Source organism: Camelus dromedarius, chromosome 35 (assembly GCF_036321535.1).
Source record: "Camelus dromedarius isolate mCamDro1 chromosome 35, mCamDro1.pat, whole genome shotgun sequence".
Taxonomy (NCBI): Eukaryota; Metazoa; Chordata; class Mammalia; order Artiodactyla; family Camelidae; genus Camelus; species Camelus dromedarius.
The window spans coordinates 6,205,569-6,349,747 of record NC_087470.1 but is presented as its reverse complement, the minus strand read 5'-3'; the positions used below and the strand labels follow the sequence as shown (position 1 = coordinate 6,349,747).

The 144,179-nt window shown below is 42.8% G+C and overlaps 2 long non-coding RNA genes across 5 annotated transcripts; both read right to left on the bottom strand.

Moving 5' to 3' along the window:
- Positions 1-35,901: 35,901 nt before the first annotated feature.
- LOC135319947 (uncharacterized) lies at positions 35,902-88,418 on the bottom strand. Of its 3 annotated transcripts, XR_010379034.1 has the most exons (8): positions 87,416-87,773; positions 78,664-78,940; positions 76,592-76,786; positions 75,537-75,823; positions 72,866-72,980; positions 67,820-67,919; positions 40,098-40,195; positions 35,902-36,362 (listed from the first exon to the last, which is right to left on the bottom strand). It is a non-coding gene; the product is annotated as an uncharacterized LOC135319947 (long non-coding RNA). The 3 variants fall into 3 exon arrangements; XR_010379035.1 differs by lacking the exons at positions 78,664-78,940; positions 87,416-87,773 and adding an exon at positions 88,215-88,418; XR_010379033.1 differs by lacking the exon at positions 87,416-87,773 and having other exon boundaries at positions 78,793-79,106.
- Positions 88,419-108,716: 20,298 nt separating this feature from the next.
- Positions 108,717-114,247, bottom strand: LOC135319946 (uncharacterized). 2 transcript variants are annotated; one of them, XR_010379032.1, is made up of 4 exons: positions 113,982-114,247; positions 112,341-112,591; positions 111,986-112,193; positions 108,717-110,084 (listed from the first exon to the last, which is right to left on the bottom strand). It is a non-coding gene; the product is annotated as an uncharacterized LOC135319946 (long non-coding RNA). The 2 variants fall into 2 exon arrangements; XR_010379031.1 differs by lacking the exon at positions 108,717-110,084 and having other exon boundaries at positions 110,322-112,193; positions 113,982-114,245.
- Positions 114,248-144,179: the final 29,932 nt, after the last annotated feature.

Genomic DNA, 144,179 nt, shown 5'->3' with positions numbered 1-144,179 from the left:
GTAAAACAATGAAGCTAGAACACTCCCTTACACCATATACAAAAATCAACTCAAAATGGATTAAAGACTTAAACATAAGACGACATACAATAAACCTCCTAGAGGAAAACATAGGCAAAACATTATCTGAAATACATTTAAAAAATTTTCTCCTAGAAGAAATAAAAGCAAGAATAAACAAATGGGACCTAATGAAACTTACAAGCTTCTGCACAGCAAAGGATACCAGAAATAAAACAAGAAGAAAACCTATGGAATGGGAGAAAATTTTTGCAAGTGAAACCGACAAAGGCTTGATCTCCAGAATATATAAGCAGCTTATACGACTCAAAAAGAAAAAACTAAACAACCCAATCCAAAAATGGGCAGAAGACCTAAACAAGCAATTCTCCAAGGAAGACTTACAAATGATCAAAAAGCACATGAAAAAATGTTCAATATCACTAACTATCAGAGAAACGCAATACAAAACTACAATGAGGTATCACCTCACACCAGTCAGAATGGCTGTCATTCAAAAATCCACAAATGACAAATGCTGGAGAGGCTGTGGGGAAAGGGGAACACTCCTACACTGCTGGTGGGAATGCAGTTTGGTGCAGCCACTATGGAAAACAGTGTGGAGATTCCTCAAAACACTAGGAGTAGACTTACCATATGACCCAGGAATCCCACTCCTGGGCTTGTATCCAGAAGGAAATCTACTTCAGGATGACACCTGCACCGCAATGTTCATAGCAGCACTATTTACATTAGCCAAAACATGGAAACAGCCTAAATGTCCATCAACAGGTGACTGGATAAAGAAGAGGTGGTATATTTATACAATGGAATACTACTCAGCCATAAAACGCGACAACATAATGCCATTTGCAGCAACATGGATGCTCCTGGAAAATGTCATTCTAGTGAAGAAAGACAGAAAGAGAAAGAAAAATACCATATGAGATCGCTCATATGTGGAATCTAAAAAACAAAAACAAAAACAAACAAAGAAAAACAAAGCGTAAATAAAGGGCAGAAATTGACTCACAGACAGAGAATACAGACATGTGGTTGCCAGGTGGTTGGAGGGTGGGAAGGGATAGACTGGGATTTCAAAATTGTAGAATAGACTACACTGTATAGCACAGGGAAATATACACAAATAGTTATGATAACTCACAGAGAAAAAAATGTGACAATGAGTGTGTATATGTCCATGAAAAACTGAAAAATTGTGCTGAACAATGGAATTTGACACAACATTGTAAAATGATTATAAATCAATAAAAAATGTTAAAAAAAAGAAACTTTGATTTCCCAAAATCCTAGGTGAATTAAGGCCTTCACAAACACTTAAGTCTCAGAACTGAGCATGTGGAGATACGTTCATACAAGTAGTACAAATGGAACGGGTTGTAGGGGAAAGACTTACTCAAGTTCCTCTATCTCTTTCCTATTGCCGGTTTGAAGTTCCTGCCGTTTTCACTGTAAAACCGAGTGGGAGCTAGTATCTCCCCATATATATGTATGGAGTGTAGTATGTATCTGAAAAGAAACTTTGTGTTCCCAAGAAGTTAGGTGAAGTGTGGCTTTCACACACATGTTTATATCAGAATTGAGCATTTGGAGAGACGTTCGTTTATACAGCACAAAGGAAACGGGTTCAGGAAAAACACTTTCTCTGTTTCCTCAGACTGTTTCCTAGTGCCGGTTTGAAGTTCCTGCCGTTTTCACAGTTAAACCGATTTGAAGCTATTACCTCCCCATACATATGTATGTAGTGAAGTTTGCAACTAAAACGAAACTTTGTGTTCCCAACAAGCTAGGTGAAGGACGGCTTTCACACACACTTATCACTCAAAACTGAGCAAGTGTAGAGACGTTCGCTCATCTAGCACAAAGGGAATTGGTTGCAGGAGAATAACTTACTCTGCTTTATCAGGCTGCTTCTTCGTGCCAGTTTGAAGTACCTGTACTTACCACTCTAATACCGATTTGGAGCTGTACCTCCCAATATATATATATGTATATACAGTATATTGAAACTGAAAAATTTTGTGAACCCAACAATCTTGGTGAATGACACCTTTCACACACAGTTATCTCAAAGTAACGAGTACATAGAGGGACGTGCGTTCATCTAGCACAAATTGAACTGATTGCAGGGGAAACACTTACTCTGCTTTGTCAGTCTGTTTCTTAGTGCCAGTATGAAGTTTCTGCAGTTTTCACTATAAAAACGAGTTGGAGCTTGTGCCTCCCCATATAAATGTATGTATTGTAGTTTGTAACTGAAAAGATACTTTGTGTTCCATAGAAGCTAGAAGAAGGACGGCTTTCACACTTGCATATCTCTCAGAACTGAACATGTGCAGAGAGTTTAGTTCATCATGAACAAAGGGAACATTTTGCAAGTAAACACTTACTCTGCTTTCTCAGTCTGTTTCCTTGGGCCAGTTTGTAATTCCTGCAGTTTTCAGTGTAAAACCCAGTTGGAGCTATTACCTCCCTATCTATATGTATGTAACCTAGTTTGCAACTGAAAAGAAACTTTCTTTTCCCAACAAGATATGTGAAGTACAGCTTTCACACACAATTATCTGTCAGAACTGAGCATGTGGAGATACGTTCGTTCATTTTGTACAAAGGGAAAGCGATGCAGGGGAAATAATTTTTCTGGTGTCCCAGTCAGTTTCCTAGTTCCGGTTTGGAAGTTCCTGCTGTTTTCACTGTTAAAGAGATTTGGAGTAATTACCTCCACATATATATGTATGAATTGTAGTTAGCAACTGAAAAGAAACTTTGTGTTCCCAACAAGTTAGAAAAAGGACGGCTTTCACACAAATTTATCTCTTAGAACTGAGCATATGGAGAGACTTTCCTTCATCTAGCACAAAGGTAACGGTTTGCAGGAGATACAATTACTCTGCTTTCTCAGTCTGTTTGCTTGCTTTGGTTTGAAGTTCCAGCAGTTTTCACTGTAAAATCGAGTTGGAGATACTACATCCCCATACATATGTATATAATGTAATTTGCAACTGAAAAGAATCTTTGTGTTCCCACCAAGATAGTTGAAGGACGGTTTTCACACACATTTATCTCTCAAAACTGAGCATGTGGAGAGATTTTCCTTCATGTAACACGAAGGGAACGGGATGCAGGAGAAACACTTACTGTGCTTTCTCAGTCTGTTCCCTAGATTCAGTTTGAAGTTCCTGCAGTTTTCCCTATAAAAGCCTGTTGATGGTAGTACTTCCCAATATATATGTATGAAGTGTAGTATGCAAGTGAAATGAAAATTTTGTTCCCAACAAGCTAGAAAAAGGACGGCTTTGACACACAATTATCTCTCAGAACTGAGCATGTGGAAAGATGTTCGGTCATCTAGAACAATGGGAACGGGTTGCTGGAGAAACACTTACTCTGGTTTCTCAGTCTGTTCCCTAGTGCCAGTTTGAAATTCCTGCTGTTTCAACTGTAAAACCATGTTAGAGTTAGTAAATTCACCTATATAATTATCTAGTATAGTTTGCAAGTTAAATGAAACTTTGTGTTCAAACCAAGTTATGTGAAGGAAGGCTTTCACACACACTAATCTCTGAGAACTGAGAATATGGAGACACGTTCATTCACCTAGCAAAAATGGAACGGTTTGCAGGGGAAACACTTACACTGTTTTCTCAGTCTGTTTCCTATTGCCAGTTTGAAGTACCAGCAGTTTTCACTGTAAAACTGAGTTGGTGCTAGTACCTCCCCATATATATTTATGCAGTGCAGTCTGCAACTGAAAAGAAACTATGTGTTCCCAACAAGCTAGTTGAAGGACAGCTTTCACACACAATTATCTGTCAGAACTGAGTATGTGGAGAAACGTTCGTTCTTTTAGCACAAAGTGAATGGGTTGAAGGGAAAAAAATTATTGTTGTTTCTCAGTATGTTTCCTAGTGTCGGTTGGAAGTTCCTTCAGTTTTCACTGTAAAACAGATTTGGAGTTAGTACCTCACCATATACATTTATGTAGTGTATTTTGCAATTGAAAAGAAACTTTGTGTTCCCACCAAGCTAGGTGAAGGAAGGTTTTCACACACACTTCTCTGACAGAACTGAGCATGTGAAGAGAAATTCATTCATCTAGCACAAAGGGAAAGGGTTGCAGGAGAAACACTTACACTGCTGTGACAGTCAGTTTCCTACTGCCAGTTTCATGTTGCTGCTCTTTTCACTGTAAAATCGAGTTGGAGTTTGTACTACCCCATATATATGTATGTAGTGTAGTTTGCAACTGAAAAGAAACTTTCTGTTCCCAACAAGATGGGTTAAGGATGGCTTTAACACACAATTATATCTCAGAATTGAGCATATGTAGAGACGTTGGTTCATCTAGCAAAACGGGAACGGGTTTTAGGGGAAACACTGTCTCTGTTTTTTCACTCTATTTCCTAGTGCTGGTTTGAAGTTCCTGCACTTTTCACTGTAAATCCGAGTTGGAGGTAGTACCTCCCCATATATATGTATGGAGTGGAGTTTGCAACTGAAAAGAAACTTTGTGTTCCCAACAAGATAGGTGAAGGACGGCTTTCACACACATTTATCTCTCAGAACTGAGCATGTGGAGAGACGTTCCTTCATCTAGCACAAATGGAATGGATTGCAGGAGAAACCCTTATCTTTTTTCTAAGTCTGCTTGCTTGTGCTGGTTTTTAGTTCATGTGCTTTTTACTGTAAAACCGAGTTGGAGGTAGTACCTCCCCATATATATGCACCTAGTGTAATTTCCAACTGAAAGAAACTTTTTGATCCCAATAACTAGGTCAAGGGCGGTTTTCACACACACTTATCTCTTCGAACTGAGCATGTGGGGAGACGTTGGTTCATCTGGTACAAATGAATGGGTGGCAGGATGAACAAATACTTTGGTTTCTCAGTCTGTTTCCTAGTGCTGTTTTAAAGTTCATGAAGTTTTCAGTGTAAAACCGAGTTGGAGGTAGTACCTCCTTATATGTGTTTATGGAGTGTTCTTTCCAACTGTAAAGAAACTTTGTGTTCCCAACAAGCTTTTTGAAGAATGGCTTTCACACAGATATTTCTCTCAGTAATGAGCACGTGGAGAGACTTTCGTTCATCTAGCACAAATGGAATGGGATGCAGGAGAAACAATTACTCTGGTTTCTCAGTCTGATCCCTAGTGCCGGTTTGAAGTTCAGGTGCATTTAATTCTAAATCAAGTTGGAGAAATTACCTTCCCATATATATGTATGTAGTGAATTTTCACACTGAAAAATAAGTGTGTGTTACCTAGAAGCTAGATGATTGCCAGCTTTCACACACACTTAACTCTCAGAATTGAGCATGTGGGGAGACGTTCATTCATTTGGCTTAAAAGGAATGATTTGCAGTAGAAACACTGGTTTTTCAGTATGTTTCCTATTGCCATTACAATTTCTTGAAGTTTTCACTGTAAAAGCCATTTGGAATTATATATTGCCCATATATATTTATGTATTGTAGTTACCCACTGAAAAGAAACTGTGGGTTCCTAAGAAGCTAGATGCTTCCCGGATTTCTCACACACTTAACCCTAAGAATTGAGCATTTGTAGAGAAGTTCGTTCATCTAGTTTAAAGGGATTGGGTTGCAGTATAAACACTTACTCTGGTTTCTTAGTATGTTTCCTAGTGCTGGTTTCAAGTTCATACACTTTTCACTGTAAAACGAGTTGGAGGAAGTACCTTCCCATATATATGTATGTAGTGAAATTTCCCTCTGAAAACAAGTGTGTGTTCCCAAGATGTTAATGATTGCAGGCTTTCACACACACTGACCCCTCAGAATTGAGCATGTGGAGAGACGTTCCTTCATCTAGCTTAAAGGGAATGGATTCCATTAGAACCACGTACAATGTTTTCTCAGTATGTTTCCAAGTGCCGGTATGAAGGTCATTCAGATTTAACAGAAAAACCGAGTTGGAGCTAATAACATCCCATATATAGGTATGTAGTGCAGTTTCCAAATGAAATAAAAGTGTGTGTTCCCAAGAAGCTAGATGGTTGACAGATTTCACACACACTTAAACCTCAGAATTGAGCATGTGGAGACACGTTCATTCATCTAGCTTAAAGGGAATGGGTTGCAGGACAAACAATTACTCTGGTTTATCTGTATGTTTCCTAATGCCGGTTTGAAGTTCTTGCACTTTTAACTGTAAAAGCCAGTTGGAGTTAAAACCTCCCTATATATATATATGTAGTGTAATTTCCCACTGAAAAGAAAATGTGTTTTCCAAAAAAGCTTGATGGTTGAAGGCTTTCACACAAACTTATCTCTCAGAAATGAGCATTAGGAGAAAAGATCGTTCATTTGGTTAAAGGGTTTTGGATGGAGTAGAAACACTTACTCTGGTTTTTCTGTATGTTTCCTAGTGTCGGTTTGAAGTTTATGTACTTTTCACTGAAAAACGAGTTGCAGCAAGTACCTTCCCATATATATGTATGTAGTGAAGTTTCCCACTGAAAAAACAGTGTGTGCTCCCAAGGAGCTAGATGATTGCCAGCTTTCAAACACACTTAACTCTCAGATTTGCACATGTGGAGGGAGTTTATTTCATCTAGGTTAAATGGAATGGTTTGCAGAAGAAACACTTTCTTTGTTTCCCACAATATTCCCTAGTGCAAGTTTGAAATTCTTGTTGATTTCACCTAAAAAGCGAGGTGGAGTGAGTACTTCCTTGTATATATCTATGTAGAGAAGTTTCTCAATGAAAGTAATCTGTGTGTTCCCAAAAACCTGGATGGTTGATGGCTTTAACACACACTTAACTCTCAGAATTAAGCATGTAGAGAGACGTTCGTTCATCTAGCTTAAAAGGAATGGGTTGCAGTAGAAACACTTACTCTGGTTTCTCAGTATGTTTCCTAGTGCCAGGTTCAAGTTCTTTCAGTTTTCACTGTAAAAGAGAGTTGGAGTTTTATCTTACCCATATATATGAACGTAGTGTAGTTACCCACTGAAAAGAAATTGTGTGTTCCCAAGAACCTACATGATTGGCGGCATTCACACATGCTTAACTGTCACAATAGAGAATATGGAAACATCTTTGTTCATCTTGGTTAAAGGAAATCGTTTGCAGATGAAACAGTTAATCTCGTTTCTAAGTAGGTTTCATAGTTCCGGTTTGAAGTTCACCAGTTTTCACTGTAAAATAGATTTGGAGCTAGTACCTCACCATATATATGAATCTAGTGTAGTTTCCCACCTAAAAGAAACTCTGTGTTCTGAAAAAGCTTGATGGTTGATAGCTTTCACACACACTTAAATCTCAGAATTGAGCATGTGGAGAGACGATCGTTCATCTAGCCTAAAAGGAATGGTTTGCAGCAGAAACACTTACTCTGGTTTCTCAGTATGTTTCCTCATGCCGGTTGAAGTTCATGCAGTTTTCACTCTAAAACCGAGTTAGAGCTATTACCTTCCCATATATATGAATGTAGTGTAGTTTCCCACTGAAAAGAAAGAGTGTGTTCCCAAGAAGCAAAACGGTTTCTGGTATTCACACACATTTAATTCTCAGAATTGAGCATGTGAAGAGATGTTCATTCATCGAGCATAAAGGGAATGGTTTGCAGTAGAAACACTTACACTGGTTTCTCAGTTTGTTTTCTAGTGCCAGTTTCAAGTTCATGCAGCTTTCACTATTTAACTGAGTTGGAGCTACTACTATCCAATATATATGTATGAAATGCAGAAACCCAATGAAAAGAAAGTGTGTGTTCCAAAGAAGCTAGATGCTTGCTGGCTTTGTCATACAGTTAACTCTCAGAATTGAGCATTTGTAGAGAAGTTCATTCATCTAGCACATAGGGAATGGGTTGCAGTGGAAATACTTACTCTGGTTTCTCAGTCTGTTTCCTAGTGCCGGTTTGAAGTTCATGCGCTTTTTACTGTAAAACCGTGTTGGATGTATTACCTCCCCTATATATGCATGTAGTTTATTTCCAACTGAAAAGAAATTTTGTGTTCCCAATGACTAGGTGAAGGGCGGATTTCACACACACTTATCTCTCAGAACTGAGCATGTGGAAACACGTTGGTTCATCTAGTACAAAGGAATGGGGGGCAGGATGAACACATACTTTGATTTCTCAGTCAGTTTCCTAGTGCCGTTTTGAGGTTCATGCAGTTTTCACTGTAAAACCGAGTTGGAGCTAATACCTCCCAATATATGTTTGTAGTGAAGTTTCCAAATGAAAAGAAACTGTGTGTACCCAAGAAGCTTGATAGTTGACTGCTTTCTCACACACTTAACTCTCAGAATTGAGCTATTTTAGAGAAGTTCATCCATCTAGGTTAAAGGGATTGGGTTGCAGTACAAACACTTTCTCTGGTTTCTCAGTCTATTTTCTAGTGCTGGTTTGAAGTTCATGCAGTTTTCACTGTAAAATAGATTTGCAGCTAGTACCTCACCTTATACATGTATGTAGTGTATTTTCCGACTCAATAGAAAGTGTGTGTTCCCTAAAGGCTAGACAGTTGACTGCATTCACAGACACTTTACTCTCAGCATTGAGCATTTGTAGAGAATTTCGTTCATCTAGGATAAAGGGGATGGTTTGCAGTAAAATCCCTTACTCTGGTTCTCAGTATATTTCCTAGTGCCGGTTTGAAGTTCATGAAGTTTTCACTGTAAAACCGATTTTCAGTTTTTACCTTTCCATATATATATGAACGAAAGGTAGTTTCCCACTGAAAAGAAAGTCTGTGTTCCCAAGAACTAGATGGTTGACGGCTTTCACACACACTTAACTCTCAGAATTAAGCACGTGTAGAGAAGTTCGTTCATCTACCTTAGAGGGCATGGGATTGCAGCAGAAACACTTAGTCTGTTTCTCAGTATGTTTCCTAGTGCCAGTTTAAAGTTCATGCACTTTTCACTGTAAAATGAGTTGGAGCAAGTACATTTCCGTATATATGAATTTAGTGAAATTTCCCACTGAATAAAAAGTGTGTGTTCCCAAGAAACTAGATGATTGCCACCTTTCACACACACTTAATTCTCAGAATTGAGTATGTGGAGTGACGTTCATTCATCTAAGTTAAAGGGAATGGTTTGCAGTAGAACCACTTACAATGGTTTCTCAGTATGTTTCCTAGTGTCGGTTGAAGTTCATGCAATTTCCACTGTAAAACCGAGTTGGAGCTAGTGCCTACTCATATATATGTAGGTATTGTAGTTACCCACTGACAAGAAAGTATGTGTTCCCAAGAATCTAGCTAGTTGACAGCTTTCACACACATTTAACCCTCAGAATTTAGCATGAGGAAAGACGTTTGTTCAACAAGGTTAAAGTGAATGGGTTGCAGTAGAAACACTTACTCTGGTTTGTCAGTCTGTTTCCAACTGCTGGTTTGAAGACCATGCATTTTTTACTTTAAAATGGATTCAGAGCTAGTTCCTCTCCTTATATATGTATGTAGTGTAGATTCCAACTTTAAAGAAGCTGTGTCTTCCCTAGAAGCTAGATGGTTGACAGCTTTCACTTTCACAGACAGTTATCCTTCAGAATTGAGCATGTAGACAGACGTTCGTTCATCTAGCATAAAGGGAATGGGTTGCCGTATTAACCATTACTCTGTTTTCTCAGTATGTTTCCTAGTACCGCAATGATGTTTATGCAGATTCCACTGTAAAACCAAGTTGGAACAAGTACCTTCCCATATAAAAGGATGTAGTGTGGTTTCCCTCTGAAAAGATAGTGTTTGTTCCCAACAAGCTAGGTGTTTGACGGCTTTCACACACACATAACCCTCAGAATTGAGCATCTGGAGAGACGTTCATTCATCTAGGTTAAACGGGATAGGCACCAGTTTAAATGCTTACTCTGGTTTCTCATTATGTTTGCTAATGCCGGTTTGAATTTCATGCAATTTTCACTGTAAAAGTGACATTTTGTTATTACTTCCCTATATATATTTATGTAGTGTAGTTTCCCACTGAAATTAAAATGTGTGTTCCCAAGAAACTACATGATTGATGGCCTTCACACACACTTAACTCTCAAATTGAGCATGTGGAGAGACATTCGTTTATCTAGGTAAAAGGCAATGGGTTTCAGTAGAAACACTTACTCTGTTTTCTCAATATGTTTAATAGTGCCAGTTTGAAGTTCATGCAGTTTTCACTGTAAAACTGAGTTGGAGCCAGTACCTCCCCAAGTACATGTATGTAATGAAGATTCCACTGAAAAGAAAGTGTGTCTTCCCAAGAAGCTAGATGCCTGATGGTTTTCACACAGTTAAATCTCAGAATTCAGTATGTGGTGAGAAGTTCATTCATCTAGGTTAAATGTAATGGGTTGCAGTTGAAACACTTTTTTTGGTTTCTCAGTATGTTTCCTAGTGCCGGTTTGAAGTTCATGCAGTTTTCACTGTAAAACCGAGTGGAGCTAATACCTCCCCATATATATGTACATAGTGTAGATTCCCTCTGAAAGAAACTTTGTGATCCCAACTAGCTAGGTGTTTGACGGCTTTCACACACACTTAATTCTCAGGATTGAGCATGCAGAGAAACGTTCTTTCTTCTACATTAAAAAAAATGGGTTGCAGTAGAAACACTTACACTGGTTTCTCAGTATGTTTCCTAGTGCCGGTTTGAAGTTCATGCCGTTTTCATTGCAAAAGCGTGCTGGAACTAGTACCTCATCATATTTATATATATAGTGTAGTTTCCCATGGAATGGAAACTTTATGTTCCCAACAAGCTATGTGTTTTACTGCTTTAACACACACTAAATTCTCAGAATTGACCATATGGAGAGACGTTCATTCACCTAGTTTAAAGGGGATGGGTTGCAGTTGAAACACTTACTCTGGTTTCTCAGTATGTTTCCTAGTGCCAGTATTAAGTTCATGCAGCTTTAACTGTAAAACAGATTTGGTGCTACTAACATCCCATATATATGTATGTAGTGCAGTTTCCCAAAGAAGAAAATGTGTGTGTTCCCAAGAAGCTAGATGGTTGACAGATTTCAAGCACACTTTACTCTCAGATTTGAGCACGTGGATAGATGTTCGTTCATCTAGGTTAAAGGGAATGGGTTGCAGAAGAAACAGATACTCTGTTTTCCCAGGACATTCCCTAGTGCCGGTTTGAAGTTCATGCTGTTTTCACCTTGAAAGTGAGTTGGAGTGTGTACGTCCCCATATATATGTATGTAGAGTAGTTTCCCACTGAAAGAAAACTGTGTTCCCAAGAAGCTAAATAGTTGACTTCTTTCACACACACTTAACTCTCAGTATTGAGCATGTGGAGAGACGTTCTTTCATCTAGCTTAAAAGGAATGGGTTGCTGTCGAAACACTTACTCTGGTTTCTCAGTATGTTTCCTAATGCCGTTTTCAAGTTTTTGCAATTTTGACTGTAAAAGCCAGTTGGAGTTAAATCCTACCCATATATATCTATGTAGTGTAGTTACCCACTGAAAAGAAATTGTGTGTTCCAAAGAAACTACTTGATTGACGGCTTTCACACACGTTTAACTTTCAGAATTGAGCATGTGGAGAGACGTTCATTCATCTAGGTTAAAGGAAATCGTTTGTAGTAGAAACAATTACTCTGGTTTCTCATTATGTTTCTTTGTCCCGGTTTGAAGTTCATGCAGTTTACACTTTAAAATAGATTTGGAACTACTACCTTCCCGTATATATGTATGGAGTGTAGTTGCTAACTGAAAAGAATGTGTGTGTTCCCAACAAGCTAGGTGTTTGATGGCTTTCACAAACACTTAACTCTATGATGTCAGCATGTGGAGAGACGTTCCTTCATCTAGCATAAAGGGAATCGGTTGCAGTAGAAGCACTTTGGTCTCTCAGTATATTTCCTACTGCTGGTTTGAAGTTCACGCAAATACCAATGTAAAACCAAGTTGGAGCTATGAAATCCCAATATATATCGATGTTGTGTGGTTTCCCACTGAAAAGGAACTGTGTGTTCCCAAAAAGCTAGGTGATTGACAGTTCCACACATACTTACCTATTCGTATTGAACATGAGGAGAGATGTGGTTCATCAAGAATAATGGGAATGGGTTGCAGTAGAAACACTTACTCTGGTTTCTTAGTATGTTTCCTAGTGCCAGTTTGAAGTTCAAGCCGTTTTCTCTGTAAAAGCGAGTTGGAGCTTGTACCTCCCCATATATATGTGTGTATTGTAGTTTTACTGAAAAGGAACTGTGCTCCCTACAAGACAGCTGTTCCACGGCTATCACACATGCTTAACTTTCATCATTGAGCATGTGGAGAGACGTTCATTCATCTAGCTTAGAGGGAATGGGTTGCAGTAGAAACACTTACACTGGATTCCCAGTATGTTTCCCAGTGCTGGTTTGAAGTTCATGCAGCTTTCACTGTAAAGCCTAGTTGGAGCTCGTACCAACAGATATATATGTTTGTAGTGTATTTTCCCACTTAAATGAACCTGTGTGTTCCCAATAAGCTTGATGCTTGGCGGTTTTCACATTGACTTATCTCTCAGAATTGGGCATATGGAGACACGTTCGTTCTTCTAGCTTAAAGGGAATAGATTGCAGTGGAAACTATTACACTCGATTCTCAGTATGTTTCCTAGTGCCAGTATGAAGTTCATGCAGTTTCCACTGTAAAACCGAGTTCGAGCTAGTGCCTCCCTTATATAGGTATGCAGTGTCTATTCCCACTTTAAACATCTTGTGTTTTCCCAAGAAGGTTGAATGGTTGATGGCTTTCACACGCACTTAAATCTCAAAATTGAGCATGTGGAGAGACGTCCGTTTATCTAGATTAAAGGGAATTGTTTGCAGTAGAAACACATACATTGGTTTCTCAGCATCTTTCCTAGTGCCGGTTTGAGGTTCATGCAGTTTTCACTGTAAAACAAATTTGGAGTTACTACCTACCCCTTATATATGTGTATAGTGTAGTTTCCCACTGATAAGAAACTGTGTGTTCCCACCAAGTTAGGTGTTTGATGGCTTTCACACACACTTAACTATCAGAATTGATCATATGGAGAGATGTTTGTTCATCTAGGTTAAAGGGGATGTTTTGCATTTCAAACACTTACTCTGGTTTCTCAGTAAGTTTCCTAGTGCCGGTTTGAAGTTCTTGCAGTTTTCACTGTAAAACCGAGTTGGAGCTAGTGCTTCCCTTTATATATGTAAGTAGTGTAGTTTCCCACTGAAAGGAAAGAATGTGTTCCCAAGAAGGTAGATGGTTGATGGCATTCACACACACTTAACTCTCAGAAATGAGCATGTGGATAGACTTTTGTTCATGTAGATTAAAGGGAATGTTTTGCAGTATAAACTCTTGGACTGGTTTCTCAGTATATACCCTAGTGCCGGTTTGATGTTGAAGCAATTTTCACTGTAAAACCAATTTGGAGCTTGTACCTCCCCTTATATATGTGTGTATTGTAGTTTCCCACTGAAAACAAACTGAGTGTTCCATGGAGTTAGATGCTTGAAGTCTTTCACACACACTTAACTCTCAGATAGAGCATGTGGAGAAATGTTGATTCACTTAGCTTAAAGGGACTGGGTTGCAGTAGAAACACTTACAGTGGTTTCTCAGATGTTTCCTAGTGCCAATTTGAAGTTCATGCAGTTTCCACTATAAAACCAAGTTGGAGCTACTTCTTCCCGTATATATGTATGCAGTGTCTAATCCCACTTTAAACAACTTGTGTATTCCCAACATGGTTGATGGTTGATCACTTTCACACACACTTAACTCTCAAAATTGAGGATGTGGAGAGACGTACATTCATATATATTAAAGGGAATGGGTTGCAGTAGAAACACTTACACTGATTTCTCAGTATGTTTCCTACTGCTGGTTTGAAGTTCATGAAATTTATACTGTAAAACCGAGTTGGAGCTTGTGCCTCCCCGTATATACGTATGTAGTTTAGTTCCCCACCAAAAAGAAAGTGTGTTCTCCATAGAAGCTAGATTGTTGACGGCTTTCACACACACTTAATTCTCAGAATTGAGCATGTGGAGAGAATTTCGTGCATCCAGCATAAACGGAATGTATTGCAGAAGAAACACTTTCATTTGTTTCTCAGTCTGTTTCTTAGTGCCTGTTTGAATTTCATGCACTTTTCACTGAAAAACTGAGTTGGAGCTAGTACTTCCCCATATATGTGAATAATGTAGTGTAGTTTACCACTGAAAAGAAACTGTGTATTCCCAACCAGCTAGGTGTTTGATGGCTTTCACACAAATTTACCTCTCAGAATTGATCATGTGGAGAGAAGTTCCTTCATCTCGGTTAAAGGGAATTGCTTGCACTTTGAACACTTACTCTGGTTTCTCAGTATGTTTCCTAGTGATGGTTTGACGTTCATGCAGTTTTCACTGTAAAATCGAGTTGGAGCTAGAACCTCCCCGTATTTATGTATGTATTGTAGTTTCCCACCAAAAACAAAGTGTGTGTTCCTAAGAAACTTCATCATTGATGGCTTTCACAGACACTTAACTCTCAGAATTGAGCATGTGAAGTGATGTTCGTTCATTTAGCATAAACGGAATAAGTTGAAATACAATCACTTACTCTGGTTTCTCAGAACGTTTCCTAATGCCGGTTTTATGTTCATGCCATTTTCACAATAAAACAGAGTTGGAGCTACTATCTCCAGATAAATTTGTATGTAGTGTTGATTCCCACTTTAAACAACTTGTGTGTTCCCAACAAGGTAGGTGTTTGACACACACTTAACTCTCAGAATTGAGCATGTGGAGAGACGTCGTTCACCTAGAATAAAGGGAATGGGTTGCAGTAGAAACACTTATTCTGGTTTCTCAGTCTGTTTCCAAGTGTCAGTTTGAGCTTCATGCAATTTTCACTGTAAAATCGAGTTGGAGCTAGAACCTCCATATATATATCCAATTAGTGTGAATTCCCATGGAAAAACAGCGAGTGTTCCCAACAAGCTAGGTGATTGCCACCTTTCACACACACTTAAGTCTCAGAATTGGGCATGTGGAGAGACATTCGTTCATCTAGAATAAAGGGAAAGTGTTGGAATAGAAATACTTACTCTGGTTTCATGGACTGTTTCCAAAACCCTGCTTGAATTTCATGCAGTTTTAAAGTAAAGCTGACTTTGAGCTAGTACATTCCCATATATATTTATATAGTGTAGTTTCCCACTTAAAAAAAACGGTATGTTCTCAGCAAACTAGGTGATTGACAGCTTTTACACACACTTAATTCTCAGAATTGAGCATGTGGAGAGACGTTCATTCATGTAGAATAATGTGAATGTGTTGCTGTTAAAACACTTACGCTGGATTAACAGAATGTTTCTAGTGCTGGTTTGAAGTTCATACAGTTTTCACTGTAAAACTGAGTTGGATCAAGTAATTCGCAACAAATATGTATGTAGTATAACTTCCCTCTTTAATGAAACTCTGTGTTCCCAACAAGCTAGGAGACTGACTTCTTTAACATATGCTTAACTTTCAGATTTGAGCATGTGGAGAGACATTCGTTCATCTAGCATATAGAGAAGGGGGTTGCAGTTGAAACATTTAGTCTGGTTTCTCAGTATGTTTTCTATTGCCAGTTAGAAGTTCATGCAGTTTTCAGTGTAAAACTGAGTTGAAGCTAGAACTTCACCATATATATCTCTAAGTAGTGTAATTTCGCATGGAAAGAACAGTGTGTCCCAAGAAGCTAGGTGATTGACTGCTTTCACACACACTTAACTCTCAAAATTAAGCATGTGGAGAGATGTTCTTTCGTCTAGCATAAAGGGATAGGGTTTCAGTAGAAACAATTACTACAGATTCTCAGTCTGCTTCTTAGTGCTGGTTTGAAGTTCATGCAATTTTCATTGTAAAACAGAGATTGAGCTTCAATGCCCCATAAATATGTATGTAGTATAATTTCCCACTTTAAAGAAACTGTGTGTTCCCAACAAGCTAGGTGATTGACGGCTTTCACATACACTTAACTTTCAGAATTGAGCATGAGGAGAGACGTTCATTCATCTAGCATAAAGGGAATGAGTTGCAATAGAAACAATTACTATGGTTTCTCAGTCTGTTTCTTAATTCTGGTTTCAAGTTCATGCAGTTTTCACTTTAATACTGAGTTGGAGCTAGTACCTCCCTATAAATAGTTATGTTGTATAGATTCAGATTTAAAGGAACCTGTGTGTTCCTAAAAAGCTAGGTAATTGAGGGATTTTACACACACTTAACTCTCAGAATTTAGTATGTGGAGAGACGTCATTCATCTAGAATAAAGGGAATGGGTTGCAGTGGAGACACTTACTCTGTTTTCTCAGTCTTTTTCCTAGTGCTGGTTTGAAATACATGCAGTTTTATCTGTAAAATTGAGTTGGAGCTAGAACCTCCATATATATATCTAATTAGTGTAATTTCCCACTGAAAAACTCTGAGTTTTCCCAACAAACTAGGTGATTGCCGGCGTCAACACACCCTTAACTCTCAGAATTCAGCATGAGGAGAGACTTTCATTCATCTAGCATAAAGGAAATGAGTTGGAATAGAAATACTTACTCTGGTTTCACAGTCTGTATCTGATTCCTGCTTGAAGTTCATGCAGTTTTCAATGTAAAGCTGAGTTGAAGCTAGTACATTCCCATATATATTAATGTAGTGTAGTTTCCCACTTAAAGGAAACTGTGTTTTCCCAGCAAGCTAGTTGATTGACAGCATTCATACACATTTAATTCTGAGAATTGAACATGTGGAGAGACTTTCTTTCATCTAGAATAAAGGGAATGGGTTGCAGTAGAAACACTTACCTTGGATTCATAGACTGTTTCTAGTGCCGGGTTGAAGTTCATGCAATTTTCACAGTAAAACTGAGATGGAGCAAATACTTCCCAATAAATATGTATGTAGTATATTTTCCCTCTTTAATGAAACTGTGTGTTCCCAACAAGCTAGGAGACTGACGGTTTTAACACACACTTAACTTTCAGATTTGAGCATGTGGAGAGACTTTCGTTAATCTAGCATATAGAGAAGGGGGTTGTAGTAGAAACAGTTACTCTTGTTTCTCAGTCTGTTTTCTATTGCTGGTTGAAGCTCATGCAGTTTTCAATGTAAAACCGAGTTGAAGCTAGAAACTCACCATATATATGTATGTAAGTACTGTAATTTCACATGGAAAAAACTGTGTGTCCCAAGAAAGTAGGTGATTGACTGCTTTCACACACTCTTAACTCTCAAAATTGAGCATGTGGATAGACATTCATTAGTCTAGCATAAAGGGAATGGGTTGCAGTAGAAACACTTACTCTGGATTCTCAGTTTGTTTCTTAGTGCCAGTTTGAATTTCATGCAGTTTTCACTGTAAAACCGAGTTGGAGCTAGAGCCTCCCCATAAATATATATGTTTTGTTGTTTTCCACTTTGAAGAAACTGTGTTCCCAACAAGCTATATTATTCAAGGCATTCACACACACTTAACTTTTAGAATTGAGCATGTGGAGAGTTGTTCATTCATCTAGCATAAAGGGAATGATTTGCAGAAGAAACACTTACTCAGGTATCTCAGTCTGTTTCCTAGTGATGGATTCAAGTTCATGCAAATTTCACTTTAATAGCAAGTTGAAGCAATTACCTCCCCATAAATATGTATGTTGTGTACATTAAGACTTTAAAGAAACTGTGTGTTCCCAAAAAGCTGGGTGATTGATGACTTCACACACACTTAACTCTCAGAATTGATCATGTGGAGAGACGTTCATTCATCTAACATAAAGGGAATGGGTTGAAGTTGAAACACTTACTCTGTTTTCTCAGAATGTTTCCTTGTACCAGTTTGATGTTCATTCAATTTTCTCTGTAAAACCGAGATGGAGTTAGAAACTCCCCTTTAATATTTATGTATTGTAGATTCGCACTGAAAAGAAACTGTGTGTTCCCAGCAAGCTAGGTGATTGACAGCTTTCACACACACCTAATTCTCAAAATTGAGCATGTGGAGAGACTTTCGTTCATCTAGCATAAAGAAAAGGGTTGCAGTAGTAACACTTACTCTCAATTCTAAGACTGTTTCTAGTGCCGGTTTGATGTTCATGCAGTTTTCACTGTAAAACTGAGATGGAGCAAGTACCTCCCAATAAATATGTATGTAGTACAGTTTCCCACTTAAAAGAAAGTGTGTGTTCCCAACAAGCTAGGTGATTGATGGCTTTCACAGACACTTAGCCTTCAGAATTGAGCATTAGGAGAGACGTCCGTTCATGTAGCATAAAGTAAATGGGTTTCAGTATCAACAGTTTCTCTGGTTTCTCAGTATGTTTCAAACTGCTGGCTTGAAATTCATGCAGATCCCACTGAAAAATCGAGTTAGAGCTAGTACCTCCCAATATATATGAATGTATTGTGGTTTTTCACTGAAAGGAAACTGTATGTTCTCAACAAGCCTGATATTTCACAGCTGACAAATGCAATTAATTCTCTGAATTGAGCATGTGGAGAGACTTTCGTTCATCTAGCATAAAGAGAATGGATTACAGGTGAAACACTTTCTCTTGCTTCTCTGTCTGTTTCCTACTTCCTGTTTTATGTTCATTTACTTTTCACTGTAATATCGAGTTGGAGCTAGTACCTCCCCATATATGAGTATGTAGTGTAGTTTTCCACCAAAAGGAAACTGTGTGTTCCCAACAAGATAGGTGATAATTCCCTTCACACACACTTAAATCTCAGATTTCAGCATGTGGAGAGATGTCCATTCATCTAGGTTAAAGAGAATGGGTTGCAGTAGAAACACTTACACTGGGTTCTAAGTATGTTTCCTAGTGCCAGTTTGAAGTTCATGCAGTTTTCACTGTAAAACCGAGCTGGAGCTGGTACCACCCCATATATATGTACGAAGTGTTTTTTCAAATTGGAAACTAACTTTGTGTTCCCAACAAGGTAGGTGTAGTATGGTTTTCACACACACTTATCTCTCAGAACTGATCGTGAGGAGAGACGTTCGTTCATCTAGCACAAAGTGAATCAGTTGGAGGAGAAACACTTACTCTGGTTTCTCAGTGTGTTTTCTAGTGCCAGTTTGAACTTTATGCTGTTTTCAATCTAAAACCGATTTTGAGCTAGTACCACCACATTATTGTATATAGTGTAGTTTCCAACTGAAAATAAACTTTGTTTTCCCAACAAGCTATTTGAAGGATGGCTTTCACACACACTTACCTCTCAGAAATGAGCATGTGGAGAGACATTCGTTCATCTTGCACAAAGGGATTGGTTTGCAGGAGAAACAATTACTCTGGTTTCGCAGTCTGTTTCCTATTGCTGGTTTGAAGTTCATGGAATTTTCACTGTAAACCGAGTTGGAGCTACTACCTCCCCATATATATTTATGGAGTGTATTTTCCAACTGAAAAGAAACTTGGTGTTCCCAACAAGCTGGTAATGTATGGCTTTCAAACACACTTATTTCTTACAACTGAGCATGTGGAGAGACTTTCGTTGATCTAGCTTAAACGAAATGGGTTGCAGTAGAAACGCTTACTCTGGTTTCTCAGTATGTTTCCTAGTGCTGTTTTGATGTTCTTGCACTTTTCACTGTAAAATCCAGTTGGAGTTAATACCTCCCCATATATAAATATGTAGTGTAGTTTCCCACTGAAAAGAAAATGTGTGTTCTGAAAAAGCTAGAAGGTTGAAGGCTTTCACACAAAATTAACTCTCAAATTAGAACATTAAGAGAAAATTTCGTTCATTTAGGTTAAAAGGATACGGTTTCAGTAGAAACACTTACTCCGATTTCCCAGTATTTTTCCTAGTGCCAGTTTGAAATTCATGAACTTTTCACTGTAAAACCGGTTGCAGCAAGTTCCTTCCAATATATATATGTATATAGTGAAGTTTCCCACTGCAAAAACATTGTGTGTTCCCAAGAAGATTGATGATTGCCGGGTTTTACACACACTTAAATTTCAGAATTGAGCATGTGCAGGGACGTTCATTCATCTAGCTTAAAGGGAATGGGTTACATTAGAAACACTTACACTAGTTTATCAGTATGTTTCCTAGTGCCAGTTTGAAGTTCATGCAGCTTTAACTGTAAAACAGTGATGAAGGTACTAACATCCCATATATATGTATGTAGTGTAGTTTCCCAAAGAAAAAAAGTGTGTGTTCCCAAGAAGCTACATGCTTGACGGCTATCAAACACACTTAACTCTGAGATTTGAGCATTTGGAGAGAATTTTGTTATCTAGGTTAAAGGGAATGGGTTGCAGTTGAAAGACTTACTCTGGTTTCTCTCTATGTTTCCTAGTGCCGGTTTGAAATTCATTCAGTTTTCACTGTAAAACCGAGTTGGAGCTAATACCTAAACTTATATATGTATGTATGGTACTTTCCACTGAAAAGAAAGTCTGTGTTCCCAAGAAGCTTGATTTTTGACGGCTTTCACACACAGTTAAGTGTCAGAATGAAACATGTGTAGAGAAGTTTGTTCAACTAGCTTAAAGCAAATTGGTTGCAGTGGAAACACTCAGTCTGTTTTCTCAGTGTGTTTCCTACTGCCGAATAGAAATTCATGCAGTTTTCACTGTAAAACAGTGTTGGAGGTAGCTCCTCCCAATATATATGTATGTAGTGTAGTATCCAACTGAAAAGAATCTGTGCGTTCCCCAGAAGCTAGATGGTTGATGGCTTTCTCACACTCTTAATTCTCAGAATTGAGCATTTGTAGAGAATTTCATTCATCTAGGTTAATGGCATTGGGTTGCAGTTGAAACACTTTCTCTGGTTTCTCAGTATGTTTCCTAGTGCTTGTTTGAATTTCATGCAGTTTCCATTGTACAAGAATTTTGCAGGTAGTACCACACCATATATATGTATGTATTGTATTTTCCCACTCAATAGAATATGTCTGTTCCCAAAAGGCTAGATAGTTGACGGCTTTCACACACACTTAACTCTCAGAAATGAGCATTTGTAGAGAAGGTGGTTCATCTAGGTTAAAGGGATTGGGTTGCAGTTGAAACACTTACTCTGGTTTCTCAGTATGTTTCCTAGTGCCTGTTTGCAGTTCATGCAGTTTTCATTGTAAAAGAGATTTGCAGCTACTTCCTCACAATATATATATATGTAAACAATTTTCCCACTCAATAGAAACTGTGTGTCCCAAAATGTTAGATTGTTGACGGCTTTCACACACACTTTACTCTCAGAATTGAGCATTTGAAGAGAAGTTAGTTCATGTAGAATAAAGGGAATTGTTTGCAGTAAAATCAATTACTCATGTTCTCACTATATTTCATAGAGCCAGTTTGAAGTTCATGCAATTTTCACTGTATAACCGAGTTGGAGTTAGTACCTCCCCATACATTATGTAGTGCAGATTCCCACTTAAAAGAAACTGTTTTTTGACAATAAGCTAGGTGTTTGACAACTTTCAACACACTTAATTCTCAGAATTGAGCATGTGGAGAGACGTTCGTTCATCTGGTTAATCGGAATGGGTAGCAGTAGAAACACTTACTGTGGTTTATCAGTAAGTTTCCTACTGCCGGTTTGAAGTTCATGCAGTTGTCACTGTAAAACCAAGTCGGAGCTAATACCACCACATATATATTTAGGTAGTGTGGTTTCCCACTTAAAAGAAAGTGTGTTTTCTCAATAAGCTAGATTGATGACGGCATTCACACACATTTAACTCTCCTAATTGAGCATGTGTAGAGACGATCGTTCACCTTGATTAAAGGGAATGGGTTACAGTAGAAACACTTACTGTGTTTTTCTCAATATGTTTCCTAGGGCCAGTTTGCAGTTCACGCAGTTTTCACTGTTAAACAGTTTTGGAGCTAGTACCTCCCCATTTATATGTATGTATTGTAGTTTCCCACTGAAAAGTTACTGTGTGTTCCCAACAAGCTTTGTGATTGACGGCTTTACCACACATTCAACTCTCAGAATTGAGCATGTGAAGAGGCGTTCATTCATCTAGCATAAAGGGAATGTGAAAGAGATGATCATGGATTTTCAATATTGGTAGAAAAATAGTAAAGGGAGCATTAATTTAGAGCCTTTATATTTATGGTGATCATACATGACAGAATTTCATTTTCAGCATTAGATTTCTTTTTTTTAAGGTACAGAAAACTTAATTCTTTCCTGTAACTGGATATAGATAGTGAATGTCTTAAAGTCTTTGAGCAATGCTTTAAAGTGGAATAGTTACTTTGCTTTCGGTCTTTAACCTAAGGGAATATCCAGAAGTCCTGTGGCAGTTCAAAAGCAAATGCCTGAACCTTGCCTATTACATTTTTTAAGTACAGTAAAAATAACTGTAGACTAGGGTACTGTGGATAATTCAACAGCTGCTTGGATATGTTATATATAAGTTATATTTTGAAAAATTATAAATATCATGAAAATCTATGAACCTTGGGGTTCTATTTTGTATAATTTAATCATTATTAATGTAGATTTTGATAGCCCTTTTGTTTATGTAACACTTATGAAAATAAGTTGGCTTTATATAACTCCTTTGTAGATAAATGATTGAAAAATTGGGTTTTTTTTATTATTTGCTTCTTAAAAATAAGATATTAATTGTACAATATATATTTTCCATCAAGCTCATACTTTTTTTCCCCTATATTATCTTGATTTGTTTAGATAAGTTAACCCATAGTCTGATTTATTTTAAACACTCAGTATGTGCTTCTGTCTATTTCTTTATTTCAGAGCAAGAATTCTTTAGTATTTTTAATAAAATATACTTGCAGGAAACTATACTGGGATTCTTTCATTCACAGAGTCAAGCAATGATATCTGTTTTGTTAGATCAGCTGTCTAAGCCTCTCAACTTCCTAAAGATTACATGGATAAATTTAAAAATGTCATAAATGATCGACTAACAAAGTTTACTGTGTTCCTTGGTTAAAAGTATAAATATGGGTCAGTCTTAAATTTGGATGTAAAGCTCTTATGAATTACATGAGTCTTCTCCAAAATTCTTTAATTTGGGCTTTAAACCCTCCAGTAAAAAACTGGATTGAAGGAAGAAGAAAATCGAGAATAGATTCAATCCAAATTCTATGGAATAAACAAAGCTAAACGTTTCAGTCATTTTTTTGAAGCAGAACAGGTAGGTTTTCTGCACCATAAGGTTTTAATAGTATTCATCTGAACATACGGTTTAGACACCATGAGACCACAAGCCAACAAACAAGATCTCAGGCAAAGCAAGAAAAACAACTGAGGGGATTTTCCGCTGCAAAATTACCCCTAACTCGAACTGTAATAGAGAACAAATCTGACGCCACATTGGATCTGTTCCTTCAGTCTGAAGCACTGTGCCCTCTTTTCCAGGCTTAATCTTGCTGGCCCTGCACCTTTTGTAAAACAACGTTGCCTTTAGCCTAAAACATACAGGAGAGCCTATTCTCGGGTCTCTGACTTTTAAGGATGTTAGCACTTCCGCACTTATGCAGAGATGGAAAGATGCAAAATAGAGAATAACCTTTGTTGGAGGTTTACAGGGACACCATAGCCTGAGCCACATGGATGGCTGCAAGAACAAAGAATGCCTGCAGCAAGAAGTTTGCACAGCCAACCACACCACCTCCCCTTTTTATTTTAAAAGGAGCCTGAATTCTGATTTGGGCAAGATGATTCTCCAGGACATTCATCCCCCATCTTCTTGGTCTGCCAGCTTTCTGAATAAAGTTACTATTCCTTGCCCCAAAACCTTGTCTGCTGATTTATTTATTTATCACTGTTGTGCAGCGAGCAGAACAAGTTTGGCCTCAGTAAGAGAACCAGCTTTGTCATTCCCTCTGATGTGAAATCTCTCTGGGTGTACACGTGCTTGACGTGGTGGTGGTGGCGGTGGTGGTAGGCAAAAATATTTCACTTCTCCTGATTTCAATAGGCTAAAATTTCCTGCTATTTAAGTCAACTCTAGACTTTTAAAGAATCACCTGCAGATGTGCTTCTGGAAGCTACAAATATTCCAACAATGAAAATAATTCTATTGTCTCCAGACAAGATACTTTTCCTCAAAACTGAGCAGCTCTGAGACACACTCCAGGAGTACAGACAGATGCAGTGTGCTTCACTTCCCATGCTGTTCTGGCACAGTTTTCCACTTATATCAAAGTAAATTAAAATCGGTCTTCAATATCAGATGCTCTGCCATGATACAACAATGTCAATTCCACTTATTTATTGAGCCAGAGCAGCTTTAGAATAAATGACTTTATACCAAACTCCTGCTTGATATCCTGTCTTCTCCATGGTGGCTAATTCCTTCTTCTTACTTCCTAAAAGTTCTCCTGTTATGGGATGTTAGATTTTACTGTGCACATTCAATTGGGAAGGCACAAATTAAATATGTGAGGGGATGACATACATATTTAATTCTTACTTATACATATATACAAGCACACAGGACCTGTGTCTTGGAAGATGTCACTTCCTAATGTGGGCAAAAGGATGGTGTATAGTTCAATCAATGATCTAAAAACAGTTTTCTAGGATATAATAAAGCAATGCTTGAGATATAAGACAGAACAACTCCTGGATATGAATCAGTGGCACCAATCAGTGGGTGCACATGTGTGCATACACACGCCTATGCACACGGAGCAGCCTTGGAGACACTCCATCTGTGCTGATGGAGCAAAGCCATGCTGGGGAGATGAGGAAAAAGTGCCTAATACAATCAAACCAGGACACCTGAGTAATGGGTAATAGGAGTCAATTGAATTTTCTGGTTAGCTGAAGGCCAAACAAAAACACTTTTAGTTTCAAACGTCATTGTTAAAAACTTTCTAAAAGCACAGAAACCTGTTTTCCTGCTTTGCTTAGTGTCACATGGCATATTAAACATGACAGATTCGTAGTTCTCTGACTGTGGAACGGGAAAGGCCTTGCTGTCATTTTTATGAACATTAGTCTATGTTTTGCAGCACAGTGGATACTGAAAATGGGGCAATTTGAGTGAATGGGAATGGACATAACCTAGCAGTCATTGACTGTGTGTGATTTGCCAACTTTCTCCAAAAAGTAGGGGTAGCAAGCAAATCAGATAAATTGAGGGATCCTGGGGTGGGGAGTCGGGTGGGCTGACAGCTGGGTGGTCCCAGGTATCTTGTTTTACTGTGTAAAATTGTGACTATGATCCAGACAGTAACACACTGTCAAATTCTTGTGCCTGTAGCTTTGATACCTGGCCAAGTCTGTGAGCCAATTTTATCGATGGTGCATAATGAAGATAACTAACATTCCCTGAGGACCAGGTTGTGTGACTTCCATGCATTGACTCACTGAATTCCCTAAGCACCCTTGGTGGTACATAACAGTCTTAAAATATGCAGCAGGGGATTATTCTGTTTGCAGATGATAAAATGAAACTCTGAACTGTTGAAGCCTGGCCCAAAATCAGGCAGATGGGAAGACTCCGTGCTGGGAGCTAAGCTCGGGCCAGGCTACAGAACCTGAAGCGCCCAGCAAGTCCCCTCACCCAGGAACCTGGCCCACAGCCACTGCCTGGCCCTGTTCTATTTCTATGAGTGCTCATAGGAAAATGCCAGGTACTCAGGGTCAATGCGACTTGATTAAGAAATTCAAACTGGGATAGCCTTATGTTGGGGACTGTAACCTGGGAGTGAAACTGGCAGTGAAGTAAGGGAGGAAACATCTCTGGTTGTAAGAATATTTCTAGGGAAGAAGGTTCCCTGATGGCCTGGCATGGGAATCGCTGTGGCTGTGAGCCCCCTGTTGCCCTGTGGGTTTGTGGGCAGGGAAGGAGAGAGGCTGTTCAGACTGGTCATAGTCAATAAAGTTTGTAAACAGCTGAGTTCTGTTCCCTCACAGCTCAGACACATGCAGGACATGAGGATGCTTAGCTAATGACCAACAGTTGGTAGCAAAGGCCAAGAGTGGGGTGGGGAGGAGAGATGGGGCCACCTTCTGGAAGAACCACTGCCCCAGGGGACAAGGAAGGTAGTGAATGATTGGGGATGCACAAAGGGTTTCTATGGCCTCATCAGGTAGTTCCTACTTTAAACTGATAGTCTGGAATATATGGTCAAATGCGGTGGAATGTCTGCTCTTATTTTAAGTTCTACAAACACTTAAATGGATAGATTTCTATCTCCATTATACAAGCACTGCTGGGTGACTTTTATAGTTAATGTGAGGATCAAAAGAGTGAGTACTTATTAATGCTATTACCATGCTTCTACTGAATTAACTCTTCAGCAACAGTATAACGGCCATGCTCCTTAACAACTGCCTCTGTAAGGGTCTTGTAAGTCACAAATAATAATTATAAAGAAAATATATTAAAAACAATAACAATTACAGTTACAACAACTATGTTGTTTATAACGATGATAGTGTTAGCATCTCCCTCTCATATTAAACATTACCCAACACTAGATTCCTTAGGAAACAACGCCAATGCATATTTGGACTTTTCTAAGTCTTCACCCAATGAAGCCTTTTTATTCACATTGGTCCACCACAGCCAGAATTGCTGTTCCTTGCATGGTGGGCTGCCACGCTGCGATGTTCTGGGCTTTTTCTGGCACAATGCGTCTATACTGGGTAGTCAAGTTTCCACGTACCCACTCTGATTTCCAATATATTGTTCTCCAGAGCCAACAGAGGGGCCACTGGAAAGAGGCCACATATATGGTGGTGAACCCAAACTGAATACCTGTTGAAGGAATGGACACACAACATGGAGTGGTGGATGGATGGAAGGACAACATAAATTCTTTTACTCCTGTAAAGAGAGAGGGGAAAACGGTGAACTAAATCCCAAAGAGAAAAGACGTTCATGGTAATAATAATGTTCAACAGTGAAAGAATCCAAACAAAAGGCAAATATAAAATCTCTGGGAAGAAGACTCATTACAACCTGTTTCTTTCACGTATATACCCTTAGTAGGAATAACATACTTAAAAATCTTCAACCAACCATAATTATTTGCTCATAATAAACTTGGGAATCTTGAAGCATATTATTCACTCTCAGTGTTGAAATAATACAATCTTGGAGGATGTTTTGTATTTGAGGATTAAAAAAAGAATATTGTGGATGTATCTAACAATTTAAATAGAAATAAGAAATGTACCTTTGGGAAAGCTATGCATAGAGAATGTTGGAGGAAATACACTGAATATAGGCAAGTGAGCAAGCTCCCTTGAGTCTGGGAAGGTGAGTGCAGCACATTCAGAGAGTCTATGAAGTTATTACAAGTCACAGAAAGGTATGCAAATAAAGTTTCTTCCTAAGCAAAATATTCTTCTTCAGGAATTTTTATCTTGATATTTCTATGGTCTGTGTGGTCACAGGAAGTCAAAGTTATGGTGGTGGCTTAGAAGTTCTTTTCTCTCTGTCTGTAATTTACAGGGCAATGCTACAGATAGGGCAGCAGAGATCTGTGGTAAGCTGTTCCATAGGGTGGGGGAGCGGTTAGAAATGATAAGGTCAGAGATCTAAAAGACTTTTAGACCCTCCCCTCCTAACTGGCAGTCCTTTAAAGTAAACTAGCACAGGTATGTAACTAAGACAGTGGATGAGAGGCAAATTTATAGTCCCTTTAGGGTTACTGCTCAGTCAAGGGGTAGGGACCACTCTGGCTAGGAACGGCAAGACCGTGATTGGGGTGGATGGGTAGGAGGAGCTGACATTTGCTTCTGACCTGAGAGGCAGGGGTGTGTTGCAGAAAAGCCGACAGTGCTGGAAAGATGCAGCAGGTCCACAGCCCAAAAGGAGCTGTCATATTCAGGGAGGTCAGAGAGCAAGAACCAGAGTTAGTGACGCCACAGGGTCAGCAGCATGGCAGCATTGATGTCAGTATCTGTGTCCATAACCCACCTAACCCTCCATGAGCTCATCTGCCTACGGGGGCAGGTAAGTAGCAGAAATGCTTGGAGTGGGTGCAGCCACTGGCAAATTGGCAAGTGGGCATCCTAAGGAAAAGCAATGCTCACCATCATCATATTGGAAATAGGGCCTCACAGTGTCAGATCTCCTTCTTATTCAAGAGAAGCCAGAAATTAAGAGTTTATTAGCAATCAACCCAGATCAAAACCCAGAAAAGATATCATTTTATAATGACAAAGAAGGCACAGACTATTCAGAAATAAATTAATGAAAAATATTAAGGAGATTCTGATAAATGATTTAAAAAAAGAAAAAAAAAAAGATGATTGAATGAACAGTAGAATGCACCACCCTCTTCAGTTGGCAGACTCAAATTTGGGGGACATAGAACATTTTTTCTCCAAAATAAATTTAGTATCTGAATGCAAATTTAGTTAATAATCCCAAATGGATTTAAGAAAAAAATCTGAAAGGTGATCCTAAATGTATTCCAGAAATATACCTATATATACAAATAAAGTAATGAGGAGGGATGTTTGAATTTGTAGTATTAGGGATATTCTGGAAAAGGATAAAACAGGACCAACTCTAGGAGGTAGTATTCTATGGTCATGGAAACAGTATAGAAATAGTGCACTGAGAGTATGAATGAAATACATTACATTTCAAGAATAGACGTGGATATTTATGAGATTTTAGTAATATTATAAAACTGACACTTCAAATCAGTGGATTCAAGTTCTGCAGTAATTAGCTAAATCATTGGAAGACCTGGTAGAGTGTCCTCATTTATGACATTAAAATAAATTCCAGATAATTTTTTAATTAAAAAATAAAACACCAGAAATAACCCAACATGATTTAATCTGTTCAGATTTTCAAGCGAGAAGAACTTTCTAAAAAGCTTTTGGAACAAAGACCAAAAAGAGCAAAGGCCTAGCAACTCAGCAAGGCCAGAAACGCCCACTGTAAAACAAAAGGAACCCTCGCCCAACCCTCTCTCACGGCCCTGTATTGCTCTCTGATATGTTCTACACTTTCTTCTTCCCTTTAAAGTCCAGTTTCTTGGAGAAGTACCTGCGCTGAAAACTCCTCAGGGCTCAGATCCCTGCATCCCCCACGGCCCTCATTGCAGCACTGAGACAGGATGTGCACTGCCGGTGGCTGCGTGTTTCAAACTACTCAGCATTTTCAGCTCGTGTTTATTTGATTACCAGTTAGCTTTTGCCGTGGACAAATATTTTCCTCTCAGTGGGATGTTTTCCCCCCTTAATTTCTGTTTTACTTAAATAAATTTAAAAAGCCCAGACAGAAAAGTGTGTGTGCACATATGCACACACACAGATACACACAGATCTGTTTTTTAAAGTCTACCTAAGTATAGTCCTCCTCCTTCTTTTCCCCAGGCTTGGCAATTAAATGTGGGCTTTAGCTCTTGCTTTATTGCCCCACACACCCCCCCTTTCTCACTATGCTCCTTTTAGTCAGTGTTCAAATCCCTCTTAAGCCAGGTTACAGCCTTCTCTGTGTTGCCTCAAGTAGTTTCTCCCAACTGCTCTGCTATTCTTCTTTCTCTTGGTGGATTTCTCTTCTCCCATGTGCCATGTACATGGCCCTTTTCCCCAGGGCCTCGTCCTCAATCCTCCACTTGGCAGGAATGAATCACCCCCACGGCCTCACCCACAGCTCCTCTGAGCTCCTGACTGTTGAATCCAGCTTAACAAAGGGCATCACCCCTCAGATGTTCCCTAGACATTTTGCAATCAAAATGCCACACACAGAACCATCTCCTCGAAAGCATCTCCTCCCCTTACACTCCCCCTGCAGATCCGCTCTCCAGATGGGCCACTGGAAAGTCACCTCAGCAGCTCTGCATCCCGCCGCCCCGGCCCTGTAGTCCCCTCTGCAGCAGTCACCACTTCTGCCACCCACGTCTCTCTCCCTCTGCCCAGGGCCTCTCTGCAGGCGTGTGCCACTTGTCTGGATTACCTGGGGTGGTCCCCGAAATATCCTTTCCCCCCAAAATATGGGCCTCCCCCCAAAAATGTTATTTTCCATTCTGCTGCCAGTATAACCAGATCCAATTTAACATAATCATTATGCAATTCTCTTGCTTACATATATTCCAATAGCCCTGTTTCTTTAAGGATACATTCAAGTCTAATCACACAAGACCAATCGTGACAGTGGCCTTGTGCACCTGATATTCCCACCTATGGATACTTTGTTCTAGCCCTACTTGTTGTTCTTCAGTCTGGCCTAGCCGCTTCATGCCGTGTACTCTTATATGTCTCTACCTCTCTGCATGAAGTGTCCACTCCCTCTACCACACATTAGAGAGCTAACTTCCTTTCACCTTTCAAAATTCACTTCAAATATTTCCAGCTCTATGAAGTCCAATTTGTGTTCACCTGCTTAGCAATCCATCAACTACTCGCCAAGTCTCGCCTGGCCTGATGAGTGCAGACACCAAGTCTTACCTGTCTTGGTCTCCCCAGCAGTTTATACAGTGTTTGGCATAGCAGATGCTCAGTGTTTGTTGGATAGATAAACGAATGAATCAGTAAAGAGATGAGAGGTCTACAATCCCCCCCAGTTACTCAGCTGCCATTTTGGAAAGTTCATTCTGCGGAGTTAAGGAAATGTCAGTGCAGGTGGTGGGCAGACAGAACAGAGGTGAGGGCGTGGGGGAGAAAGGCCTGGTCCTGGAGAGCGCAGGAGAGGCGTGGGTGGGATAACAATGGAGAGAGAGGGAATGGAAGGGGCGGGTGCAAGGAGATGTTGAAGAACAACTGATATTAACTGCAGTAAATTAAATGAAGAACATAATATATGAAGGGAAGATCAAGTTAACACAGCAAAGGTGGAAAAGGCAGTACCAGAGACGAAGAGCTCTCACTTCATCACTCACTGCATTTCACTTACGGCACCCGCCCTCTGGGAAGGCAGCGCCAAGTTCTTGAGAGACTGGTGTTTGTGCTGTGGGTGCTCTAAGTACAAAACGGTATCTTATGGCTTCCAGATTTTAAGACTGATAGATTATTTCTCTTATGTCCCGTTTCTGAGTTCTTAAACAGCAGGATCTTTTGCTTGTGGGGGTGAGCTATTGTGGTTAGTAACTCAGGGTTACTCCAATAATCTCAAAGGACAGTGGGGAAATCACTAGAACAAATAAAAGAGAAATTTCACTCAGAAAAAAACATATGCCCTATAGAACCTTGTGGGGGCCTTGGGGGCAATGTTACCACCAACTCATCTAACAGTTGTATGTGAGTGCGTTGAAACTCCAAGCTCAAGTCACTTAAGCACGTATGAGAACCAGGGTCCAGGCTGTGGTGCTCCAGACATGCACAGGAAGATGAAAAGCCTGACTACTGCCTCCGACAGGATCAGTCCTGCCGGGGAGCGCAATGGACACTGACATGATCACGCACCATCAAGACAAGAATCAACTGCAATTCATGCTTAGAGAGGAGAGCAGAAAATCTCTAAAAAGTGGAGGGTTTGCTGCCAAGGCTTGGCAAGAGTCCTTCCAGGCAGAAAAGCAGAGAAAGATACTTCTGGCGAAGGAGACTAGGGATGGTGGCTGGGTGCGAGGCCTAAAGAAGCAAGGGTGGAGGGCTCCAGGGTCATCTTTCAGAAGCTGTTCCCCTTCAGCAGCTAAGAGGCATAACTAAAAAGGCAGGTGGGGTGTCATTAATGATCATGGGGAAAACTGGGAGGAGGAAACTGAGGTCAGGAGATCACCACCAAAGGCACTTTATTTGAGAGGAACAAAAATAATTCAAAAAGCACTTGGAAATCCTATCTCCCATGAACGAAAAGAACACAAAATAAGTTTCACTCCAGCGTTGAATACAGAATAACAGACTGCCTACTCTCAAAAATGGATTGAAATTTCTAATTCGTTAGGGATTATTTAGAGAATAGGAAAACGAATAAATCTGAACAATCTCTCTACAATAGCTGTTACTCCATCCTGTTATGTAGGGTAGAGTTAGGCTGAATTATTTAATTAGTATTTTAATGAGACTATAAAGTTCTAAATTCCTATCAATTTCTCCCAAAAGCGTACAACTTTTCTTTTCAATGACCTTTATTTGACTTAACTAGAACAATAACTATTTTCCAAGGCTTTTTTCGTGTGTGTTAAAATACCAAATGATATGCTGCCCTCAGAATGTTGTTGTTATTATTAATGCTGATAATAGCCCCAATAAGAAATATTTACAATTATGACTCATTTTGGAATACCAGGTCATTGGCTTAAAGTCCTTTTGAAAATAAGCAGAAAAAACGAACATAATTTCTACACCAGGGACAGGAGCTGCACCCTTAATCGAACCTGGTCACTAAGCACAACAAAAGCAAAGATGAAACTCAAATCAGACACCAGGCCACAAAGCATAGCTGACTGAAGATGCCACAAAATGACCTTTCATTCACCGAGGGAATCAGATGCGTTTCTATGTATATTATATATTTTAAAAGCAATTATTATATATATAGCATGTAATTTAGGAAAAAGAAAACTACCTCTTTCTGTAGACTTATAAACAGGAAGCCCAATGGGGTGTCTTGCAGACATGAACCCGCATGCATAAATGCAAAGCCTATTGACCAAAATACTTTCCTGTCTCCTAAGCTTAAAAAAAAAAAAAAGTAATTCAAGGCAGTGGTGAGCTGAAAGGGCTCAGATACAAAACGTGTACATCATCAGCCTTCTAGTAGATAAAAGTGCGCCATGCATAATAGAAAAGATGAAGTTTCCTATGGAAATCTATTTTGAGATGCAACAATTTAAAGGCAAACGAGAGCTCAAAACCAAGTTCAAACAAAGAGAAACAAAGGCCAAGCAAATGTACAGAAATGGACAAAGACATTGGAGAAGGAGGGGATTTGTGTTCAACCAATACTCCAAATCAGCAAATTCATCCTGAATTCAAGCCAGTGATGTGCCATGAGGTCACTCAAGGAACCAGGCAGAAACCATCTGCCAGAAGAAATAGGAAAAATGTCAAAGGCAGGTGTGAGGTGTGGAAGGGTTGACCCTGTGACCCTTGCTGCCATGAGGCAGGATGCTCTTGAGGGCTTTCTGCACAGGCTGGAGGGCTCACATGACTCTGTTTAGAAGGATATCAGCCAAAAGCTGTGCCACACGGGCTGCAGCACGTGCTGTCACATCTAGTAACGGTTCTGAGTTCATCCTTAGACGACATGACCAGAAGGATCTAAGAATCAATGATGGAGACTTACCTGAATGAGTATTCCATTTCATTCCTTGGCAGTAAACCTTCAGCTTTGTACAACATAAATATTGACAAAGATATACACAGGCAACCTATTTGAAAGCCTAACTGCATAATTGCATCTAATTGAGAAAAGCGGGCTCCGTTTCGGTATGCTAGGTCTTTGTTTGGCTCGGTAACCGATGCTTCTGAGACCCAAAGCATATTCTAGTATAACCGACAGCACAGAAATCTCCACTGATGACTTACTCATTTCAGGGTATTCATAAAATAACACCAGTTTGCCCGTGGGATACAGATGGTTGTCCCATTCCCATCGTGGGGTGGTATGTTCTGCTCCCGAAACTGTGGAATCATTAGATTCATGACCCAGGTGCCAAACAGATCAAATTATAAGGCAAGATATTATCAGACCAAGGTCATAAAAGTATTACTGACATTTCAAGCTGAACACATCATCTTCCCAAGAATTTAATTTCTTGTTTTCAGGATAAATTTCTTTTTATTGCTGCCTCCCTACCCTCAAGTATTGTGAAAACTAGTCCTGAATACGTACCTTGGGTTTACCAAAATTGTAACGACTACTACTACTTTATCTCCTACCTCCTTTTCAGGTAGGCACTTTAGCTTTTAGAAGATACCTACCCTCATTTGTTTTTTCCTCCATTTCTCTGCTATTATCCACCAAGGCCTTTCCAGTCTGTAAATTGTCAGACAAAATAAGTAAAAGAAAGAAATACAGAGTCTGTGAGCTGCTGATAAGTGCTGCAGAGGAAAATAAAGGAGGGCGAGGAATGTGTAGTAGGGAGGAGTGTGGATGAGGCAAGTGACCTTTGAATAAGGCAAAGACGGAGACAAAGGGGTGGGCAGAGGGAACAGTGATCACAGGCCTTGAGGTCCCTCACGCTGGACAGACAGCATGGAGGCTGGTGTGGGACAGAGTGAATAGGAAATAAGTGGTGGTTTTGGGGGGTGGAGCCTTAGAGGCTGCCGTGAGGATGTGGGCATTTTTCCCTCTGAAGGAATTATGGAGCCATGGAGGATCACTGAGCAGAAAAATGATAGTCAAACGTTGGATCGAACAGGTCCAACACCCTAATTTAAGCTGAACAAATCAAGGGCCAAAGAAGTGACATGCCACCTCAAATTCAGTGCAGAGCTTGAAATAAACAGCCTCGACTCGCAGCCCAGTGCTCTGCCCCCTTCTGGATGTTGTCCCACAGAGCTGTCTATAAGGTTATATTTTTTCCTCACTCAGAGGCTTGTGGGACAACTGAATTCTTCCCCCTTTTTCAAATGGCAATTTGTCCTGAAAGGAATTCGGAGTTGGCAGTGAAACAAGGCATGGACATGTAGCCTACAGAGCTGTTGTCCCTGAAAGCAACAGCTGGCGTGTGGTTTACTCGTGGAGTTCAGCAGAAGAGACAGAGCAACAACAGACAACTTAGCATCTGGCAGAGCTTCGGCTGACTGCACTGCACGTTTGGATGGATTTCAAATTTGGACAGTGAGGCGGCTTCACACGAAAGGCAGGTGTATACATCATACATGCCCACACGTCTGTATGCAAACACACGTGGACACACACAGAGTATATGATGTGACTTTTAAAGAGCTGCCCCTGCTAGGTTTCACACTGCCTCTGATCTCAGCGTTAACCTTTCCCTGGCCATGCTCCCAGGGTTGCTACGAGATTTCTTTGCAATGGAACATGCCCTTCGCTTCACAAACTTTCCCCAATTCTTTCAATGACATTAGGGGAAGAGCAGGGAGCTCTGTGAAGGGGTGGGGATATGGAATCGAGATACCCCTGAATCTGAATCCACACTTCATGGCTTATTTGTTATTTAACTTTATTTACATTCAAAATGCAATTGTTGCAGATCTCAGAAGTTGATTTACACTCACTGCTGTGGCAGAATGTTGCGGTCAGTAGACCCACCACTGGATCCTCTTATTCAACACGTCCTTCCAATAATTCAGATATTACTGTATCACAAATGCCCATCTCTATATTTTGATACCTGCTTTTCAGTATAATTATCTTCCTTCTTTATTCTCTAAATCTTATGATTTTTAAACATTTTTCTGAGAAGTGTTCCACAGGCACTTTACATATGATAAGTTGATAAAGAGATCCTGGAGATCAAAACCACATTTAAATCCTGAGAAAAACTCAACTGTGCCGTATACATGGCTAGGTTTAGTCTGCTTCCTTTGTTACTTTGTTTAGTAATTTTTGTTTCAAACAACAAGATCCTACTGTATAGCACAGGGAACTACATTCAATAACTTTTAATAGCCTATAGTGGAAAAGTATATGACAAGGAATATATATATATATATATATATGTATGTATAAGTGAATCACTATGCTGTACACAAAGAATTAACACAATCTTGTACACCAACTATACTTTCAACAAACAAGTTGAAATAAAATTGGGAGATGAAACTTCCCCTGCCCAGGCTGCTGTCAGGATGAAACGATTCAAAGCAGGCCAGGTATTAGCAAACCCCCTAACACATCAAAACCCCATATGGGATCTTCTTTTTGAGCAGCACAGGCTAACCGGCTGTGGTCACCTGTAAATAAGGTTGAAGTCACTTAGACCCTTGGCTTGGGAACACTGTGGCCACAAGGGTGGGGGTCACTGCAGCACTTACGAGAATGACGGGGACAGCTTGCTCCTGATGCCGCTCCCCAGGCTGCAGCCCGGAGCACTGCAGTCAGGTCTGAGGTCCAGCCGGGAGCGCGCAGCTCCACGGCCACTCGGAGCCCTGCGGTGCGGGTGGAGCTGGGACCGCGCTCGTCCATCACCCTTCCAGGCACCCAGACTCGGGAGTCCCCTGGGGGAATTTTTCTCTGCCTCATAATTCCTGTCTCAGCCTCTTGTGGAATCCGGTCCATGCCCAATGGAAGCAGGGCTTTAACCCTCCGGGACCCAAATCCATCACGGTTTGGATCCAGGAAGTAACTTCCATGTTAACTCACCTGGTGCTCCCTTCTTGTGCTGAACTGCCCTCCCCCGTCGATGGCATTAGGTCGTATTAGAAGTCCCGACTTGCTTGTCCTTAGATAAGGCTCTGAGCCTCTTGCTCAGTCTTCCTGCGTGGAACCACTCATCTGTGGCAGAAAAGCTTGGGCTGTCGGCAACCCATCATTGTCCTCGGTCTTTTGGGTTTTCTGTTGATTTATGGTTCTCGTGCAGGGATACCAATTTGCACATGAGAAGCACCTGTAGACATTTTAAAAAATACAGACACTGGATCCTCCCCACTCTCCAGCCAAGGCTGGAAGCTTTCTCCCTCTAGCAGTGGTTACACAATCATTTGCTTGGGAATTGACCACACATATTGGCATAATCATGGTAAATTGCCCTTTACTCACTGCTTGCCACATGGCATTTTCTACTTCATGTTGTCTTTGTACGTTCATTATCACATTTAATCCCTGAATTATAGATAATCACCATTTCTGTTGAGGACACTCCTACTTGCTAATATTGAATACAAGTATCTTTGATTCTCTTAATCTATTTCATTCCTGAGTTTCCTGTTCCTGGATTTAAAGAGTGAATTATGGACACATGTATTTAAGATTCTCTTATTATATCTATCTGACTCATCCTCTAACCAAATCATATCTGGAGAAGAGAGATTTTCTCTTTTAAACATTTGCATTTTCTTACTATATAGCAGTGCGTACACACGATGGAAAATGTAGAAAGCATATAAAGTAAGAAAATTACAGCCATACATTATCTAAACACCAAAGGACAATGCTATGTCATGTTGAGCATTTAACCATTTTTCTTAATATTTTATCATAAAATTTCCCTAGGGCAAGTTACTTAACCCTGGAATTGTACTAGACTTTTGTCAAGTACAGAATAACATTCCCAGAAATGACCCCAATGTCAAAATAGCACGTGAGGCTGGGAAGGCCATAGGTCACTCAGCTTATTCTCTGAGTCCTACAAAGAATGCTGTTAATTCACTGATGTTATGCATTCGATGCCTGTGAGTCACTCACTCACTCAGCTGGCTCGGACTGAAGCCTACTTCATACCAAGTACTGATCCAAGTGCTGGGGAGACCCCAGAGAGAGCCTGGATCACGGCATCACTGTCCTTCTTCATTTGCTCCCAGAATCCTACTCAACAAACCCACATGGGATTGGGGGGTGGAGGCAGGTGAGATATGGTAAAATTCATTTCATTATGTTCCTTTAGACATATTTAAATAGCATGAAAATAGTCACTAACTTTGATAAGTTTTCTTTTCCCTTCCTATGTATTTTTGAGGATGGGTATAGTTTTGGGGCAGCAAGAGTAATTGATAGATCTTTAGTATGTTAGGATTTTATATGAAAAATTAAGAAGGAAACTGGCACCTTATACAAAGAGAAGAGGCAGTGAGGAAAACACAAGCCACCCTCGAACTTGGCTACCATTCAGAATTTCTGGTATTCAAAAAAGGGAAACATAATTCAAAATATATTCCCTAAATATTTTATCCCAGAGTAGAAATACATGTAGGCAAAGTTCAGCTCACTGGAACCTACAACAATGTGCTTACTTAAGCGAAGGTATAAACAGACCACAGATACTATAATGCATCCTTTACTTTAAACTAGTTCATGTGAGCAAGTTTCATTTCACATGAATTGCTCAGTACCAATTTAGGAAATATATCCTTCTTGATTGGTAAAAATAGCTCACTGATAACCAGATTCAACAAAATTTAGTGTTAAATAATTAACCTATTTCCTTCAGGAAATGCTTTTGAGTAATCTGAGTTAAGTATTTCCTCTATCTGATCTATTTCTTTTCACAGAGAAAAGTAGTATTATTTGCACATGAGCTACTTTTACTCCTCTGGAGAAATCTGACTGTGAGCTCAGGGTAAAAGTTGTCTACTGCACAGTAGGGAAAAAAAAGATTCATTTCACAGCAAAGATCAGAATCTTTATTTTGAGGGGCGTGGTGAGCTGGGGGACAAGGGAAATGCCTTTGTTTAGAGACAGACCACAGTAATCCATCCTGAAGCTGAAAGATGAAGACCTTGTGAAGAAATGTGGAAGGACACACTGACACAGAAATGTGTTCACTCTGCAAAAACAGAAAGAAGGAAAGAAAAAATAATTTAACTGCCCTATAAAGAGAATGGACAGAAAATTGGTAATAAGGGAGAGTGAAGGAAAGTTAGGGAAGGGAGGAGAAACAGTGAAAGGGAACTTGGATGCGGTGGGCAGAGTAGCAGGTTTCTGGAGCTTACAATGAAGGATGATAAGAAAAAAAGTAAAGTTTAAAAAAAGTTACAAAGTTTAAAATAGTTTAAAAATTAAAAAATGAAGTTAAAAAATAATTATTTTTATAGTGGCATGGAAGATTTTAAAATGATGGAGGTTTTTTATTTCAAAATTCAAGTTGTTTGAGTTTCTCCTCCATGCTCCAAACAACAGTAAGACCTGCTTGTGTAATTGGTTTTGGGGGACACCACAGAGAGTGGTGAGCAATGCAGTTAGGTTGGCCAGGAGCAGAATGCTTTTGTGGAAGGCAAGACAGAAGAGAGATCAACAGTTTCATGAGGACAGAAACTCAAAGCCAGAAATTATCTTAAAAAGCTTAGTGTGGTAGGCAGAAAAATGTTCCCCCCCAATATGTCTATGTCCTTATCACCAGAAAATAGGAAGAGGTCAGTTTCCCTGGCAAAGGGGGTCTATGGTTTCAGATGCGGTTAACGTTGTTAACCAGCCTACTCTAAGAGAGACGAGCTGTATTATAGAGGTGAGCCCATTGTAATCACCAGGGTCATTAAAGTAGGAAGAGGGAGACAGAAGAGGGGAGAGAGGAGAGGAGATTTGACCACAGGATCAGAGTCAGAGGCACACAACCATGCTGACCTTGAGAGAAGGAAAAGAGGTCACAGGCCAAGAGACGTAGGTGGCCTCTGGAAGCCAGAAAAGTCAAAGATACAGTTTCCCCTGAGGCCTTCAGAAACAGCCGTGCCAATATTTTGACTTCAGCAGGCTCCTGCGTTCAAGAACCCTACAAGGTTAAATTTGTGTTGTTTAGTGGAGACTATTTCTTTTTTCTTCCTACTACCATGTCATTTGGGGATACTTGTTACAACAGAAAGCAAATACACTAAGCTCCTTGAAATGTTCAGAAATTGCAGATAACACTGGACTGTCCACTTTGATATGGGATTGGGTTTATGTGAAAATCCAAAGGACAGTGTGACCTTTGCTAACATATGCTTTTCTCATTTTTAGGAAGAGAACAGTAAGTCAAAACTTCTGTAGTTATTATTTTAGACAAGAGTCTCTTAAAACATTATGTAGCCCTGTGCCTTAGGACACCAAGAGAGTCTCTGTTCTTAGAAGAACATGAATTCTGTGAGATAGGGTCTTACATCTGAGTCCCACAGTGGTCTCTTATTGGCAATGAGAACTTGGGCAAATCATTTACCCTCTTTAAGCCACAGGATCTTCATTTGAAAAGGAAGATAAGAATAAGGATTGTTTGGGTGATTAAATTGTACACACACACACACATATATGTACAACATTTAATACAGTGAATAACACATATTAGGCACTCAACAAATTCCTGTTATGGATTTTTAAATGCATGTATAAAAGGAGGAGAAAGTTGCAGGAAGTTGTGGGAAAACTTAGTTCACGGCCCCAAAAAGGGCCATCTCTCAACGGGCTCTGATCAGTCAGTCCCCAGTGATGGGCTAATAAGCAGAAACTATAGCACTTGAGGATTTAATTTAAACATAAAAAGGAAGATATTTAAACATAATTATTAAACAGAAGGTATGTTTACACTGTTGGCTGGATCATCTTATCTGGAGAGCTTTAATAAGCAGAGAGTCTCCCCTGTTTTAGAGATGGGCATGCAGGAAAATTACTTGGATGGGTGGGCCGTTCTCACCCCAAGATCACATGACTTAGTACTCACGGAAGTAACACCTCTTGTATGTTATTCCAGATGGACTCTCCTCCCATGATTATTGTCAGCTGCATCATCAGTTCAAGGAGACAGCCACCTGGGTCACACTGGAATATTAGAAAGAAAATCTCATTTAAATTTTAGATAGCTCTAACATGAAATAAAGTCATTATTTTATGCCTAAAAAAATCTAAGGAACAGAGAGTAAAGACACTCTTCATTGGGCAACTAAGAGAAAACATGAAACAGGTTAGACTGTCCGAACACAAAGCTGTATTCACACGTCTTCATTTCTGTATTTTCACAGCCAATACACCAGATCTCCAGGATAAGTCACAAATCTGCCCTTAAAGAATGTGATATAGAAACACGAGGAGTAGTAGTTGAAAAACTGGAAGAAGAACACCTTCATGGCTAGGTTGTTCCCACAGTCAGTCTGGTCCTTGGGATCTCTGCAGCTAGAATAAAGAAAAGTTAAGTCTGTAAAACTGTGAACAGCTTTGAGACCATAATCAAAGCCACGGACACATGAGTTAACACGCTAAATATATATATATATATATATATACACAATTCACACTTTTTTCATATAAGCTGTTTTGAATTCCTTAACATAGCTACTATGTTAATTCCAACTGTACACACTGTTGTAAGAGTTTCTCCCACTATGAATGCAATATCACACAAGGCAAAAAAAAAAAACAAAGTCACCCGTTCCTTAAAATTTATAAGCAGAACAGTATCCAATGGGCAAGAACTGTCCTCTGTCAGGTGTAAGTTGAAAGAAAGCTACTTCTAAACATCCTGCTAAATGAAATTCTCTTCTCTCCCTGAACGGCAGGAAGGTAGGACTATTGAAGAAAACAAACAAAACACGGGGCAACTTGCTGGAAGCATTTGGGGAACATAAAACATCCTCCTAGTTCAAAATTTGAATTGGTCTTAATGTTTTCAGAAGATGACCACTGAGCAGACAACTGGGAGAACGACCCAGCCACATGCAGTGTGTGGGAAGCAGTTAACTAGGGCCGCTAAGCCCCTGGCTGGGATACAAGCCAGAGAGAAGAAACATTTGTTATAGAAGCCACAGCTAATGAGAATGGAGCTACACTAACAGGAACAGCATGGGGGGAGGACACATAACAGTGTGATTACTTGTCCTCTCCTTAACGCACAAGCAAATCTGCCACTGGAACCACGACCCTCTTCCACTTATTTGCAATAAAGAGACTATTTACTTTCAACAATAGGGTACATGATCTAATGTAATTGAAATTATTATTAAGCACTGACATATTTACACAGAGCTTGGACATTCTAAAGCTTTCTTTGTCCCTTTTACTAATGCAAAGCTGCAGCTAATTCACTTCTCATATAGGCTAGAGAAAATACGTTTACACTTGAAGTTTTCTAAAGACTGTAATGTACTGGAATTGAAGTGCCTAAAAGATAAAGTCTCTGTTTTGACCTGGTTCTAAAACTGGTGTAGAAATGACCTCAGCTGCAGAAGGAGCTTAACAGACTCAGTCATCTTGATTGCCACTTTCTCATATATGGCGTTCAGGGTCACGATGATGATAAAACTGATGAGGGAAGCAGTGATGGGCGTGGCCCACCTGCACAGTCAGGTACTTCTGGATTGGGTCTCTTCCATTCAGGTTCTTGGGAAGTTCTGCTGAAAATACAATGAACACTGAAAGTCTGTAGACAATGATCCCAATAACTGAAGCAATGGTCAACAGGACCTGACAACCCAAAAGCCCAGCAGCATAAGGCTCACTAATGATCATATTTTTACACAGAAAACTTGCCCCCAATCTATGCTTAAACAGACAACATGCACGTGCTGTAAACTTCACATAAACCTGAGAAGTGATGTAAATCGCATGTAAATGCCACAAGAGACGTGAATATCAGGCATGTTAAATTTTCGGGGAGGAGGAATGAAGGATGTCAAAAAGAATGAGTGCATCCACTAATGTAACATGCTGACAGCAGGAGCAGCTGTGTGCAGGGCATAAGGAATATATGGGAACTCCACTTTCTGTGAATTTTTCTGTAAACCTAAAACTGCACTAAAGAAGGAAGCCTGTTAAGTATATCTTTAAATGGCTGAAAATGGAGTAACTGGTGGCATGTTCTTTTGGAGACAAGTCTGTGATAGCAGAACCAATGAAAGTATCCCTTCTACATCTATAGAATTACTTAGGTTATGAACTAGTTGTAACCCAAGAAGGGGATATGCTTCCTTTCAAGGGAGAACCTATCACTGATTCAGGGGTCAGCAGGTGCTAGCTGTCATCTTCATTCTGAATAGGACCAGTGAAGCTGTGGACATGCCCTGAGGGAAATAGTGGAAGTGACAGCAGGTCTCTGCTGATGAAAGCTTCACATGCTTTTCATACTCCTTGAGATCTTAAAATGGCAGGTACTCCTACTCCCTGCATTTGCACAAGATTCATGTCCCTGATCCATTGTAGTTCTGACTGTGTGGACTCAAGGGCAACGGGAGTGTCTGAAGCATAATTTGCACGTGGCTGGTAAGGCTTCAGTTCCTCACTAGGCAGGTATTTTTCTGCCCACTGAAGAATGCACATTAAAGGTCCCATTTTTAAACTGTTTTCCTTCCATCTACCTTCTTGGTCATAGTCTAGAAGCATGTACTCAGGGTCCCTGGCTGCTCCTGATGGCTGCCCCAGAGAGAAAGCTACAAAGAATGTGAATTTCAAGACTAGGTGAACCACATCATGTTATTTACAGTAACAGCGGGAGGCTGGCTTGCACCTGCAAGGGAGAGCAGTGGAAGTGTTTACAAGCCCCTCCTGGAGCCACACTCCTGCATCTTGATCCCAGCTCCGATGCTAGCTGTGGGGCCTTGTGCAAATTTCTTAACTTCTAGGGGCTTCAATCTCCTCACCCACATAATGGGGGGATAATAATAGCAATTTATAGGACTATTGTGATGAGTCAATGATTTACTAATTGTGAAAACAATTAGAACATTAACCACAGGCATGTGAAAAACTCTACCTAAGTATTAGCTATGAATATGGTGACCAAAGTCTTAAAAAGGTGTTTTTCTTAGTTTTTAAGCCATCAGTTTGTAGAGAAAGCATTTTATTTTCTCCTCTACTCTCTTTCATCATCCTTTTCTTCACAGTAAGTCTTCATGATTGTGAAAGGAATAACTTTTTGGTGTGTGTGTGATTAAATGTGAAAATTAGTTAAGGCTGTGAAAAATGTATTATAGAAGGTATATTAAGCCTTCCTCTCTTGTACAGCACATATAGGCCATTTAAATACTATGCATTTTTAAAAAGTCTGCATAATAATTTTTTAATTATGTATTAAGTAATCTTAATAGTTAAGATTCTTTAAATGCTTACTATTGCTTCAGCACATATCTATTTTTCTAAATCCTCACAATCACCCTGTTGGGAAGGTAATATTATATCTCTTTTACAGGTGAGGAAATAGAGCCACATGGAGATGATGCAATTTGCCCCAAATGAAGCAACTATTAAGTGAAAGAACTGAAATACTCAAAGAGCCCAAAGACACACTAACTGTAGAGCACTGTCTACTACATGGTCTGTGAAACCAATTGTAATTCATTTCAGAACTTTTACAAACTTGACACATTTCCATTTTTCTTCCAAGCACTTAATGGGTTCAATATTTCTTATGAAACAGGAAAGCTTTCCATTCTCCTTCCTCAAGTTTCTTCTTATTTATCATCTTTTCTGATCATAATTTTAACATTTGCTCATTAAAGAAAATTTGAAAGTACTCAGTACTGGACAGAACTGTTGTCCTGGATCTGTCCCCAGTCTTAGAAGAGGGCCCAGAATTTGCTTTAGGATAAATAACCTCCATTTTGTTTTAAGTCCTCTGATTTAAGCTCGATTAACCCACTCTTTCTGAAGCACCAGAGGTAGATCTCAGTTGGTTTAAGACAAATAATACCCCTCATTGTATTGGCCTCGCACATGATTGGAGAATTGGCAAATAACCCAGTAAGAGCCACTATTATGTGAGGAGATACGTGCTTGTGCCCATGTGAATGATAAGCTTCCTCTATCAAGAGAGGAAGCTGCCAAAGAGACCTCTCTTGGTTTGGATGGATGATCTGGGATGCTGAGTGCCTAGAAGCAGCATGCTGAGACATCATTGGACACAGAATGAAGACAGGACAAGACCAGCCCTTGACATCATCTGGGCTACAGAATCTCTCCTTGACTGAAGCCAGACCTCAGATCTTAGGTTTTCATTTACAGGAACCAATAAATCCCATGCATCCCCATTTTTTGGGTGTTGTTTAAACACATTGGAAATTGATTTTGTCACCTACAATGAAAGGACTCCAACTCTGAAAATGAATAAAAAATAAAATAAGAAAAATGCTTCTACCTATAGACATAATTCCTTCAGAACGGTACATTGTTTGTATATTACAAATCATTTTATATATTAATTTTATTCTCAAGCCTATTGTAAGCATAACACTTTGACATGTCATAAAATATTTTCATGGACACACTTTTTCATGGCTGCAAACTATTCTACTTTGTGAACGTTTGGAAGAATATTTTGGCTGAGATTTTATATATATATATACATATAAAAGTATGTCTGTGACTTGCATCCGTACTGAATTTTCCTTGCCATTTTGAAATACTTCCTGATTAAAAGTTTTTCAAAGCTGAATTAGTTGATTAAAGCATATGAATATTTTTGACTCTTGATATCAACTGCCAGACTGCTCTCTAAGAAAGCTTGAGGAGTACACCAGAAATTAACACAGCATTGTAAATCAACCATACTTCACAAAAAATATCCAGTAACCTAGGCATGGGATTGGTGATCACTAGCATTTCATCCTCATAAACAGAGCTGTGTCACTTGAGAGGTGGAAAACTACTTCATTTTGATGTGCACTGAGTGAATTATCATTGGAGTGTGACATCTATTTTTCCTTTGTCAATGTGTGTCCATTTTCTCTGCCTTCTACGCTCCTGAGATTTTTTGATGTTACCTTTGAAGTGATCTGAACTCTCTATGTATTGAAGGAATTAGCCCCTTGTTGGATTTGTAAACAAATAACATCCTCTGGTGTTTTGTTTAAAATTAGGATGCTTCTGATGCATGGAAATCTTTGTATACTTTCCTCAGAAACTTGCTGTTCACCTAGAGTTTGTGTAAACATCCATATTTATTTCTAGTTTTTTTCTAATTGTGTTACTTTTTAAGTGTTTCTGGAATTTATCACAATATATGGTTCACTGTATGATTTCAATCTTTTCTTTTCCCCCCAAGTAGCTAACGAGTGTTCCATTCACTGAATAACCTTTATTTATCTCCCTGATTTGTAATGCCTTCCATCTCTTATATTAAATTATTATTGATATCAGAGCCCATATCTGGACTTCCTGTCCTATTTTCTAATCTGGTTATTCTTGAACTACTAAAAGTCTCATTATCTTATTAATTATTATATTACTAATATGATTTTATTCACAATAAACCCCAAATCAATTTTATAATTTCTGATATTTTGGAGATATGATCTTTTAATCTAGAATCATGTGATTAAAGCATCTTTTATATCTTTCAGTAGTTTTTACTTTTATTTTTTGATAGTTCCTACTATCCTTTTCTTAGGTTATTCTTAGATAATTTACCTTGGTTGTTACTCTTGGAAAATTTTAGAAATCTTAATGCCTCCATCTGGTCTCTTAATCAGACCCTGGAGAATCCTAAACCACTGATCTGATTTGAACAAATGAGGTGAAAAGAATTGGGGGAAGCACTGTGTGCAGAAGAGACTGTGGAACCTACAGAGTGGCGCCCTGCATTGGCTCAGATGTTTTCTGGAAAAAGTTTTCTCTATGAGACTTCATAGTTCCCAGCTTTTCAGTTTTCTCAGGATTTCACATTAGATTTTAAAAAGTCTGTGGCAGGTTCTTACCCAGAAAAAGAGCACTTGCACAAAGGGTTATATGTATACACTTTCCCCAGGTGGTAAATGGAAAACTCTCTTCTTCCTAATTAAAAAAACAAGTTAAGTCAATCAAGGGATTACATCAATGAAATGACTTTTCTCCTAATTGGTCAATAAATCCTAAACATAATTTAAAAAAAATAATTTTCAGACATAGCCTCATTATTTGTAATTGCATGGGTTTATTTCCTTTTTTTTTGTTCTTTTCTTTTCTGTTAACGATGTCAAACAAACAAAATACGTACAGTGTTCATTTTAATACTGTTTTTTGAAAATGCATATGTGAACAGTAAACTGTTTCCCTGCCATGGTCTGAGCTTGGGGGTCTGGGTACCTGACGAGGCCAAGCTGTAAAGCTCTACTCCTGAGCTTGCCTTAGATTTCAGAAGTGACGGTAGTGACAGCATAGAGTCCATGCAGGACAGAATGTTTCACAGGTGTCGGCAGCTAACTGGTCTCCACTGTGTGTTTCTTGGTTGAGCTTTATGTGTTAATTAGCTACAACTATGAAGTTTTAGAGTTTACATTTTAGAGTTTATATTTCGAATTTTTTTAAGAGATGAAATCAGTAAGAATCAAGGTTTACCTGGATTATAAAAACAGATATAGTATAATAATAGCTGTCCCTAATTACATGGCCCTTCCTCTGTGCCAGGAAGTCTTCCAAGTAGATTCTGTACATTACTTCGACCAGTCATTGCCACAGTCATGAAGAAGCAACCCTCTTATTTTTATTTTATAGGAAACTATGGCACAGAGAAGTTAAGTTGTCCAAGATCACTCAGGAAGCAAGCTGCTGTGTTCAAATATGAATTTAGGCAACTTCATTCCCAAGCTCTCACTACCACAACGCTGGCCTCTCTAAACAATGGAGCATACTTTTGCAAGTAAAGTAAAATGCTTCAATTAAAAAACTAAACAAAAAAATATTAGGCAATTTTTTAAATAAGGAAGAATGATAAAGTGAAATGAGTTTTCATCTTCAATTTTTCAACAAGCATGTTCTAATGAAAATTTAAACTTATTAGCTGGCAATTTTAAATTTAAAATTGGCAGTTTAAAAGACCAAAAAACTTTTCTTCAGTATTTTTTGTATGCTGCCAATATGATACGTTTTTGTTTTTCAGGACTTAAAAGCATTATGAACATCTAATTTTGTCTAAGTTTCAGCTTTCAACACTGAATGTACAGTCTTTTACCAACATATGCTTTGACCCCCATCTTCAGTTGTAAACAATGGGAAATATTCATAATGGGGATTATTAGAAGCTTATTACATTGTAAAAGACAAATGTCACTTTCTATTGGTAGCTGAACCTCATTTTTTTCCATTTATAAAAAGAGGAGTTTTACCTGCTCCCTCCAGAACTTTTCAGTGCCAACATTCTGTAGATCTGTGATTCAATTTATTAAATCTATAGTTGGAGACATTTTCAGATGCTCCTAGTAAAAGCATTTTCTTTCCAAGAGTTATTCATGTTCACAACATACTGTCCTGCTGCTGCTGACTGCAAGTACCATCAGCTCTAAATTATCTCAGCTGATGGAAAGAAGCAATAATACAGATGACTCAAAAAATCATCTTTTCATAGCTCTGGAAGGTTGATACAAAGATATATAGTTTTATTTTTTTAATTTTGCAGCAGGAGTGGCAGCAATAAATTTACATTTCCAATTATATAAAATGCCTAGCTCAAACACTGCTCAAACACTGATGGCATCTCAACAAATGTTTCCCTGCTTCTCCTACCCTTTCTCTGACTTTAGGATGAGAGCCATGCTGCTTTGTGCACATCCCAACCGGAAGTGGGAGCAGTGACCGGGACTTAGTTAAAGACAAAGGGGCACCTAGTCTACGATGAAAAGGAGGCGGCAATAATGAAGGCACATGTGAAAAAATGGGAGTCAACTATAAAAACCAATGTGTCTTTCCTCCTACATCTATGTCATAGCAGCTAATTTATATTTTGCATTTATTTATTGGTGTTATGAAAGGATAAATGTCAATGCCTCTTTTGTTATACACTTATACCAGACTTTTTCTTTTCCCCCTTTTTACTGTTACTATGAATGAAGGACCACACTTCTCTTCTGTGTACACCATTCCAGGCAGTGCTCCTTCAACTTGGCTGCACATTAGAATAACCAGAGGAGCTTTAAAAACTTCCCTATGCCAGAATGCACCCCTGGCCACTAAGTACCATCCGAGTTAGCAGTGATGGAATCCAGGCACCAACATTTTTTAAGGTCCCCTGGTGATTCCAACATGCAGCCAAGGCTGACAAGCCCAGAAGTAAACAGACTAAAGTGCATCTAAACAGCGCCCGCTTTTCCTGTGTAATCTCATCTGTTTCCACGTGGGGACACCGCGCCTCCTATTCTGGCTGGACTTGTTCTTCCTGCTCAACAGTGTCCCATTTGTACTCAAGTTCTGCCTGGCACCGCTTCCAGAACTCCAGAAGTAAGGTGACTAACAGAGAGAGAGAACAGCAGAATGTGGATCTTCAGTGATGACTGATGCTTCAGAAACCTGTACTTAATATTTATTACCTTTAACACTTTGGTAAACGGTTAATAAAATCACATTTATTTATAGGCGATACTAAAGAGAAACATGAGTTAATGCCTTTTTTTTAAGAAAAAAGAAAATGTAGATTATTTATTGAACTTCTGGAAACAGACTAGCTCTCTAGCTCATGAAAAAGGTATTAACGTGATGGTCAGACGCAGGTGACTGTGTCTGATGCTAAAGTACCTGCTACCAGCACATTATGCCCACTAAAAACACAAATATCAGGGGGATGGGTATAGCTCAGTGGTAGAGCACGTGCTAAGCATGTACAAGGTCCTGGGTTCAACCCCAGTACCTCCATTAAAAAAGAAAATTAAAAAAAGTAAAAGTAACTGTCACAATTTAAAAGCAGTGCACGGTCCACCCTCCAAGCCTTCTCCTCACATCCCTGTCTCTTCTGTCCAAAGGACCTGAGGGTGGGGAAGGGGATAACAATGCTTTAGTAACCCTTGCATTTCTATTTTCCACCACCCCAGTCACACAAAATTAAAATAATATTCTTAAATGTGGAAAACTGTCATTTTCCTCAATCTTCGGTAAAGTAATTTTTAGAAATCGTCAATCTGTTTTAAGACTCGTAACTTCAAATAGTAGACAAAAACAACATGAAATGTTTATTGAAAAATGTGGCTTCAGGGTAAATCCACTAAGCCCTTCTTCCAACCAGACTGTTACCCCTAGGCCCTAACTCTAGAGAAATTCCAGAATAACCACTGTTCCCTCCACCATTATACCTGAGTCTCTACCATGCTCTGAGAATAAAGAGAAAAAAGACACAGTCCCTGCTTCCGGGAGCTCCTAGGTGCACAGGACTCATCATGAAATGATGGCTGAGGAGGCGTGTTAAGAGGGCTTGGATAACATTCAGCAGTTGGTGCTCGGGGAAGAGAGCCGGAACTGTAGCCAAGGCTCTCCCAGAGGAGGGAACCACTGTGGTGAGTTCTGAGATGCCCTAGAAGTGATCAGGTGAAGGTATAATGTTAAGGCCATTTCTCCCTGGGGAGCTGCACATGCAAAGGAGGGAGGCCAAAGAGAGCCAGGTCACTTCCAGGAACTGCAAATAGTCTAGAAGTGATCACAGGATGTGGGAGGCAGGTGAGGCAACCAGGTGGAGAGATCACAGGTGCACATCACACAGGACTCTGTGTGCCTCCAAGGTAGAGGAGACATGCAAAGTGATCTAGAAAGAGACAAGATAGGGGCAGGGAGACCTATTGGCAGGTTCATGTGAAGGCCTGCTGAGGCCCTGCCAGGAGGAGAGAGAAGAAAACATTTCAGCAGGTGGACGGATTGGCCACAGGTGTGATGGAAGGGCAGGAAGAGGTCAAAGATGCCGGCCAGCTTTCTGGCTTTGGCAGTGTCCTAAATTATAGTGCCATTTCCTAAAACAAGAAGGGCAGGAAGAGGGGCAAGTCGTGAGAGGAGACAACTGATTCAGTTCTGGCTGGGTGCCTGTGGGCTCCAGGAGAGATGTCCAGTAGGCAAATAAAAGTCTAGAAATCGGGAGAAAGTTCTAGCCTGAGCCAAGTAGTTTCCCTGCTTCAAGAGGCTAATGGGTGTGAGTGGACAAGCTCACGAGAAGAGTTGTAGAGGGGTAGCTTTCACCCTCCTGCACATGGGAAGCATCTGGGAGCCTTTATAACGTAGTGTGCCCCAGCTTGGAGTGGGGCCTTTGTACTGTTTTTTGTTTTTTAAATACTTTCCTTTTTTGGGTGGGTAGTTAGCTTTATTTATTTTAATGGAGGTACTTGGAAATGAACCCAGGACCTCTTGCATTCTAAGCAAGTGCTCAACCACTGAGCCATACACACCCCACCTTTTTTTTGTTTTTAGACATTGGCTCTACTGAGCAGTCAGTGTTGAGAATTAACCTGTAGAGAGCAGAGAGCCTTGGGGGTAGAGATCAAGGAGAAGCTGTCCAGAGCCCTGCAGACTCCACCAGGGGCAGCCAGAGATGCAGGGAGCCTCGGATGGGCTGTGAGGAACGTGAACTCAACACTCCCCAATGACAAGCATGTTTCAAGCACCCACTTCCCAGCAGTGTTTGTTCTGACTTTACTACTTTTCCAGTAATACTGGGTGAGAATAGAAATAATCTGGACACAGGGATCAAATTCCAATGCTGGTTCTGACCATTCTTAGCTGCGTGATTACTGATTAAAAGGTTACCCTTCTGCCACGTGTAAACTGGGGGACCTAGAACAGTGCTCGTGGGCTGCTGTGAGTGTAATGAATTGACAACTATAAAGGCCCTCCTGACTCTCAGAGGTAATTGCTACTATTGTCCCCATTTGGGACACCAAGAAACAGAGTCACAGAAAGCTTCAAACATTTGCCCAAGATGAAGGTTAGGGTCAGGAATCAAGCCAATGACTTCGTGGATCCAGAGCCCAGGATCTTCTTACGAATAACACGGCACTGCCCAGGCTCCCTGCTCCAAAACCCGCCTCCCTTTGGCTCAGATCCATGGGGCCTGTGCTGCACAGATGTCACTGCCTGCCTGCCGGCCCGTTGTCTGACCAAGGCACTGCTCCCTCCATCTCACACACAGCTTCTTTGGGCAAACCAACCCTCACAAGGCCATTGCTGTGGGTACTCAGATGTCTACTCGGAAACGCAGGTGACAGCCCAGCTTTTTGCTATAGATGCTGCTGTCAGTGGAGGCAAAGAGCTCACAGTTGGTGGCGGAGGCCACTTCTGGTATCCTCCTTGGCTGGAGAGCTGGATGGAATCCAGTTTCCCTCTGCAACTTAGACATCCAGCATGAGAGTTATGTAAGGCCATCTGGCCTCTCAACATAGAAATGATGCCCCTGCAGTCGTACTTAACATTGTAATCTCCTGGCTCCACCAGGGAGCAGAGGCCATGGCCTGTTGTCCACCAAGTTTTGTTTCCTTGCACAACAGCTACAAAGGGGTGAGTTAACACCAGACCAGAAAATCTACAAAGCCCTTGTGTACTATTTCCTGACACTTGCAGGTCACCCAAATACCCCAGATCCTCCAAGTAAACAACTAGAAAGAGGAACTGAGCTGGCTCGTCTGTCAGATCCCTGATGGCAGGACGGATTTGGCCTCTCCTGCTCTCGGGATGATCCGTTCTCCTTCTGTGTGCCCTTCCCCGAGTGAAGGAGACAGTTCTTTGTTTATGGGCTATGGAGTATTTGTGGCTGTCTAACCAGAACCTTCAAAACTAGAGCTCTTGTTGAGAATGGAAGTATGGCACCCACGTCTCATGAGCTCAGCTACCGAACAGCCTCATCTAGCCAAGACTGTGGCCAAGACTGTGGCCAACACCAGGGGTCCACGCTGATGAGTGTTGGGTCTGGAGAGCAATGCCTCCACCACTGAGAAGCTGCCCCACCACTTGTGCCCTTGTCCCCATCCAGGGGGAGGTGACGCATCCATGGGGTGAAAGCCTTGAAGGCACTAGGTGACTGTGGACCAAGCTGTGAATGGCTGGTCCTGCCCCCCAAGTGACCCATGTTACCCTCACATGCAGAAAATCCCCAAAGAGACCCCTGCTTGAGGGAATGGGTCACCTATAAGCCAAATGTCCTCGGGCCACCTAAGAAGCAACACAGTATACACAGTGAGCCACCCACTCACTACAGTATCCAAGGCTCACAGTTCCCTCATGTGACACCATGTACCCCCAGCAAAAAGAAGACCGTTACTTTGTAATTGACTTGAGAATTCTACTGCCAACACTGCCTTCCACCTTCCACTTATGAAGTTCTTTCCGCTGTGTCCCCTGCTCTGCAATTGTGCAATCAGTCCAGAGCTCCCTCATGAGAAAGGAAGGAAGGGGCCGGGCAAATCCAATAAAGGAATGGCACAGCCTTTAGCACCAAGATGGTGGAAAAGTCAACTCCCAGTAGATCTTGAGCTTCAATACACACTCACCGAAATACAGCATGATGTTAAATGGCACTCCCACAGGTCCCAGGAGAGGTTCAAGGCTGACCATAAAATGTCAAAGGGTGAGTGGTGGCCCAATTTCTGGGAATCCCAACACCTTTCCCAAAGCAGTTGGAATATTCCTCCCACCTATTAGCATATGAAGATACTGAGTGCATAAAATCTAACAATCCCACACCTCGTGGTTGCTCTCTCTGCTGAGATAGACAGCCCACACACTGTCTGTGGAGTGTGTATCTACTTTTACTTTAAACTGGAGCACCCAACCCCCATGCCTCATGGCCTTTCTGTTGCCTTCTGAAACAGCCCACTCTGTCTATGATGTATATATCTCTCTGAATAAATCTACTTTTACTGAACTGTGGCTCTCGAATTCGTTGCTGGGCAAACCAAGGACCCACACTTGATGAGGTGCATCCCAGGGACCCAAATACAACCTGGGATATGGCCATCCTCTCCCCCACATTTTCCTGTATCATACATTCCCTCCCAAAGGATCTCACCTTGTGCACTCCAAAATAGACAGCACTCGTGTCCTGACCAGGATCTGCTCCTGTGTGTATCATTTCTTATTTCCACTAGAACATCAACTTCAGGAGGACAGGGATTTGGTTCTGTTCACAAAGGAAGCACCAGCACATCACAGGTGCTGGAGAAGTATAAGCTGCATGAATGAGCTGTGGGAAGTCCTGGGATTTCCACCTGGAACTCCTAGCCTCTTGGGTCCCAGCTGACTACAGGTGCTCCCTGCTACTCATGGCTGACCTCTTGCCACCACTCTCTGCTCTGCCGTCACCTGAGCCGGGATGAGCTGAGATGGGCACACACCCCGGAGAGCATGGCACATGGTTCATGCCGTTGCATCACACTCGCCCCTTGACTGTTAGAGGTTACTTAGGATGGTCAAACTGAAGGCAGCACCATGTGCACCGCCCTACCCCACAACTCACTTGAAGCACCAGGACTGCACACAGGGGAAACGCTGGCCCTTTGCAACCTAAGGAGAGGGACTATGGGTGAGAAGAGGGTCTCTGTCAACTAACAGTCTCTTTACAAGCCCAGTCTTAGGAAAGCTCTTTAAAGATACTTTTTGTATCTTCCTTGTGTTTCTGTAATCCCTCTAGATTTTGTCATTTTAATCTACACATCAGAAATACAGATATTCTTGAAATCTCTATTGATTTTCAATGAAGAAAATCCTCAATTTCCTACACTGCTAAGAAAATTACTGCACTTTATTTAAAAAAAAGCAGTTCCTTTCATGACTTCCTATCTTCAAACACCTAATTTCACAAGAATCAGTGAAGCAGGACATGAAAATCATGCTGTGCTTTATCACCTACAGGTGGGCAGGGATGAAATGAATGAGTACTGATCTCATGAGACAGGAAGGCTGGGGCTGTATTATTCCAGCTACAGATGGAAGGGTCCATATCTGTGAGGGTGAGGAAGGACCAAGGATGAGAAACCAACATTTTCTAACCCATTTCTCTTTTTCAGAGTCCCAGACAAAACAGTGTGATTGTATCAACTAAAACAAGAATATCTGCACCCTTCTAAATGCACGCTACAACTTTACTACTACACACAGCACTCTGTCACTGACCTAAAGGCTGATGACAGCCAAGAAATTTGCAGGGATCTTATTCTGTGCTCATCCCTTTTTGTCTTTGGAACCTCAGGATATTTGCCTCCTCTCCCTGAGTGTCATTTTCCTCATCCTTCAAATGGGAGTGTAACAGTCATTCATTTGCTCAGGGTCTATTCGACAACTGGAGACGGCTTATGAAAACAACAACAACAAAAAAAGCAAAACAGCAATTCTGATCTGTGCTGTCTTCCTCCTCCTCCCTGAACATGAATGGCATCTTTCACTGAATCACAAACTTAAGGAGTAGTTCTGATGAGGAAGTCACAGGACTGCCGTGTAACTGAGAAATGACCTGGTGAAAAAGAATGAGTTGCCAGCAAATCCTCAAAACCCATAAGGGTGGAAACCCTGGGAGCTACAGGCATGGGTGGGAGTTCCTTAGTACCCCATTTCACAAATGGGGAGAACTTTGCAGGGTCCATGAAAGACAGATAGCCCAGTAAAACCACACCATGTTTTGGAGTACACCAGAGCCACATCGATGCTGACCTGTACTTCTTCGTGTCCCAGAGCAAGAGCCCTGGGCAGGGGTGACTGTGCTTGAGGCTGGACAAGAACTTTCTGTTCTGTCTCTTTTGCTCTCTCTCTTCCTGCAATAAAACAACTGGTAGGACTCTGGTGGGGAGCAATATACCCACATTCTCTGGCAAGCCACACACCAGTCAGCTCTAGCTGATCTGAGAGAGGACTCTTCAATGAACATATATACACCAAAGTCAGGCAGAAGGCTGCCTGTGACCTTGGGAATCCAAACCAGCTTGTCCTCTTAATCAGGATATTCGACATCTAAAGAAAGTGTGCACCAGATGAAGACGATGCATTAGACAGCGTTGGTGGTTATGGCCAGCAGTATCTAAGGACAAGTCATGCTCTGGCAGATGGGAGCATTTTGGTTGCTTTAAGAGTTTGCTACTGAAGGGCTGGGACATTTCATTGGGCCTTGAATCTCCAGACCTCTTTACTCACAAAGGCAGACAAGTTAGGTGAGCCAGCTCAGCCTTTATTCCAACTTCCTAACCAAAATGCTATGAGGTTGAAAATATATTTCTCAGACTCTTCTGCAGCAAGGGTTCCAGATGTGGCTTTAAAAATGCCCATCAGAGATTGAGATTTGCAAATATTAACTACTATATATAAAAATAGCTAAAAAACTAAATTTCTTCTGTATATCACAAGGAACTATATTTAATATCTTGTAATAACTTTTAATGAAAAATAATATGGAAAGGAATTCATACATATATATGTGTATATGAATGACTGGAACATCGTGCTGTACATCAGAAATTGACACATTGTAACTGACTATACTTCAAATAAAAAAAAATATATATATATATAATGCCCATCAGCAGCTTCTGAGTGTCACTTAAAGCAGAAACCCAGATGAATGGAGGCAAAGGTGGGTGGAGGAGCTACGTTATTTTGCTGGGGTGGATGCAGCGGGCATGGCAGAGATCTAGAAGGAATGCTCACAACAGCCACTTACTGATCTGCAAGTGAGTTAGGGTAATAGCTTCCTGAAATCCTCCCCACCCCTCCTGATGAGCCAGGTGTCTCGCGTTTCTCTGGAAATCACTAGGCACAGCCTGGGACTCAAAGGTAAAAATTATAAACTGCAGTAAGGTAGCGAAGAGGCTGGCAGGACGTGTTGGACAAAAGTAGGTCAGAATCAACAAAGAATGGGGAGGGGATACAACGTGGGCTGAGGACCCTGACTACAGTTGTGGATTGTCTGTGTTAAGGACTCTGAGTCAGTATGAGTAGATGGATTGGTGTGGACTAAAATGGTGGCCATTGTTCAGATAAATATGTGATTTGGAATTTATTTATTAGAGGAGGGATTTTTTTCCCCCTTCAACATTGATCATTTCTAGGGAGCAGAAAAATACTCTGCCACACAACATCTAAGTGCAAAAGAGATGCTACGGGATGGTGGTGGTGTGAAAAATTTCAGTCCCGCAGTTCCAAGGTTTCCTTAATGAGGTTCACAGCAGTTGGTACTTAAAATAAAATAAGGTACTTATAATAAAGACATCATCATATGTACATATCCTTAAAGATACACATATGGTGCTATAAGTGGTCCTGAAATGTGTTCTACATTCTAAAATCCAATGAAATAAAATCAGTAGCTCAATATGCCTCTCGGCTCTATAAACATGATGTAGCTAATGATCACAGAAAACAAGATCAGCTAGTAAATTTGAAATTTGTCTTTTCCAGTGTCAAAGATAATATTTTTTGCTTTACTTAAAAAGCATTTTTTTAATTAGGACTGTCAGTGTCCATTGGTATATGGGGTTCAGTAGATATGTTCAGATGTTCTAGACAGTGAATCAGAGCAAAGACTGAGGTTTAGACAATAGTTAAATGCCTCACCCGTGTAATCAGCATCCACATATTGCTATACTGAAAATCCTTAAAACTGAGAACTTCATTAAAACAACTAAAAGAAAGGGAAAAAAATAGCCACAGACTAGTGGAAGATTTGTAACGTGTAAAAATGACAAAGGGCTATTCATGAGCATATTCTTAAAAACCCCTACACTTTAATAAGTAAAACAACAAACGGACAACAGGTTGCACACTTCTCCCTGTAGGAGAAGCCATGCAGATGGACTCTTATGTGGATGGGGCTGGAGCTGTAGAATTAGTTACTCTTGCAAGTAACTCAGTTAAAAACAAATGCAAATGGGATACACTTCTACAATATCTAAGTAAAAATCTTGGAAAACTTACTCCTCTGTTAAGCAATGACAATGGCAAAATTTGTCAAAATTAACCTCTGCAGAACTCTGGAAATTTAACCAAGGCTTCCAGCAATACGGGGAATGTTTATTTGAGAAAAAATAACAGCTAAATCTCCATAAAGATAGTCAGTTTTGTCATATCGTAACTTGATCTACCCCCATCCCCGTATCCTCACCTAAATGGTGGCCTTTAAAAGCAACAGTCTCACAATCAAGGAAGGGGCAGAAGTGATATGAAGTTACCCAAAAAATCCGCCCCCAGAGAGCTGTCACTAATTCACCTATCTCAAACTCATGCTGTGCAAACAGCCTGTCCCCAGAGTGTTTGTGGAAAACAATCAGCAGTGAGTAACTTTACAACTGCCTGACACAGTGGTACCAGTACAGGCTAATTAGATGCTGACTAGGAAACTTAGAAGGCAAAATTGAGTATTGAGACTTTCTGGGGGTGGAGGTAGGGTTAAATAGCTCCAAAAGATTCTGAGAATTGTAGAAGGCCGTACACATGTGTGGCACATGGCAAGGAAAGATCTGAGAAAATCTTAAGCCTTCAACTCTGGCTGAACTTGAGGTTCTGCATAAGCAAGAACTAAAGGCTACAGAATAGCTGCAGACTGCCTGCCGGTGCTGAGGGCATCCCTCAGCACACAGGCACACAGCCACCTGGCAACAGCTCAAACGATTGGCTCCAGGCATTGAAAGAATTCACTGTCCAATCATTATTACAGTGATGACAACTAGGCTTTCTGCACACATACAGATCTCATGGCCATGCATGATAAAGAATACAGACTTTACAGAATTTGTTCAGGAAAGTAACTAAATAAATACCTGCAGCAGCAATGACAATGGAAACAACGATAAACCCTGGAGATGAGGAAAATCTGGCTTTCAGATCTGCCATATTGTAATATTTTAAATGTCCAGTTTTCAACAGAAAATTACAAGATGTACAAAGAAACAGAAAAGTTTGGCCATAACACAGGGGAGAAAGTAGTCAATAGAAACTCCCTGAGGAAACCCAGACACTGGACTTACTAGACAAAGACATAAATAAGGAATTACACATATGATCAAAGAGCTAACCAAAACCATGCCTAAAGAATTTAAGTATGTGAACATCTCATTGTACAGAAAATATCAATAGATAAAATTTACATTAAAAACCAACTGGACATTCTAGAGATACAAATATAATGACTAAAATGAAAAATTCAATAAGAGATTTCTCTGTAGATATGAACTTGTTGAAGAAAAAGTCAGTTAATTTAAAACTACTGAGATTATCCAGTCTGTGGAACAGAAAGAAAAAGGAATGAAAAAAAATGAACACTGTGTCAGAGATAGGTTGGACACCATCAACAATACCAATACACATATGAGCGCCAGAAGGAAGGAGAGTAAAAAAGGGGTAGAAAAAGTATATAAAGAAATAATGGCTGAAAACTTCCCAAATTTGATGAAAACATTAATTTGTACATCCCAGCAGCTCAACAAACTCCACGTGGTATAAACATAGAGACATCGAAAATAGGCATATCAGACTAAGAGTGTCAAAAGAGAAGAAGAAAGAATCTTGACAGCAGAAAGAGAAAAGAGGCTCAACATATTCAAAGGCTCCTCAGTAAGACAGTTGATTTCTCATCAAAAACCATGGAGACCAGAAGGCAGTGGGATGGTATCGTCAAAGTGATAAAAGGAAAATACTGTCACCAAATATTTTATAGCCAGCAAAATGATTCTTCAAAAAAAAAAAAAAAGAAGAAATTAACACACTCCTACAAAATCTGAAAGGATCCATTGCTAGCAGGCCTGCCCTACAAGAAATAATAAGGATAGTCCAGCAGGTGTAAATGAAAAGACACTCACCTGAAAAATAAAGAGCACTACTACATGAGTAAGAAAATAAAACAGTATAAATACAGTATTACATGTACGTGTTTTCTTCTATTTGATGTAAAAGACAACTACATAAAACAATACTTATGAAACAGTGTAGATGCACTTATAAATGCATAAAGGTGTAACTTGTATGACAGTGACAGCATGAGGAGGGGGAGGGAAAAGATTGATACCAAAGCAAAGTTTTTGTGTACTATTGAAATTAAGTTGGCATTCATGTGAACTAGATTGCTTTAAAACAAGATGTTAATAATAATCTCCAGGGCAATGGAGGAGAAGGAGGAGGAGGAAGAGGAGGAGGAGAAGGAGAAGAAAAAGATAAAATAAACAACAAATTAAAATGGCACACTTGAAAATGCCTACTTTGTACAAAAAAGTGTAGTAATAGAGCATTGGGGAAATAAAAAGACATATAGAAAGCAGATAGCAGATGTAACTTCAACCTGATAAGAAATTACATTAATGTAAATGAATTAAATATTCTAATCAAAATAGTAAAGGCAGAAATAAATGGAATAGAGAATAGATGAAGAACAGATAATAATCAAAAAAAAGAAAAGTTGGTTCTTTGAAAAGATCAAGAAAATTGACAAAGTTTTAGCTAGTACTGAAGAAAAAAAGAGAGAAGTTTCAAATTACTAAGATGAGAAATGAAAGGAAGGATGTCACTACTGCCCTTACAAAAATAACAAGGAATATAAGGGAATACCATGAATACTTGTATAGCCAATAAATGAGATAATCTAGATGAAATGGATAAATTCCTAGAAGGATATGTGACTAAATCTAATTCAAGGAGAGATAGAAAACTCAAATAATCCTACAATAAGTAGTGACTGAAATAGTAAACCAAAACATTCCCACAAGGAAATGCTAGGCCCGTATGGCTTTGCTGGTGAATTCCATCAACTACTTAAAGAAAAAACAAAAACAAAAAACAAACAAACAAAAAAATGCTTCACAAACTCGTCTAAAAATAAAGAGGTGGGCACACTTCCCAATTCATTCAATGACACGAGTATCACACTGATACCAAAACCAGACAAAGGCATCACAGGAAAACTAAAGACTATCTCTTATGGATATAAATGCAAAAGTCCTCAACAGAATACAAGCAAATCCAATCCAGTAACATATAAAATAGACCACAATTCAGTGGGATGTATCCAGGTATGCAAAGGCACTTCAACATACAAAAGTCAATTCATGTAATATGCCATATTAATAGAATAATGGATAAAAACTAGGAATAGAAGAGAAGTTCCTCAACTTGACAGAGAACATCTATGAAAAACCTGGAGCAAAGATCATACATAATGGTGAAAGACTGAATTATTTCCTCCCCAAATCAACATTGCACTAGAGGTTCTAGTCAAAGCAAATAGACAAAGAAAATAAAGCCTCTAGATTAGAAAGAAAGAAATAAAACTATTTCAATTCCAGATGACATGATATTATACATTGAAATCACAAGGAATCCACAAAGTAAAAAGAGAGAGAGAGAAAAAAAAACTATTAGAATTAACAACATAGTTTGACCAAAATTGTAAGACACAAATCAATATATAAAAAAGTAATTATATTTCTATACAACAGCAGTGAATAATCTAAAAATAAAATGTAGGAAACATTTTCATTTACAATAGCATCAAAAAGAATAAAATACTTAGGAATATTAAGAAAAATATGTGGAAAACTGAGGAAAATGTCTGAAACTTGTATATTGAAAACTAAAATACTACTGATGGAAGTTAAAAATGACCTAAAATAAATGGAAAGCTCTTCTGTGTTCATGGATCAGAAGCCTTATTATTGTTAAGATGGCATTTGTCCTCAAAATGACCTATAGATTCAATGCAAATCTGGCTTTTTGGGAGAAATGAGCAAACTGTTCCTAAAACTATGGAAATGCAAGATACCCAGAATAGTCAAAACAATCTTGAAAAAGAACAAAGTTTTGAAGTTTCCAAATTCAAAACTCAGTAACAAAATGGTAATCCATACAGTGTGGTACTTGCATAAAGGACACACAAACAGATTGAGAGAAAAGAACTGAGAGTCCATAAACAAACTCTTACATGTAGCCAGTTAATTTTTCATAAAGGTTCCATGACAATCCAATGGGGAAAAAGTAATTTTTACAAAAATGGTGCTGGGACACCTGAACATACACCTGGAAAGAAAGAAAACTGAACTTTTATCTTAACACCATTTATGAAAATTAACTCAAAATAAATCACAGACCTGAAATTATAAAACTTTTAGAAAATGAACAATGAGAAAATCTTCAGGATTTTGAAGTACAAATACTTCTAAGATATGACAGCAAAAGCACAAACACCAAAAGAAAATATATCAAGTAAACTGTACTTCAGTAAAATTAAACACTTCTGTGCTTCAAAGGACTTCATCAAGAAAGTAAGAAGACAATCCACAGAATGGGTGAAAATATTTCCAATATTTTCCCTGATAAGGGACTTTTTATCCAGAATAGACAAAGGAGACTTAAAACATGACAATACAAAGACAAATACAATTAAAATGGGCAAAGAATTTGAATAGATGTTTCTCCAAAGAACACATACGAATGGGAAATAAGCACATAAAAAGATGTTCAACATCAGTAGGCATTAGGGAAACAGAAATCAAAAGCACAATGACATGCCACTTCATACCAAATAGGATGACAAATATATATGATATATGATATATAAATATGTATCTATAAACCCGGTAATAAAAAGTGTTGATGAGGATGTGGAGAAACTGGACTCCTCATACATTACTACTGGAAATATAAAATGGTGCAGTCACTTTAAAAACTACTTTAGCAATTCCTCAAAATGTTAAAAGTAGAATACATCCCAGCAATTCCACTTTTTGATATATCCTGAGAAGAACTGAAAATATCTGTTCACACAAAAACTTGTCCATGAGCATTTACAGCAGAATTATTCATCATCAACTGATGGATGGATAAGCAAAGTGGTGTATTTATAACAATGGCATATTATTTGAACACAAAAAGGACTTTGGGTACTAATATATGCTACACCATGGATGAGCCTTGACAACGTCACACTAAATGAAAGACGACAATCAAAAAAGGCAGCATACTGTATGGTTCTACTTATATGAAATGCCCAGAACAGGCAAATCCGTAGAGACAGAAAGTAGAGTGGTGGCTGCTGGGGTCTAAGGGAATGGAAGTTTAGGGAGTGACTTACTAAAGGGTACTGGTTCCTTTTGGGAGTGATGGCTACAAAACCCTGAAATGTACTTAAAACCCTAATGCACAATTTCAAAGGCTGCATTTTATGGTATGTGAATTATATCTCCATAAAGCTGTTACTTTTGAAGCTGAGCCCACATATGGAGCAACTGGCCCAGCACTGACTGCAGCATCTGGAGGGGGAGTGACCCACCCACCCACCACAAAGGAGAGGATCACCTGACCCAGTGTTGGAGGGGTGCAATCTTCTTGCCGACAGACACTGTGAGCAGCACAGACAAGGGGGCAAACAGAGCAAGGTGAGTTTGTGAAACAGGGCGAAGACACAAAGGCCTCTCAATAAAACCATTAAGAGCACACAGTCTCTAGGAGAACACATCTTTGTTTTTAAAATTTTTTATATCTGTTTTATTCTTATTAAATTTTTAATCTTTATTTTTAAACAGTTCTATATGTTTACAATTCTCATTTCATTTTTAATTCTCTTGGTTTTGATCTGTTATTTATTAGTCACAGGTTTCAAATACTGTATTTTGAATTTTCTCTTCTTTTTATTAAGATTCTTAAAAGATATCTCAACTCGATTCCTATTCTGCTTCAACTTGCTCTTCTATTATTGATTATACACTGTTTTCAAACCTTCTTTTCCTCCATTCTTTTAAAATTCTCTCTCTCTCTCTTTTAAGTTTTATTCCCACATAGGCTTTAGATAAATAAATAAACTCCTTTAAGGACCACAATAGATAACTGATACTCCTTAAGCCACAGGGCCAGAGAGATATGAGCAGAATGAAGAAGCAGAGGAAGTCCTGCCAATTAAAATAGCAAGAGAAATCCCCTCAAAGAACGATCAATAAAATAGACATTGATGGCCTACTTGATCAAGATTTCAAAAAAGAAGTGATCAAATTACTGAAGGAACTAAAAGAGATAGTCTTTAGAGACATAAAATATATCAAAAACAAAATAGAAGCTATAAAGAAGAGCCAAGTAGAATTGGTAAATTCATTGGCTGAAATGAGATCTGACCTAAAGGCTGTACAAAGCAGGCTAGAAAATGCAGCAGAACGAATAAGTGACCTAGAAGACATGACAACAGAAAGCACCCAATCAGAACAGCTGAGAGAAAAACAAATATAAAACAATGAAAACAATATAAGGAACCTATGGGATAATATAAAGCATGCCAATCTATGCATAATAGGGGTTCCAGAAGGGGAAGAAAGAACAAAGGGGATGGAAAAGGTAATTAAAGAAATCATGACTGAAAACTTCCCAAACCTAAAGAAGGAATCAGACACCCAAGCACAGGAGGCTCAGAGGGTCCCAAACAGGAAGAGCCCAAAGAGAAACACGCCAAGATATATCATAAATCAAGATGGCCAGACTGAAGGATAAAGAAATGATCCTAAAGGCAGCAAGAGAAAAACAAAGAGTGAGTTACAAGAGAAGGCTCTCAGCTGATTTCTCTACAGAAACACTACAGGCCAGAAGGGAGTGGCAAGATATATTCAAAGTCCTGAATGAAAAAAAAAGATGCAGCCTAGGATACTTGCTCCAGCAAGGCTATCCTTTAGAATAGAAGGAGAGAGAAAGAATTTCACAGAGAAGCAAATACTAAAAGAATTTAGCAACACTAAACCCATGCTAAAAGAAATATTGAAAGGTCTACTCTAAATAGAAAAGAAGCAGGATGCTACAGAAATGAGAATTCATGACTGTGAGAGAATTTTTCCTTTCTTCTTTTTTTTTTAAATCTTGTTCTCAGTAGGATGGGTTTGAGATTACATTAATATCTGTTTAGTACACACAGTTACAGTAATTGGTTAACAGACTTACAAATAAGTGTAATCACAAGCCAAAATCTTACAAGTGAGTCACAAAAACTAAATACAATACAAAGGAAAATTACCATACCACAAAAGGAAGAAGAAAGGAACCAAGAAGAAATACCAAATCAACTGCAAAAATAAGTTCAAAATAGCAATAAACTCTCATCTATCATTAATTACTGTAAATGTTAATGGTCTAAATGCTCCAGTCAAAAGGCAGAGTAACAGACTGGATAATAAAACAAGAACCTTCAATACACTGCATACAAGAGACACACTTTAGGGAGAAGGACACATATAGATTGAGAGTGAATGGACGGAAAAGGATATTCCATGCAAATGGAAATGCCATAAAAGCAGGTGTAGCAGTATTGATTTCAGACAAAATAGACTTTAAAACAAGGGCCATAAAGAAAGATAAATAAAGACATTTTATAATGATTAAAGGATCAATACAAGATGAAGATATTACAATCATTAATATATATGCACCCAACATGAGCACCTAAGTACATTAAACAAATACTAACAGAGATAAAGGGGGAAATTGATGGGAATACAATCATTGTCAGAAATTTTAACACCACATTAACATCACTAGACAGATCTTCCAGACAGAAAATAAATAAGGCAACAGAGAAATTAAATGATACAAGAGAATTATTGGATTTAGTGGATATTTTCAGAGCATTGCAATCCCCCATAACAGAATAAACAATCTCTTAAAATGTGTGTGGAACATTTTCTAGGATTGATCATGTACTTAGTCACAAAAGAAGCCTCAACAATTTTAAGAAGATAGAAATTATCTCAAGCATCTTTACTGACCACAATGCCATGGAAACTAGAAATCAACTTCAGAGAAACAAAGGAGAAAGAAAGGAAAGCATTGAGATTAAACAACATGCTATTAGAAAACCAATGGGTCAATGATGTAATCAAAGTTGAAATTAAAGAATACCTTGAGACAAATGAAAATGAAAACACAACCACACAAAACATATGGGACACAGCAAAAGCAGTGCTAAGAGGAAAGTTTAGGGTAATGCAGGACTTCCTCAAAAAAGAAGAACAATACCAAATAAACAATCTAACCCACCAGCTGAAAGAACTAGAAACAGAAGAGCAAAAACACACAAAAGTCAGCAGAAGGAAGGAAATAATAAAGATCATGGAGGAAATAAATAAAATAAAGATTAAAAAAATAGAGAAAATAATCAATCAAACCAAAAGCTAGTTTTTTGAAAGAATAAATAAAATCGACAATCCTCTGGCCAAACTCACAAAGAAGAATAAAGAGAGAGCACAAATTTGCAAAATAAGAAAGGAAAATGGAGAAATTACAACAAATACATAGAAATACAGAATATCATATGAGAATATCATGACAAACTACATGGAAAAAAATGGATAACCTAGTGGAGATGGACAAGTTTCTGGAAACATACAGTCCACTAAGACTGAATCAAGAAGAAACTATCCACTTGAACAAATGGGTCACTAGGAATGAAATTGAATTAACAATAAAAAACCTCCCTACAAATAAAAGTCCAGGACTGGACAGCTTCACCGGGGAGTTCTACCACACATACAAAGAAGAACTCATACCAGTCCTTCTCAAACTCTTCCAGAAGATTGAAAAGAAGGAATATTCCCAAACTCATTCTATGAAGCCACTATTACCCTGATACCAAAACCAGGCAAAGACACCACCAAAAAAGAGAATTACAGACCAATATCACTGATGAACACAGATGAAAAAAGTCCTTACCAAAATACTAGTAAATAAAATCCAACAGCACATAAAAAAGATAATATATCATGCTCAAGTGGGGTTCATCTCAGGGACACAAGGGTGGTTCAACATATGAAAATCAATCAATGTAATACTTCACATCAACAAGAGAAAGGACAAAAACCACATGATCATCTCAATAGATGCAGAAAACTTTTGATAAAATTCAACACCCATTTATGATAAAAATTCTCACCAAAGTGGGTATTGAGGGAACATATCTCAACATCATAAAAGCTATATATGACAAACCTACAGCCAGCATAGCACTCAACGGTGAAAACCTCAAAAGATTCCCACTAAAATCTGGGACAAGTCAAGGATGACCACTATCACCACTCCTATTCAACATAGTCTTGGAAGTCCTGGCCACAGCAATCAGGAAAGTAACAGAAGTAAAAGGGGTCTAAATTGGAAAAGAAGAGGTAAAAGTGTCACTATATGCAGATGACACGACAATATATATAGAAAACCCTAAAAGGTCCACACAAAAACTACTAGAGCTGATCGAAGAATTTAGCAAAGTAGCAGGTTACAAGATTAATGTTCAAAAATCAGTTGCATTTCTTTACACAAATGATGAGTCAACAGAAAAAGAAAGTAAAGAAACAATCCCCTTTAAAATAGCACCCAAAGTAATAAAATATCTAGGAATAAATCCAACCACAGACGTGAGAGAATTATACACAGAAAACTATAAACCATTGGTGAAGGAAATTAAAGAAGACTTTAAAAAATGGAAAGGTATCCCATGCTCTTGGATTGCAAGAATCAATATTGTTAAAATGGTCACACTGCCCAAGGCAATCTACAGATTTAATGCAATCCCTACCAAATTATCCTGGACATATTCCATAGAACTAGAACAAATCACAGTAAAATTTATATGGAACCATCAAAGACATAGAATTTCCAGGGCATTACTGAAGAAAAAAAGAAAGAGGCTGGAAAAATAACTGTCCCAGACTTGAGACAATACTATAGAGTTACAGTCGTCAAGACAGCATGGTATTAGTACAAAAACAGACATACAGCCAAATGGAACAGAATAGAGAGCCCAGAAATGAGCCCAAATACTTTTGGTCAACTAATATTCAACAAAGGAGGCAAGAATATACAATGGAATAAAGATAGTCTCTTCAGCAAGATAAACATAAGACAAGATACAATAAACCTCCTAGGAGAAAATACAGGCAAAATATGTGACATACATCTCAGAAATCTTCCCCTAGGGCAGTCTACCCAAGCAATAGAAAAAAAAGCAAGAATAAACAAATGGGACCTAATGAAACTTACAAGCTTCTGCACAGCAAAGGACACCTTAAGTAAAACAAAAAGACAACCTACAGAATGGGAGAACATTTTTGCAAATGAAACTAACAAAGGCTTGATCTCCAGAATATATAAGCAGCTCATATGACTTACTAAGAAACAACCAAATAACCCAATCCAAACATGGGCAGAAGACCAAAACAAGCAATTCTCCAAGGAAGATATACAAATGATCAATGGGCACATGAAAAAATGCTCAATATCACTAATTATCAGAGAAATGCAAATCAAAAGTACAATGAGGTATCACCTCAAACCAGTCAGAATGGCCATCATTCAAAAATCCACAAATGACATATGCTAGAGAGGCTGTGGACAAAGGGAAACCTCTGACACTTCTGGTGGGAATGCAGTTTGGTGCAGCCACTGTGGAAACAGTATTGAGTTTCCTCAAAAGACTAGGAATAAAATTGCCATATGACACAGGAATCCCACTCCTGTGCATATATCCTGAAGGAACCCTACTTCAGGATGACAGCTGCACCCCAATAAACATAGCAGCACTATTTACAATAGCCAAGACATGGAGATAGCCTAAATGTCCATCAATGGATGACTGGCTAAAGAAGTGGTATATTTATACAATGGAAAACTACTCGGCTATAAAAACTGACAATATAGGGCCATTTGCAGCAACGTGGATGCTCCTGGAGAATGTCATTCTAAGTTAAGTAAGCACCGTAACAAGGAATAAAGAGAAGTTACCTCTAAGTACAGTTATTTTGATTAAAATATACATACAGAAAGCAAGTCACCCCCACGACTGCTGCCAGGAGGAGCATCTGAATGTAATAGCCCAGCCCAAGCAAAGTAGATTCCGACCTTCTCTCCGTAGAATTTCCTGCAGAAAGACAGAAGGTAGCTTCAGAAGACACACATATTCACTCTGTAGCTTCATCCTCATGTTAATTTCTATTTTCTTTGTTTTTTGGTGGGGCATAATTAGGTTTATTTATTTGTTTTTTAAATGGAGGCATTGGGGATTGAACCCAGTACCTCATGCATGCTAGGCATTCACTCTACCACTGAGCTATACCCTCCTTCCATGAAACTAATTTCTGATTCTAAATCAAGGGGGCTTTAAATTTAAACCTCTGACTCAATTCACACTTAAAACATATGCGTTTTCACAGCAGCCCCCAAATTCTACAGTGAAATAAGAAGTATTTTACGTATCATAGAAATACAGATCACTGGTTCACCTGCTGAAGAGAGATAAATGAGAATAGAGCAAAGGAGGGGACGAGGCCGACTCCGGAGCAGATGCAGGTGATCATCACCACTCACTGGACAGTCTGGTACATTCAACAAATCCCACCAAAGATCATTCTTAACAGGCTTGACACAAGTGGACTTCAACTACTGGCTCAGTCATCTGCGTCTGCCTTATCTCGGGAACTTCCCTGGAGCAAATGCATCGTAAACCACAGATAATAAGGAAATGGCTGATAATGATAACAACTGGGAGTGCAATGTCTCTCTGACAAAATATTTATAAAACTCATGTGGGAATGGGAGAGGGCAGGAGGGATGTGGCTGAGTAAGGAACTGCCCTGTATTCTTTGTATCTAGCACGTCGGCTGTTCCTAGGTTTCAAAAACCCTTCAATGTTACTCAGTTAATCTGGAGTAGATGGAACAGGCCAGGGAGGCAAGATTAGAAGAAAGGAGGCAGGGCACGAAGCGGTGCCAGGCTGGTCCTGAAAGGGAGACAGACACAGACAGGCAGACACAGAGGGCTTAGGGATGAGGCAGAACAATGAGGCGGCGGCTCAGGTGTGTTTGCTGCTGCTGATACTTCCCTCAGCTGGAGCACTGCTGACGCGGCAGTGCTGGGTAAAACCTGTGACTTTCCTCAGCTCTGAGTTCTCTCAGAAGCTTCCGGCTCAGTCTGGAGCTGAGATGAGCTCCGAGGGCTTAGCCTAGGGGGGACTCAGCTCTGAGAACAGCCTGGAGTCCTGAGAAACTTCACGCAGGAACCCCTAGGGCTGGACCAGCGCTCACAGGGCTGCTGTGAGACCAGCTCCATCGTCAGAGACCTGGGCGTGGACCATTCCATGGGGAAAATGGCTGAGCCCGATGCCAAATCAGATAGGAGGGACAAAGTGTGTTCATTCTCATGTGACTGGTCTTTGTGGCCTGGCTCACAGATGGCAGGCTCAGGATGGTGTCTGGCAGAGAAAACCCTGGCAATGGGTTTGAGATGTCTTGGACTCTTTCTTGTTAAGCTTTTTGTAATACATTCTTATCAACTATCCATCCTGAAAATGCCACATTCAAAACTGAAAGAATGTTAGAAGTTGCTTGCTCCAACTGGTCAATGGTAAACACACCCTGCTACAGTTAGAGAGCTGGTCAGGCAGCCTCTGCCTGCATATTTACAATGACGGAGAGTTCATTACTTCCAAAGGTTACATGTCGGCAAGAATGTCAGAAAGAACTTTTGAACCTTAAACAGATGTCTGCCCCCTAGTCCTTGCTGAAAGGCTAGAAATAATGAGGATCCCTTCAAATGTAGTTTTGTCTGATTGTTATCTCTCTCTGTCAAAAACACCCCAATTCTTAACATCAATTTTTCAAAATTCAGCTTTGATTTCTTTTTATCAAACTTATACCATGCATTCATTAAAGAGTCAAACAGTTCTCGAACACCGATTGTAAAAAGGAGCAGTTCCCAACAACCGCCCCATTTCCTGGTCAGAAGCAACAATGTTCAGCTCCTACTGCTGACTCTTGGAATAAAAACTCCCTATTTCTGACTAATATCCTTGTAACACAGCCTACTGACTTTTTCAGCTTTATGTATCACCTATTTAACTTTCTATTTTGGAAAATGAATATTAAGCTCTCTTTCAAACCACATCTCCTCTACACACCCAAACCTTCATTCTTCCAACCTTTTGATACAAATACATTATAATTTTGATCAGCTCAGTATCCTTGCTTTACATTATTAGGACTCTGTACAGACTGTTCACAGCTGTAGCAAGTTGTCTGCTAGGCTTACTTTTTTATTCCCTACTTTGTTTTTCCTGGAGTTAATAATTGTCTTGGTGGTTCATAGCTTAGATTTCTCTGCACTTAACAATTCAACCCCATACCTTCTCCTAATGAATAACTTTCTCAATACTTTCCAATTCATTGTCTACAAATTTCATCTCCTTGAATAAATCTCTTCAGATCTCCTTCAACCTGGATTAACGACATGCTAGTCTTGTCACAGAGCTCAAGGGGCCACTAGTGGGAAGCAACAAGGGAATACATGGACCAGGAGAAGGGAACAGATCAACATAATTTCCTTTACAAAACATACTTAAAATAGTGGGAAAATTGTTTTCTTTACAAACACAAACACACACACCAACCCCAAAAGCCCATAAAGAATGATTAAATAGCCATCAAACCCATTGCCCTGCCATCAAATTCTGTATAACATAAAACAAATATAACAGAAGGAATATATCATATAAATATGAGTCTCAAGGGGGATGGGGTACACTCAGTGGCAGAGTGTGTGCTCAGCAAGCATAAGGTCCTAGATTCAATCTTCAGTACCTCCATTAGAAAAAAACATTAGAAACAATAGAAAAATGTATCAACTTTAAATATTTACAAATATATAAACTTCCTCTTTTAAAACTGTTCTACAGGATAATCCGGGTTAATGAGAAAGTGCCTCTTCATGACTGTGATCCTGCTGATAATTGTGGGAGGAAATTAGAGTATGACCACATGAAATAAAATCCCTTATGAAATAATGATCCCGGGTGACAATCATTATTGGCTGCTGTCATCACAAAAAAGAGAGTCAACTGGACATTATGTACCTTATGACAGGAGTACAAAACTTCATATAACAAATATTCTTGCACAGAGTTGAACCTCAATCAGATCAAGCTTTTAGGGGAGGATCAAATCACTTAGCTAAAGCCAATACATAGGATGGAGAAATAAGTCTAACCACAGGGGAGAATGAAATCAACCAAACAGGAAATAGAGAAATCCCTCAGCAATTTCAAGGAAAATGAGAAACAGGAAAATTATAGATTAGAACCCACTTGAGAGATATGCTAGCTGCAATGTGTGAACTTAGTCTGGATCCTGATTTCAACCCCAAAACTGCTTAAAAGTGTATTTTTGTGACAATTAGGGAATTATTTTGTAACCCAAAAAAAAAATGAATATTCCAATTGTATTTGAAAGAGACCTTGTCATTTCACTAATGAAAGGTTAAGCTATGTAGGATTGCCTTCAAAATGATCCCGAAGTGGGGGAGGGGAAGAGGTGGAGATGAAAGATGCAACAACAGTGACTCTGAGTTGATAATTCTGGAGATGGGTGACTGATACAGACAGGCTGGCTGTGCTGTTCTCTCTACTTCTGTACGTGTTTGAATCTTTCCATAAAATGTGAAACAAACAAAAAGACTTCAGTGATTTAAAACCCTCACTTGGAAGGTTAAGAGGTTTGCCCAAGTAGGTGGGCATCTGAATGGGGCACTGAGATTAGGAAGATCAGGCACCTGGCTCCAGGCCGACCTGGGGCTACCTTGACCCTTCTCTTCTCCTCACCATCCACAGCCAGCCCATAACTGCATCCTGTCAGCTCCACTCCCCAAACGCATTCTCCCTGGCTCCCACCATCTCTCATCTGGCCCACTCCAAGAGCCTCCTACAAGGCCTCCCTGCTTCCTGGGTCCCTGCAATTCATTCTCCACATTATCTTTGCAAAATGTGAGAGAAAATTACCTTAGTGCTTAAACTATCATGACTGCTTCTCACTGCACTTAGAGTCTACACTACTTTCTGTGCTCCTGATGCCCTTCTAAACCTCGCGTCTCATCACTCTCACCAGCGCTGGCTCCAGTATCTCCTCAAACCTGCTGAGCACATTTGTGCCTCGGGGCAATGGACAAGCTGCCTCTATTCCTGGGGTGACTTATCCCAGATCCTCAAAGTCCAGCCTCCTTATCACCATCTCAGCTCACATGTAACCTACTCAAAGATCGCTTTCTTGACTCACTTCCCCCCAAGTCTCCCATCTCAATACTGTATTATTTCCTTCATTTCAATCTGAAATTGTTTCCTTATTAGCCCGATTATTTTTGTTTGCTCAGTTTTCCTTGGCCTCCCTCCTCCCAGCAGCCTTGCACAAACAGCATAAGCTCCCGGGGAGCAGCCGGCGCTGATGCTCTGAGAATACACATGCTGAGCACGACATTACAGTCATGTGGTGTAGTGAAACGGTGTCGAACAGCAGATACAGCTAAGCAGTGAGAATACTTCTCTTATTTTATAATTTAAGTGAAACCTAACATTTACTCCTGTTTAATGAAGAATTTGGTAGGCCTTTGTTCCCAGTTCCTGGACGGCAACACCTAAAGCCTTGAAATTTCCCAAGATAGGAGTGTCTTTACTATTCATGGTGGACCCTTGGATGGCTTGTGTTCATGAGATGACTCAGGATGGGGACTGGCCAGCCAGAGACACCAACCATGTGATTAGAGGAGTGGGGCTTTGAGCTTTGTGACAAGTGACTGACCATCAGGAGAGGTAGGGGCTCAAATGTTAGGGCTTTGACTTACAGTTAGTGTTTGGGGTAGCCATGTCAGTAGTGACCCAATAAATCATGTCTTTGTAATAAAGCCTCCAGTAAAAACTTGGGGCAACAAAGCTCAGAGCTCCTGTGAGCTTCCTGGTTGGTAACACTCTTGGAGGACTGTCACACTCAGAAGCCATGAGGGCAACCCTGAGCCCTTCCCACTGGAGTGCTCTCCACAACAGCTCACCTGATGAGATCTAAGGGCTGCTTCTTGTCTATGCTTCGAGGAGGAGCACATTCCCTGTACAGAAGGCCCTGTTCGCTGGAGCAGCTGAGGTCCTCTGATGGAGGCTGAAGTTGCACTGGGAAGCAGAAGCAAACAGGTGAGCGTCACTGTCACCACGTGTTCACATGTTCTGCTAATAAAATGTGGTGCTAACACTTTGTGGTCATTTGTAAATAAGGGGCCTTCCTTTGCCAGAACGGATGGAGGTACCATATAATTTTTCATAATTCTCACCGAGGATTAATACTAACCCCTTGAGGGTCATTTGCATACGTGGCTGGAAAGGAACACTTGGATGTTACAGTCCTGGGACCACCGTGGGTACCTGGTGAGGGCCTTGCAGATGCTTAATGTCCTACAACCGGGCCAGTCTTCCACAGCAAAAAAAACTAGGCCACCCAAGTGCCCAAACTGCTTCAGTGGAGGCAGCAGCCCCCTCCTTGGACACCCAGAGGAACCTGGAGTCTGGCTGTTTAGGGGCAGGGTCAATTCTAAAACCCAGGCTTTTTTGTCCCCACAATTCAGTAGTTATTCGGTGACAGCACATGGAATATAAACAATAAAGAAACTTGACATGATGTTATATATTTAGCTTACTCAAGAAACAAAATTTAAATCCAGTCATTCTCCTTCCCACCTGACCTACTTTCCTTTCTCCTGTACTAGAACTAGATTATTACCCACCCAGCCTTAGCATGGGTCCTGACTCCACTTACCTCCCTCCCAAACACCACATGAGATGATTCCTCAGCCTGGATGTGGAACCAGCAATTACAACAGGCTTTAGTGGAAAAGAAATGGTTGTGTGCAGATGCCAACTAAACACTGTAGAATCCTGGTGTCCCACATTAGTAATCATGACAGCTGTTTGCAAGTGTCCCCAAAGTTCATTTCAGAGTCTCACTGCTAATTTTGCTGGGATATAAATATAAAACATGTGGACTGCTGGGCTGGACTGCTATGCTGAGTCTCTGATCCAGGAAGCTCAGTGTCTGCTCCCTGCAACCAGCTCCCTGTTCTGTTCATGCATGTGCATCAAGCAGCTGTTTAGTGTCCATTTTAGTATCTTAGACAGTGCATTTCAGTATGGTCTTCATCCACAAATACGTGTACCACACAGTAGTAATGATCAATCTCAGTCTTTGCTTTCTTTTGTCTTAGAGAGTCAGATAAACGGATAGCAAGGTAACAAAGTCATAGAGCGCTATAATATAGTATTTCCTTTATTTCAATGACAGGATTTATTTAAAGAGCTTAGATATAACATCTTTGCATTTATGGCATCATTTAGCGTCTGAAGCTCTTACATTTTACAAACTTCATTTCATGCGAGATGTTGTCAGTTAGAGAAGTGCTTCTGAATTTGAGGGGTTGCTGTCATCTCAGATGGAGTCCCTAAAAAATGTCAAAATTCTGCAGTATTGTCATCATGACAAGAACTCAGACAGATGAAATTTGGAAAGCCCTGTGATTTACTAGTGCACAGACAGAAAATGGTATTTCAGAGGGAAAAAGCCTGAATTACAGAAAATGATAAATGAAATGGTCTAACATGCATTTCCCTTACAAAGAACTAATACTTCTTTGGTTGATAATAACATCTGTCAGTAATTATGAAAAGAGCTGGCAGATGCATAGTACTTACTATTAGCCAGGGCTGTTCTAAAATTCAAGCAGATTCAATAATCCCCATAGCATCTCTACGAGGTGGGTACTATTATTATCCCCATTTTATTGATGAGGAACTTGATAAACACACAGGCTAAATGACTTTTACAAGGTAGACAGCGAGAAACCAGCACAAGTGTTCCAGCCTGAGTCTACGCTCTTGGTCACTTCTACCTTTTTTTTTTTTTTTTTTGGTGGCAGGGAGATAATAAGGTAATTCTGGTGGGGGGTGGGGAGGTAATTAGGGTTATTTGTCTACTTTAGAGGAGGTGTTGGGGGCTGAACCCAGGACTTTATGCGTGCTAAGCATGCGCCCCATCACTTGAGCTGTACCCTCACCTCTCGAGTCTATGCTCTTAGCTGCTAATCCACACTGCCCCACATGGTAACTCTGGGGGAACTACAGTTCATTCATTCACTCACTTGTTAAACTCAGCCTTCCTGGTGCCTGGGATTCAGCAGTGAACAAGACAACATGGTTCCTGCCCTAAATGGGCTTGTCGACTCCTGACATATTATCTTCATTTTACCCAGGAAGAAACAAGGTCAAGAAGACTCACCTTTTCCTGTTAACACCGGAGGATACATGAAGTGCTTTATTTCATTTCTGCCATTTGACTTACACCATGGGAAGGGAAAGCTGCCTTGCAGATCCCGGAGCTCACAAGCCTGTTAATCCTGAATTTTTTTTTAAAACTGTCCCTTACTTGATACTTGATCTGAGAAAGGATGAAGTAAACCTAAATAGATTCTAAGAGAGCGTGTGGTTTATACAGGGTAAATAACCAGCCACTGTTTACTATCCTAACAGGAATCTGTAGGCATATTTCTTTTCTTTCTCTTTTTTCCTTTTTATGGGCAGCTTTTAAAAACCAAACCAAACCAACAAAACCAAATCACTTATAATTCAACAGCAGGTTCTAAATCACCCCCAAGACAGCAGCTAAACTCGGTTTAGACTTACAGTGCGGCTCCTGGTGGTTGGATTGATGAATGTATCTCTATCCTGAATATAAAAGTCGTTCACGCAGCTCTTCTCAAATAGGGCAATGAAAAACTCTTGTTCCGGTTGTTGACACTTTCATCCACTTGGAGGACTTTCATAAAACAGCTGAAGGTATCAAAGGCTGAGGACAGGGTTTTCAGATGATTGAGATTCAGAGGCAATTTTATGTACAGTATCTCAGCTTATGTACAGAGCACCTCCCACAGGGTGTGTACTTTTGCAAATACAAGCTTGTCATCCAAAACCTATATTGGGAGAATGAAAACCAGGAAACTATTTTCACATTTTTAGTACACAGATTTTTCTTACATTGCTGGTAGTTAAAGCACTTGTGCAAACACACACAGATATGACACTGGTAAAAGTGAAGATATAATAAAAATAGATTTGCAAACCATCATACATTTTTGCCTTAAAGTTAATTTCTTTGTTGAAATTACTGAAAAGTTATTTAAAATCCTTACAATTCATTCATAAAATAACCAATGTTTTAGATGAAGAAAAGTAAACTTGTTAACTTTTAGTCCAAACTAGTAACTAAAAATAGAAACACGAAAAAATTCTTTGCAGGGGCATTGTAATGACAAATTTTTAAATTTCTTAAACCTAGGACTATTTACATATCTGTTCAATATAATGTTAAACAGCCATTAAAAGGGATTTAAAAGAATTATATTTATTGATATGGAATATATAATAAAAGGAAAAAGAAAAAAATGTGAAATAATAATTTTCATTTTTGGAAGGGAAAAATATCTACATTTGAACAAAAAAATGTTTAGAAGGATTTTAAGATTCTTTATGTATAACTAAGGTACAGATGATTTTTAATTCCACTGTTTTTAATTCCATTGGATTTTAATTCCAATGTTCTTTCATTTTCAATTTTGGGGGAAATTTTTATAATAAAAAAACCTTAAAATTGTTCTTGCATAAATACATTAATAGATATATTTATGACTACATTCTCTGGCTATTAAAAAAGATCTCCTAGCTTTGGTTCTGAAACATACATTCCATAATGCAGATTCTGACTGACTCGCCTCCCAGTCCAGAGCGAAGGCACGGCTAGGGTGATATGTTTCAAATATCATTCCAGGGAACATGCAGGCTCCCAGCCAACGGCTGCAAAGCGACTGACACTGATCTGCTTGCTCCCAGCTGCAGACCATCACAAATGAGTTTAGATTCATAGGCTCAAGTTTTCTCTGTCAAAAGAAATCAGAAAATGTTAGGCTTTTACTTTCACCAAGGGGACAAGAAGTTGTTTGATTTTCTTTTATAAAAAAAAAAAACAACAAACCAATTTGAACCTGAAGAAAAGACATTTGCTCAAAATACCACAGTAGCAATGAAGGTGCTCTGGCTGGCAGGGACTTGTTGGATTCCTGTGAGTGCTGGACTCCTCACATGGAATTCCCTTGGCACTCCAGAAGGCCTGTGGTTGTCCCCATGGGTTTGTGGCCATATGTGGTGCACAAAAGTCTCTGGCTTTGCCACAATTTCAAAGCCTTTTTGGCTTATGAAAGGCTTTGCACTCAAATGGAGTTTTCTTGAGTCCACTCACTGATGTCATTCACCAGAGTTATAGTCCAGATCTGACATTCTAGACTCTTAAAGTCTTGCAGACATTCAAATGGTTCAGGTTTGGATGTGTATTCACCTCTGCAGGCCTGGACCAAATTCGATAAAGCCACCCGGACATGTTCAGCAAAATGCAAAGACATTTTTCTTTCTGCAAGATTGAAATGTCTGTGAAGCTATAAAAACTTCTGCATCTACAAAAATAGGGAACCAACTCATCAATAACTTATCTATCCATAATGCATGGACATTTGAAAAAATACTGTATTTACTCCAATTAAATTCTATCTGGCTTTTGCCAAATTGTGTCCTAAACTGTAAGGAAAGTTTATAAATGTAGGAATTTTTGACCTTTTAAGAGAAAAAGGAACCCTCCTACTTGGTAGGTGGGAATGTTAATGTTGCAGCCACTATGGAGGACAGTATAGAGTTTCCTTAAAAAACTGAAAATATACTTCCGTGTGATCCATCAATCCCATTCATGGGTATATGTCTGGAGAAAAATATAATTCAAAAAGACACATGCACCCCAGTGTTCACAGCAGCACTATTTACAATAGCTAACACACTGAAACAACCCAAATGTTCACTGGCAGATGACTGGATAAAGAAGTTGTGGTATATTTTATATATATATGTATATTTACATATATACACACATATACACACACATATATACACATGAACACACACACACAATGGAATACTGCTCAGCCATTAAAAAATTAAATAATGTCTTTTGCAATAACATGGATGGACCTACAGGGTATTATGCTAAGTTAAATTTGTCAGAGAAAGAAAAACAAATATTCTATTTATTAACTTATATGTATATCTAAAAAATAAAACAAATTAATTACTATAATAAAACAGAAATAGACTCACAGGTACACAGAACAGACTGGTGGTTACCAATGGGGAGAAGGAGGAGAGGGAGGCAGGAAGGGGGTAAGGGATTGAGAGGTAAAAAGTACTATGTATAAAATGGACAGGTTACAGGGCTGTATCATACAGCACAGGGAAATATAGCCATTATTTTCTGGTGACATTAAATGGAATATAATATATAAAGATGTTGAGCCTCTGTGTTGTACACCTGAAAATAATATGATGGAAATCAACTACTTAATTATAAAATATTCAATCAAAGTTTTTTTCATATTATTTGCAATAAGTTAGAAGCCAGCACTGTCAATAGAAACATAGTGCAAGTCACAATTTTCCAGTAATCCCATTTAGAAAATAAAAAGGAACAAGTGAAATAATTCCAGTAATAATTATATTTATCCCAAAATATCCAATATACTATCATTTCAAAAGTGTGATTAACACTTTGAAAAATTTTAATAAATATTTTAGATTATTATTGTTGTACGAAGTCTTGAAAATCTATTATGTATTTTCCACTTATAGAACATCTCATTTCACTATAGCCACATGTGGCTGGTGGCTACCATACTAGACAGAGCAGATTACACCATTCACACTTCTGATAAATTACCTGCTCTTATTTATTTAAAAAACTTCCAGAAAAGGCTTTAGATATTCCCTATATCTAACAAAGCAACCTTGACGGGTGAGGAATATCTTCATTATAAAGTAAAAAGTAAGGTAAGAGAGCCATGGTTACATGTAAGTTAATGTAACAATTCCTTCTTAATTCATTCAGGACTTTACAATCTTTCTTCATATTCCAAGGATTCACTGTCACTGTGCAATGTTTTTCACTATAATCATCTTTGGAATTGAGAGGCTTCTGATGACCCTGCTTTGTGCATCTGTACATAAAAGAAAATAACAAAACAGAGAAAAAGACCTTATTAAAGATAATTTAGGGGGGTATAGCTCAAGTGAAAGATCATATTCTTAGCATGCACAAGGGCCTGGGTTCAATTCCCAGAACTTCTTATAAAAATAAAATAAATAAAAACCTAATTACCACCCCCTGCAAAAAATTAATTAATTACTTTAATTAAAATAAAAAAAGATAATTTAGTGAAGCCTTATCAGGCTACAAGAGCTACAATGAATGCCCCTCCCCCATTAATTTAGAAGAAGTTTCACAATATTTCCCAACAGAAAGGCTAAAATATAATTCAGAACACTTACTGATGGTCAGCATCATTTTAACAAAAATGTAGATAATTACCTCCCTGGTGTCAAAGCTCTGTCAGAGATGGGCACAGAAAATTTAGTAAAAATTATTTTGCAACTACCTTTGAAAGAAATGCTGAGAAATGATCTTTTCTGTTGGAAATTAGCCTGCTTTTACATTCTGCAGTAGGCATACGTGTTTACAAACCAGGCAGGAACTGGATCATATTTTACACATACTTTAGAAACTGATTTGAATTTTGCTCTCTACCTGCAAGGCTATTTCTTAGGTAATAACATAAGCTGGCCACTACTCTAAATTTTGTTTCCCTGTTTGCTTAATCCTCACAACTCTGTAAGCTGCTATTATTACACCTATATAACAGATATAGAGCTTGAGACAGAAAATAATTTGGGTAACTTGGTAAATGGTGGAGCTGGGTAAGACTGCAGCCAGTCTGACACTGAAGTCCATTCTTCTCACCGATGTCTGATACTGCTGCCTACATTCAGCAATGACCGCTGATTTCATATTTAAGTGTGTCATTTCTAAAAGTGCAAAGCTATATTAGTACTGCTGTATAAATTATTCTTTTGAGATGTGATTGCCAAAAAACAAAAACAAATAAAATCAGGGTGCCAATGAGGGGAGGGCAAACTGCATATGAACGGACACAAGGGGACTTTTTGAGGACACAGTTGCACAACTCTAGAAATAGCTAAAATGGCTGACTTGTACAATTATAATATGTTAATTGTATGGCCTGTAAATTACACCTTAATACAGCTATTAAATTAAGAAACTGAGATACCAAATTAAGACTAAAACACATATATATATCACACATAGTACAACAGGCAAATATCATTATTTACTGCACCATTTTCCTTCATGAAGCTTCCTTTCCTCACCTGTTCCTGAAAGGATGATTCATTTTTAAAATAGCCTTTTAATTTATTCAGCAAATAATTTTTGACGGCCTACTATGTACCCAGGACTACTCTAGGCACTTAGAATAGATCAATAAACAAAACAAAAGTCCTGTCCTCACGGAGCTTGGTTGGAGTCTAGCTGGGGTGGGGGGTGGAGATGACAATTCACACAACAGAGCAGCAGAGGAGGTGGCATGTTAGGAAAGAGGAACCATGGAAAGAAGTAAAAAGGGCAAAGTAAAGAGAGTTGAGGGTATAGGATGAGGGTGATGTTGTATTAAATACGAGAGCAGGGCAAATTGTGAACTGAGGTTAGAACTAAGACTAGGAGGTGAGAAGTCCCAGGTGGACGGAATAACAATCACCAAGGCCAGCGTGACCTCGCATGTTCCAGAATGGGGGCACGGCTGGAGCTGCGGAGAAGGGTTAGTGCAGATCCTGTATGGCCTTGGAGGACATTGTAAGGACTGTGGCTTTTACCCGGAGTGAAATGGGGAGGCACTGCAGAAGGACGACACAATCTAACTTAGGTTTTCAAGGCTCACTTGACTGCTGGGTGAGAATAGTGCAAACGGTCAGAGATGAAAGGTGGGAAGCTACTGAGAAGGGCTATGCAGGAGGAGAAGACAGTGGCTCAGGGCAGGGAAGCAGCAGTGGAAGCAGGAGCCATGGTGAGAAGTGGCTGGACTCTGGATATGTTTTAAAGGCAGTGTCAAACCAGATCTATTGACAGAATTCATGTGGTATGTCAGTGGAAGTCAGAATAACTCCAAGATTTTTGACCCAAGCAGCTGGAAGGATTAAGTTTCCACTAACTGAATGGGGGAGGCTGCATAAAGAACCAGTTTGGGGGGTAGGAGGACCAAGAGCTCAGTTTTTACACATGTTGGTTTTAAGATATCAGAGTTCCAAGTGAAGATGCCAAATAAGCAGAATATTATAAGAATCCAGAGTTGGAGAGAAAAAGTCTAACGGGAGACAGAACTGTGGGAATCATTGGTCACACAGGTGGTACAGGAAAACATGAAACCCAGGTACTCAAACATTAAGATACCCTGGCATTAACCATAGAAGTTATCCTTGAGGGCCTGCCTACTAGGTGAGGATATCAGTCCTATTTCCCGACCTCTCGAGTTTTAAAAAGGAACTTACAAATGAATTCGTGCAAGACACTGCCTCCAGTGGGTGGGATCAGAGCTGGAGTCGGAGAATGGGATGGTGCATGCTACTCCCTACGGCAGATTGTGTGTGTGTGTTTGTGTTTGTGTGTGTGTGTGTGTGTGTGTGTGTACGCATGTTTGTTTGAGCAGGGGGATGAGTTACACCTGTCTTAAGAAAAAGAGCTAGAAATTCTAGAAGCCGAAAGATGAAAGAACATCCAGATCTGGTAGAGGGAACAGGGGAAACACTGTGTACTGTAAGACATATCCCCATAATGCCATTTCCCACCATTCTTTTATCAGGAACACAGTTGGAAAGGGGGGAATTATGTAGATAAGTGTGATGTACACAAACTTTCTGACTATGTAACACTAAATATTTACATATGTAGCAAGTTAATGATATTTATATCTGCTTCAAGTTTAATAACAAGTTCACAACAGAGGGAAAATAAAATATTGAGGACTGGTAGAAGTATCTTAGAAGGCCTTTCAATGCTCAGAATGGAAGCAAAAGCGGCTTCACCCCACAAAGAATGTCATTAAGAGTCAAGAATGTTTATATTTGCTTAAGAAATTGAGAGTTACAACTTCCTTCTTTAAAGAGTTAACTTTAAGACAGATACCATACTATAAGCAACATCTATACTGGTGTTTTCTTAAAGCTATTTTTAGTTCCTGCTTGTTCTGATGTACTCCAGAAACTCTGCAAAGAAAACCTTCTATTCAAAGGCTTAAAGGAATAAAAAAAGAAATAACACCGCATTCTTTTAAGTGTTCTCTGTACTGAAAGTCATTTGCAAATGCAGCACCCTGCCACATATCTACATTTTTGACAATAAAGACTTTTGTGCAATTTTTCAATTGCTATGTGACTTTGCGTCAGTCTCTCACTCAGAAGCAGAATGGAGTACCAGAAAATGGCACATCATGTCTAAAACTACAGATGTGGAATATGAACTTACACCAGGAAACAGCTAAGTGGGAGGGTAAGGTTTACCTTTTAAGTTACCGTAAGTGCAGTTACACCTTCTCCCTGCTTCCCCTGTGAAGTGAAGAACTAGTCTTTTCCAGAAAAGCTCTCATTCTGAGTACTGTCTTCTTTAAAATATTTGGAGATTCTTTTTTAAGGTTCTTTCACTCTTAAGTCTTTCCCCAACTCTACATCCCATAACAAGTGTTAAAATTATCCAATAGCCTATTGTTACAGAACATACTCTACAAAAGCTGAGGTTTCCCAGGGCTTGGATCCCACAACTCTGCTACCAGATTATCCTAAAGCCTTCCTTCCATAACTGGCTCTTCTGCCAATTCCCAGCTGCGGGCAAATTCGGCTTCTCAGCCCAGTTAACTTTCTAACTCTGCCTACGAACACTCTACTGCCAGTAAGGGAACTCTAAGGGAGCCAACAAAGCCCCTAGTGAGGGTTGCCTCCTTCAAACAATCAAGAGGCCATCACCAAGCAAATATTTAAACCTACTGCAAAACTTCTGAAGACATCTTACAAACAATATAGTTTATATAGATTCATACTATTTGCTCTGAAATAGTGATTTCCAATGGAGGGAACAAAGGACCACATGACCCAAGCAATTATTTAAAACTGCACATAACTATCCCTCTTCACGTGAGGATTCAGTTAAGCCTGTCTTATAGGTCTAGGTGTAACAGAATGGCAGCACCTCTAGCAGTAGGGTGAAAAGCAGCGAGGTAGACTTTTAGTGAAAGGGAGTGATGTAATAGGACCCACCGCCCACTTACCTCCCACCACAGGACAATCATCTCAGATCGAGAACAAACACTTTGGGAAACAGAGGTTGTTTATGTTTTTATGGTTTTCTGGTGGAAATAATGCCCTGAGTCACGTGAAGTTGTGGCTGCAAAATTGAAAAGGAGACCAGACATTTTCACATTCAGGACACAAATAATCAGCCCCCAAGTGGTCACCATATCTGCTCTCCCCTTTGCCTGTTCACCCCAAAACTGCAGGACTCTCCTGCTTGCAGTGACACCCACCATTTCTCACAAATTCCTGCCAAGTTCACGTCAGCAGCTGGTGGTGTCAAAGTCAACATTTGTACTGCTCTGAAGTCTCTCCATTACTTTATATCCTTCTATTTTCTCTGTTGTTTTCCTAGCTACACTTGCATTCAGAGCTGGTTAACGCACTAACATTGACTCTGTAATCAGTCCAGGATATAGGAAGAGAGATTCAACTGTAACCAGTCCCAGAATAATTGTCATGCCACTCTAGTGTCCCAATAAAATACTCTGGCATCCCTCATCTCACCCAAAGAACCACCGCATTACTTAGAGGTTGTAAAAGTAGAGGGTTTCTCTACTGGGAAACACTGGCTTGTGGTAGAGTCTTGATTTCAGTTTTTGCAACTAGTTACAGGCAAAAAGACATGGTCTGCAAATTTTCTTCAAGCGTTTGGAATTTAAACTTTTATTAGATACAGAGCCGGCGGACTAACCGTAATCTATGAACATATGGTCATATTATAAAATAATGTCCATGTCTGCCTTACAGCCATGTAAGAACTTGAATTACACCTGCATCCTGTAGGCCTTTAGAATTGGATGTGAAGCATCCTGTGTTAAAAACCTCCTATCCAGTCACAGAACACCTTAAAGACAACATCACATTAATGCCACTGAATACATTAGTATAGAACTTGTATGGTTAAGTTACATCTCCAATTTCCCAGAGCTGGAAAGCAGATGCCTAGAAAGGCTGGAAAAGCCCAACTACCAAAACAGCTCAAAAGTTGAAGCAGACTCCTGCACCTCCCAGGGCAGAAGGCGGAGGGTGGAGGGGGCATTGCCAACCACACTGTCCTCCACCAGGACGTGGCATGTGGGGAAGCAGGCAGGAGTGAGTGGCTGGGACTCAGAGGTGGAGAGGTGATGAAAGCAGGAGTGGAACTGCTCTGGTTCTAGAACAACAGAGCTGTAAAAAGCTCGGCTTCAGTTCAACCCGCTTCCTCTCCCACTTCCCCTCCCACCTACGTGACAAACAGAGCACAGTCAGGCACTTTCTGCCCATGACGGTGACTACTAGCAGGAAAGGGACCAGGATAAAAGCATGTCCTACAAAAGATCAGTCTGATTTTAAAGACTGTGTTATAATCAATGAACAGCAGTGTCAGAGAGGGACACTTGTGAGGTGCTCAAAAAGGGAGGAAGAGGCTGAGGATCCATTTCCAGCACTTCCATGTCTTTCATCACTCCTATTTCTGACCTTTCCTTTGCCACGTTTTGTAGCACTGCCATCACTGGCAGGTAAAGGGGCAGCAATGAGACTTGGCCGTTTGGCTGATGGGGCTACATTTCCCAGCACTGGAATGAAAAGGCACTGGAAGAGGAGCAGCTGGAAGATGTGAACCGCGGTCCTGACCTGTGCCAAACACTAACCAGGTGACCCTGGGTTAGGCTGTTAGTCTCTCTGGGCTTCTGGCTGTTTACTTATAAAAGAAGGTTTTGTCATTGCACAAATATATCCAATATGAAATGTAACGTGAAATTCAAACATAATGACAACTCACCTGCTTGCCTCAGGGAACTGTACGAGCACTGAACACTATGTGAATGTAAACACAGAGTTAAGAAAACTGTTGAGGTAAAGCGCTAAACTGAACATGGAGATAAAGTTTTATGGATTTTCTTGGCTTTCTTTTTTAATTGCAACACTGAATTAATAGTTATTAGCTATACTCCACACCACCACCCCTGCGAATAAATAAAGTAGGTTAGCACTGCCTGGATGCCTGCTATTGCCCGATGCTAAGCAGGGTGAGGGTATAAAGGAGGCTGAACAAGGGAGTCTTCTCCAATTACCAGCTAAGTGAGGAGACACATTGGAAACCAACCAGCAATGGTACCAAGTCAGTACTCAAAGCCTAGATTACAGGCTACCTATCATGAACAGTGCAGAAATACAAAGAGGAGCTAGAAGTATTTGGAGTAAATAGGGAAGACTCAATGAAGGGGATGGGGCTCCAACTAGTTCTCAGGGCAATTCTAAGCTGTTTTAACTGAGGACTGGATAGGAAAAAGCTGGTGACTCCTGGTTTTTAATAAGGCACAGGTTACCCTAGGAGGCTAAGTCACATAATGATTGGAACACATAAGGTAAGGCCAAAATGATGAAGGTTCTAGCCTACCTGTCTGAGATCTGGTTGTGGTAAGTCTTTGACTTGACTCTAGATGTTGGAGGGTCAAAACTGAAAGTTGACTGAAAGGGGGGGAGAGAATATCCAAGAATTCAGCAGAAGGAAAAATTCTTGTATCAGGGATGAACGCTCTTCATCAGAGTATCAGCAATCAGAATAGACATTTGAAACCAAAATCATACAGTTCCAGAAGCCAAGAATATGTGGAGGGTGGTGAGAGAAATATAAATCAAAGACCATTCCAAGCCTTTGGGTATTCAAGACTAGAAGAATGATTATGCAACTGAATAAATGGATACGCTGCAAGAAAAATGATTATGAAATCAGCTTTAGACATGTTGAATCTGACATATGAGCTAAGAGTAGGTGTTCTCTAAGAAACTCAAAATTCAAAACTGAAGCACAGATCTAGAGTACAGGCTTAAGATGCAGATGGACAAGACATGATAAATCTCCTAAAAGAAAACATACGCAAAACATTATCTGACATAAATCTTAGCAACGTTCTCCTAGGGCAATCTACCCAGGCAATGGAAATAAGAGAAAAAAAACAAAAGGGACGTAATTAAACTCATAAATTTCTTCACAGCATAGGCAACCATAAGTAAAACAAAAGGAAACAACAACCTACGAATGGGAGAAAATATTTGCAAATGATACGACTAAAAAAAAGCCTTAATTTTCAGAATATATAAACAGCTCATACAACTTAAAAACAAAAAAACAAACAACTCAATCCAAACATAGGCAGAAGACCTAAACAAGCATTTCTCCAATGAAGACACAAATGGCCAATAGGCACATGAAAAAATGCTCGATATCACTAACAAACAGAGAGATTCATATCAAAACTACAATGAGGTATCAGCTCACACCAGTCAGAATGGCCATCGCTCAGAAGTTCATCAATGATAAATGCTAGAGAGGCTGTAGAGGGAAGGGTACCCTCTTACACTGCTGGTGGGAATCCAGTTTGGTGTAGTCATTATGGAAAGCATGGAAATCCCTCAAAAAACTAAAAGTATACTTACCCTATGACCCAGAAATCCCACATCTGGGTATATAACTGGAAAGAACTCCAATGTGAAAAGATACCTTCACCCCAGTATTCATAGCATCACTGTATACAATAGCCGAGACATGGAGGCAAGCTAAATGTAGCAACAGATGACTGGATAAAGAAGTTGTGGCATATTTATAGAGTGGAATATTACTCTACCATGGATAGGACAAAATAAAACCATTTGCAGCAACATGGGTGGAGCTAGAGATCGTCATTCTAAGTGAAAGCAGCCAGAAACAGAAAAATACCAAATGATATCACTCATATGTGCAATCTAAAAAAAGAGAGAAAAAGACACTGTGAACTCATCTACAAAACAGAAACAGACTTGCAGACTTAGTAAACAATCTTAAGGTTACCAGGGAAAGGGGATGGCAAGGGATATATTTGGGAGTTTGAGATTTACAAATGTTAGCCACTATATATAAAAAGAGATTTTAAATAAAATTTCTTCTGTATAGCAGAGAAACCTATGTTCATCATCCAGCAATAAACTATAATGAAAAAGCCTATACAGCCACCAACTGAGGAAGCAAGAGAAGAAAGGAGAGTTAGTTATGCTGGGCTAGAGCCCACTTCCAAAATCATTGTCAGCCACTGAGGCTGCCCCGAGGGCACTGAGCACTCCTCCCAGGGACAGACTGACATGACATGCGTCCTGTGAACCTGGGGCAGCAGAGGCCGTCCACAGATCTGGCCCTGGGGGAGATGGGAGCAAGTCCACCTGCTCCCCTTGGGGAAGCACCCCTCCCCGCAGACCCCGCCTCCTGACTGCACCACTCCTGCCTCTCAGGAACCCACTGACTTGAAAACAAGTGATCCACGAACCTGGGGCAGCGGCAGGGAGATGGGCAGCGACCTGGCAGGCTGGTCGACTTGCCCCCTTCTCTCCCACGGCCTGTCCAGGGCTCGGCTTCTGCTGCTCCAGGCACGGTCTGCAGGTCAGCCTGCTTCTGGAAGGAGGGCACGGTGTGGTCGAAGGCAGTGGCGGGTTATGGGGTCTGCCCATGGGAGCCCGTGGATTGGCTTCAAACTCCCCAGCGCATGGCCTGAGTTTGGCCTCTGCTGCCCCAGATTCGTGGAACTCAGGTTACAGGCCAGCCTGCTCCTGGAAGGCAGGTGCTGTGCTGTCAGGGAATGGCGGCGGCTGCGATGGCGGGACTGGGGCTGCCCTGTGAAAGCGCGGGGTTTGAGACCATTTCCCGCTGTTGCTGCAGCCATCCCAGCACACTGATCACACTGCGCCCACCTCCCAGGGGCAGCCTGACCTGTAACCTGAGTCACAAGAACCTGGGGATTTAGAGGCCGCCCCCAAGGTCAGGCCGCGGGGAAGATGGGATCAAATCCAGGGGCTCTCATGGGGCAGCCCCCATTGCATCCGAGGCCCCGCGACCGCACCACACCCACCTCCCGGGAGCAGGTCATGGTCTGAGGGCCAATCAGAGATGCTCCGGAGCCGTCCGGTGCCCTCCCACCTCCCGGGGCAGTACCTGCTCTCCTAAACCCGGGTATAAGCGGCGGCAAAAACGCGGGGTTCAGGAACTACTAATAGCGGGGTTACCACTAACCAGAGCGGCGGCTGGGACCCGCCTCAGGGTCCTAACGGGACGCGCGGCCGTGACCTCACCTCCGCAACCCTCCCTGTGGGCCTCCTCAGTCGCACAGCCCTGGCGTCACCCGCCGGCTTCGAGCAGCACGCCCCCACCAGCGCCCCCTTAACTGCCCGGCAGCGGCAGCCAAACCAAGGGCAAGCGGCGGCCCAGACCCCAGGCCGTGTTCCTCTTCCAGGAGCTGGTCCAGGAGCAACCGGCTGCAGCCAGCTTCCACGCGTTCTGGGCGGGTTCCGGCATCCGCGCGTCTGTCCGTCTGCGCGTGCGCGCCCCTCCTCCTCCTCCCTCCTGCAGCGCAAACTGCTCGGGTGTGTCTCCTGCTTTACCAGACCTGGCCACTGGGGCCGGGAGGAGCCAGGTGGTGCCCCTCCTGCTCGTCCCGCCGGGTCTCCATCCTCGGAGCCTTCACCCCGCCACCGACTGCGTCCTGGCACTGAAATAGGACCACGACTGCCCTGGGCCAGGCCACACCCCACCAGCCCCACTTCCCCTGCTCACCTTCCCCTCCCTGTTACTACCCTCCCACCCCTGGCCAGGCCCAGTCTCCCACCAGACCTTAAAGACAGGGCTTCTTCTCCTCACACCGAGGTCTGTGCCCTGACACTCCGTCCTGCTTGGTCCTAACCTATGGCCCCTACACCCTCATGCCTCACCACAGGACCCCCAACATCCTGAAACTATCCCCCTCACCTCTCAGCCATGTCAGTTCCAATCTGAGAGGCCCCACACTCCTCAACCTATACCCCCTCACCATGGGATCCCCTTCACTCTGAGTGCACCCCTACCCTAAGCTCTCTCCCTCACCCCTCACCCTGTGGTTGGGGTGGGGAAATCTGAGCTCCAGTAATGATGACTACTGCCACCAGCGGGGGATCCAGCCTAGTGTGCACCTTCATAGTTAATGTCTGAGGCTACAGGGCGAGGCAGGCTGGGCTGAAAGCGGTTCCAATTCCCGCCCTGGCACCCTGATCCCCGCACCCTGTGTCTCATCTGACCCGATGGGTCAGGGTGATCCCAGGCTGCCAGCCAATGGCCTGTGGGCCTTGGGTGGTTGATGGTCCTGATGGTGATCTGGACCCCTAGGGCGGAGGCACTGGGCACGTGGACCTTTGGGGTGGGGGAGTTCAGAGGGTGCACTTGAGCCCAGGGTTAGACAGCAGATGGTGGGCTGTGTGCATGGGGCTGTGTGCGTGGCCTGGCCTCAGCCCAGGTGGGTGCAGGTATCTTGTTCATTCACACCAGGCCAGAGGGAAGAGGGACGGGAGCTTTCAAAGCATCAATTTTAGGAAGCCAAGGCTGGAGAGAAAAGTAGGAATGTGCACTGTCCAGGCCACCATGGATCCCGCCGTGACGCTGGTCCCTTTCATCAGGGGAGACTGGCAGTTAACTGGCCAATGAGACATCCCCTGCTGTGGTATAGTTTACAGGCAATTGAAGGGATTTTGACAGGTAATTTTAATCCAATAATTGTCACTTTCTCTGCGGGAGATCAGGTCCAAATTCATGGTGAATCTGGCAGGGACCCTGCCTGAACTGCAGCCTGGGACAGTAGAGGACCCACCCAGAAATCATCCTCTTAGCTCTCACCCAAAGGCACTGTAATAGAGAAGAACAAATCTGACTCCATATTGGATCTTTTCCTTTTCCTTTAACCCTCTGCCATGTTTTCTAGGCTTAGTCTTGCTAGCTCTGCAACTTTTGTAAAACAATGTTGCCTTTAGGCTGAAATAAACAGAAGAGCCTATTCTCAAAACTCTGACCTTTAAAGATATTAAAACTTTTGCACTCCTATAAAGATAACAAGTTGCAGAATAGAAAAAGTTTGTTTTGTTGCAGGTGTTACAGGAACACGGTGATCTGATTCACGTGGACAGCTGCAAAGGATTCAAAGGACAAAGAAATCCGACACCAAGATGTTTGCAACAACCAACCACAGCCCCTCCCCTATTTACTAGAAAAGGAGCCTGAAGTCTGACTTGGGGAAGATGGTTCTCCAAGATATTATTCTGCCATTATCTTGGTCTGCAGCTGTCAACGTAGACCAGGTCATAGGGCCTCTGTAAAACCTCTAACAAAGCAAAAGTTATTTTCTATTCTGCAACTTGCTGTCTTTATTTAAGTGCAAAAGTGTTAATATCCTTAAAGACCAAAGACTTGAAAATAGGCTTTCCTGTATATTTCAGGCTAAAGGCAACACTGTTTTACAAAAGGTGCAGAGCTAGTAAGATTAAGCCTAGAAAATAGGGCACAGGGTTAAAGCCAAAAGGACAGATCTTCTATGGAGTCAGATATTTTTCTTTTCTATTATAGTATATTCTATTTTTGTTTTAAGTTTACAAGAATAAAGTTTAGCCTTTTCCCATTTTAAATTGTGCAATTTTAAGGAGCATTAAGTGCATTAAAAATTTTGTGAGACCAACACCACTGGTTTAGACAATTGCCTTCCTCAAACTAAAAGCTTGTATACAAAGTGCACCCCACATCCTACCTCCCCCAGCCAATGAGAAGCACTAATCCCCTTTCTCTCTCTGTCTTAACCTATCCTGGATGTTCCCTATCAATGAAATCATATAAAAGGTGGCTTTTTTTTCTCGCTGCCCTCATATCTTAAGTAGGGACGGGTGAATTTTTTGTTTGTTTGTTTTCACGTGAATTAGCATTTTTGTATTTTGAGAGGGAAATCCAGATGGATTAAAAATGAGACGTACCAAATGAAGCCCTTTTGGTAACTCTGTGCATAATCTCGTGGTAGGCACTGCTGTTCTAATTGTGAAACCAGAGTCAGAAGGGAGATGCTTAGCTCTTCTTGTGGCAAAATAAAACCAAACTAAAGCAGAAAACAAAGGCCAAGAAAGACAGCTGGAAAGAAAAACTACAGCCTGGAAAAAGCTTTCCTCATGACCCAAGGTCGGAGAAAAGCTTCACATCGCTGTGGTGCAAAAACCTCTTGAAGCCCAGTGTTCTGTAAAGAAACAAAACACACACAGGCAGTTCCAACGAGAGGCAGTGCAGGTGGTCAGTGTGTGCTAGAGATGCTCGACCTGTAAGGTGAGCACATAGGCAGATGGACAGACTGCAGAGATAGCATTGGCCACCATCACACTGGCAGGTCTTTATCCCGGTGACAACCAGCCCTGGTGACAACGTGAGCAGGCAGAGGCCCCAGGAGGTCCCCTGGAGGGAAGAGCAAATGGACGCTCCTCTCCAGCAGAACAAGGTACAGGATACATCAAAGTGCCACAGGAACATCACTTCCCTAGCAGTGCTGGTCCTTAGAGAAGATTCCACCAAAGTGCTTGCACAATTTTCAAAGATAATTTTTCTTTAGTAACATGAATTCAAAATAATCAATATGTCATCAAGGGATTTTCAGAAGTGACCTGCCCTGGGCCCGAACAAAACACACACATAAATACACACATATACACATAAATATATACACACATACATACAGGAAAAGAGACAGACAGACTGAAACACAGAGAAGCAGGGGAGACAGAGAAACAGAGAGACAAGACAGAGAGAGAGGCACTGAGAGACAGAGACAGAGAGAAGGAAAACTGGAGCTGGGAAGGAGTGGAACTCACGCACATTTTCACAAGTCAGTCTGCATGTCAGAACCTGGTCTCAAAGTCCATCCACCCTCCAGGGGAGGGTGTGGGTATCACACAAGTGCGTGGGAACTGAAGGCAAAAAGTATGAAACCATTGTGGGGCAGTCCACCACAGAGGCCGAGATCAGACACTGGGCCTGTATGTCAACATGACAGAAAGACCTAGGAGGTTGTTTGCCAGAGCTGACGACGTCAGAGTTGTATTTAAATTTAGTCGCACGACTGGGAGCTGGGAAGCAAGCAATAAGGAAAGTGACTTTCTCCAGACCTCAGGGCAGACCCAGGCCTGTGTGGCATCTGCTCTGCGCTCCGCCAGCCCTCTGTGGGGTCATTCCTTTGCTAAGTCTGTGCACGAGCTCCCTGTGATGCCAGCCCATGGGGGTGACAGATGCAGTAGGTGTTTCTAGGTCTAGAGACAGGATGGCTTCTCTAGGAAGCAGGGGCCAGAATGATCCCCACTGTGCTGACGGGAGATTGGGGAGACCCTGAGAGGCACGTGGCTTTTCCATGGTGATAGCACTGTTGAGTGGGGGGAGCCATGTCTGAACCCAGCTGTATCTTCAGAGCTGCAGCACTGGCTGCATCCAGGCCTCCCCAGGGCTATGAGGGCGGCTGAGTTGGTGTCACTGTGTGTGGACATGGCATGGAGTGAGAAATGAGAGATCAGCAGCCCAGAAAGTTCCCTGGGGAGCTATGTGTCAGGAGGAAGCTTGGGTAAGTGGACCCCAGGAAGTGATCTCACTTCCCCTGCAATAGAGCCCAACAGAACTTGGAACTAAAGTCACCAGGCACCCACTCTGTAGCGAAGTCCCTACTCAGCTCACTTGATTGGAGACAGAGTCACGTTCTGCTGCATCCCAATATCCCGAGGCCACAGACCCCGGAAAGCCCACAGCGAGGGGCTTTACCAACGCTGCCAGCGCTGGGTCATGTCTCACCCAAGGCGCCTCTGGACTTTTGGCCAGAGAGACCCAAAGGTAACACAGGGAGGCCCAGGGCAGGCCCGCCCAGGCCAGGCCACCACTCTGATCCCACCCAGGTATCCCCACGGCCCCATCCTGGCTGGTGGAGTTGGAGCAGTCACGTTGGGGATGGGTTTCTGCCTCAAGCAAGAGCAGGTCAAAGGCCTGGGGGGCCGGTCACATCCACAGCCCAGGTCAAAGCTGGCTGGCTGGGATGTGGAGAGCCAGGGAAGTGTCCTGTTGCCCAAGGTGGAGCCCATGCATTCTGGGTATGTATTTTCCCTCCCGGGTGTCTGAGCTGAAAAAGGTCTCGGTCTGATCTCGCAGCAGAGGGTTGAGTGGACAGAAGCAGGAGTGTTCCTGGCCGGGCAGGGCTCTGAGACTTCCAGGCCGGGTCAGCTGCTGGTCACTGTCATTGCAGAGCCAGATACCACATATTGAACAGCAGCTGATGAATAAGAAAACCAATGCCCCCTCCCCCAAGTGAAGGGCTGATATGCCACTCTTCTGAGGGCCAGCGCAGGATCCAGGTGGGTCTGGATATGGCAGGGTCCCCTCCACCGTGGCCCACAAATCAGTGGGGCACGCCTCCGACCCAGAGATCACCCAGGGCTCTCCCCAAGTACCTGCCCAGGGATGACGGGTTGCTCAGCACACCCTGCTCTGACATGGAGCACAGTGCCCACCTCGCTGCAAGTCAGGTGGAGGACCAGGAGCCCTCAAAACAGAGCCCGAAGTTCAGGAAGGCAGGGCTGATGCGTGTGTGTAGGTGAGGGAGGGGCGAGGGCTGGGCCACACAAGGAGGTGTACCCAGAAGCTACTGTTGGGACCAGAGCAAAGAATGGCCTCAGACCACCTGTCTGGAAAAATTCAGTCACAGAACACATCCTGTGGGCACTTTCTGGGTGGGAGCTGTCTGGAAAGCTCTGGGAAGTTTCCTGTCCTTGAAGAGGCACATGGAAAGGGAGGCAGGTGGGTAAATTTTTCCTCTCACACAGCATGAGCTCTTCCACAAGACTTAAATCTCTCTCCACATCCAATAGTTACAGAGGAGGCAGGGGCAGGGGAAGATGTCAGAGACCAAAAAAAGGATGATCTGGATCCAGCAGGAGACCGCGAGTTCCCTCCTGCCGCTCCTGCAACTCCTCCTGAACCTGCATCTGCAGCTGGACTGCTGGGCAACGGAGAACCAGTTCAGGCATCACCACCAACTGGGGCAGAGCCCCCTCTGCACCCACCCACACCTTCTTCTCCAAAATGTTCTCCAAATTCCCACTATCAGTCCCCTCCCCTTCCCCCTCCCAAACTTGACTTCCCTTCCTCTGGAGATGTTTTTGTTTGGTTTTCTTTAGTTTCCTTTGTTTGTTTCACGTCATTTATGGCAAGCTTTATTTTTCTTTTTAGAGTTTCATTAATAAAATATAGACTTTTCCCCTTTTAAATTGTGCAACTGAGGAGCATTAGAGGCATTCACAATGTTGTGCGACCATCACTACCATCTAGTTTCATACTATTTCTTTCCTCAAAGTGAAACCTTGGATCCAGAGCGCCCACTCCCCTCCCTCCTCACCCAGCTCCTGACAACACCAAGTCCTCTTTCTCTCTGAGTGTCTTTACCTCTCCTTGGTGTTCCCTGTCAATGAAACTTTAAAAAAGATTTCTTTTGTCCCTGCCCACTTGTTTTTAGCTGGGGCTGGGGATTTTTTTTGTTTTCACTTGAAACAGCATTTTTATCATTTTAAGGGGATATCCAGGGGGATTAAAGATGTGATGTACAAAATGAAGCCCTTTTAGTAACTCTGTGCATAATCTCAGGGTAGACACTGCTGTTCCCCCTGTGACACCACAGCCAGAAGACATAAGGGAGATGATTAGCTCTTCCTGTGGCAAAAACAAAACCAAACAAATCAAAAAAATTAGCAAAAGCCCAGAAAAACTGCTTGAAAGTGAGACCACAACCTGGAAAAATCATTCCTCATAACCCAAGGTTGGAGAAAGGATTCCCATCCCTGTAGTCCAAAATCCTTTCAAAACGCAGTGTTATAAAAAGAAACAGAACAGACATGGGCAGTTCCAATGAGAGGCAATGCAGGTGGCCAGTGTGTGTTAGAGATGCTTGACCTCTCAGGTGAGAACACAGGCAGAAGGAAACACTGCAGAGAGAGCACCGGTCACCATCACACTGGCGGGTCTTTAGTCAGGTGAAAACCAGCCCTGGTGACAATGTAAGCAGGCAGAGGCTCCAGCCGATCCCCTGGAGGGAAGAGAGAAGGGACGCTCCTCTTCAGGAGAAGAGGGTGCAGGACGCATCAAAGGGCCACAGATGCAGCTCTTCCCCAGAAGTTCTGATCCTTACAGTTCATCCCACTAAAATCCTTACACACCTATTCAAAGATGCCTTTTCAAGGGTGATCATCACAGCACTGGTTGAAACAGTCTGAATTAAAGCAATACTAATGTTGATGAAGAGTGTATGGGGTCCATTTGTTCTGGTTCATGTGGATGAATGAATGCTGTGCAGTTGGAAAAGTGGGTGTCTGGTCTCAACCCAATGTCAAGGGAGGCCTCAGGGTGGAAGTATGCAGACCCACTGTCTGCACCCAGGGTCCCATCTGCATGACCACATATGTGTGAAATCAGTATAGATGTAAACTGATCTGATTGTGAGTGTGCGAGAGACAGAGATGGAGAAAGACATACTGAGAGACACAGAGACTGAGACATAAGAACCAAATCATTCATGACAGTCACCTCTGTGGGTGGGAATTACAAATCTCTTCTCTTTTAGGCAATATTTCAATTTTTTGTACAGTGTCTATATTACTCTACTAATTCTAAAAGGATTAAAATCCTATCTTAATGTGACCCATTCATTACTCATCTATGGAGTAATTAAAGTACATTAATCCTATTTTTAAAAGAATTTAAAGTCTTCTCAGGACGCAGTTCCATGTCAGCTCCGTGGCAGCAGAGGTTCTCCAGGAGGTCGTGTCTCTTCTGAATCAGCATCCAAAGAGGTGAGGAAGAAGTACCACACTTGGACACTTAAGACTACAATAGATTAGAGATTCTGTTGAGAGAAACTAAGACCTACATTCACAGAGAATAATCCCATATTCATGGAGCAGAAGGCTTCATTCTACTAAGATGACAATAGTCCACGAATAGACCTAAGGATTCAAAGAATGCCTACCCAAATCCCAGGTGTTGTTTTGCAGGAATTGACAATCAATCTAAAATTCACGTGGTAAATCCAGGGGCTCAGAATACATGAGTGAATCTTGAAAAAGAAAACAAAGTTCTAGGAATGGAAAGTCAGATGGAACCCATGGTTAATACAAAAGCACTTTAAGCTGAAGACACCTGAGATTCAATAGATGTAGAAGAAAACCTGTCATGGAAGCCAATTCTCTCCTCTCCCTTTGCCCTATTAAGTTAGGTTGATAAAAAAGCCTTTAACTTTCACCATTTAACATGGTACTTACTTTTCTGGTTGGCTTCTGCTTGTGTATAAATAAACCGTTTCTCTCGTTCATCTCCTCCTTATTCTGTGGGCACTTTGGGAGGGACTCTGGATGATGGGGACCTGCTCTTTTCTCACCTTCTTTAGTGACATCTTTTGTCCATGGTGAAGTGCTTAAAACAAAAAGGCTCATTGGTTTTGGGTCAGATTTGGAACATGTATACCTTTGGAGAACCCCTGGAGGTACAAGGGGGTTCAATACTGCTGGGAGAATTTACTTGTCCAAATACCTAACAAGATACTATTTGCATAGTTGTTTTTTTTTTTAAAGATTCTTACCCTAAAACAAATACCCTATCTAAACCTCTTGGATGATCAAATAGAAAGAAAAAAGAGAATCATGTCTGGCCTAAGAACTCTTCCTTAATAAAATGGAAGGACAGAATCAGATTCAGAGCAAAAAGTAAAATCCATTTATACCATCAACCCTCCCACTCTTTTGTACACTGTCTTCATGTAATCTGCCAGATGGCGCCCTGGAGAAGGCCCTTTGCCCGGAACTCATGCTCATTTTCAGAGCTCTGCCAAGCATGAGGTTGGTCCCCAGGGCCTGAGAGGGGCTACTTGTGAAATCTTCTCTGCTGAGACCCCGTGGACTGAAGGGAACTGTGTGCTCTGAGGGAGAGAGAGCACACCAAGCCTCTGTGGAGGCATCTCTGAGATCATTCCAAAGGCACACAGCTCTAACTCTGGGCATGGAAATTTTTGAGTGGCATCTTAGTTGGAAATCTCCTCCTGGATAGAAAGAAGCAGATTCAAGATGTTGCAATTGGATGGGCAGGTCGGCCTCTCGAATTTGTTGATGAGAAGGACACGCAATTCACTGCAGAATTAGGAACACCCATCCCTGCTCTGCTGACTTCATCTACAGAGAAACAGAGACGCGGCCCTAGGGGGAATTAAACACCCACCAACCCTTCTTACCGATGTCAACGTCCCCACTTTATTCTCCTTTCAGGTCTCTGCACAAAAACTGTGGCTCAGCCCCAAATATCACATAACCATCACCCTGAACCACTCTGTCTGTGTCCAACTCGAGCATTAAGGCCTGTTACCATTACTGTCAAATCGTGTCCCCCTTTCAGCCCGTCTCCCGCCATCATCCCAGCCCAACCTCGGTGTCTCTCTCCAGGTCAGCAGCACTCTTCCCATTGGCTTCCCATCAGCTTACCTTGCCCTGCTTCCATTGCTTATTCCCCATATATTACCCACAACGGTCTTATTAAATTATGAATCGGATCAAGCTGTTCTGCTTTGCAAAATAATCTCGTAATTTTCCATTGTATTCAGAAGGATATCCAGAGTCCCTACCAAGGCCCTGTGTGATCCGGTCCCTCCCCCATCTCTGCAGCCTCAGTTCTCACCGTTCTGCTCCAGCCCATCTTCACCGCCCAGATGGTCCCCACCAGGACAGCTGTGTTTGTAACTCCAAGTCTCGTACTTACACTTCTCCCGGCCTGGGAGGCTTTTCTTGTCTGTTACCTATGTGGCTTATTCTTTTGCTTCATTCAGGACTTTGTTCAAATTATTTTACCCTCAGAGAGGACTTACCTGACCACATTATTTAAAATAGCACGCACATATTTCCTATTCAATCATTTTCTCTCCTAATATGCTTTATGTTTCTTTCTGGCAATTATTAGAACCTGGCAGCATGTCATATATTTATTTGCTTACTGGTTTATTGTCTGTCATTCTTACTAGACCTATATTCATGGAACCACAAATAACTTTTAACCAGTAACTTTCAAAATGCCTTTAAATGAATTCTTTTATAAGATGAGAATTTCAGATGCTTCCACGGGTTGCTTAGGGGAAAAAAGAGAAAGGATTCAGGTTGAACTAGGTTATTAAGGACCTGGGAGTTGGTTATTTATTTTATACATAGTAGTGTGTATGTGTTAATCCCAAACTCCTAATCTAGCAAAAGACCGAGCTGACTACTATTTTTAAAAGACATTTTTTTCTTTTTAAACTTGGGTTCTTTGAGATCTCTTTTCTTATTTGTTATTTTTCTTTTATTGTAAAGACTTTTTCTTATTATATTTTTACATTGAGGTACTGCGAATTGAACCCAGCATGTACTCTACCCCTTCAACTATACCATCCCCTCCAAAGACAATTATTTTTATACTTTGACAATACCATATTGAATTAAGTTTTTTGTTCCATTTTCCCTTCATAGAGTTTATAACTGAGGGAGAGAGTCAGAGGAAGCCCTGGGCCATCCTTTCCTTCTCAGCGGGTCACTACACAGCAGAGGAGCTTGGCTGTTTCCAGGCCCAGCTCACCTTTCTGCTATGAGGGCCTACTCAGGCCACTTCTCTAAACAGCGGCATGTTAGAAGCAGCAGAAAGCCAACTAGCGAGCAACAATGACAAAACTGACCCACCTGCAGTTGGACATCATCTGATCTGAAATGACCCTCTTAAAGCTCTTCTTCCTATTAGTGGATGGTTTTCAATAATATTCCCAAGGAAATGAATCTCACTCTATTTTTCTGGATTTCTTGGGACTTCTATGACTTTAACTGCAGGCTTGATTTTCTGCAGAACATCTGTAGGGAAGCCAGGCAGAACATGTGAACAGACCCTGAAGGTCACGGCTGAGGCCTCCGGTCAAAACATCCTTGTTGTGCAGAGCGTACGTTCATGGGACCATTTTCATGACTGCCGTAATTAGTTCTCATCCAAGTGTCCCACCTAAAATGTTTCTATAGAGAAGGTGGTCTGATGCAGGTGAGCAGTGGGGATGTGGGATGCAGATGGCAGACAGACTGGAAGGAGAGAAGTGAAATGTTTCTTCAGGCTTCAGTTTGGAAGATTTCTGATTTTTATATGGACATTAAAGTTGGTCAGGCTGAAGCACCGTTTGCTCTAAGACGGGGTGATGTACACGTGTCCCTACAACTTCTAAAAAATATGTTGAAGCTGGACGTGACAGCCTAGGGGACAGACAGCTTAGAGTGACACCTCCCTTCCAGGCTGCCTATGATCTTGGGCTCACAAAGAGGAAAAGTATACACATATTTTTCCTGTGTAGTTCTATGTGAAATTATTTTGACCCTTGCCGGATGGTGTAAGATCAGACATCATGTAGTCTTTCTTACATCGCAAAGACAATTCTTGATGAGTCAGCAGACTATTTCCGATGGCCCGGGGTCTCTGCCAGACATTAGCTGTCTAGACAAATACCACACAGCCCCCCATCCCTCAAGGAGATCACAGTGTGTCGTGGAAGAGTCAAATTTAAATAGGTTTTCAAAACAATGTGGTAAGAGTCACTTGGCATCATATATACTATATGTTCAGAGGGGCTCTTGCACTGCCTGGGGCAGGGTTCTAGAAGGTAGGGAAGGTGTCAGAGAGGAAATGCTTTCTGCACTGACATCTGAAGGATTCCAGCAAATCTGTAGACCAGGAGAGTGAGTGGTGGGGACGGGATTCTCAGCAGCTTGCGTGTCTCGTGCAGAGGTCTGGTCATGTCTAACAGCACTTTGCAATTAGGGAAGGAAGGTCAGTGAGGCTAGAGGCTGTGAGGAACTAACGGAAGCTGAGGCTGAAAAAAAGCAGCAACTAGGTTATGAGAAGGTGTGACGTTAAATCAGGGAGCGTGGACTTCCTCACATAGGCAGCGGGGAATTCTTTGGCTTTTTAAGGAGGAGAGTGACACAAATTTGTCATTAAAAGTGAGCAAAGTGGATTGTTCACTCTAAAGAACAGCACTGGGCAGACTAGCAAGGGGTGGGAATTAATGCAGTGGGGAGCGAGGAGCAGGGACTTAGTTGGGTGACATTAAGGAATAGAATTGTAGTACTGACGGGGGTGAGGGAGAGGAAAAGTAAAGGAAAACTCCCAGATGTATGGCACGGAAAACAGAAGGGATAGTGATGCGGTTGTTTGAAAAAGTAAACCTAGGTCTGAGCGAGTGTAAATCCAAACATACAGAGCTTGAGATTTTTATGGGCTAATAAAATGGGAATGTCTAGTTGTCAATTATACGTATATTTCTGGGACTGAACTGAGATGCCCATGCTGGAAAAGATTTGACAGTTAATCAGTGGACAGAGAGCAGTTGAAGCCACGGGAATAAATGCCACCCACTGACAGTTTAACAAAGGAAAGGGAAGCAGGGCACTTCTGGTTCAGAAAATATGGCAGACCAGAAACTTGAAGACCCACTCACTAAAGACACATAAAAAAGTAGGGCAAAATGCCGCCAATCTTTTCTTGTTTTTTTACAGGCAAGTTTATTGTCGTATGATTCCTGTACAGTAAAATACACATATTTCACATGTTCTATTTGATGAATTTGATAAATGTCTACACCCAGAAAACCATCACCACGATCAAGATAGCTAACATTTCCATCACTCCCCAAGAGGGGCACTTTTTGAATCCCCATATTTATCCCTTCCCATCCCCTTCTCTCCCTGGGAACCGTAAGTTTGTTTCTCTATGTCTGTGGGTCTGTTTCTCTTTTGTAGTTAAATTCATTTGTGTCTTTTTTTTAGATTCCACATATAAGTGAAATCATATGGCATTTTTCTCTTTTTCTGGCTTACTTCACTTAGAATGACTATCTCTACGTCCATCTATGTTACTGCAAATGACATTGTTTTTTTTTTTCATGGCTGAGTAGTATTCCATTGTATAAGTATACTACTACTGCTTTATCCAGTCAGCTGCTGATGGACATTTGTGTTGTTGCCATGTCCTGGCTATTATAAATAGTGCTGCTGTGAGCATTGAGGTGCATGTGACTTTTTGAATTAGAGTTTTCTTCTGACATATGTCCAGGAGTGGGAAGGCTGGATTATGAGTTAAGTCCATTTTCAGTTTTTAAAGGAACATCCACACTGTCTTCTCTAGTAACAATGCAGCCCATTTTGTGAAAGCAGAGCCATTCTCAGAAAGTAACGGGTATTTCTAGGGGCCGGACATGAAGTGCAGTGAGTGTGGCCTGTTCAAGAATCAGAGGGCAGTCTGCCAGGGCTGGAGGAGAGTGACAAGGGAAGTGTGGTACAGGTAGGATTCAGACCACATGGGGACCTGACAGGCTGGGATAAGGAGCCTGGGCCTCCAGTCATTCCTTGGTAACCATGGGGCACTGGTTCCAGGACTCCCCCCAGACGTCAACATCCATGGATGCTGACACCTCTTGTATAAAATGACATAGGACTTGCATGGGACACATGTACATCCTCCCATCTACTTTTTCAATATATATACAAACTTTTTTTATTGAGATATAGTCATTTTACAACATTGTATCAAATTCCAGCATACAGCAGAAGTTTTCAGTTATACATGAATATACACGTATATTTGTTGTCACTTTCTCTTTTGCTGTGTCCTCCTGTGTACTTTAAATTATCTCTAGGTTACTTCTGGTATCTAATACAACATGAATGCTATGTAAGTAGTTGCCAGTGTATGGCAAATTCAAGTGTTGCTTTTTGAAACTTTGTGTTTTTTCCCGAGTATTTTCAATCCACAGTTAGTTGAATCTGCTGGATAGGGAGCCCCTAGATACGGAGAACCCCCAAGCTCCTCCTTCCCACCTCCTAAATTTCCACTGCAAGCACTGAAGGGGTCCAAACATAGAAGAGCGCTATCTACCTACTGGAAACCCTGAGGAATTCCGTCAGCGTATGTAGCACAGGAGAGAAGGCTTAGGGCCAACTAGTGGGAAAGGAGGGCCTGCCTGGAGAGGAAGGAGGAAGGACGGCAGCGGAAGCCATCTCGTACTCTTACTGGAACTAGCTGATAGCAGTGAGGGACGCCGAGGAACTGGGGACACGGGGCATGGGGGGCGATCTTGGCCGCCAGGTGCAGGGTTCACATAGCTGGGACCCAGTTTGCAAGATCAAAATAACAAGGAGGGAGAGGGGCTGCCTCAGCCCCGGGATCCTGACAACGGCCACAGTGCCGTGACCCCAGCTAATGCGGCTCCCCTAGTAAGCCAGAAAAAGGAAACTCTGTGCCAAGATATTGCAGATTCCACCGCAGCCACACGGATAACTAGATCTCTAAGCTGACAAAATGTAACCACCAGAAACAGGAATCTTTCCTTTTCTCTTCCTTTGGACCTTTGGACAGGGAGTCACACATCTTTAACAGGAAACACCTTTAAACCGATAGAGAGCTCACTTTTTCAGGAATAAGCATGGAGAAAAAGAGTGGGGTGATGGTTTAAAGCGGAAGTCAAAGTGGAAGCCCATCTGATAAATGGTAAAAACATGCTTCTCAATGAATTCGAGTTATGGCAAAAAGAAGGAGGAAGGTTAAGGAAATCTCTATTAATATCCATTCAGCATACAAGACTATACAGCCATAAAAAGACAGCACCTTAAATTAAGAATTTTTTTTTTTTTTTTTTTTTGGTGATGAAAGACAATGCCTTAATTTAAAATAAGGTTTGGGCTATGAACAACACACTGAGAGTTGTTGATGAGGAGAACATAAATCTGCATATAGATATGTAAGTTTTCCAAGTCAACCGCTTGAAAAAAATTAGTCAATCATGTGTCCAGTTGATTGGGAAATCCCGATAAGTAAATAACTCAAAAGTGGGAAACACATGGAATTAAATAGTGGTAGTGAGCAATGAAATCCAAGATGTTTATACCTATATTTTCTTTGTTAATGTAACAAACTTAAAGCAACTGTCTAAAAAGTAACTGGAGCACACAAACACACACACGCACACACACAAACACACACACACACACACACACACACACAGTTTGGAACAGCAGAGAGGTAAAATATGCTAAATTTTTCATTATTGAGGAACAGGATCTAATAGATTGTTTCATTTTTAAGACTCTTATAGGAATACTGGTCCAATTGCATATAAAGTTACGAACTTAGAGATGATTTTTAAAAATTTAGAGAGAATTTTCATTAAGAGGTAATATAGCTTCCAAATCACTGAAGAGAAAATTAACAATAAAAAAATTAATTAATCCAGGTAATATGGAGTAACACTGACCATAATTACCATCCTACAATAAACCACAAAATGGATAAAATATATGAAGCAATGATTTTTAAGACACGTGAAAACGATCATCCACTAGGACCTTGTCCTGCCACCTCTATGCCAAGGCTGCTAGGCCTCCTACTGCCATCACCAAGGATGTCCACGAGGAAGCGTCATTTCCTTCCTCTGCTCCTACTGCAGAGCCAGTCCTGAGCAGTCCTTTTCCAGGTTTTGGCAGGCAGCTCCCAGAAGTGCTCTCATAGGCCTTGGTCCCTTTTAGCCACCAGCAAAGGGATCAAGGATTATCAGTGAGCCTCCTTCCTCATCCAAGACCTAGGAACCTATCTGACTTCTGAGCAGCCCTTCACTCTTGTCTGCTGTCTGGTACTCTCCGCCCAGCTTCCCGAATCCCCGGCTTGGGCAGCCTGCATGCTGGCCACAGCCCATCAGAATCTGTTCCCCCTCCAAGAGGCCACACGTGATCGTGAGCAGGGCTCCAGGCCTCTGGAACAGCACGGCTTGGACTGCGTCCTGGTCCTGGGCTCGCTAGCTCCATGTCCTTGGTTGAGTCAGTTAACATCTCTAAGCTACAATTTCCTCATCAGTGAAATGAAGACATAATCAATATGTAAAAAAAAATCAGAATCTGAGGGGGACTAAATTTCTGGTGATTGAAGATTATTTTAATTTTGAATTATACAGCAAAGGACATCATACAATTTTTACTACTTCATAATTCTAAAGGACAGCTTCTACTATTAAAACTAATACATGCACGTACACACAAACACACGTGCAGACACACTGGCTCTGCTCCACATACATCCCCACGGGCACACACACATGGAGTCATGTAACACACACACACTCATAACATACACACAACCACACACGTTCTCAGGGGCACACACATACATAACATACAGAACCATATACATCCCCAGGCATGCGCATGCACACACACACACACACACACACACACACAGTCATGTACCACACACGTCCCCAGGTGCGTGCATGCGTACACACACGTCTTACACACTTTGGCGTTATTCTAAATCAATTTAAAATTGAGGGTCACAGTGTCCATTGTTTTATCCACTCAGAAGATCCTGACTTTGGAGCGTGAAGCAGGAACCCCTCCTCTCTGGAGATGGTCTTTACCACTTACAGTCTCAGTAGAGCCAACATAACTGCTCTGGACCTTTGGAAGTGCAGGGCCAGAGCATACCTGGGAGCTCACATCCTATACATGTAAACATGTTAAGTGCAGTAGGGTCTAAACTCCTGCCTTTACAAATATACATTCATTATAAGGGGGAAGGCCAGGTTCAAATTTAGAATTCCCAGACACAGGGGAGTCCGGCAAAGAAAGTGAGCGTGTGGGGAGAGCTGATTCCCAGTCTCTGATCACTAGCCTGACCGTTTTCTTCCCAATGCTGGGTCCATCCCTTGCCACAAGGGTCCTTGGATATGCACAGGGGGACACACAGACCTCATGTCAGGGCTCTGCTCATACCCTCCATGCAAACAGCTATGCTTTGGCGTCTCTGTGAGTCCTAGGAATCTGAACTCCGGGGAGAGCTGATGCAGGCACTAGAAATGGGTCAGGGGCTGCTGAGACAGGGCATTTGGGGTCCTGGGTTTCTAGAGCACGGGGCGGAGCCAATGACCGTGTCCCCTTGGCCCTGCTGACTCCACCCCATGGAGGGCATGGCCAGAGGAAGTTTCAGGGCCAGAGGGACCCTCTGTAGTGCAGGACCCACGGCAGAGGGCCCACTTGCCGGGGTCTAATGGGCAGAAGCCCCAAGGAAAGGTCTGAGGAGGCTGTAAGGTATCTTCATTCCCATTAATTAAAAAAAATAAAAGCATACCACAGGCGTGGGTGGAAAGGGTTTTGTTACAAGGGAAGGCACTTGACAAGGTCTGGCCATAGAGGGCTGGTAGGTTTGCCAGGTTGAGGAACCAAGATGCCGTTAGTCTCCACTGGGTCTAAACACCTCCTGAATTCCTCCGGGTGACACTGAAATGCAGTGAGACACGGAAACCTCTTAAGTTATTAAAATCTTCATGGTGAGCCATTCAACTCTCTCCTCATTCTTGGCTATGAAAGCACGATAAACACAGGCCAGAAACGCATCAGCCTGTTGGTTGGTTCACTATCCGCCTGGTTCTCCCTCTTGTAGGAGCTTTTATCACATCACCCAGGGCTGACCCGGCTCAGGATTATAGCTGATTTTCAGCACGTGGCATCACTTGCTGGTGACACGAATCAGGCAAGTTAGCCACCTCCAAAACTCTGAGGCTCCTCCTGGGAGGAGCCTGCAGACCCCCAGTCTAGCCTCTGCACCACAATGCTCCTTAGTGCCACTCCCATCTTGCTGCCCTGGCCTCTAGCTCTGACCAGAACCTCGCTGGATTGTTGATAAATGTCACCCATATACCACGTCTAAGCTTGGGGTCCAGATGTGACCATGGTTCTTATTTACTTCCCATCGATTGATTGATCTTTGTGTAATCGTGTTGGCAGGAAGGCCATTACCACCCTCTTGAGGCCTCCTCGAGCCGCCTCTGTGTATAACTGTCCTAGAACTCCAGGGGATCGGGTCTGAATCCTGGAACTCAGACAAGATGGCACCTGGAGAGACAGGAATCCACTCCTGCCGTGGCTTCTGCTGAGGCTCAGTGTGGCCATAAAAACGGATCCCACAAGCCCTGATGTCACTTGACTCGCTGCAGGGATGCTCCCACACTGCCCCGTTCCCCCCAGAGACTGAGGGTTTTCTGCTTGTTCCCGAAGGCCCCAGCCCCGTGGGGCACCGGGTCCAGTGGAGCATCCAGCCTGGTTCCCCGCCAGCCCTTAGGGCCTTGGTGGGGCCTGGAACATCAACTACCCTCCCCTTAGGGACCCGTTTGTCCTTTCCAGCCAACAGACCTAGGTCTTAAGTACTTTAACTCACCTGAGGGTGTTTTCCTCACTTCAGGGGCAGTGAGGACTGGGTTTCTTCACACTCCAAGAGCCCCCAGTCTGGATGCAGACAGTCTGGCTCTCCCCCCAGTCCTGCAGTTCCCGGCCACACTTGCTGCTGGTCACAGTCTGTGCTGTGTTCTCTTCCAGGACAAGAGGTGCACTCTGCCCCCAACCCCGCCCCCACCAGCGGTGGCAGAGTCGGCGGACAGGCAGGTGAGCAGGGGCCTGAGACCATCTCCGAAAATCAGTGCCTCAGAGGCCGCTGGTGACTAGAGGGGCCATGGGGCAGAAGGCAGCATGGGATGGGAGGAAGAGGAAGGCTCAGGACAAGGAGATGGAAGGGGGAACAGATAGCACTGTGAGGACCTCGGCCATGAAAGGGAACAAAAAAGATAGTGACAGCTGAAGCGGTGTTGGCGGTAAAAGCTGCGGGCTTTTTCATTTAATTTTATTAATTACCATTACATACAGTGGCATATTTTTATTTGATTAAAGATTAGGTGCCATGTCATATAACAGGATACAGTATGTTATTATTTATTAAATAATACATAATAGTAGATATACTACCATAATATGTTCTGTTTATTTATTATCAGATAGTATATAATACGTATGTAGGTATTTATATACATAATATATAATTCATGCATCTATATAATATATAATACATAACAATGTAGGATTATGATTAATATATTTTATAACAAGATTACATAACAATAATGATGTAATATTACCCATTGTATGCCTTGGTTCATGACACAATCTCACCTTAGGTGCCTTTGAGAAGTATTTATGTATTAAAATTAATATTATAAGAAACAGTTGTGAACCTATCACCCAGCATCAGAACAGGACTATTGACAGTGACATACTGTGCCCTAACCTGCACTTGGCCTCTTCTCACAGGAAGTAACCAGCATCCTGAATCCTGGCTTACCCTTGCCTTGTGTTACTTTCACACACACAACACTTAAGATCAGTTAAAACAAATGAACTGCAGGTACATGCAGCGAAGTGGATGAATCACACACTCTATGTTAAATTGAAACAATAAGCCCTAGAAGGTAGGCGATAGTGTGCTATGCTTTTAACTGTGTATATATATGTCAACTAAACTCACTGAATTAAGAACTACAGCTAGAGTCCAGGTGGGATAGGGACAGATAAAAGGTGAGGTGAGCAGATTTGCTGCAGGTGAGCGAGTTCCTTTCCAGTAACATGTCATTCTCTCTGAAGCAGGAGGCAAGGCCATCTGCTGGGAGTCAGGGAAGAGACAGAGGGAAGCTTCGAGGTGTGCAGACAGCAGAGAATGTTGACACCACTGAGTGATAAGTGGTGAAATGTGCTCACTAGAGAAACCCTGGAGGATTGCCTGGCAGGGGCAACACGGTGAGCATTGATTTGTAGTCTTAGAAACCTGTGCTGGGAGAGCCTGCTGCCTGCAGGCTCAGAACAAATAGAGCTGGGTGAACCGAGATGGAAGTCGGCCTGGTGAGGAACTGAAAAGGTCAAGGCTCAAGGGGGTTTTGTTTGTCATAAAGAGAGTGCTGACTGTGGATGCAGAGCTGGAAGGTGGGGAAGTGGAAGTAAGAGGAATGTGGACAGGCAGGAAAGCAGAGGAGTCAGCGCATGATGCCCCAGTGTGGGTGAAGGAGGGCCAGGGAGGCTGGTGGAGAAGAAGCTGGATGGCTAGAGGTGGGCACTTAAAGGAGAGAGGCTGGACCTGGGGTGGAGACACGCCCGGGTATGAGCCTGGGGGTAGGGTGAATGGGGGGTGTCTGGCTCAGGCTGACGGAGAAGAAGACCCTAAAATGACCACACTGGGTGGAGAAGGGAGAATGAAATTTGACGTCTTGATGGTAGGAGGCGAGGCAATACAGAGCTGGTGGTCCAGGTGCTCCTGACTGAGGCAGATGAGCAGGGAGGCCAGGGTGGCAGGCACTGCTAGGAATGGACCTGGGTTTTCCAGGAGCTCCCAGGAGAGTAGGAGCAATCATCTGAAGGGGGAAAGTGAGCACAAGGAGGCAAACCCAGGCTCCTTATCAAACGGGGGGTGTGAGGGGGCAAAGTGTCAACTCCAGAGATGGTGGCCCAGAAGCAGGGACCATGGGTGAAGTGAGGGGACACTCAGAGAAGAGAGGGAGAAGAGTCTTCTGGGTGTAGGGGAAAGAGAGGCCCCAGGACAAAGGAGCACAGGGGCACAGTGATGAGGATGGACTGGCTCTATGGTGACACTGCAGGGCTGGCTGGATCTTTGTCCTGAGGGCTTAATTTGGGGGGGCTGCTGGCCTCACGAGGACAACCCTCTCAGCAGCCTGGACAGATGCTCCCGTTCCTGAGAGCTGTGTGGCCAACACTGTTCTCGGAGGGGCTCTTCCTCCATCTTCTATCAGACTTTCCTGCCCAGCCCCCAACCGCCAGCGAGGGAACCAGGGCCTTGCAGCTGTTTGCCATGGAGGGAGACAGGCTCCTTGGAGAAGCAGGCTGATCTTACTTTTCTCCGTAACCCAGGTCCTAGCAAAGCGCCAGGGTGGCCCATTCAGAGGCTCAGATATTTAATAAATTAACTTAAAGCAGTAGAATAGCAGAGCTAGAGGAAGTGACCACTGAGCTCACAGAATTCACTGCCCACACCCCCATTCTACAGATGAGGAAACAGAGACCAAGCGGTGAAGCAGCCTTGGCCAAGGTCACGCTGCTCCTTAATGCTGGCCTGTGTCGGGCATGCCAAGTGATGAGCTGCAGTGAAAGGCCTGAGAGGGGGCTCTGGGGCCAGACAGCTTGGGTTCAAGTCCCAGGTCTGCCATTTACTAGCTGTGTGATTAATGACTGTCCTTCCTGTAAAGTGCCACCTCATTGGGTTGTCGTGAACACAGAGTTCCTGGAACAGCAGGACAGAATTCTGTAAGGGTTTGCTATTGCTTTGTTTACTATTATTATCACCAAGTGAACCCTGAAATGAAGAACAAAGACAGCAAGAATTTTTATTTTAAAGGATTTTAAAATCCGATGATGAATGTTTGATTTAGTCTATTCAAGTCTGAATTTGACCCTTATTAACAACTACACAATGGATGACTTTTGAGGAAATGTTGCTTCATGTCTTTAATTCTCACTAACGACACAGGCTATTCAACAGGAAGCAGCTTTTTTTTCCAGGAAGAGGGACAAAATGTTAACAATATCTCGGTACCTCTCGGTCCCCAGTGAATTGGTTGTGACCTGTCAACCCAACTCTGGGGAACTGCCCGCTCCTCCTGGGCTTGCTGCACTGCCCCGCGGCCTCCAGGGGGCGCTGTACGCCCACACGAATCCAGTCTCTTGGTTCATATCTTTGCTTCAGATCCCTCAAGGACTGCCCATGCCCCAGGGCCCCATCTGCCCCGCCAGCCTTGCCTGCTGGACTCCAGGACACCATCCTGGGTCTCAACCATCCTCTCCTCCTATGCCCGCCCCACTACTCTTCACTTTGTCCTTCAAATGTGGGCTCCTGTGGCTCTCCACCCAGCAGGGGTCTCCCCGTCCTCCACCTCGGGTAACTGCATCGTCCTGCACGGTGCGGTGCGTAGCAAACCCATGTGGAGTCAGGAAGAATACAGAACAGGTGCTCAGAGGGGCTGCCTTTCCCACTGCAGGGGCCCAGGAGAGCTTTCTCCCAGCTGGTTATTCACAGGCGCTGAAGCTGTAGAATCTCGATCTCACCAATTTAAAGGGCATCATCACTAATTACAAAAGCAATCATTTTTTCAGTAGCAAAAGGACAAAAGACTTTGTGCCCCGCACCTCCAACTTTCTTCTTCCGCCTTCAGAGGTGATTCTCACTCTCTGGGCAAGGGTAGAAAGCAACACACAGAATATTATTTTTCAATGTTTTCTTTCCCACTCTGAAGATTGCTTTCCCAGAACCGATGAAGGCAAGGATGGTTTGGCTTCCCTGCACTGAGGATTCAGAGACGCAGGGGGGGAGTGGGTTGGGGAGATAATTCAGCATTATTGAACCAAACAGAGACATTAAAAGTTTCTATTCTAAACAGAAAGGAAGCAGGTGCTATACAAACGGGAAACCATAGTTGGAAATGCAATAACGAGTTACAAGACAATAAACATGAAGATGGAAAAAAGAAAAAGTACATCAAAATACAAAAAGTTGGTAATGGGAGACGGTAGCATGAAAAGAAAGATTTTTTTCTCTTTCTTTCTTTTTTTTTTCTCATTATTCTTAGGATGTGTTGGAGCCTACGTGATTATCAGTCTAAAGGAAATAGATATGGTAATGGGTTGATATACTTGAAAAAAAGATAACCACAAATCGAAAGCATACAATAGAGTAGCAAAAAAAAAAAAAAAAAAAAGAAACAAGCTCAAAATTGCTTAAAGACTTAAACATTAGACAAGACGCTATAAATCTCTCAGAAGAAAACGTAGGCAAAATATTATTTGATATATATCTCAGCAATGTTTTCCTAGGGCATTACACCCAAGCAACAGAAATAAAATACAAAATAAACAAATGGGACCTAATTACACTTATCAGCTTTTTCACAGCAACAGAAACCATAAGCAAAACAAAAAGACAACCTATGGAATGGGAGAAAATTTTTGCAAAAGATGAGACTGAACATGGCTTAAATTCTAGACTATATAAATAGTTCATACAACTTAATAAGAAAAAAAAATAAACAACCCAATCCAAAAATGGGCAGAACAACTAAACAAGCAATTCTCCAATGAAGATATACAAATGGCCAATAGGAATATGAAAAAAAGGTTCAATATTGCTAATTATCAGAGAAATGCAAATCAAAACTACAATAAGTTATCATCTCACACTAGTCAGAATGGCCACCATTCAAACATCCACAAACCACAAATGCTGGAGAGGCTGTGGAGAAAAGGGAACCCTCCTACATTGTTGGTGTGAATGTAGTTTGGTGCAGCCACTGTGGAAAACAGTATGGTGAGTCCTCAAAAGACTAAAAAAAGACTTATCATTTGATCCAGCAATCCCATTCCTGGGCATATATCCAGAGGGAGCCTTAATTCCAAAAGATACCTGCACCCCAATGTTCACAGCAGCATTGCTTACAATGGCCAAGACATAGAAGCAAACTAAACACCCACAGACAGATGACTGGATAAAGATGTAGAATTTAGATATAGAAGAATATTACTCAGTCATAACAAAGAAGGAAATAATGCCATTTACATCAACATGGATGGACCTGGAGATTATCACACTAAAGTGAAATAACTCAGACAGAGAAAGACAAGTATCATATGATATCACTTGTATGTGGAATTTTTAAAAATGATACAAATGAACTTATTTACAAAACAAAAACACACTCACAGACTTAGAAAACTAACTTAGGAGTTTGGGATAAACAATTACAAACTACTATATGTAAAATAGACAAACAACAAAGATTTACTGCAGAACACAGGGGAAAATATTCAGTATCTTGCAACCTTTAATGGAAAAGAACCTGAAAAAGAATAGACTATGTATATGTACAACTGAATCACTATGCTGTATACCTGAAACTAACAAAACAGCTGTATATCTGAAACTAACAAAACATTGTAAATCAACCACATTTCAATTAAAGAAAAAGATAAGCTCTAAATATCTTTATTCAAAGAAAATCTTCAACTCTTACCTCTTACGGAAAGTAAAATGGGAAGCTTGAGCAGGACCAAATTATACTGAATGAGAGGTTACATACCTTCTCCAGCACGTGGCCCATGCTACACACACATCGTGTTTTCCTTCAGGTAAGTATGGCCCTTACTGCCCAGGGAGCGAGTCCTCCTTAGACAAGGCCTGTGTGGCAGTGGCCTTCTTGTCACCGCTCCATCTCACCAGGAGGCCAGGATTTTCAGAGCGGAGGGAACACAGATCTCATACACTTCAGATCTATTTCCTGAGAAAAACTATGGAAAGACCAAATTCACCTGCAGTGCGGGAAACATGAGCAGGACCCCTTAGCAGACCAACAAGCCCGAAGCAAAATGGCCCGATGTTCACATCGGAACCAGAACAACAACCGTCTGGCCCCAGTTAAACGATCACCATCTCACCTGCAATGAACGGTTCGTACTCAGTGTCAGGGATGTTTCTGTTGAGACTTGAGAGATCAAAAAAGTCAGACCAGGGAATCCGGACCTGGTGGATGTCCAGGCTCTGCCAATGGTAGAGGCGGCCCCAAGGGGGTATCACCAGCACCGATTCCTCCATTTTCAGCAGGGTCTTCAGGAGGAAGGCGATGTGGATACAGACGCTTCTACGGAGGCTGAAGCCCTCTGGAGGGTTGACGTCACACAGAATGTACCTGGCAGGGAGCAAAGGAGAGCGGGTCTTCAGGGCCAAGCCTCTGCACAGGAATCCAGGCTTAGATAGAACAGATACAATGGGAATCCCTGCACAGCACATGGCCTACACTCAAGACACGTTCACCAGCTTCTGGTTTGTTTGGTGGAGGCACTGCCCACCCATCTCCATGTGGCCAATTACTTCGAGTCCGGGAGCACATGCAGAAGACATCTTGGCATCTGTCTAACAACGCTAAGTACCTGACTAGTACCTGAGCACACGTTCTCCAGGGGCTCTCAAGCTTCTTGGCCTACAGACCCCTGTACACTGTTAATTACTGAGGACTCCAAAAGGCTGCTGTTTATGTGGGTTAAATCTATCAATAGTTCCTGTGTTAGAACTTAAATAAGAACTTTAAAAAATGCTTATGATTTCACTTAAAAATAATAACAACCTACTACATGTTACCATTAATACTCTTAAGCAAAAAATAAGTATATTTTTCTAAACAAAAATCATTAATGAGAAGAAGAGCAGTGATTTTAATTTCTGCAAAACTCTTTTGGACTGGTGAGTTCTGAATTCTTTCTGCCTCTAAATTCCCTGTTTTGTGATATCACAGACAAGGTTTTCCCTGGAAATCCCCACAGGAAACTCGGGAGTGCAAGAGTGTGCAAAAGGCAGGTGACATACCGGCGTTTCTACGAAAATAGTCTTGCATCTCAGGGGCCTCAGACACACTTTGATAACTGCTGCCCTACCCTAGGCGAGACTCTCCTACACAAGAGCCAGGCAAGGGTCCTGGCTTCTTTAATGAGTTACCGCAGCCACACTCCTCCCTTCTCTGTGTTAATGTTCCCACAACCTCCATTACCGCAGATGAGGATGTAATCCTCAACTGGGGCCTCTAATCCCAGAAGACTGCCAACTTTGAGAGGGAAGGCCCATCTACCATCCCTACACCCCGCACAGTCTATTTTGAGTCAAGCCCTAGATAACTGCTAATCAGCAATGACCCTTGTCTTATTCCTGAGGTTTACCAAAGGAGCCAACATCTGGATGGAACTGAAATTTCCCTGCAGATAAACAAGGCTGATAAACCACCCCATTCCAACATCTGATTCTGGGGCTCTTCAAAACCCGGATAAGGCCCCGCTTCATAAAAGACAGGTCCTCCGCCTGCTCTTCCCGGGGGTTCTGGGAGGCCGCGGCCAAGCAGGGCTACCCGGACTCGCGGTCCCAGCCCCAGTGCCCGACGGGGAGGAAAGCCCGAGGCTGTGACCAAGCCCTGCCCCGCCCCGCCCCAACACGCTCCCCGGCACCACAGCCCTCCCCGGCCACCGCCCCAACCCCGATCCCACCCCGGCTCATGTCCGCCGGCCCCGCCAACGGCGCGGCCGTACGTTTACCGTCTGTGGGACGCCGCCCCAGACAGGATGTCAGCCGCCGACTGACCAGGCCAGAACTAGTCGCCCAGGCGAGCAAGCCTCCAGCCCCAGCAGCAAGCACCGCCATGGTCCCGGGTAGCTGCACACTTCCGGAGCCCGCTGCCCGCCCCAGAAGCTCACACCGGCCCGCGCAGAGCGCGGCGCATGTAGCCATGGCAACGCCGCGGGGCCCTCCTCTAGCGCTTGCGTCTGTGTCCTCCCGAGGCTAGACGTGAGAGGGCAGAAATTGCGGAGCCAATGGGAGCCAGGGCTCGGCCAGGACGGGGGCTGTGGGGAGGCTTATGGGGCAGCTGGGCGGGGCCGGGGCGGGCGGGGCCGAGCAGACATCCTCACCTGCATATGGCGCCGGCCGGATGCTGGGGCGGTGCTGCCACCAGTGGGCGGGGCTGCTGGGCGGTGGGGCAGCGGGGCGGGGGCACCCTCACCTGTCCGTGTGTGTGGCTCAGCCTGGGCTCCGCGGCCTCCCCTTGCACCGGACGTGGACCCAGGCTGCCGTTGGGCAAGATAGAGGACTGAGCCAAGGCACAAACGGCTGGCCAGTTAGGGCACCTGAAGTGCAGATCCGCCAGGCCCGCTGCCGGCCTTGAATACGCGCTGCTGGGCAGTTTCCAAGGAGACGGGATCTGTCCTAAGAGGGGAGATAGGGCAGGGGTGCCAGATGCCGGGTTAGGTGCGGTCTTACAGGCGAGCCACCATGAGAGGGTTTAGAGAAGCCCCTGTGTTGGCGGGGCTAGGAATTTGGGGTATGGGGTGGGGATGGTGTGTGCCATGCTCTGTGGTATCCCCAAGAACTCTCACCCCCAAGCAAGGGACCCTGCTCCCTCCACCATTCACTGCACCCCTGCCTTCCCCAGCACCACTGCCCCTGCCCCCGGAGTGTCCCATGACCTCTCCCCACACCGGGCACCATCCCTGTTACAGGTACTGAGGTACTGGTGGTTCCAGCCCGAGGGTGGGGGCTGTATCTGACCAGTTAGGATGCCTGGAGCCTTGTATGAAACCTCAGAGCATAATGCAGAAGTGCACAGAGGCCCCTCAAACAGGATTCCCTGCATGGCCCTTCCACCACGGACCCACAGAGCAGCTGCCACACCAGGCCAAGCCTGCTGGAAGACCGCTGTTCCCTCTCATTCTGTTCCTGATCAAGAGTGCACCGGCCACACTGCTGGGTATTTAGGGGGCCTTAGAAGAGCAGCTGGTATTTTCATGGGCAAATATTTGCTCTTTTGGGAAGATTTCAGTGCAAAGGGATGTAGGATATGCCTTTTCTGTTGCCCTGAAACTGGTGACTAGGATGCAAACTTAAGTCAAAACAGGTTTTAGAGAGAGCTGCAAAATATCTAACCCAAAGATCACTGTTCCCCAGCAAATGCAACACCACCTGGCTGGTGGGGTCCTGGTCCCTCATTCTGGAGTTTGGGGTTTGCACCCTCCAGGTGGGACAGAGCCCGAAACAGCTCTGAACACGCTCCAACAGGCTTTCCCAGCAAAAACGGCCTTTATTTTGAATCTGGGTGAAGGAACCAGCTGAGATATCTGAGTAAATCTTCCTGGGTGTAACCAGGCCTTTTATGCTGAATGAAAGAGCGGCTCTCCACATGCTAACTTCTTAGAACTGAATGTGTGTCAAAACCTTCATGCATGTAGAATGTTGGGAACAGCGTTTCATGGTGAGGGGAACTATATAACTTACATGTGTATGGGGAAGCCCTCACTCCAACCGGCTTTTCCTGTGCACACTGCCTTTATTTCGAAATTGGCTGTTGCTGAGAAATCTTGGTAAGCTTTCCTAGGTGTAACCATGCCCATTATGCTGGACGAAAGAGCGGCTCTACACTTCTTCACATCTCAGAAATGAATGTGTGTTGAAGCCGTCATTCATGTAGCGTGTTGGGAACACAGTTTCGTGGTGAGAAGAACTATGTAAATTACATGTCTATGATGAAGCAATTGCTCGAAATGGGTATTCCAGCGCATACTGCCTTTATTTTGAAACTGGCTTCTCAGAAGACCTGTGGTCTCCACTGCAGGTCTGTCCCCAAGCCCTGGGCCAGCATGGTGACTCTGCTCCCCCTGTCTATTCTGGGAGGTCTAGGGGTCCTCCATGGCCCTTCCACCATTGTTTCTTTTGGAAACACCCCACAGATGAAATGGGCCTGAGAACAGGAGAGCTGGATGCCAGCAGCCACTGCCCAGTTTGTGGCTCCTGGGAGGGGCATCTCCTCTCTGTGGGCTCTGATCTCCCCTCCCCTCTCCCCTACCCCCACCCTTCTCCTCCTGCATTTCTCGATTGATCCCTGGATAATGGTCCATACCAGGAATGACCTGGGAGAGGTTTTATGGGTCTTTAAGGGAAAAAAAAAGAAATCTTTAAACAAATTACTGAAAGTAACTTCCAGCTTTCCCGGGAAAGCCCTCTTTCCAATGTTTAAGGCTAGTTGACAGGGTGTCAAATTGCCTAACCACTCACATCTGATCAACTGCTAACTCTCTTTCCAGTTCCCCGCAGCATCCACCTCTGGTAGCTTGGCCACAAGAGGGCAAGAAAGCTCTTTCCCCATGCCAGCTCCAGCGTGGCTTTGGAGGCAGTGGAGGCTGAGAGAAAGGGCCCCGCCCTGAAGTTTGGGGGGCCTCCAGCCACAGCCAGAGGAGCAGGGGTTTTCAGAGTGCCCCAGGAGGGAAACCAGGCAAGGCTGCCTGGCCCAAGTCTTCCCTGCCCAGAGAGCCCCATGAACTGCTTTGGGCCCCACTCCCCATTTGGGCCCCCTGCAAAAAGGTACCATGGGATCCACACCTGAGAAGGCAGAAGGATGGCCCTTTGGCCTAGGGTCCCAGCAGGTGTGTCCTGTGATACCTGTGGCCACATATCTTCCTTGTCTCTCCAGGTCAGTGAAGGGTCTGTGCTGGGCACCTTGGTGCTCAGGAACATGGGAACAACTCTAAACTCAGAAGGACAGAGAGACTCTGCCTGGAAGCAAGGATTCCAGGGAGACGCCTTGCCCAGAACTGGGGGACTGTGTGCTGAGTAGACCCCTGGAGGCAATGTGGGGCTGTGGGGTCCTCATCAGAGAAGGGAGCAGGTGTGCTTTCCGGGGGTGGAGCCCTGCTTTGTCCAGTCATGTCCTTGTGTAAGACTCATTTACAAACACCTTCCAGTCCACCTAGGGGTGGCCTCAGAGTTGGGGGTAGAGGAGGAGAGTGAAGGGTGCAGACTTAGGGCCCCCTGACCCACCCAGGGAGCCAAGGGTCAGTGGGAACATCGTGGGAGTCTAGTGCAGGGGTGGAGGACGAGAACTAAGAACATGCCATGTCATGCAATAAAGTGACCTGTGATCACGAGACACAGGTGGCTGTACACCAAAGGAGGGAGATAGAAATTTAGACCCAAGCTCTGAGAAACTTGAGAGGGGCTGGAGGGTCCCAGGAGCCCTGAGGAACAGCTCTTCTAGGGGCACAGATATCCCAATAAACACATTTCTCATGGATGCTTTTTGGGGTGCAGAGTGAATTACCAGGATCCTAAAATTAGTATGGAATCCCACCCCCTTTTTCATCACGATTCCTGGCAATAAATTGCTGTCATTTGTTCCTGGACATGCACAGGGGAGGTGACTGCTGTGGTGGTCACTGCAGGACTAGAATCTTCTGGTGTGGGCTCTGTGACCATAGAAACCCAGGGGGATTTCTTAACGGGAGCACCTGGAGACCATGCCTGCAAGGACCACCCTCATGGGATGGCCAATGAGCCCGTGGTACCCAGGTCACCAAGTGACGAATTTGTGAGGTTGCCTGGGGTAACCTGGGGACATGTAGGTTTCTGTGGTCAGCACGTGGGCCCAGCACTGCGGGATGGTCTGCACAAAGAGGGGCCTGCCCTCCTGATGATGGCTTCTAACACCTGCAGGGAAACTTCTCCCTGGGCTCCTGGAGGTCCATATTGAGAGCGTCCTGCCAGCCATGAGGGATCACCTTCCCCTGATGCAGAGGCAGACCTCTCCCCCTTGAGGCCCAGGGGACACCTGGCTCAGGTCCCAACTGTGTGCCCTGGACACACAGAGCCCCAGATCTCTGGCACAGACTGGGGTGTGGTTGTGTCAGGGCAGGAAAGGCCCAGGGAAGGGGCTCATTCAGGGACAGAGGCCACTCTGCAGGGATACTGGACCTGGCAGTGATACACTGCTTCAGAACTTACCTGGGCTGGGTTTCCAAGCTGTGGGATGGAAGGGCCTCTCCTTCCTGCGGTGCAGAGGGGGGAACTAGATCCATCGTCAATGTCAGCCCTGAAAATGTAGGCTGCGCTACATCCAATCCTGGAAAGAAAAATCATGCCCCTCCAGTCCAGGTGACTCAGAAAGTCATTCAGCAATGTTCGGGGCCCCCAGTTTAGGCTTTGAATTAGAGCTGAGCGGCTCAGGAGGCCAGATCCCTGTCCGTGGCTCCAGGAGTAGGCTTTCTGCTGGGGGCAGGATCCTCACAAACACCTGTGTCTTTTTGGGACATTCCCCTCTGACCAGCTGGGAGGCAGGGTGCAGTTGTGGGAAATGGTGTTTCCATGAGCAGAGGGCCACCAAGTGGTGGGGGCACAGGAGACTGTGAGAATGAGTCCCGCAAAATTTCTGGAATCAAAAAACTGGCAAATGTGAAAAAGTGCATAATTTGTTTTATCAAACAGGCTGCTTATGTACGTTTGGAGGGCCAGGTTCAAAGACTCTGCATCCATCCAGGACAATAACATCAAGAGAAGAACAGAGAGAGCAGAAGGAGATCTGGGGTTTCCCCCAGGAATGAGGTGGAACAGGGATTTCTGCAGATTTGCAAGGCGTCCCCTACCACTGAGCATGGGGTTACAACCCCACGTGACCACCGTCGTGTTTGGCTTGGGCTCTGGATCTGGCCTGCTCATTTATTCTTCCAGCTGAGTTCCAGAAACTCAGAGGGTGGACTTTGAGGGGCTGCATTTGGAACCTAGTGAGGAGCTGGATGGTCCTTTATATTGAGTCCCTTCAGCCTAATCACCGTAGCTGAATCCCAACACCCCCCAGGCACCCAGGGTGGCTGTGGAGGGAGAGAAAGCCTGGCAGGTGACCTAGGGTTCCCACTGCTCTGTCCCTCCCTTGTCTTCATTCCCTTTCACCCCAGAAGGTGTGATTGTCTCGTGTCATGGTGGCCACCGTAGTGTCCCTCCCAGCAATCTCTCTTCTCCATCAGGTGGGGTTCCCAACCCCGCTCAGCCTTCTCTCTGCATGGATGCTGAAGGACCAGGACCACCTGAATTTCTGAGCTTGAGCAGTAAGGTGGAAACAAAGAAACCAATGGAAACAAAGAAGCAAGTCATTGTGGCAAAACTGCCCACCACAGAGAAGCTGCCCTGAGTGGAAGGGAGGGTGTGGGCATGCCCATTTGTTTCCTGTCTCCCAGTGCTCTTAGCTTTCTTATTGCAGACCTGCATGGTTACAACAAAATGATCTGCAAAACTGAAAATATTTACTCTCTCGCTTTTACAGAAAAGGCTGGCCAGCCTCTGGTCCGGTACCAGGCAAGTGATTGGAGTCACTTTCCAGTTTGGAAACATCTGGGCAGGCCCAGGTTTGCAAAAGTCTTTAAGAGTAGTTACGGAGTTTTGCTTCTAAAATTCTTTACGGCTGTATATACTTCTGAGATGCGGTTGTGCTGTGTAATTCTGAGCCGGGATTTTCTCAGACTGTTTCTCACTTCTTATACCAGACATTCCTAAATTCCAAGGGGAACTGTATATTAAGGAAGCCATGGAATTTAGGAAAAGGATACAGATCTCATTTCCTTTTAAGCATCAGTGTACCTCCATCATGGCAGTATTGGTTATGAGTTATTGATAGGGGAATTAAATAGTAACCAGATTAATAGAAAATAGGGGATTTTAGGTACACAGGTTCATCTTTTCAACATTTTTTGTAATATTTGCAGTTTAAGATGGCCATTCCTGAGAAACAGATAGCCTCTTAGAATGAAATAGCATTTCCTCTGAACCATACTTAATTTTTATTTCGTAGACAGCAGGAAGGGTAATCACACATCACACATTTGGGGACGTCAAAGAGAAAATGTAACTTTCTGGGAGTGCACTCCCCCATCTCCCCCTGCTCTTTTCACTGTCCCATTCTCCCTGGAAGGCTCTTTCTTATCTTCTTCTCATGGCTCCAGTAACTCTTTCTTCCTCCTCGTCCCTCAGCTGGTAAGGTTACTTTTCTACTTTGAACAAGCAAACAAGCCAACAGAAGAGAAGTTTCACAAGCAACTCCCAGCACATCCGCTCACCTAGTGTTGTCTGTGACCTCACTCTCGGTGCCCCACCTCTTATTACAGGTGACATCGAAAGCCAATTCTTCGAAAAGTCCCCAGGGCCCCATCCCTCCCATCCCTCCCATCTTCTCTGGGTTGTCACTCCCAAAACCATCCTCTCTTTCACTACCTCATCTATTTTGTTCTCCTGCTAGTTGGCTCCCATCAGTATAAAAACGTCCATCTTCTTAAAAGAAACAAACAGCACTCCTTGACCCTAATTCACCCCCACCAATTGCCACCCTGTGTCTTTGCAGCAAATCTTTAAGGAGTTGTTTAAACTCACTGTCTGCATCTTCTCTTGAGCCATCCCCTTTTACACCCACTCTGGCTCTTCCCCTGATCCCTCGCTCTATGGAAACTGCCCTGTCAAGGCCATCAGTGACCACACGTTGCTAAATATAGCGGTCAATTTTCAGTCCTCATCATGCGTAGACCCTAGGCAGCATTTGACCCAGCTCTTCCATCCCTCCTCCCCCGTGTTCCTGCTTCACTTAAACTCCAGCCCATCGCTCTGTCTGCTTTCTGCTTTTGGTCTACTTGCTGGTCCTTTGCCAATGTCTCCTCTTTTTCCCAAACATACACTGTGGGTGTGCCCCAGGGTTGGCTCCTGGGCCTCTCATCTCTCTCTCTGCTATTCCTTTGGTGGAAGCAACCCAGCCTTGGAAATTGGCATGCCATCAATTTCTCGATTTCTCCAAAACTCCCTGATTTGCCCTTTCCATCTGGACCTTTATCCCTGAGACTCACATTCTTTTTCTTTCATTAATCTTGCTTTCACATTCATACATATGTTCTACTATGTAATTACTTTTCCAAATTTTGTATCAATAAATATATATATCATGTAAAATGCTCAAATCTGTATTATTTCCACTAAGATGCTTATTCTACCTTAGAACCTTTCTGCATTTCTGTATTTATGTGAAAAAAGCAAATAGCATTTCTGCAAGCCTCATAGTTAAACAGTGTGTTTGTTTGGGGCTATTATGTAACATGAAATAATGATACATTAACATAGTCCTTTTTCATTTATTTTTATGTAACACCAAGATGAGGTTTTTGCACTGAAGACTGGTTTTATTGAAATTTTACCTACGTTATGTACAGTCAGTTTATGTGAAAGCCCTCATTTCTCCCCTTTCTGATATATTTTCCATTTGGCGATATATAACATATACCTTGGCATGAAACAAACTTCCCAAATCATTCACATAATACAATTAATACATTTAAATTATATTTTTTAAATGTTAAATAGAAAAAGAAAACAGACTCCTCTACCTATTAGGCATTTCTGTGGCAATATGTAATACACCCCTTAACCATGACATTGAAGAACTGAGCTGATACCAGCCCCTATCAACCTGCTCAGCCCCACCTTGTCCCATCCCTTGTGGATGGAGAGGACATCCCTCCCATTGTCCAGGTCCAGATGTTGGAACAATGTTCTTTCTGTCTTTCTCTTACACACACAGACAGCAAGTCCAGCTTGTTAGAAAATTCTGGGTATTCTGTCTTCATTAACCACCTGCTCCCTGCTCCCCGCCCTCCTAAGAGCCACCTTCAGCCCTTCCTGGACACCAATAGCCTCCTGTTTCCATCTTTGCTTTCCTACAATCTCTCATCCACACAGAGTCAGAGGGAGCCTGCAAAAGCATACATTGATGGGGTGGGTTTAGTTCAGTGGTAGGGCGCATGCTTAGCATGCAAGAGATCCTGGGTTCAAAAATGATTATAAATCAATAAAAAATGTTAAAAAAAAAAAAAGAGATCCTGGGTTCAATCCCCAGCACCTTCATTAAAATAAATAAATTACCTCCCACAAAAAAACACAAACACAAAAGCTTAAGTTGGACTATATCACCCCTCCCCTCAAAACTCACTAAACGGGTCATCATTTCATTAGGAGCCAAAGTCGTCACAAAGGCCTCAGGACCCGGCGTGCTCTGCCTCTCTGCCCACACTCTCCCCCTCACTCAGGGGGCCTCTGGCTCCGGCTCTTCCTTCTTCCTCCGGATCCATTCTGCTTCAAGTTCATTACTCCTTGAGATCTGCCAGGATTGCCTTATTCCCTCCTGCCTGCCTCCCACCCCACCGCCATCACCGGAGTTTGCTCATATCACTCTTTTTTTTTTTAATTTTTCCAAGCTCTTACTACCCCCAACATGCTGCCTGTTTCCTCTACTACAACTCTGAGCCCCCAGTGATGGGGAGTCATGTCTATTTTGTTGACTGATAAAGCCCGAGAACCTTGTGAATTGGTCTAGTTAGGAGATTCCCGTACGTAGTAGGAGCTTATACACATTTGCTGAATGACTGTAGATACCCTGGTCCAATCCGATGGAGCACTTCTGTGTCCTGCTCAAAGAATAACTGTCCTGTCCACCTGAGAGGGGGTGACAACTTCCTTGGTGATCAAAGGCAAGATCTTTTTGCTTTATGCTGTTAACCTTAGGCGGGGAGACTGGGGGATCTTCATATATATTTTTAAATTTGGTTCACTCTGCAGTTTGTCTTTGGTCTCTGTATAATTTTGAGAAACTCTTTATGAGTGATCATTCTTCCATCAGATTGAACAGGATCCAGGGGGAAGGACCAAGCCTGTCCCATCGGCCATCCTATGTGTCATGTCCTGGGACCCAGTGGATGCTCAGCACGTAAGTGAACAGACTGGAGTGAGTGAAGAGATGGGAGCATCTCCTTATTGTGGTGGCTGCTCTCTGTCAGATGCCTTGAGATTTGAGGAAGGGTTTACAAGTGCGGAGAGGGGAGATCAGGTCCTCTGTGCTCTTCCTGAGTGCCCTGGCTTTACCCATTCCCCCAGCCCACTCTGGGCAGCCAAGTTGAGGAGCTGGGCCACCGGAGGTTGTGCTGATCAATAATCCACCTTCACCCCAAGGCCGGGGGGTAGGGACCCCTGGTTGTAGTCTCTGGAGTCAGGTCCTTGGAGGAATTCCTCACTGAACTATGTTTTGGACCTTTTATTTTTCTCTATAACCTCCAGCTGAAGAAGATTGTCTTAGACACATGGAAGCTGAGGACGCCTACTGTCCCCTCGGAACCCAGGTGGGGCTGGGAGTCTGCTGTTTGTATAGCTGGTGGGCTCGTGTTGCTTTGGGCATCCCTGTGTCTGAATTCCTGCAGTACACTCGGTGGTAAGGAAGGGGTGCCTGGCAGGGAGGGAAATGGGTCGGGAGACTGCACAGCTGGGGAGATGTTAACCTGGGGTGTGCAGGAGCCTGCTGATGCATGGCATCTCGGTTCAGGGAACTCTTCACGCTCAGAGGGGTTCCCACTCCCGCAGGGGCCATTTGATCAGGATGCTGGGCTGTCAGGGGACCGCAGGGGTCCCAGTGAGGATTACAGTGCCTTCAGGCAATGGGAAATGAGGGGTACAGCGGCACTTGAATTAACTGTGCACCCAAACCCAGCCCCCACCTCTTTCAGCCTTTATCCTTATCTGCAAAACTGGAATTTTATTAACCATCCCGTGGGGTCGTTGATGGGCTAGGACAGACTAGACAGTCAGGAGCTGGAATTCCTCTGTCCCCTGATTGTTTTCCTTCTTTCTGACTATTTGCTCTCACAAGCTCAGTCTCTCTGTCTCTCTCTCTTTCACTTCTAACTTTCTCTCATGCTCTGGTTTCATTTGACTTCCAACCACCGCCCCTCACCCTCGCCAATCCCCAGATGAGTGAACTTGATTTCTGTGTGTCAGTTCCAAATTCCCAGGAAAGATGCTCTGTCTCCATCTGGATCTGTTGTCCAACCCATCAGTTGTGGCCAGATGAGGGAGTCCCTCTGGGACCAGTGGAGGGTCTCCGCCCAGCCCCCCAGCCACCACTTTGGGAGCACATATCTCTCCAAGGAGGAGGTACTGGCTGTGACCTTGTGTCAGTATGAATTTATGTCTCCTCCTGCCCCACCTTCATCCTCCTAAACAAAGATGAAAATTAAACACTCCCGGGATTTGTGTCATGGAACACGCAGGGTGGGGGCTAAGGGGGCTGGAATCTCTGCTGCATTTAAGGGGCTACAGTGAATCCCCAATGAGAGCCTGCAAAGGGAACACCACCACAGCCACCTGGCACTTAGGGTGCTGAGTCTGCGTGATGTTGAGCTAGGCTTCTGACCACAGCTCAGGGGTCTGGTCTGACCAGTTAGCCTTTGAAACCAACCAGCTTTGGATTCCTCAATCCCTCCCTGAGGTTTTACCCGAACCACCAGCTTCTGCATCTCTGAAGACAGATGATGAGGACCCTTCACGTAAGCCGTTCGCACAGCCCTGTGCAGGCCTTTGTGCTGCACGGTCTGCCTGGCGAGATAACTGAGGTTGGTATTTTACTGATGTTAGAAATAGTCTGGTTTCCCTATGTACTGTTTCATTGAACAAGCAACAGAAGCCACTTCTCGCTGATAAAAGCAAAAAGGGACTTAATGAGAAGATGCTGGGAGGGTGTATGGATTGGCCAGGACCGGAGCCAACCCAGGAGCTGTAGGAGGTGTTAGGGAACCCCAGGCACCAGGCCGGGCTGGGTGCTACCGGGCCCCCTGCCACCCAAGAAGGGACCCCTCTCCACCCGACCCTCCACCTCACTCACTGCAGGTTCACATCCCGGCAGGGTCAGGTCACACTGAAGCCACCAGCACACACCTCAATGGGGGAGTTGGCCCCTTCTCAGCTGAGGGCGTGCCTGGTGTGGGGAGAGGCCCAGTTAGAGGAAGGCGGTTCCCCTACTGTTCCGAGTTAAGGTGCAAGTCAGTGCCCATCACTCAGGAGAGCCAGGCTGGACGCACCTCATTGCGGTGACTAGGCCGTCTGAGTTCACTTAATACTTTGTATGTTTGAAGGCCCTGGAGGGAGAAAAAGTGAAGGTTCTAGTACTTATTTTGTGTTTCCCATGTACCAGGTGCGGTAAGCAAGCCACTTCAGACAAGACCCAGAGCAACCACGTTAACAGGCCATGGAGCAAGTAGTGCAGTCAGGCCTCTGTGGTCCCGAAACCCGTGTCCCCATCGGCTCAGTAGTTACCAGTGGAAACTGGGGGTATTTATGGGACTCTGTGCTCCTGTAGGGGCTGGGATGTGTGTGTTTAAATCCACATCTTCAGAAACTCGGCTAGAACCACAGCCACTTATTGCACGGAGGCAGAGGAGGGGAGGATTCCAGCCTTTATTCCAGCTCGTGTGGAGCTCAGAAATTTCTCCTTCTGTCCTGAAAACAACACCAGAGCTGAGGGAGCTGCAATCCCACTGTACTTCTTAGATCCCAGAAAAATGAGGGGAAAATCTGCTCCCAACACAGAGAGGCAGCCAGGCAGGCTTGGCGAGTCACAGCTCCCAGGGCAGAACCCGCTTTTGTAACAACCCCCAGGGCAGGCAGATTTAAAAGGTCCCTGAGGCCAGTGGAAGTCTCAGCGTGGGGAAGTCCGAGTGGGACAACTCCAGGGGGCCAGTCAGAGGGGCCCCCTGCTCTTTTTCATGCATTTTACCTCCAGGACCGTGTCCTGTTCTCAGAATGAAGGCCTCAGAGGATAACTCCTCATGCTTCCTGCCTGGAAAGGAGAAAATAACTCTATTGAAATATACCCAAAACATTCTGTTTCATTTGGGGAAGTTGTTTTTTGTTTGTTTTTTTTTTAATGAGAAATTATTTTACCAGAGCCTAACCAACCTGGGAGAAGGGAAATCCCTTCTGTCTCACCCAAATTGGGGTGGGGGGAAAGAGACACACTTGTGGAGGTCACAGCTCAGGGCACAGGCTCAATGAGAACTAATCACAGGACTACAGATTCCCTGCTCTGTCCTGCTCCCCCAACACCTTACCTCCATGTCAGTAGGGCCCCTGTGCAATAACAGGAATAAAACTAAAAGAAGTAAATGTCTCAGGAGTGTCAAGGGAAAACCCAAAGACAGCAGGGAGATGAAAACAAGGACACACAGGCAGTTTTAGCCTCTCACATCAATAGCTATAGCAAACTACACACAGCCCATCCCAGTAGATAAACAGAAAACCTCACAGAAGAAATTATTTATTTTGGCTCTCTTACCCAGTGCATTCCATGGTGCATCCTCGCCTACAATTGAGTGGAAGCAAGTCCATCTCAGAAGGGACATAACTGAAGAGGGATGGCTTTCCAGACTCTGATGGGCAGAGAGAGCAGCAGCCTGGGTGAGAGCATGGTGAGGGGTGGGGTAGGGGGTGGGCTGCCTTCTTCTCCAAATAAGGAAACTTCCTGAGGCCAGCACAGGAGGGAGGGCCATGGGGTGGAAGCAGCCAGACTTCTTCCTGAGAACTGATGGGATGCCTCAAAGGGACCATTCAGGTACCCAAATTGGGCCGTGAGGGTGGGAGCCAGTCGGTCTGACTCAGAGCCCAGGACTGAGGTGGGCGTACAGCAGGCCGGTCTTACTTGGCCGGATCCATTTTACTTCTCCGAAGCCCTGTGTAAAACATGAAGCGTGGACGGCCTGGTGAGCACAGCTCTGCCCTCAAGACCTGTTTCAACTCCTCTCTTCCCGGAAAACAGCATCTCTGAGCCCGTCCTTGGTGACCTCAGAGAGATCACCCTAGTGGCCCAGGCTAGTGACCGGGAACATGTACCTTCCTGCATCCAACCCCAGACGCCCACTGATGCATCATATACTGGCAAAGATGTGAGTTCCTGTGCGTTGGTCTAACAGCAGAGACTCTGCCACAGGCCCAAGAGGTGGTGTGTGGGACATGCAGGAGTGCAGGAGTGTAGGCAGTGCAAAAGTGTAACTGGTGACAGGGGTGCAGGGGCTGTGGAGGGCGCAGGCAGTTCAGGGGATGCGGGGGTGCAGGGGTGCAGAAGTGCAGGCAGTGCAGAAGTGCAGATAGTGGCAGGGATGCAGAGGTGCAGGGAGTGTAGGGATGCAGGGAGGTGCTCAGGCACGTGGCCAGGATTAGAAGGCAAGTGCACATCCTTGCAGTCAGCCTGACCCGGGAGGCTAGTGCAATGGTTTGGGGCGGCGGAGGCGGCGGCGGTGGCAGCGGGTGGGAGGCTGCCCGGGCAAGCCGGTCGATTTCTTCTCTTCCCTGCAGCCTGGCCTGGGGGGACCTTGGCCGCCGGAGATTCGCCAGATGTTGGACTCCAGGTAAGCTTGCTCCTAGGAGGTGGGGCGGTTAGGTCAGGGGGCGGTGGCAGCGGCAAGGGGGCGGAGCGGGGCTGCCCCTGGCTAACTGGTGGAATAGCTGCCTTCTCCCGGCTGCCGGGCCTGGGAGCGGCCTCTGCTGCCCCAGGTGGCCGGACACGCCTGTCCCACTCAGCTTGCTGAGTGGGGAGTTGGGACGGTGCCATTAAGGTGCGGGGCCCACGGGGGTAGGGGGGCTGCGGCGCGGAAGCTGGCCAATTCGCTCCGATCTCCCACTCGGCGGAGCCTGGGGGCGGCTTCTGCTGCCTTAGAGGCGGGACGCCGGTCTCCAGGTGAGCTTGATTCTGGGAGGCGGCGGCGGCGGCTGCAGGGGGAGGGGGTCCGTTCCAGGGAGTTGCTCCATTTCTTCTCTCCCGCGCGGCCTGGCCTTGCGGGCGACCTCTGCCGCCGGAGATTTGCCTGCGGTCCGACTCCAGGTGAGCTTGCACCTGGGAGATGGGTGCGGTGCAGTCAGGGGGCTGGTAAGGTGGTGGCTGCGGGGATAGGGAGGCTGCCCCGGGGTAGCTTGTGATTTAGCTTCCATGTCTGTGCCACGTGGCCGGCAGGAGGCCTCTGCTGAGCCAGGTCCCAGGACATCCCTGTCCCACTTTGCCTGCTGGGGGTGGGGGGCAGGGTAGTCAGGGTGCAGGGGTGGCGGGAGTCGGGGGCCTGCAGCGGGGGAGCGGGCCCATTTGCTCCCATCTTCCCCGCTGCTTGTCCTGGGGGCGGTCTGTTGCCCTGGGTTACGAGACACGTGTATCCTAGTCGGCCTGACCCCGGGAGGCGGGCGTGGTACGTTGGGGGTGGTGGCAGCAACGGCAGGTTTTCCCATGGAGCCGGTCCATTTGCTCCCATTTCCCCTCATGGTTTGCCCTGGGGGCGGTCCCTGTTGTCCCAAGTTCGCCGGACGTCCATCTCCAGGTCAGCCTCCTCCCTAGAGGAGGCCACCGTGAGTTCAGGGGGCAAGAGTGGTGGCTGCTGAGGGGGTAGGGGGCTGCCTTGGGGAGCTGGTGGTTTGGCTCCCGTCTCCCCGATGGCCTGGTGTGGGAGTGGCCTCTCCTGCCCCAGATCACCAGACACGCCTGTCCCATTCAGCCTGCTGGGGGAGGGGCGCCCTGGGTGGTGCCTTTAAGGTGCGGGGGTGGCGACTGCTGGGGTAGAAGACCTGCAGCGCGGAGCCTGTCAATTTGCTCTCCTCTTCCCCGCTGCCAATCCTGGGGGCGTCCTCTGCTGCCCAAGAAGCTGGATGCCCGTCTCCAGGTCAGCTTGCTCCTAGAACGCTGGCGCGATACAGTCGAGGGCAGAGGCAGCTGCGACGGCCGGCTGCCCCTCCTAATGGTTCCACATCTTCTCCTCTCCACTGACATGGCCTGGGGATGGTCTCTCCCGCTCAAGATTCGCCTGACACCCCACACCCTGTCAGGTTGCTCCTTGGAGGTGGGCTCAGTGAGATCAGGTGGTGGAGAGGAGAGAGGGGCTGCCCCTGGCGAGCTGGAGGATAAGCTCCCATCTCTCTGGAGGCCTGACGTGGCTGCCCCTCGTTCCCAGGTCACGCTTCTCCGGGTCATATTGCCCCGGGGTTGCGGTAGGTTGCGGGGGCGGCGGGGTGTTGGCGGGTTTATGGAGCCTGCCGCTTGGGAGCTGGTGGTTTAGCTCCCATCTCTTCCGCAGCTTGCCCTGGGGGCAGCCTCTTTTGCCCCTGGTCACAAAGCACAGTTTCCCTGACAGCTTACCCACCCGAGGTGGGCAGGATATGCTGAGGGGGCGGAGGCAGCTGCCAAGGCAGCGACGAAGGGGGCTGTCCCTGGCCAGCTGGTCAATTTGTTCCCATCTCAACCTTTGCTGCCCCAGTTTCTCAGAAAGCCCTTCTCCAGTTTATTCTTCTCCTGGGAGGTGGGCGCAGTGCATGCAGCCCAAGGTCTGGGCTCTCCCCTGGGGAGGGGCAGAACTCTTTTTCTCCTTTGTGTTTATTCTTCAGCGAAGTGGTTACTGGACGCAATTCTTAATTCTGAGGAAGTGTAGCCTGTGTTATGGAAGAGCTGCTGGACAGTGAGGTTTCTGGGTGGGTTTTCACATCAGCTGATGCCCCAGGCAGGCAGGAAAGCTATTACTCAGAGCTTCTTAGTCTGGAGTTGGGGATGGCCCCACCATCCTCACCATGCTTTTTAAAAATGTGTTACTCCTCTCTTTTTCCTAGGTGACATTTTAGGTTATTGGGTCACAGATTGCTTACACACTCATCCCTGTTCTCAAATATCTTTTAAACTTGAGTGAAGTGATAAGTAGGGGAAGATGATTTACCGAAAGGTAAGAATACTTAAATTTGCATTAAAGCTACATTCTGTCAATCTTTCTCAAATGATTTTTCTCTGATTCTAAATCCACGACCTAGTGAATGCTGTACTCCTGTGTAAATCATTGATCTTCACATCACATTTGTTGAGTGGTCAATGAGATTTGTTAATTAGATTATTCCTGAAAGGAAGAGCTCAGGCTTTTGAGAATTCCTTGTCTGATGTCACCCAGGCAGTCACAGTAGAAGACAGAGCTGATATAAAAATCCCTCAGCTGCCTGAACTGCAAAGCTTCTGGAATTACTGATCCCTGAAATGCAGGTGACTCTTGATGATAATCTGGGGGATGGTTTATATGATCAGATTCTTCCAGTCCTGTAAATGGGTTCCGTGGCCACAGCCCCGGGAGAGCTGGTCATAAGGGCCATATCGTGAGGGGTGGGATGGGAAGGCAAGGTGTAAGAGCTGAAATCACTGAGATTCCACACTCGCTAAACACAGACTCCAGAGCCTAATTGTTGTCAGGTTCTGTTCTGGATTTGAGACTGTGTTCAGACATGATTCTTGCCCTTCAGGAATCACTGCCTGGGTGGAAGTAACCTTTACATAGATCTGGGGAGGATGGCAATTAAGTAGATGGGCTGTTATGGTTCTCAGTGTGCCCAGGCTCACTCTTCCAGGCACTCGTGGGACTAACGAGAGTCATCTTATTCACTCATTCACTAATTTATTATCCTTGAATTGATCATTCGTCCCACAGTAAGTGAAAGAAGGTATCAGGAAGCTGAGTTTTGTCCCCTCTCCTATCACTGATTGTATCTGTCAGTTGGGCGCCTTGCATATGCATTGTGAAATGGTGGTATTTCTTGCCCAATGGGGCTGCACTGTGAGTTCTGAGAATCAGGGGAGTCACGTGGGTAGGACAGCACCCTGACACACATGGCCCCCCCCACCCCGTGAGACAGCATTGTCGATGCTCAGGTGACCCGATGTAGACCGCGGTGCTAAACCTGAGCGTGTTCAGTGATCTTGGTGGCTATGAAAATACAGACTACCTGTCCCTACCTCTGGAGACTCTGAGGGTGTGCACACCAGAATTCTGCATTTTAAGAAGCATTTTAACTAATTCTGATGAAGATGATCTGAGTGTCCCACTGAGAATCACTGGTGTGCGAGGCACCAATATTGAGGATTCTCAGGGAGCGATGTCTTTTCAGGGTTGTCCAAGGGCCCTCACTTGAGACTTTTGCCTTGGGTTTAATTGTATGTGTTCAGAAGTGAAGTCTTTCACTTCCAGTGCTTGTCAGCATGCTCTGTGCAGGGATTTGCTCTCAGTAGATGGCAAAAACTATGATTCTTCAGGTCACCGAGCTAGAGTGTGAGCGATATTTTATTTTGGTTTTCTTTATAGCAATGCAGAGTCTCCCGAGAACAGATTCAGACTGAACAGATTTGTGTCAGTCTTTGGAAGACCGCTGGTGCCCAAGGGGTTCTCTGACAGGGCAATGACGAATCTAGGTCCCACTTTCACTGCTACATCAATGAAGTGGACCGCTTGGACAAGGCCAAAGCTGGTATCCCAACCATAGCCCTTTACAGTGATATTCGGCTCCAGGAAGCCATCAGATGCAGCAGGTGGCCAGAGGAGGAGCCGAACAGGCTCATGAAATGTGACATCCCCAGCTTCATCAACACGGACCAGAACTCTTCCTTTGGGGAAGATGATCTCCTGATTTTCGAACCACCAATTGTTCTAGAAAATAAGCCAGTTGCCCAGACCTCACACAAAGACTTGAATTGAGAAACGTGCTTTGTCAGGTGTCTTTCTGAAGATATGAATACTGTCTTTGTATTGCAGGAAGTCCTCTTTCACAAAATTGTATGTGTTTGTGTCTGAGAGAAAGAAATGGAGACAGACAGAAAGACGAAGAAGAAGACAGCCCCCTCAGAAGAGAGCTAGTTAAGGTGAGTTTTGTGCCATTAAAAAAATATTTGAGGTTTTGGGAGGAACAAAGTGTTTACACTGTCTCATTCTCCTCTTTGGAAACCTTCCCCACATACTCAGTGTCAGCATCCTTGAACAGGGGTTGGCACGGTGCATTTTACCTGGTGCTGCCACTTCCACGCTCTGCCTTTAGCATGTTGCTTTGCCTCTCAGGGCTGCCACAATTTTAACTGTAAGGTGAGGAGTCTGGAGTAGATGATCCATCCCAGCTCTGCTGTTTTGCAAATTTCTGATTTCATATTTGGATGAGGCTGGGATACACCCAGAGCAGTATAAACCAGGCCCTACCTCCTGTCTCTTGCTGGGGCATCCCTCAGGTCTGTGCCTTCTACTCAACCCTTTACTGAGCCCAGCTTTTGTCAGGAGCCCAAGTGCCTACCGGGATGGCAGGAGACCTGTCTCTCCTGGTCACGGTGGCCGACAATTCTATTGGTTGTGCTGAAACAGCTCTTCTGAGATCCTCCGGCCACCCTTGCTCCAACCTGAGGACAGACCTACCGTTCCTTTCCTAGGAGGAGGATCAATCCATGGTGCATTTTATGACAATCCTGTCCCCAGGAATGCACGGAAGGTTATCAGCTGAGTGAGGGGAGGTGCCTCTGTGTCTCTGTGTCCCTGTATATCTGTCTGCTCACAGTGCCCTGCCACCGGCTACTGAACAAGAAAAGTGCTATTCACCATGCTGTGTGTTTTGCAGATGTGTAGGTGATGGTCTTGTGGCTCGTGTGTGGGCTTTGAGCTGGGATGGTGAAGGGCTTATAAATACCTCATCAACATGTATTCAAGGTGGCCTGGTGCCACTCAGATTTGATTCATGAAGGCATCAAGCCTGCACACTGGTTTGGAAACAACTTGGTTTTGATCAGTCACACTGCATGCATGACTCGCTGCTAATCTCTGGGTGGTTTTTTCATTTTAGATTTATTCACCCAGTGTCTTGCTTAAGCTGGAAAATACTTTTATTTCACCAGAATATTCTTTGATTCTTTGTTTTCACACATCCAGTTTTTTAATTCCTTTAAAAATTGTTCTGTGTTTATAATGCCTCCTTATTTCTATCATCTCTAGGTTCCCAGTGGCCTGAGCCATGCACCAGATTTTATGTAGGAACTGTACCACCAAAAGAAATCCCCTCACCATAATATCTTTTGAGGAAAATATTATTCTTTAAGGCTCTAACACTAAATCGTAGAAGAAAGCATGGAACATTTCTTGTAGTTAATACATGTTCATGCAAAAAGAAATTTGATATTTTCATTGAAAAATGTTGATTTTAATAACTTTTACTAATGTGAATATTATTATTAATAATTTAAGTAACCAAATAAAACCACAGTTATTTATTATTAAGATTGAAAACTATTTACACAGTCTCTCAATTAGAAGACTGAAGTGTATTTAAAAGATGGAAAAATACCCATGATGACACCATCTTTTTTATTAACTAAATATCAAGAACTGTGCAGGGTTAAGATTTGACCCCCTGCAAGCTGCCAGGTTAGCATGAGGTAGTCTGTGGATGCTGCCAGAAGACAGGACACTCCCCCAGGGTCAGAGACAAAGGACTTCCTGCCAGCACAGCAGGCAGCCTGGGGTTCATGTTCATGTTGGTTCCTGAGCTCTTTTCCTATTGCCGTTGTAACAAAGGACCACAGACTCAGTGGCTTAAAGTAACACACATCCATTGTCTCACTGTTCTAGGATGCAGAAATGAAAAGTCAATGTCAGTGGGCTAAAACCAACGTGTGGCCAAGGCTACGTTCCACACTGAGGCTCTTGGGAGGGATTCATCTTACTACCTTTCCAAGCTTGCAGAGGTGCTCACACTCCTTGGCCCAGGGCCCTGTGTCACTGTGACTTCTGCTGCCACATCACATCTCTCTCTCTGACCAATCTGCCTCTCTCCTCTAAGGACCTCCGTGATGATGTTTGCTTTCCCACAGTGATCTGCCATCCCAAGGTCCTTGACAGTCACACCTGCAGAGTCCCTTTTGCCATGCACAGTGACATTCCTAGGTTCTAGGGATCAGACCGTGGACATATTGGGGTCCATTATTCTACCGAGTTCTTCCCTTTGGCCCCACTGGTTCTTGTCCATCCCACATGCAAAATGCATCCACCTCATCCCAACACCCTCCAGAGTCTCATTTACTACAACATCAACTCAATGTCCAACATGTAGTCTAACTATTATCAGCTCAAAAGCCTAAATATTTTCATCCTCATCACCTAAGTCAGGCATGATTGAGACCCTGGGTGTCATCTTCTCTGCTCAAAATCCTGCAATGGCTTCTCATTTCACTCAGTGAAGAAGCGAGAGTCCTTATGGTGACCTTACAGCTTTCCTCCCCCTCCCCAAGCTGAGCTCATCTCCGGTTTTCTCCCTGGCTCACTCTGCTCCAGGCACACTGGCCTCCCTGCTGTCCCTTGGGGATATCAGACATGCACCCACAGGCCTGTTGCCCTGGCCGGTCTCTGTCCAACTCATATGCTGAAGTCCTAAACCCTAGGACTACAGAACATGACCCCATTTGGAAATAGGGTTGTTGCAGATGTCATTGGTTAAGAAGAGGTCATTAGGGTGGGCCCTAATCCAGTATGACTTGTGTCCTGATAAAAAGGGGCAATGTGGACAGAGAGACACGTGTACATGGGAGATGACGTGATGAGATGTGGAGAGAAGACGGTCGTCTCCAAGCCAAGGAGAGAGGCCTGGACCAGCCTCTCCCTCCCAGCCCTCAGGAGGAGCCTGCCCTGCTGACACCCTGCCTGCAGACTCCCCGCACCCAGGGCTGTGAGACAGTGAGCCTCTGTGGTTCACATCACCCAGTGTGCGGTGCTGTGTTAGATGGAGCTCAGCAACTAGCACCCCGTTCTCAAGGTCCTCAGTGAGGCCAGCTCTGGCCATCTCATTTTAACCTGGAAACTGCCTTCCCCTTGCCTCTGCCCCAGAAACCCCCTCTCCCTGATCATATTATTTCTATCATCTTCTAGAATACCATATATTTCACATGACTGTCACGACTGTAGTTTATGTTCTGCTCCTCCTCAGTCCTACAGGGACAAGGATCCTTATTTGTTCACTGAAGGACCTCAGGTGGCTTGACCTGTACCCGTGGCACAGCAGTCAATACAAATTGGCCGGATGGAAGGAGGGATCGTTCCTTTCATTCACAGGTGAGTGAACAAAGATTCTGGGGGACTGAGAGTTTCGCTCAGGCACAGAGCTGGTAAGTGTCAGGCCAAGGTGGGTTTCAGGTACCTATGAACCTGAGGGAGGCTTGAGTGATTCCCTTTCCATTGATTAGTATTTCTCAGGTGTCTCTTTTTCTGGCTGTAACTTTTGACTTCTTTCTGTTATTCTTCTAAGCTTTCAACCAGTTTTAAGTTTTAATTCTGCTTTGTCTCAGGTAAACAAATGAAATCTGTAAACCTTTTAACTCATTATTTATTTCATCTAAATACATTGTGATTAGTGATGATGTTTTATTTCTGGCATTTTGTTTTGTGAATTCTATTTGCTTTGCTCTGCTTTTCTCCTGCCTGTTATATACCTTGCAGTCATGGTTAAGAGCATGGCGTCTAGAGACAGCCTATCCGGGCTTGTTTCCCTCCCTCGCTAACCATGTAACCAGTATATGTAATCCCTTTGAGACTCACTTTCTTCATGTACAAAAAGTGGTACTATCCGCCTCAAAGACTGTGAGCATTAAGTGATAAAATAGATGAAGAACTTAGAATAGTGACCGGCCTATTTTGCGTTCTTCATTTTGACTTCTTTATTTTTATTCTCTTTTTAAACAATTACTTTAGAGATTACTGTTGAATTTTAATGAACACCCTAGATATTGAAGATTAAAATGTTACTTAACCCATTCATTGAATTTTATATACCAAATGATATCTGTATTTTGTTTCCATAAATTCTGTTTGGTTCTTTAAAAATTGATCTGTTTTCTTTTTCATGATGTCCTGATTGTTCATTATGTTATATAAGATTCATTTTATCTTTTAATGATTCATTCATACTTCTTTTATGCTCTCTCTTAGATTGTTTCATAATTTTAGGCTCTGGAATATTAATCATCTTGTGTTTTATGGTTAGATCTTTCTTCCCAGTGGCACTGATTTCCTTCTGTTTTTAGTTGTGTGTCTGTGTGTGTGTAGAGTTGTGGGAGCTTCTCTATAGTGAGTACATTTTTTTTCCTATGATTGTCCCTTACATCTTGGTTTTTAAAGTTTCCCTAGAGAACAATTTTGTGTTGCTTATCCTAAGGCTCCAGGTGATATGATCAACCTTGAATTATTATATTTTTTGGTTTGGGAATTCCAGAATCTTCAGTGGAGTATCAATTTGGATTCCACATTCATATAAAGCAGGGGCGTGGAGATTAGATTTTTTTAAGGGAGACTTTGTTTTTCCCTAGAGAACCGGTTGTTTCACCCCTTTCCTGTGTGCACATGTGGAGAACTTTGAGTCTCCCTTTCAGTGAAGAGGCAAGTCTTCCAATACGTCTTATGCAGAGGTTTCTATAAAGGAAGACTCTTCTACATCTGGTATGGACTCTGTTTCCTAAATGGACATTGTATCCCTATTTATGTGCAGATGAAAACCCCTTCCCTCCAGGGTGCAGTGGCATCAGCTCACAAGATTACCATTTTGGCGTTAAGTGTCCTCTTTGTATTGTCACCTGGGAACTTCTCTCTCCATAGTTAGCTCTGTGTTACTTTTGTTGTATTTTATCCGGCATTACTGAAAGTTTTACTTAAAAGGGATCCTAATTAGCTCTGTTTACCTGTTTCCAGAGCTGAAAGCTTCAGTTCTAGAGTATCTGTTTGATTTTTCTTAAAAATACATTCCAGTATATTTCTCTGGTGAAAGTCTTGACCCTGTTATATATTCTCCCATCATTTCCTTATTTTCTTCAATGTATTAAAAGTATTTTATAGCCTTTATTGGTAACTCTGATGCCTACATCACCTGGGGTTTGCATCCTTTGTCTAATATTTATTATTCTCATTTTATCCATCATATAGTCTTGACATGTTTCATGTCTAGAAATTCTTTATTACATGGCAGACATTGCAAATGAAAAATCCATATCTTATCTTCTGTAAGAGGTTTTCTACCTTCCCGTTAGGCAGACAGGGTGAGGGACTGATCATCTCACTCCAATCAGGCCCTGAGTTGTGTCAGGACAGAAGTGCCTTTTTTCTTAAGACAGCTTTGAGGTATACTTGGCAAAATAATTTTCACACATTTAAAATGTACAACTTAATACATTTTGACATAAGTATATCCCCAAAAAACCATGACCACATTCAAGACAGTGAATATACCCATCACCACAAAACTCTTCTCCTGCATTTTGTTGTCCCTCCCTCCCTCCCCATCTATTCCCCTGGAAACCATTGATCTGCTTTCTATCACAACATACTGGTTTGCATTTTCAAGATCATTGTATGAATGGATTCATGCAGTATCTACTCTATGTTGTCTGACTTTTTTCATTCAGTGTAATTATTTTCAGAGTCATCTGTGTTCCTGTATTAATAGCTTATTTTTCTTATAGCAGAGTATTGCTTAGTGCTGAGTTTTTCCTGAATAGTTTATTGTGAGCAGTGTTTGGATAGACCATCCTTTGTTTCTTCATTTACTTCTTGATGGATGCATGGGTTGTTTACAACTTGAGCTATTATAAATAATATTGCAGTGAATATTTGGTTACAAATCCTTGTATGGACATATGCTTTTATTTTCTAAAGCATCAGATGAGGAATGTCTGGCTTATATGGCAGATTGGTGTTTACCATTTTTAAAGAAACTGTTAAACAGTTTTCCAAAATGATTGTGCTATTGTAAATTCCTCGTGGTGTGTATCAGTTCTGGTTGCTCTATTTCCTTGCCAGCACTTTGTAAGGTCGGTCTTTCTAATCGTATACATTCTAGTATGTGTGTGTACTACTATCTCACTGTGGTTTTTAAAAGCATTTCTCTAATGACTAATGGCATCTTTAATCAGCATATTTTCATATGCTTATTATCCATCTGGATATCTTTACTGAAGTGTGTTTTCTGGCCTCATTCATTCTTTCAGGTGTTTGCATTATTATTGAGTTTTGAAAACTTTTTATTCTGGATCAGACACAAAGAAAGACCTTTACCAGATATATGATTTGCAAATAGCTTCTGTCTATGGCTTGTCTTTTCATTTGCTTTGCAGTGTTTAGAAGAGCTTTGAAGAGTCTTCATTTTTGTAAAGTTCACTCTATCAGTTACTTTTTTTAAAATAGATTATACTTTTGGTGTCATAGCAAAGAAATATTTGCCAAACCCAAGATCATAAAGCTTAAGCCTATGCTTTTTCTCCTAGCTGTTTTATAGTTTTAGATTTCCTATTAAGATCTATGATCCACTTAGAGTTAATTTTTGTATATTTTGTGAGGTGTGGATCAAAGTTCATTTTTTTTTTTGCATATCACTATCTAACAATTCCAGCACTACTTGTAGAAAAGATCCTTTTCTCCACTGCATCCTTTTGAGAATCAATTGTCTATATAAGTGTTTGTTTAGTTCTGAACTTTCTATTCGGTTCCATTATTCTATTTCCCTGTTTTACACCAACACCATACTTTCTGATTACTGTAGCTTTATAAAAAAAAGTCTGAAAATCAGATAGTGTAAGTCTTCCAAATTTGTTTTTCTTGTTCAAAGTTGTTTTGGATATTTGGGATCCTTTGCATTTTTATATGAATTTTAGACTCAGTTTTTAAATTCCTTACATCCTCTTCTGCCAAAATTCCACCCATGTCTTTGGCCATCTCCAAAGCCACATTTTCTGAAGAGGTCTCTCTAGATCCCAGGTGAAAGTAATTACTCTTTCATCTGTGCTCCATTCACATTTCATAATATTTGATTACACTTATTCATATTTGGCTTTATGCACTTCTCTGATCTTTCCTGCCATATAGTAAACCTCTCAAGATTAGGAATCTTGACTTGGTTCCCTCTGTCTGCTGAGAAAACTAGTTCTATTCTTTGCCAGGAGTGAGCCCTGCAGTAAGAGGTATCTGCAGCACACATCTATCTCATTGCTTGCATATTGTCAAAGAATCCTGCAGATTTAGAATTGTTTATTGATTGTTGTCTCCAAGACGGCTCAGTCTTTTTTATTTCTATTACTACTGCTGCAGTTTCAAAGAACAATGGGCTAATTATTTTCCAAATATGAAAACATACTGTAATTGAGTTGTGATGCAAATTATGTGCTGCTGTGTCTTAAAAGCCTGCTTAGTGTTCACAGGCTCCTTCACTCATGGAACTTTTGGGAGAATGACATATCCTTAAAGATAGCACTGCTGACTTTGGTGACCTGAGCAGCAGTATCTGAACTCACTCCTGCTGTTTTTCCAGTGTCCCCTCTAGCCTTCCTCCAGCCCTCCATGCCCGAACCTGCAGTTCTGCCTTTGAAAAGCCTATTACTTCTCAGGAAGACTTCCCTATGAAACATAATCATATCCTTCTTGTGGGGACATTCAGTCCAGTGACCTGACAGCAGGGGAAAATGTTTAGTCTGCTCTTGGTAGAGCCTAAACTCTTCCATACTTATTAGAAGCAAATCCAATGAGGAAACTGTGTTGGCATCTAACAAATCAGCATAAATGTCTGATGAGGAAGATCAGCTTCCCCATCCCACTCAGGCGTCATGTTGGTGTGACACTCACAGTGGCTAACATTTTCTCCTGTGTGCAATGTAAGTTTCAAGACATTATGAATGGCTTTTTGTTTTTCTTCCTTGGTCTTTCCACATTCACTGTGTCTGGTGAGATTATATGAATCCTGCTTATTTTCAGCCCAGCACTTACCCTTTTTAAAGGATCACGTGTTTAAAAGGCTAGTGGACAATTTGTTAGAAGATAGAAGTCCTTAGATTTTGGTCCTAGAGTTGAATCTTGGTTAGGGGTGAATGAAAATTCCCATTAAAATTTTAAATTCATTGTTACAAAGTTTTAAAAATAGTTAAATATTAGACAATTCCATTAAACACTTTAGCTGTTATTTACTTTTAAGCCTGTTTCTGGGGCAATTTTGCAATGATTCCCTCCCTTTGTTGATTCCCTCTTTGTCAGAATCCTTGAGAGGCCCCTGTCATCACTGTCAGTATCATCATCATCATCATCATCATCATGGAACTGATTCCTCTGGAAGATTCTAGGAAAATAAACAGATGGGTGGGGTTATGTGTAGGTCAGTGTGTGCATATACAATAAGAACATTTATCAGACATTAGATGCAAGATATCCATTTTATTTAGAGAAGAATGTGGTCATGAAATCCTGATGTGGTTAATGAACGAAGCAGTGCGAACAGGATAGTCAGTGGAAAGGAGGAGGAAGTGAGTGAAGAGGGGAGCATAGATCCTTGGTTAGCCGATCATCAAATTGGTGTGAATGAGGGGAGTGTGGTGGCAGAATCATGTTCCTCCCCCGCCACAGGTTAGCCAACAGTGACATGTTTCTGTACATGGCAAAAGGGATGACAGATATATTAGGAGAAATATCTTAGAGGATTTCTGTATTCTAAATTCTCTATTAGCCTTTTAAACCCATGATATATTATTAAAGTTTAGTGGAGGGCCACAAATAAAAAGGATTCATATAATCTCACCACACATACTGAAGGTAGAATGACTAAGGAAGAAAAACAAAAAGTCATTCATAAGTGCCTTGAACCTTAAATTGCTCATAGGAGGAAATGTCACACAAGGTGAGTGTCACAGCCACATACATAATGCCTGAATGGGAGGGGAGAAGGGGATCCTGAGATGAGACAATAGGGTGAGTAGCCTGGATTGTCCAGGTGGGCCCAATGTAATCACAGGGGTCTTTAATATGGAGGACATAGCCCAGCTGAGTTTAAAATCAGAGGGAGGTGTAGCTATGGAGCAGTGTTCAGAAAGGCTGCTGGCCATGAAAATGGAGGAAGTCATGGGACACAAGCTAAGGAAGGTGGGTGACCTCTGGAAACTGGAAAAAAAATGAGGAGACATTCTCTTCTAGATCCTCTAGAAGGAAGGAACCCTGCTGGCAACTTGAATTTAGCTCAATGAGAACTGTGTTGGATCTCTGACCTCCACAGCCATAAGGTGATAAATCTGTGCTGGTTTAAGCTGTTAAGCTTATGGAAGTTTGTTACAGTGGTAATAGAAAAATAACATAGTGAGCGGTAGTGTAAGGGATTAAAGTTCTAGGCTGGGGTGTGGAGAGGATTCTGACATTTACACCTAAAAAACAACCAGGTGCAGTGGGAAGGTGTTTTAAGGAGGAAGACCTAACTGGCAGGGCTGTTAATAGGACTGTTTGGTGTGAGGAGAGCATTGGAGTAGAGGAATCAATTAAATCTCTACCAGAAAAATAAGGAATAAAATATAACAGTGCTTCAGTGTTAGTGGATGCAGGAATGGAAATGGGCAGAGAGATATAATCATTACTTTGAAATTAGCTACAGATTTGATGATTGCATGTTGGGGAGAGTTAGCCGATGTGTGGACTGAATGTTTGCATCCCCTCAAAATCCATATGTCAAAACCCCATCTCCCAGGGTGATGGTATTGGGAGGCTGGGCCTTTGGGTATTGATTACTAGGATAAAATAAGGTCATGAGAGTAGAGCCCTCATGAATGGGATTAGTGCCATTATAAAGGACCCCAGATTGCTTGCTTCTCTCTGGCCCATGAAGATAGTGGGAAGACAGCCATCTTCGAGACATGAAGGCTATCATCTCCCAGATGCATTGACCTCAGCCTCCAAAACTTAAGGAACATGCTGGTTGTTTAAGCCACCCGGCCCATGGTAATTTGTTACAGCATCCCAGACTGACGAAGACAGTGGAGAATGCCTCTGAGTTTTACACTGATTGCCTGGAGAATGCTGAAACCCAGGGAAGTGGGCAGCACAGACGTTTACTCATTTAATCCTGGCAACACGGTACGAGATAGAGTCTACATATTCCTCGCTATTTAAAAGGGAAGGAAAAAGCACAAATAACAACAACAACAACAACAACAACAACAACAACAACAATAATTTTTCCAAGATTCACACAGAATACCCTGGAGGCAGAGTGAGAATTTATACTCAGGCAGGCTGACCCCAGAGCCCCTGCTCATAACTACTAAGTCAGATCACCTTGCTTATGTGGATCAATTTTTTTTCAAGTGTGATATGAGGGTACTGTGTCCAGTAACTTATAATTTCAAAATAACTCACTGTAAGGGAAACATTAGTCACAGGCATTGCAAACCACAGAAAGCTAGACATACAAAAATAACTCGTTAGGGCAAGATAACCAATAATGTTTTTAAATATTATACTTGCTGTAACTTTGCAATAAAATGTGTATTTATAGTTCTGTCTGGCTACAGAATAACTTCATAATCCTGAATGTGGATGGTGGCTCCCATGGTGGACAGCACGGGCCTAGAGAATTTAAGTGACTTGTCCAGCCTCGCCCAGGAAGCTAGTGGTGGGATCAGAGCTATAGGTTGGGACTTTTCCTTCCTATCCAACAAGTCCCTCATGGAGGCTTAGAAGCTTCTCCTTTGGTGCCAGCTGTCTATCCGTACTTATGACACCTTGTCAGGTGTCCCAGCCTGCTCCTGAACATAAGCCAGTAACAACATCTGCTCTTTTCTGGCCAGGTAATACATTCTAGCAACTTCCGTTGACTTCTTGGCAGCAGTTTTTACCTGGAAGGGCAGTGGCTAGAGATGCAAATGTGTCCACATGACACGGTTTTCATAAACATAGCAGGAGTTGTCAAGAGAAGAAAACGTCAGGAAGACGAGTGGAAGCAGGTCATTTAATATACCAAATGGGTACTTTCAATGTATGTTTGTGTTTCCAAGTCCAGACTTGTTCTGCTCGTGCATTACAGGCCAATAAATCGGGAGACCAGGTTTTGGGGCAAGAATTAGTGACTTTAATTTGGAAACCCAGCTAAGAAGTTGGAAGTCTAATGCCCTGGAAAACCATTCCCTAAAGTCAGAATTCAGGCTCTTTTTATATTAAAAAGGGGAAGCAGGAATGCTTGGTTGTTGCAAACTTGGTTTATGAATTCTTTGTTGTTAGAGTCTTTTGTTCTTGAAGATCTTCGCCTGTGTCAGATCCGTGTAAACCTTCAACAAACAAATGTTATTTTCTATTCTGTAACATGTTATCTTTATATGAATGGAAAAGTGTTAATATCATTCAAAGTCAGAGCCTTGAGAATAGGGTCTCCTGTATATTTCAGGTTCTAGGCAACATTGTTTTACAAAAGGTGCAGAACCAACAAGACTAAACCTAGTAAACAGGGCACAGGGTTAAACTCAAAAGAACAGATCTAACATGGAGTCAGATTTGTTCTTTCCTATTTCAGTAGTGGCATGGAGAAGGCACTTTGGGCAGCTTGTTGTAGGGTCCTGGAGGCTTTCTCTCTCAGCTTCTGGGCACCTCTATTGCAAACCCTTCATAGCTGTCTGGCCTGCTGGAAAACCAATCCGACTGTTTTGCCCGGAAGATGCGTTCTGTTTATAACTCATCTCTACTCCTTGGAAAACAACTCAAGAAAAACTCGGTTTTCCACCAGCGTTGGGCAGGGGTGAGGGATAGTGTGTCATTATTTTATAAAATAAAAATAAAAATTAAAATTAAAATAATAATAAAAATAATAAAAGAAGTATTAATACAGCACTGGGCACATAGGAGAGAGTCAATAAATATATCCTGGCTTAAATTAAAAGTGATGGCTCAGTGAGTCTATGGCTGCTCTATTTGCTGAGCTTGTTACTCCTTCGCTCCATTACAATTTTTTTAACTGAAAAAGAAATACACGCATATGGTTAAAAATATTCAAACAGAGCACAAAAATACACAAGTGAAAGAAGTTTTCCCTCACCCTCTGTTCTTTCAGCCCTCCCTGGAGATGCCACTGTTTATTATCCTTCGTGTGCTTTTCCAGATAGGCTATGCACATTCCCACCTATGTATGTAAATTCCTTTAAACTTTTACTTATTTTTAACTTAAAGGGTTTAAATCCTCAAGTGCCTTCTGCCCGGGTAATAGAAAAGAACAAAACTGACTCCATACTAGATCTGTTCCTTTGACTTTAACCATACCTCTGTCTGCCATAGGCTTCATCTTGCTTGTGAAACAGTGTTGCCTAGAGCCTGAAATATACAGGAGAACCTATTCTGAAGGCTCTGACCTTTAAGGATATTTATCACTTTTCCATTCATATAAAGATAACAAGTTGCAGAAAAGAAAATAACGTTTGTTTTGCTGGAGGTTTACAGAGATTTGACTCAGGCAGATAGCTGCAAGAACAAAGGTTTCTAACAAAA